The sequence below is a fragment of the Amblyomma mixtum genome, chromosome 3, assembly GCF_055824585.1.
Source record: "Amblyomma mixtum isolate Tamu chromosome 3, ASM5582458v1, whole genome shotgun sequence".
NCBI classification, from domain to species: Eukaryota; Metazoa; Arthropoda; class Arachnida; order Ixodida; family Ixodidae; genus Amblyomma; species Amblyomma mixtum.
This window is the reverse complement of record NC_143014.1, coordinates 28,852,987-28,996,315: the sequence shown is the minus strand read 5'-3', so window position 1 is coordinate 28,996,315 and position 143,329 is coordinate 28,852,987. Positions and strand designations below refer to the sequence as shown.

The 143,329-nt window shown below is 50.2% G+C and overlaps 1 protein-coding gene and 1 non-coding gene across 2 annotated transcripts; both read left to right on the top strand.

The window, feature by feature from the left end:
* Positions 1–43,708: 43,708 nt before the first annotated feature.
* On the top strand, positions 43,709–115,868 carry LOC149349511 (max dimerization protein 1-like). Its single transcript, XM_089578480.1, has 6 exons — positions 43,709–43,911; positions 44,110–44,197; positions 45,035–45,064; positions 91,371–91,485; positions 100,460–100,637; positions 110,694–115,868. Exons 1-6 carry the CDS (start codon positions 43,857–43,859, stop codon positions 110,828–110,830), a joined length of 603 nt encoding a protein of 200 aa, XP_089434606.1. The 5' UTR covers positions 43,709–43,856; the 3' UTR covers positions 110,831–115,868.
* On the top strand, positions 74,851–74,926 carry TRNAI-GAU (transfer RNA isoleucine (anticodon GAU)). The gene has a single exon. It is a non-coding gene; the product is annotated as a tRNA-Ile (tRNA).
* Positions 115,869–143,329: the final 27,461 nt, after the last annotated feature.

Genomic DNA, 143,329 nt, shown 5'->3' with positions numbered 1-143,329 from the left:
TTCGCGTGCGCGTGTGTGTGTGCGTGCGTGTGTGTGTGCGTGTGTGTGTGCGCGTGTGCGTGTGCGTGTGTGTGTGTGTGTGTGTGTGTGTGTGTGTGTGTGTGTGTGTGCGTGCGTGCGTGCGTGCGTGCGTGCGTGCGTGCGTGCGTGCGTGCGTGCGTGTGTCACTTCTACGGTGTGTATATGGACTGTTGTAGAGTAGCCTTTACGAAAGCCTGCTTGCTCCTTTGGTTGGCTCAAGTCTAACTCTTTCTTTGCAGTGCCATTTTGCATGGGTCATATATGACCCGTGTTCTGAAGAAGTCGTCAAAAATTAAGTTCTGCATTGCGGACAGGCTGCACCATCTAGTTTTTTGCTTCTATAACGCCATGTCTATCGTTTCACTTTTTTTTTTTCATTTTCTAACGCGAGGAAGCGATATGAAAAATGAAACTGACCGCACGTAGTCCGTCGGTCGCCGATCACGGCGTCCCTTTCGCCGCGCGCTCCTCAAAGGCAAAAGGCTGCGCTAGGCACTTTTGTCGGTTCTTAAGCTGTCTTTTTTTTTTGTACAGTAGCGGTGAGTCAGCGAACCACGTGGATTGGTCGGATTTCAGTTCCGACTGCGAGACTTTGTCTCAGAGGCCTGTGACATCAGTGCGTGCTCGCGCGTGTTTTGTTTTACAGCTAACGGTGTATTTTATGCAGTGCGCTTGGGTTGTAAATGATGACAGCAGTTTTATTTGGTGCTTTAGAGTGTATGCAACAGACTGCCAAGATATTTTACCAAATGCGCCAGCATATTTTTTATTATGATGACGTCCGTAAAGGCCACGCCCCCTTTTAGGGCTTTTTCAATGGTTCCTTAATTACTACCAACCAAAAGAAATTGAAAAAAAGTACCAACTGCAAGCTCTACTATAAAAGAAAGCAAGAACAGAACTCAGAACAAGTGGAATGTGCAGCAGATTCCACATATACCTCCACTTCATGTCCCCACGCGACTGCTTCTTCTAGTGCATAGCAAGCAGTTGCCTAACTTTAAAGGGCACGGAAAGCGCAATGTATTATGTACGCTCCTGAAAATCGCAAGAATGGTAGCTAAGAACATGTGCAACGTTTTCTGTATGTTAATTTGCTTGTTATCAATTTCTGGCTCAGTGCAGCTGTTTTTTTGCTTCGCTTGTATTTTTTTTGTGCGTTACCCGCATATTTATCCAAAAAATTTTGGTAAAGTTTTATACACATAACACAGGCGTTTTGTTCGTTCGGAAGTGTAATCAGTAAGCTAAAGTTTGGGGTATTGCCATGCGCAGTGCATTTAGCACGTTTTGAATAAATAATTTTTATTTAAAGCACTCTAAATTGTACACTTTTTCGCGGTAAGCAAAGAGCTAAGCTGTTGTAATTTTATGGGCGATTACGTTAGTAAATAGCTTGTGAGCAGTAAAGATAGGATTAATGGTCTATAGTTTTTCAAATCCTTGACATCGCCTTTCATGTCGTTTAGGATATAGTTAGCACTCTTCAGGTACAGTCGCTGTAGTGTGGTACCGTGGGTACGAGGTGCTAAGTTTTCTAGCACAGTGTCTCCACCATTCTTGATCTATGCATACATCTGTCACCGAATGCGCTCACGCTCCTTGTAGGTTCGAGAAGTCAGTATAGTGATGCTCTTGATGTCACCTCTCCTGCCTGGGCATGCCTCGCTGCCCGTAGTGTGTTAAATAAATTAATAAACAAATAAGCCGATCGTGCAGGCAGTATGATACAGCAGTAAGACTCGTATTTGTTATGCGTTGTTCAGCATGGGAGAAGATTTTAAACTATCAACTATCAAGATCAAACTATCAAACTATCAAGATTTTAAACGAGTAGCAACTGTGTCGCAGCAGGTGGGTTGCGGAGTGTGATGCGCCAGTGCAACCGTGCCTGAGGCAACCTTGGCAGGACCGGCGGTGCCACGAGCAGAGCGTGCCACGTGTTGCATAAAGTATGCCCGGCGGAGGCGCGAGTTCTCACAGCCGCCGGCTGATGCATAGGAGTGGCTTGCATGCGCGTCACAAACGCCCGGTTTGTCGCAACGGTTTTGTGTCACTACTCGTCTTACCAGTATTTGAATACGCGCAGGTTTGATAGCTCCACATCATTAACCGGGACTTCCGAGTACGCCGGAGATGAGCGCTGCGGGTTAGCATGAGTATTTATATCCATTTTTTTTTTCGTCCTGTTTTTGCACTTGCCGTGATGTAATAGCAGTTCAGCTTCGGTGGAATGCGGTTTCTCTCTGTCCGAAGTACGCGCGAGGTTTTGCTGCTTCTGGAGAGAAGCGAACATTTGCCAAAATGTGCGCACTAAGCGGGAGGCCATTTTTAGTGCGAAGAAGGATGGGAGAGGTTGTCCTGTGACGCTATGTGAGATGAGGCCGTTATGCCGAGCCAGACTTCAGTGTCTGCATGTGAACCCGGTCGTACACAATTTGAGCGTGCATTCGATTAATGCGTTCGTGGTGCGAGTTAAGCGCTGTGCGCTCAAGAACATTGAACCGAAGGCTTTGTTGAAACCGTGTGCGTGACAGCCCAGCGGGTGACGTCAGCACGCTCGTAGGTAAATGGAGGCTCGCGGACTGCTGTTATAGTTGCGGCGGTTGCTTATACCGTGCGGCTGTCACGGCTCTCCTGTAATCGTAGCACTTGATACATGACCGCAGAGGTGGCGCTCTGGTGTTTCGTAACTGCAATTTACGCACTAATGCGCACACGTGTGCATCGGTGGGCCTTCTTGCGACATAATCGCTTGCCGTAACCTGTGCACTGAAACTAACAGCCGTGCAGGTGCTTCGTACGCCTCAGCCACTGTTGCGGTTAGTGACACCACCTTGGCTTACGTTGTATCAGCTGCGGCACGACATGCGCTAAAAAGGTGATTGCGTTTGCTTACAGTTACTCGTCTTTCAGTATGAGGGTTTCGTACACACCGCACCTTTTTTATTACCAAAACTGCAAATTGTGGGGTTTAACGTCCTGAAGTGACACATGGGCGGCTATGAAGGACGCTGTAGTGGGGTGCTCCTCCGGATACATTTATACCCCCTGGGGTTCTTTAACGTACGCTGACATTGCATAGCACACAGGCGTCTTTTTGCGTTTCGCATCCATCGAAAAGCGGTCGCCGCGGCAAGGATTCGATTACGCGACCTTGGGACCAGCACCCGAACACCAAAGCCACTGCGCCGGTCCCTTTTCTCGTATATACTTGCATTACAGAACCAAGTTAACATCATCTCATAACTTACAGTTCACCTGCTGAAAACGCTGCTGCCGCATGTAATGTTGGCGCATTCTCGATAATGGGTCGTTCATTTTTCGCACACTCTAAGGTTTCAGCTGTGCACTCTTAATCTGTTTCCACTTAAGTTCGTTAGTAACCGGACCAAGTGCAATTTTTTAAACAGTTCCGCTGATATAAACGGAACCACTTTCCATTTATAAAACGAAAAAAATGTCTGGAACAACGTTACAGTTAGGTTGGAGATGTTCTATGTGGAACGCACCGTTGCACGTACATGTATCTGGAACACCATGTTCCAGATACAGACTGCACGGCAGTCACGACCTAATTGATGGCTTCACTGCTCGCCGTCGCTGCATGACAAGGACGCCCAACTCTATTGGTTGTTTAGCACAGGGTGTCGAACCGGAATTTTTTCGGTTTCGGTTCGGGTTCGCGCATTTCGGATTCAGTTCCGAGTTTGGCTTCGGAGCGACATTCCGTTCCGGTTCGAACGGGTTCGTATCGCATCGAATCGGTTCAAACGAGTTCAGATCATAACAAATTCTGAACGTAGATGATTTTAATCAACCTTATTATGCTGTCTACTTTTCTGTTTAATCAACCTTATTATGTTGTCTATTTTTCCGTTTATTTATTTATTTATTTATTTACAAAATACCGCGGACACTAAGTCCAAGCAGGGTGGGCGAACAAGTCAATCAAACCACAAAAAACGCTGCACTTAAAAAAAACACAATACAGCAATAATTGGTTAAAACTCATGGGACAATGGTTCAATTAGCTGATTCCAATCTGTTATTGTGCGTGAAAGAACGAAAACATGTAAGTGTCTGTTCTAGCGAATATAAAGGTTAGAGAACTGGGGTGTAGTTGACGAGTTTGTCTGGTTGGTGCCGGCGTGAAGTATGATGGGGGATCCAAACTAAGTTTTTATGTAATAAGAGAGAAATAAATTCTAGCCTAAGCTTTCTTCTCCGATGTTCAAGTAGTTAAGTTTTATTAATCTCCATTAAAGTGATTGAGGAGTCAGTCCTCGCATATTTATTAAAAATAAACCTGACAGCTCTGCTCTGTATTCTTTCCAGATTTTTAACGTTAGATTTAGTATACGGGTCCCACACTATGCATGCATATTCGAGTTTAGGTCTTATTATTTAAGAATAACAAAGCAGCTCAATGTTAGAAGGGGTATTTTTTAGTTTATGTCTTAAGCAGCACAATTTTCGAAATGCGGCAGAGCAGATATTGTTTACGTGCAAGTTCCACGATAGATTTCTACTTATGGTTACTCCTAGGTATTTGCAGTTGGATACTTGTTGAAGAGGGAGAGAGCCTAATATATATATGTAGCTATGTCGTATGGTTTTTCGGGTTATCGGCATATAAACGCTTTTATCGGCATTCAGGATCATGCCCCATCGGTCGCACCATTCGAGAACGTTGTTCAAAGCACTGTCCAGGTCACTTTGATCTTCCTTATTTGTAACTTCTCGGTATAGAATGCAATCGTCAGCGAACAATTGAATATGCACCGGTGGGTTAACAACTTGAACAATATCATTGGCATACAAAAGGAAAAGCAGAGGGCCCAAAACACCTCCTTATGAAATTAATACCGGACGAAACTGGAATAGAGCCCGAACGTACAGTCGGGGACAAAAGTCTCCGGACCACGAGTTCCTCTAAAGAAGCCGATAGCTCTGCTATTAGTCGGCGGCTGGAGGCCACACTTGTGGCGGTAAAAGTTAATTTTTTGTTCTTTCATCTCCAAAAGTGCGGTCTCCAGCCGCTGTCTGATAGTAGAGCTATAAGCTACGTTTGTGGAACACGTGGTCCGGAGACTTTTGTCCCTGACTGTACCACAAGGAAGTGTTTTAGGGCCACTGTTGTCTCTTATCTGTGTTAATGATTTAGTGGATGTGATCCCCGGTGAAGTATCTATAAGACTGTTTGCTGATGATTGTCTTGTTTTCAAAGAAGTAACCTGTGCTAACGATCATATTTTGCTTCAGAACAGTATTCTAGCAACAGCACGATGGAGTGATCGCTGGGGGATGGAGCTGAACACAGATAAAACGGTACTTTTGCGTGTTACTAGGAAGGAGTCAATTAATACTTTCACATATTCGCTCTATAGCAGGCCTATTTCAGTAGTTGATAAGTATAAATACCTTGGTGTTACACTGACTAACAAGCTAACCTGGTCCGAGCATATAAACGATATTTGTGTAGCCGCTCTTAGAAAGCTGTGGTTCCTGAAAAGAAAACTCAGAGGCGCACCACCTTGTACAAAGATCCTAGCTTATAATGCATGCATAAGGTCGAAACTAGAATATGCCTCTGTTGTATGGGACCCTCATTGTAAAAAAGATATTATGCCGCTTGAAAAGGTTCAAAGAAAAGCAGTGAGATTTATTTTTGGAAAATATAAACGCTTAGACTCCCCTTCTAATTTAATGAAGCTCAATAATATCCCTACATTAGCAGCGCGAAGGCAAGTTAGCCGTATTGCATTTCTTTACAGCGGTCTTTCCGGAAAGATCAAGGTACCCATACCAGAATCTGTTAAACATGCTAGTACAAGGACAACGCGGCATAATCACGAACAATCCTTAGCCCCAATCTTCACTCGCACTAACACATTTAAATATATTTTTTTCCCCCGCACGATCACTGAATGGAATTCTTTACCACGCAACATTTTTAAAAGCAAAGATTTTGTGACAGGACTAGAAAGCCATATTTTGCATACTTAACATATCCTGTTTTCCTTCCAAAAGAGTTATTTGTCATGCATTTCGCATTCTTATCATACATGAGATGTGTTGTTGCCATTTATTACCCAATATTAGTTTTATCATATAGTTGTTCTTTTAAGAAATGTGTTGTTTCCCACGTGTTCTTTCTAGCATTCTATATGTTCTTGTTGTGTTCTAAATTTGTATGTCCATCCTGTTTGGGCCAAAACATTGGCCTGCAGTATATGTAAATAAATAAATAAATAAATAAATAAATAAATAAATAAATAAATAAACTTTCTCCACCCACTTCAACAAACTGTTTGCGGTCTTTTAAGTATGCATTAATCCATGTTACTAAAATATCAAGAATGCCTTGTGGGTTTTTTGCGCAAAAGACACGACACAGAAGAAACGAGGTAGACAGGACAAGCGCTGTCCTGTCTACCTCGTTTCTTCTGTGTCGTGTCTTTTGCGCAAAAAACCCACAATGCTTAGGCACCAACTAGCCTGCAAAAACATACTATCAAGAATGCCAATTTCTTTCGTTTTAAAAATTAGTTTATCATGAGGGACTTTGTCAAATGCCTTGCTAGAATCCAAAAATATTGCATTCGTTTTGAATTTATTACTGTAATTAGCTGTGTTACCGTCGAGAACCCTTTTCTGAACCCGTGCTGGAAGCTAGTTAGCATGAGATTTTTTTCTAAAAATTCGTTCATACAGTGTGCAACTATACGAGGTCTGTTAGAAAAGTATCCGACCTTTGGCCGAAGAAAAAAAACTGCCATAACTGGAGCGTTGGAAACCTAATAACCTTCAAAGTAGTCTCCTTGGGGCTCCATGTACATCTCCCATCGGTGCTGCCATTGTTGGAAGTATTCCGAAAAGGCCCTTTTCGGAATGGAATTTAGCTCTGCCGTCGTTGCAGCCACAATGTCCTGTCTTTTCTGAAATGGCGCTCCTTTCAATGGCCTCTTCATTTTAGGAAACAGCCAGAAGTCGTAGGGGGACATATCAGGAGAGTAAGGAGCCTGTTGAACTACAGGAGTCTGGTTTTTCGCCAGAAAAGTCTGAATCAAATGCGAGGAATGTGCAGGAGCAATGCCGCGAGGGATGCGCCAATTTCTTGTTGACCTCAATTCCGGTCTCTTGCGCCGCACAGCACCACGTAGGCGATGGAGGACATCCCTGTAGTACTATTTAGTCATTCTTTGACCCTGTGGGGTGCGTACTCGTGGTGTGCCACACAGAGGGAGTCAAAAAAGCAGTCAGCATCACTTTGACATTGCTGCGCACTTGGCGGGCCTTCTTTGGTCTTGGTGACGTGGAATGCGTCCTCTGTGACGACTGGGATTTGGTTTCCGGGTCGTACCCGTACACCCAAGACTCGTCACTAGTGATTACGGCGTCGGTGAAGTCAGGGTAGCTGCTTGTGGAATCCAGCATCTCCTGTGAGACTTCAACACGAAGCTGCTTTTTCTCCACCGTCAGCAGCTTCGGCACGAATTTCGCCGCATCTCTCTCCATGGCCAAATTTTCGGTGATAATGGAATGTGCAGAAAAATTGCTGATGTACACCTCTCCCGAAATTTCTCGGATAGTCACACAACAATCCCGCATCACCACAGCGTTCACTTCGGCAATGACCTGGTCATTTCGGCATGTTGATGGCTGACCGGAGCGTGGCTCTCTCTCCACGGATGTGCGGCTGTCTTTAAACCAGTTGCACCACTGCTTAATCTGTGTGCTGCTCATAGCATCATCACCGAAAGCTGTCTGAACATTTCGAATGGTTTCCACTTGGCTATCGCCAAGTTTCTGGCAAAATTTGAGGTAGTAGCGCTGCTCCTCTCGCTCCGCCATTTTCCTTGCAACAAAAAACCGACGAGAGCACTGCGCACTGCCTCACTCAAACGCTGCTTCCCAGCGACTGACGCTATCGGCAGGCGGGAAAAAATTCGTGCATGCGCACGAGGGTTCATGGTCGGCTGCTGTATGTGCGCTTGTTTCACATCCATCAGGTGTTCGCAAAAAAAAAATAAAGTCGGATACTTTTCTAACAGACCTCGTATGCTCTAATAGCTTGCAGCACGGGGACGTCACTGATATGGGACGGTAGTTCTGCAAAAGAAGACGGTCTCCTTTTTTTATATATATATATATAAACGGGAACAATTCGGGCTGTCCTCCGGTCATCAGGTATTTTACCTACTGATATTGACGCGCGAAAAATTATCATCAGGAATTCAGCCAGAGTTTCGGCATAGCGTCGCAGAAATGCACTTGGAATGTTGTCAGGGCCACATGACGTTCTGGTTTTCAGGTTCAGTAACATGGAAAACACACCAGGGTAAGTAATAAAATTCACTTCGGCGGGATAATACACTCGGCTGTTGTCGGTACATGTGCTCGGGGCAGAAAATACACTTTGAAAGTAACTATTAAAATGCTGAGCAATAGCCTTTGGATCACATACCCTAGAGTTCTTCACCAAAATTTGTGTGGCTGCTTTTTTTTTTTCACTAATATAATTCCAAAACTTACTTGGCTCAATTTTTATAAAGTTTTGAAGGGATTTGTTGAAGAAATAATCTTTTGAGTCACGTAAGGCACGTGCTAGATTGTCCAGCAATTCCTTGAACACATCAGGACCTGCGCGTTTCTTCTTGTGCCGTTTTACCCTCCGCCTCATTTGAATTATATTGCGTTTCATCCATGGGGTTTCTTTTCTTCCTTTTTTGTGCCTGTTAGGTACAAAAGTATTGATACAGTGCAAACAGATTTTTTTGAAACTGTTGAGAGACTTCCAGATGTTCAATGACAGATGCGTCATTGGCACGCGAATATTCTTTAAGATAACGTGGCGATGAGTGTTTCTTTTTTGTTTGTGCCGTACTAAAGGGAATGAAGCACTAACCAAGTGGTGGTCAGACAGCCCTTGTTCCACAGCCTTTGTTGATATCAGTATATAATATAAAAAACTGCAAAATTTACTCAATGCGAAATGTTTCGACTTTCCGGTCCCTCGCCTCGCTGGTTCCTATAGACTTCTTGCGCCAGGGTCTTCGTCGCCGGCGCTTCAACGTGGCAATAAACCGCTATACACTACTTTAATTTACGGTCCGCAGCAAAAGGATATAAATTCACGGCAAGAGCCGCGAAATCAAATGAACTCGAAATTAGTGTACATCGGCTGTGTATGCGCTAGAATAGATTTGATGAGGTACATAGGTAGAAAAGGGGGTAGATTTTACATCTACAAAACCCTTCAGCTTCAGCAGTTTTGGAGACCCCGTCGCGCCAGTAATTGGTTCTCTTGAAACTCGTGCTAGTCGGGAATTTCTCCTGCGACTGCCAATAATGCGAAGAGTTGCACTCAAACTTCTTCGGCGGCCCAAACTTCGGCCCGCTATGAGAGAAAGCTGTCCTGTATCGGCAGGTGTATACAGACAAGACATCTATCCGTCATCCCAAAACCGACTTGCCAGTACCCCCACCCCCCTGGCACAACTCCAACATACATCTCAAGAGATTACCATCTTACATCCCCTGTTCTACATCGCCTTTATAACTCACGTTATATATCTCCACCATCTATAGTTCAGTTTCTTTCAGAAACTCAGCTGGTCATGGCTTCTCGCTATTATTTTTGGCCCATGGTGATGCCGTCACCAAATCTTACTGTGATAAAAAGACTATGATGAAAAAATCCAGGCTTGGATTGGTTGGGAGCACTGTGATGTGCGCGCTATGGCCTACGCTTTGTAGCCTTGCCTCCGGCGGCAGTGTTCCGACCCGGCTGGCAAGCACCGTCGCTGCCCCTGACGCGCCTGCAGACTTCCCCCACAACACAAGTCAGCGCACCCAACGTAGGGAGCCTGCATGCGCCTCACGAGAGTGGGACAGGCGTGACGACTTTGCCGGGGAAGCTGAGTGCGGCGCATTCTCCCGAACAGCGCATTCCTGTGGACCGACGGAAGAAACACCGAGTGGCGGCGACGGCGGAAGGATGACGGCGCCAACCCACCGCGCGCATGCGCCTGAGAGGCCCGCGGCAAGCCAAAGAATTCGCGACTGAAAGGCGCCATGATCCCCCCTTGCCTGCACGTGTTTCGGTGGTGTGTGCGCGGTCACGTGCTGAGGGCGGAGCCTATGAAGAAGCTCAAGACTTTGGACTCGACCAGCGACCGGGGGTTCCCTGGCTAGGGGCCTAGGGAAGACGAACTGAACAAAAACCGCATGCAAGATGAGCGAAAAAAAGCAGGACCATAGAGAGCCAAGAGAGTACCGTCCGGGCGGCCGAGATGGACCCTGAGCTGCTGAGCCCTTCCATGGTCCCGTGGTGGAGCTGATGCCGCCCCTCCACTCTACAAGAAGCCCCGTCTCGTCACCGGGTGAGCAGATCGCCGACCCCCTTCAGGCAGCCACAGCTGACGATTAAATATTTTCCTTATCAGTCAGTTGTGACGTTGGCTCGTTCACTCCCACCCTCTGCACGAATCCCAGACGGCAACCCACCGGGTTGCGAATTGTGACCCCTCATTAGGGCCGTCACAGCACTTCATGTCTGTACGGACACAAGTTTGCGACATCATTATTGCAACGTGCGTTCTGACACTGTGGCAAGTGCTGCATGGTGCGAGGAAGAACGGAAATGCGTTACATAGAATTTTGTGACATTTCTAAGGCGCTGTCAAATGCAGCCTATGCGTGGGCAGAATTTCCTGCCACTTTGATAGAGTCTGATGAATCTGTCGTGCACTTTTAGCCCATGAACTTGTTTCACGATTTTTATCTTTCAAAACCACAAACCTCCGCTTCCGGGCTGCTCTGCTTATTAGGCGACTGAATGCTCATCTGTCTTTTCTGTACATGGTCGTCAGAGAATTTTCTGCTGATACATTCGATTTACTCAATCTTCACTTTTTCTTAGAACACCTGTATGGCCTCTCCAGAAGGCAGCTGGCAAAGGTTGTGATCGGTCATTACTTCCTCTACCCATATGCCTGCAGCCTTACCTAGCCTTTCTTGACGCCGGTGTATTAAAGCGAGTTCAGCGGATGTCGATTCAATAGGCCGCAAAAACCTTTCTTAGACCTCAAACTTGGCTCTTACGCGTTAGGACGTGCGTTCGCTCTCAGGGGACGTTTGTGCCGTGATCAGTGAATTGCTACATGTGCGAGCAACTATTGAACAACGCAGTTATTTGTGTTGTGTTGTGATGCTATGTTCGTATGGGACATAACGTACTACAGCAGTCTCTTAAAAAGGACATTGAGATCACGCCTTACACTATAAGATTTCTGCCTGTAATGAAGGACCCCGGAATTCTGTGTGAGCTTTTCCCGTTAATACGACTGTTCAGCGTATGGGAAAGCCGCATGATGAATAAACACGCACAATCGCAGCGTTCAGCGAGCTTACTGTTCAGAGAACAGGGCTCTTTAATGCAGGAGGAATACGTTGCGCAACTTCAACCTCCTGTCTCGTTCCGCAACTTATGGTGGCGTGAGGCCGTATGCTGAGATCGCTGAATTCGACCCAGTCGAGTAAGGCACGAGGAGAGTCAGAGAGGTTCCTAATATAGCATGAGACAACAATAAAAAGAATCTTCGAAGATGGCCGAGTCGCCTAAGGCGTCAGTAAACGGAGCCTCTCTGTTGCGCTGCCACTGGCTCGAATCTCACTCGGGGTTAGAGTATGGTATATTTGTTTTCTTTACTGCGTGAGCAGTATAGCCCCCCTTCTCAAAAATTCAAATATTACTGTGCTGTGTGCGTGCGTGTGCGAGTGTATGCGCACGCGTGCGCCTGTGTATGTGCATATGCACACGCATGCACAGTCTGGTGGGTGCACATCCGGGCACTTACTGGCAAGAAATTGACAGACGGTTGGGGCTGCCAATAATGCGAAGAGTTGCACTCAAACTTCTTCGGCGGCTCAAACTTCGGTGCTGCTAGCCACGCTCCGGGATCTTCCCGTGGCAGCCACCTTCCGGGTGGCGTTTTATTCGCACTTCTACTTTGACAACCACCGACAGCGCCGACTATGACGCGGAACGCAGGAACGGGCGCATAAGAGCTGCGCACTAAAATGCATCTTCACCCACTTTCACCTCTTCCCGCCTCGCCTCGCTCCCAACCACCGGCAGCCGATGTAGCCGAGGAGCATTGCTGTGTATGCTCCACGTATGCTGTCGCCTGGTCGTCGCGGTGGCTCAGTGGTTATGGCGCTCGGCTGCTGACCCAAAAGACGCGGGTTCGATCCCGGCCGCGGCGGTGGAATGTCGATCGAGGCGAAATTCTAGAGGCCCGTGTACTGTGAGATGTCAGTGCGCGTTAAAGAACCCCAGGTGGTCGAAATTTCCGGAGCCCTTCACTACGGCCTCCCTCGTAGCCTGAGTCGCTGTATGCTGTCACCAAAGCGTTCTACGAAAGAACGCCAACAAGCATAAGCCTCTCGTCTCAGACACAAACAACCCAAAGTGAGGATTCTAGCACAGCTTCCGCCCTCACCGGTCGATCACGTTCCTACCTGGCACTCGCGGTAATACAGGACGTACTACGTGCGCCTCTATGGACGAGGGTGGCGCTGGTGAACACTCTCAAGGTTCGGTTACACTACACGTAAGTAACACCGAAAGCAGATTGGACAGCCGTCACAGGACTCAAAATTCGGAGGTCGTGGGTTTGCATCTCACCGGCAAGATGTGGTTGGTTTTTGTTCTCTCTAATCAATTATCTTTAAAAATAATTACCCTATTAAGCTCCTATTGATGAACACCACAAATTGTTTTAAAAAATACGTCCCCTATAGTCCTTGGTTTCGATGACTGCTGGCTTCCGTAATGTGCGGCAGCGAGATGCAGATATAAACCGCCTGTCAGAGAATTCAAGATCCAGCAGTTCGAGAACAGCGTGACAAAGCTGCCCGCTAGCGATTGACATTTTTTTTATAAGCCGAATAATTTCAACGCATCGGCATAACACAGAATCATTTCATCGCCGTTACATTTCATTCGAGTAGCATCTTTCTGGACGTAATCATTATCGCATGCCAGCGAGCGCATATAGTTCCGCATTGCCTCTTTGTGTAATCGCTATTTATTTTTTTTTCTTTGTAAATATCTCTACCGCTGCTATAAGCGCGCGCCTTTCCTTGCTTATTTCCGTCGCGTGCAACAAAAAAATATTCGGTTTCTTAAAAAAAGACCAGCAATTTATTCTTCCCTTATTTTGCAATAATAGTATTAATACAGTCGAGCCCACTTATAACGGCCGCAGTTGCTCAGTTATAACGAACGCTCTCTTATTACGAACGAGGGCTGCGCTACTCTCAACTATGTATTTCGGCAATGGCATCGCATCTCAGATAGAACGAACGCCTATGGCTGCACAACTCGGCTGCGGCGAACGAGGAGGCGATGTAAACTCGGTCGCGCATTCGAAAACCACCACTTCTTGCAGGGGCGGAGAACGACGAACGTCGCCTAGCTTTCCTGTCACCCCCCGTTCCTTCCTGAGGAAACAATTCGGTGACTCTAAAAAGGAAATACGATAAAAATAAATAACCATTAAATAAGAAATACGGGAAGCATGGAATACCCACAAAACTTTTTTACCAGATGCAGCCGTCAAAAACGCATGCCTTGAAAGGTGACGCGTAGCGCTGGGAAAAAGTGGAGTAAGCTTCGCGTTAGCGGCTTTCTGTGCACGATCATGAACAGCAGCGATCGACGGTTGCCGTTTGTCATCGAGAAGACTCGCAAAGCGCAATTGTTTAGAAGACATAGATGCACGGTAAATGCCTGAATGACTTAATTCGACGGCTGTGCCGCTAGGCATAAGTTTAGACACAGCAAAGCAAAGGGATGACTATTGACTAGTACTCCGAGTAGTTTGTTTAGTTCGACCTTGACATGGTGCAAAAAAATAGGAAAGTCGTTCTCGGGCTGCCTTCTCTCACTGCTGTGACCGCGCTCTTCTGCCACCACACGCGGCGAGCAAGACCAACCACTTGGCATAATTCACGCGCATTGACGGCGCGTCACCAGCGCATGCTGAGAGCAAGTGGCAGACCAGGAGCCGACGTCCAAGTTTGAGTCTCTCGGTTCCCGCCGCGGATGAAACTGTCCGCGGAGTGCGTCCAGATTTGCTTCCGTGATCCAATGCCTGACCCAGGAACAGTGGAAGACGATGTTGTGTACCCATGTTATAGGACGAGTGTGGATTTGCGGCAACGCGTGTAGATGTGTAGCTCGATCGTCCTGATGCTTGATGTCGGCTGGGATGACTTCGTTGGTGCGGATGATGACGCCGACGTCGAAGACTTATCCATTGATGATTATAATTGTACGCCAAGTATTAACAAGCCCCCCATGCAAGGAACCTGATAATGACGATGACGAGGAGGTCGACCTATCACAACCTGCCTTAAACGCTTTCACCGCGATTAGCTACATCACGTCCCTAAAGCAGCTTGTTGGTAGCAAGAGTATCGGTGAGGACCATGCGAGTGCACTAGAGAGCTTGGCAAGCGAGTATGATCTAGTTTGAATAAGCAGATGCGCATAAAGAACTTACACATTCCGATTTAGTATTTTTGGCTGCAACATATGAGGTCCCTTACTACGAACCTCGGTTACAACGAACGCAGTCCGCGTACTGAAGGCCAGCAGCAGCCGGACAAGAACGCGTTCTAGGCTATGGAGATGGGTTGGAAAGGCCGGGGAGAACAGGACAATATCATCAAGGTAACAAAGGCAGGAGTGCCACTACGCATTCGAAAGCCCGTTGAGTTGGCTTGCTTTCCTGCATTGAATGTTTGTAAAATGATGCCTCTTGCACTTTTTATGCATCAAATATAGGAGGAGTTGCTGCATTTGATATTAAATTGATTTCGGACACGATGCCATGCGCAGCGACGCCATTTTATAGTTAGGTAATGCGGGAAAGCGAGCTCAACAAGCTTACAAAATCGTATTTTTTACGTTCGATATTTCAAACCGCAGTGGCGATTAAGAAAATTTAAAAACGGGGCTCAGCTTCGATATTGACGGCCATCAATTTCACAGTATAACCTTCCCCTGAAAAAATAATAAGTTTAATAGTTAATTTAGGTGAATTAGGTCATTATTCATGAATACGGAGTAAATAATGTCGGCCTGGCTTTACAATACATCTTAACAGACCGCACCGACGTTTCTCTCAGTTTTAAAATAAAAATCTGTAAAGGTTAAAAAGAAATACCCTATATAGTGCCGTTAACCTGTTACTTAAATTCTGCAGGAAAATCCATGGCAAACCTGTTGTTGAGCGGCTGTTTGCCTAAGCTCTGCCAGTTGTTTTACAACGAAATCAGGAGATGCTCCAATGTGCTTAACCTGGTTACGGCAGTTGTGAAGATGACCGCTATCAAACGTTCTGTTCTGAATTCACTGTATGCGAGAGAGAGCTCAAGGAACCAGAGGTGAAGTCTGTCCTCACTACGAGTGTCTAGGACTATAATATAGTTCAAATTATATAAATGCTTTTATGAGTCAGCGAATATAAGTAGTAATGCCATTTAGCCAGGTTGATAATGTGACCGCACATTTGATGGTTCCTGTCATAGGCTAACTATATATGTTGTCGCCGTCGCCAAAGTTTGCATTACATCAAATATACGCTTTCACGAGCACGTCTCTCTTTTTGTACGGTTCCTTGTTTGATATGCGAAAAAAAAAAATTACGAGCGACCATACAATGCGCTGTGAGAAATCCACGTCAGCAGCATCTGTCTTTCATTTAGCTTTGACATTTTTACTTTTACCCCGATCTCTTTGGCCGTTGCGTCTCTGAATTTGATTTCACCGTTTCTTTTTCATTCCGCAGCTGTGTGGGGTTCTGGTGGAGATGAGTGGGCGCAGGCTTTGGTCACACAGACAGCGGCGTTTTCGCCGAATTCAGGTTATACTGCTAACGCAGTATAGGTACAGAATGTGTTGGGACACCGAAATTGCAGTATTTTCGCTGCTTTCGTTCAGCCATCAAGGCGAGGTAACTCCCACGAATGGAATTCGTTACTTATCCTTGGTTTGATTACATTACAGGAACCTCGTCGCGTAACAGAAGGTAACTTCACTACGGGGAGGGGAGGGGGGGGGGGGGGGGGGGGGGACTGCGGAGACTGCGGGCCAGAAAAGGCGTATACGAAGTCGGCTTGTTTCCGACCTCTCTGTTAATGCATAACTGCACTCCATGTTTCCAGCGTACGCGCCGCACGACCAGCTCGAGTAGGCAAGTGTGGCTTCGGAATCGCTGCAGCGTGCAGACACAAGGGAGTGCTTAGAAATAGATCCCAAGGGAAACTTGAAACTATAGGCACGCGTACCCGCAACTACGTCCGCCGAAGCGACGCCGCAGCAGATGCCCCCAAAGCCCCCCTGTCCCCTGGCATGCAGGCCTTAGAAGCTTTTAAGCATGAAATGCTTTTAGCTCCCGTTGTCGGCAGTGTGGTGACATCACGCCGAGACCGAGAGCCAACATCCGGGCACTGAATCCCACTCATCCGGGCACTGAAACGAGAACATCCGGGCACCGTACGAGACTTAACGAGATTTAACGAGACTCTCTAAGCCCTCCTACGCGATCGGCATGCAAGCGCCGGTTGGTCTCCAAACGAGTCACAAAAAATAACTGCTGCCAGTGCCTTCTCAATGTTTATCAAGATATCAGTCGAGCTGTCGTTTGATAATGCACGGAATTATAATTTCCGATTTCTAATAACGCGTGCAAAAAGCACATACATGCCACAATATTTAAGCATGAAATGCTTTACGGTGCGGTTCGGGTGTCGACCGCGATGACAGAGAATTACTGCTCCATTTCCTGTCCTGAAAAAACGTTGCGTTCAAAGGGCAAGGCATCGCGCCGAACGGGTGGTGGCGTTCCTACCTTCCTGTAAGGTGCGGCTCGGGTGTCCACCGAGATGGCAGAGAATTACTGCGTAATTTCCTTTCCTCAAAAAGCGTCGCGTTCAAAGGACGAGGCATCACGCCGAACGGGTGGTGGCGTTCCGCGGACTGCCTGGCAGCGCTAGAACACGCTGTCGCGTTCCACTTCTAAAAGCGAAGCTTAAGCGTCATTAATTAGCAGTTTATTAGTATTTAGTCATTAATCAGTCATTACACACTAATCAGTAATTTGTCATTACTTCGTCATGAATTATGTGTGACGTAATCCAGTGGTAACATCACCAGTGTCACATACGCAAAGTGGTGCTGAAAACGCTTTCGCCTCTACGCACTTCGGACAGTTTCGAACGCGCTGCATATACATTCTGTCAGGCCTGCGTCTCGTCGTGTCCGCGCGCGCTTCGCATTATGCCCGTAAACATTTCATGCTTACTCTACTCTCGGTTACGGGAGAGGCAGAGTTTTTTCAGCTTGGAACCAGTGCGACACTAAAACAACAGCGTTGCTAAAAGCTTGCGCTAATTTCGTACGCAGCAAAGCACAAGAGGAAAGCAGGGATGCATACAAAAGGCATTGTACGGAAGATAAATTTCATCCGCGTATGAATGCACAATACCCTCACGAGGTGACCAAGGAGAGACTCCTTGACAACGTTGCAGCTTTTTATCCTTTTGGAACGCGCTGAGTGCCTTTCTTGGGATGTGTTCTCTGCTACATTCAAGCACGCGTTTGTAGCCTCCTTCGCAAGTGCCGCGCTCGCATGTGTTCATAGTGGCCGCGTTCGTCCTCTTCGTGCGTGGTTGGCCCGTCGCGTGCAGAATATATTTATAAATTTGCTTGTGTTAACGCTACAGTCCTCGTTCCTTACATCCACCGGACCGACCTCAGCTACTGACACCGTTGGAAAGGAAATTAAAAAAAAAAAACAAGATGCACCCAGCACAGTTAACCTTTATTGCACTTTTCAGTTATAATGCTGCTTCGCATGAGGTGTCAGCCGAACACTCCACCTTTATATCTGTAGCATGCCGAACATTGCGCAATGTTCAAGAACTCTAGTTTGGGCTAGTTGGTTCATGATTCAACAGGAAAATGGCGCAAAAGACGTGGACAAAAGAGACAAACACGACAGGACCAGCGCCAACTTACAACTGAATTTTATTTCGCACCGTTATTTCGTACCGCTACGCACCATCGTTTCGGAAAGGGGGACGTGGCAACGTCTTGTCGGTAGCTACCTTCAAACCCACCTTGGACGCCTGGTAGGCAAGGACCCGTTTCTTGTGCGCAGTTCGTGCGAGGTGCAAAACCACCTGGAGTCTTTGCCCCCCAAGCACTACACAGGGTTTTCCATCGACATTGAAGAGCTGTTTTATTCCGTTCCCCATCAAGGACTTTTAAAGGCTGTCAGGGAAACCATCCAGTCCACCGGCGAAGTCCCTTTTCAAAATGCAGCAGGAGTAAGCGTTGACAATTTCATTTCTTTGTTAGAATTTTACCTAAGTTCGACTGCTGTTTTGTTTGATGGAAAATTCTTTGTTCAGAAGAAGGGAATATGCATTGGCTCGTCTGTAGCTCCCGCCCTTTGTGATATTTTTCTCTCCATTGTAGGAGCTGACATCAGATGCCACCTTGTTGATCCGCACGTAGTCTCTGTACATAGGTATGTTGACGATTTCTTAGTTATCCTTAAAGACACTTCTGAGCATGAGCTAGACGCTGCGGTCGCAAGGACTATGTCAGTGTTTTCAGAACACAGCCAAGGCCTCAGTTTTACTAAGGAGGTCCCGACAAATGGCGAACTCCAGTTCTTGGATCTTAGGGTACGGTTTTGCAAAGATGGCTTGTGTTGGATGTATAATCCGCGTTCAAAGAAAGGTTTGCTCCCCTTTGACAGTGCTCATTCGAAGCTTGTGAAGCGGGCAATTGTTTCGAACTCCTTGCAAGCGTCTTTGAACAAATCATGCCCCCATATGGTCTCGTCCAGTTTCAGTGCTCAAGTTCAGCGGTTAAAAGTAGCAGGATACCCCTCTTGTATGGTTACTTCCGTGTGTGAAGCCATACTGCAGAAGCTGAAGCAAGGTCCTAAAAGCAAAGATCCGGTTTCACGCAACCGTGTGGCAGTAATACCGTATATCCACAAGGTTTCACACAACCATAAAAAGTAGCAGGCAGACATAATGTTCAGGTCGCATTCTCAGCCCCCTGCAAACTTTCTAAGCTTTGCGCAATGACTAACGGGAAAAAACAACCGGCTTGTACTGTGAAACATCAAAACAAGTTCACACGGTGCAGGACGCGGGTTGTTTACCAGATTCCCTTAAAGGGAGACTGAAGCACTTTTTCTGAAAATCGGGCTGGCAGCGGCATCCTATAGTTTTTCATGCTGTATACTGGAATATCGCATCCAATTAAGGCAAAAACAAGCGCGAATTGCCTTTTTTAGCCGAAATATGCGGCCTGTGCCGCGGGGCACGCCGCGCGGCGCGCCGCCGCCCGTGATTGGTCAAGAGATGTCGTGACGTCACTTTGAGGACTGGAGAAGCTGCCGATGCGGATCCGGCGCTGCGTTGAGGGCAGATCGCAGCTTTCCGTGTCGTTGTAAAAGCGAATACGGCGACTATTTTTTTTTACTGACCACCGAAGAAAAGGATACTACAGTTTGCTCATTCCACGTATCGCCTGAAACCAAAAAAGACACAAGCAAAAAATTCTATGCCTAGCACAAGCATACGCCAGCGTCAAAGACGCGATACAGACCATGCGTAAAAGGTGCCAGCACAACATCGGCTCGTATTCTCGGAAAGGAAGGGGTGCGAGCAATACTCAAGTCAATTACCACCACCTGACGCCTCCTGGCTCGCCCGGAAGAGCGTCATCCTAAAGAAAAGGCCCAAAGCACTGTGTAAATCTTGTTCTCAGTACCCGGCGTTGCAGGTTGGGGCAAGAAAGTATTTCAAGTGAACGATGAAGGAGCACAAAGTTGGTGTCAAAATTAGCGAAGCGCAGTGGCCAAGCACTGCGAGGCATGTGACCACAAGATATTGACGCAATCATGGTGCGCTGGAAACCAAGCCAAATACGCGCACAAATACGCTTCACTCCTGGCGCGTTCAGCAGATGCCAGAAAATATTAATCGCTGCCTCGGAAACGTTCGCCCTTCCTAGATTTGCAGTTTAGGTTCAGTGAAGTAGTTGCCAACTATATGTGTGTTTATTTTCTTGGGATGGCGTTGCGCACACGAACAAACGTACACAGGAAGAGGCAGAAGACAGAAAGAGCGCAAACTATCAACTAGATTTATTGCTTTCGCAACAGAATATATAGCATACACACGTGCAAAACAGAATAGGGAGAGGAAAAGCCAAGCTAGCTGCAACTCGCCCGCTGCCACAACTTGATGACGAAACCGAGTAAGGTTGCGGTGTTTTTTTGCAAAAACTCGGTTGGCATTCATTTCACTCATAAATTTGCATCCGAAATCAACGTCGAACGCTTTCACTTTAATTGCTTAGCTAGGATTAAACGAGATGCCGCATATGAAGAGCTTCGATGCTTGCTTTCTTTGCTTTATTGTGCTTTGCTCTGCTTGCTTGCTTGCTTGCTTGCTTGCTTGCTTGCTTGCTTGCTTGCTTGCTTGCTTGCTTGCTTGCTTGCTTGCTTGCTTGCTTGCTTGCTTGCTTGCTTGCTTGCTTGCTTGCTTGCTTGCTTGCTTGCTTGCTTGCTTGCTTGCTTGCTTGCTTGCTTGCTTGCTTGCTTGCTTGCTTGCTTGCTTGCTTGCTTGCTTGCTTGCTTGCTTGCTTGCTTGCTTGCTTGCTTGCTTGCTTGCTTGCTTGCTTGCTTGCTTGCTTGCTTGCTTGCTTGCTTGCTTGCTTGCTTGCTTGCTTGCTTGCTTGCTTGCTTGCTTGCTTGCTTGCTTGCTTGCTTGCTTGCTTGCTTGCTTGCTTGCTTGCTTGCTTGCTTGCTTGCTTGCTTGCTTGCTTGCTTGCTTGCTTGCTTGCTTGCTTGCTTGCTTGCTTGCTTGCTTGCTTGCTTGCTTGCTTGCTTGCTTGCTTGCTTGCTTGCTTGCTTGCTTGCTTGCTTGCTTGCTTGCTTGCTTGCTTGCTTGCTTGCTTGCTTGCTTGCTTGCTTGCTTGCTTGCTTGCTTGCTTGCTTGCTTGCTTGCTTGCTTGCTTGCTTGCTTGCTTGCTTGCTTGCTTGCTTGCTTGCTTGCTTGCTTGCTTGCTTGCTTGCTTGCTTGCTTGCTTGCTTGCTTGCTTGCTTGCTTGCTTGCTTGCTTGCTTGCTTGCTTGCTTGCTTGCTTGCTTGCTTGCTTGCTTGCTTGCTTGCTTGCTTGCTTGCTTGCTTGCTTGCTTGCTTGCTTGCTTGCTTGCTTGCTTGCTTGCTTGCTTGCTTGCTTGCTTGCTTGCTTGCTTGCTTGCTTGCTTGCTTGCTTGCTTGCTTGCTTGCTTGCTTGCTTGCTTGCTTGCTTGCTTGCTTGCTTGCTTGCTTGCTTGCTTGCTTGCTTGCTTGCTTGCTTGCTTGCTTGCTTGCTTGCTTGCTTGCTTGCTTGCTTGCTTGCTTGCTTGCTTGCTTGCTTGCTTGCTTGCTTGCTTGCTTGCTTGCTTGCTTGCTTGCTTGCTTGCTTGCTTGCTTGCTTGCTTGCTTGCTTGCTTGCTTGCTTGCTTGCTTGCTTGCTTGCTTGCTTGCTTGCTTGCTTGCTTGCTTGCTTGCTTGCTTGCTTGCTTGCTTGCTTGCTTGCTTGCTTGCTTGCTTGCTTGCTTGCTTGCTTGCTTGCTTGCTTGCTTGCTTGCTTGCTTGCTTGCTTGCTTGCTTGCTTGCTTGCTTGCTTGCTTGCTTGCTTGCTTGCTTGCTTGCTTGCTTGCTTGCTTGCTTGCTTGCTTGCTTGCTTGCTTGCTTGCTTGCTTGCTTGCTTGCTTGCTTGCTTGCTTGCTTGCTTGCTTGCTTGCTTGCTTGCTTGCTTGCTTGCTTGCTTGCTTGCTTGCTTGCTTGCTTGCTTGCTTGCTTGCTTGCTTGCTTGCTTGCTTGCTTGCTTGCTTGCTTGCTTGCTTGCTTGCTTGCTTGCTTGCTTGCTTGCTTGCTTGCTTGCTTGCTTGCTTGCTTGCTTGCTTGCTTGCTTGCTTGCTTGCTTGCTTGCTTGCTTGCTTGCTTGCTTGCTTGCTTGCTTGCTTGCTTGCTTGCTTGCTTGCTTGCTTGCTTGCTTGCTTGCTTGCTTGCTTGCTTGCTTGCTTGCTTGCTTGCTTGGAGACGTCGAACCGAGTAGTATAAAATCACTAACCGAGCCTTGCTGAGCACGTCTCAGGTGGTCTGGCCGCACCTAAGCTGAGGAGAGCGACACATGCTTAAGCCTCTATAAGGTTTCTTCAGGGGCTAAGTGAGCATGTTTCTACTTTTAAAAGAGGCGCTTCTTCGGAATGGTGACACGCCTCTTATGCGCGAGGAAATCGATGGAACTGTGTCATGGTTCAGCCGCGCCTTTTCGACAGAAATCTCCAGAGATCACACTAGGACCAGCTCTGCCTGTAGCCGCTTTTACGAAAGTGTTTCGAGCAGAGTAAGCTTGCTTTAGTCGGCTTGAATTCTTTGTCACAGCAGCGAGCGGTTGCGCTGCGAGCTTGTGGTCTTGCGGAAAACAGTGGAAGACGACACAGTCGCGGCCGTAGTTGTTCGTGGACACGAACGCAGAGTAGTACCTGTTGAATCTGATTCTCAAGGTCGGCTGACACGCTTTGTACGTCGCAACGCTCGCAGTATGAGGAACAAGGCATGCAGCACGAGAAACAACGCGCGCTGAAAGCGCGCTCGCGTGCGCCGAAGCATCCCCGGCTCCTCAACATGACGTCACGCTGGCCGACATGGACGAGGTTTCCCTCTCTGCTGTTCCCCTCTCCTGCGCTCGCGCGGGGCGCGGGAAATTTAAACATCGCGTTTTTAATTGGTGATTGCGCCACTGTTTTAGCCAAAATCGAAAAAATAATTTCACAGACGTGATCAGCAATGACACTACTTCAAAACCCTAGAAGGTTAGCTGATTCGAAAACCGCCTCAGTATCCCTTTAAGTTGCGGGCTCAGCTACATTGGCCAAACTGGTCGATGTTTTAATGAGCGCGCCAGCGAGCACTGCCGGAATCTGCGGAATAACGAAGGAAGCTTTCTAGTGGATCATTGCAAAGCCTGCAGGGGTTGCCGTCCGGAGTTCGAGAAAACTATTTTTTTGAGGAGTGGGAAGGACAGATTTGAGAGAGAGGTGGTCGAAGCCTTTTACATCAGGAAAGAAGGGAGCAGATGCGTCAGCAAGCCATCCATTACGCTTAGCAACGAGGAGTACACTTTTCTAGAAAGTTTTCTGTAGGCTCTTCGTTTTGTTTTGTTGTGCACGCTCTTTCCTTTGGCATTGGTTGCAATTTTTGACGATTTTTTTGACGATGTGCGGTTTTTGCGCGGTTTTTGTTCTCGTTTTTTACACCTTTGACGCTGACCTTGGTCTGAGCTCCGCATTCATCCTTTTTCATGTTTCTTGTTGGTCATCGGTTATCATTCATATGGCTGCTGATTGTTCGTTTCCAATTTTTTTCTCGTTTTTATACCTTTGACGCCGACTTTGGTCTCAGCTTCGCGTCCATCTTTTTTCTGGTTGGTCATCGGTTATCATTCATGTGGCTGCTGGTTTTTGGTTTCCAATTTTTAAGGTTTGCACTCTTCATCCATTTCAACCTTTTTTTACCTTTGACACTGCTTTGGTCTTAACGCTTCATTCTTCACCTTTTTTCCACGTTTCGTGTTGGTCATCTGGTATCACTCATGAGTGTGTATCGTTTTTGGTGTTGAAGAGTTGCTTGGTCATGACCGTTTTAGTGTTGTTTGCTATACTTTTGTTGGTTTTTTTGTTGGGTTTTTTTAGCCATGATAGTATGTTACGTGTTGCTATTGCGCTTCATGTGCTAGATATCTTACAGTTATCTTTTCTACTGCCTGTGCGTGATTACACGGATGTTAGGGCGTGTTGGCCTACATAAAGGCGGGTTTGGTGCGAAATAAAATTCAGTTGTAAGTTGGCGCTGGTCCTGTCGTGTTTGTCTCTTTTGTCCACGTCTTTTGCGCCATTTTCCTGTTGAATTGCGCAATGTCTCCGAGCGCTTTGAGTCACAGCAGCACGAATTCGCCTCGTGTTCACGCGAAGCACGCCGTTTCGCAACTCGTATCTCGCGCAAAATGTCACCGCACTGCATTTTTGCACCAGCAGCTTTCAGTGGAGCGGAGGCCTGCTGTCTTTTTTCTTTTGAGCTTTCATGTCTTCCTCGCATTCGGATACATGTATATTCTTCAGTGTTCTCCAGTAATGTGCACCAGTGTCCAAAATTCGTTATTAATTTTTTAGCACCAAATGGCTTCGTATCTGTAGGCAGCTTTGTCGGCTTCATTAAAGTATTCATTAGCTGGTAAGTGACGATTTCAAAGCGCTGACATATCTGCGTTGAAGAAACGAATAAATGCGATATGTTCAGGATGCATTGACAAAGAGCAGGCGATTAATCATCATCGCACCGCTGAAGCAAGTTGATGTGAGTCATTTTGTTGAGCATGCATCACACAGGGCAGCCTCCGCGTGCCTCATTTGCTTATTTCTTGTTTTCGTTTTTCGCCATGCCCTCCTTCGATCTGCATCGCATCGGTTCGCGGCGATTTGCAACAATGGAACACCATTGGTTGGATGCAGGCCAGCTGATGTGACATTTACGCTGGAAAAATATGCACAAGCGTCAGCACGGAAGACGTGGATACGGGAACCACGAGTCAAGAACGCTTGAGAGCAACTGACTGCTGTAATCGCGAAACATGAAAAATAGTATAGAAGCCTCAAGCACGCGTTGTTTCATCAGACCCGACGAAGAATACTACAAGTGCAGGGGAGGAGAAAAGATGCACCGTCTATCATAAGTTCATAGTTATTTGCTTGCGCAAGTGGAGCTATCCGGCCGCCGCCAAAAGCGTATGGAAAGCGATTCTGTCGGAAAGATTTGATTTCTTCGCACCGGAAGAGTACTGCTCGAGATTTAGTGGCGCACTATATAACTTGCATAATGACAGTAAGGGTTCATATATAGATTCCAGGATGTATGAAAAGGAGGCGATGAAATTAAATTATTTCGGTAATATTGTCTTTCATAAACACTTCAATGCCGGTTTACACAAGGCATATGGGCAAATAAAAGTATGAAAGAAACATAAAAATAAACCGTGCACTCTGCTGCAAGGGCCAGGCTAACCATTGCAAGAAATGCGAGCGCACACTTCATCTCTCAAGTGAAGTCATTCTCCCAGAGCCACCTGACGAGGGAACATTAAAACGGGAAAAAAGTGCACGTGTGACCGTGCCTGCCGCTGGGATCACTGACAAAGAGCTCGTTAAGTTCCTTGAACAGGAATTTCCGGGCCTCCGTTCGCACTTAAGGAAGAAACGAATTGAACAACTGCAGTGGTAAAGACAAAGAACTCGTATGTTTTCATCCTCAAAGGTGTCCCTCTTTCGAGGTGAGGGCTCCCTGTGTCACAGTTCTTTCGTTCTGTCCGAGCGCCAAGGGGTTCGCGTTAAGTAGAGTTTGCGGGCTTCTTCACGACTACATCATTGCAATTGGAAGGTTTCCTTGTTAGTGCGTGGGCGGTGCTCGTAATCGAGTCACCTCGGACATGAAAAATATAGCTGATACGTTTGGGCTGCTGCAATACGTAGGTAGACCAACTGGCGATAATCATATTTTGGATCTTTTGTTCTGCAACTCACCTATTATTGTTGCTTCTGTCAGCGTGATTCCTGGCATAAGTGACCACTTTGCTCTCGTCGCGAATATCAGTTCTGAAGCGCACCGGCAGAAAACGTGTAGAGAAAGGACAGCGTATTTTTATGAAAGAGACGATTATTCTGGTAGGTCCGAAAAGCTCCTTGACCACTTGCCTGTAGTCTGACGAAGGCGATGTGCATGAGTTGAGGTTTATGTATAAAAAGAGGTAACAGCACGAATCCTGATTCTTATTCGGAGGAGAAGACGTGCACCCTAAGAATTAAAAAAAGACAAAAACAGAATCAGTTCTTCATTTAAAAATACTTTCTGAGTTTACCAGAGAATACAAACTGAGCATAAAAGCAGCAAAAGACGAATTTTTCTCTAGGCTAAACGATAACATGAAAGAAAATCCGGAATTATTTTGGAAGTATATTAGAGGGTGCGGGTCGGAATCGTTAGGAATCAGTGAATTAGTTTATAATGGTCAGGTCCTCACTGATGATGAACGTAAAGCAACGTGTCTTAAAAACTACTTTCACTCTGTTTATTTACCTGAATGCGTCCTCAACTCTGTACCGCGTGTGAGCAGTGTACCTGCAATGCGATCAGTAGAAGTTAGTGTAGTCGGTATTCAGCGACTGTTGGAAAACGTCGACGAAGGTAAAGCTATTCGGCTCGATGGTATTTCGCCACTTATTTTTAAAAGATGCTCTGTACCAATTTCCCGTTATCTTTATTTGATTTATAGCAAACCTTTAGAGACAGGTATTTTACCGGATGGCTGGAAAATTGCTCATGTCGTCCCTGTTCACAAGGGTGGTCCCATAAAAGATGTCAGCAATTATAGACCCATATCATTAACATCAATAACATGTAAAATCCTTGAACATATCTTATATGCGGTGGTAATGAGGCATATAGCTGAGATTAAATTGTTAATTAGTGAACAGCACGGGTTTAGCAAAGGGCTGTTTTGCATCACCCAGCTCATCGAATTTATCACGACATGGCCTCTGTTGTCGACGAACGGGGGCAAATTGAGTTTTTTTTTTTTTTTACTTTCACAAGCTTTTAGACAGTCTCACACTCGTTCCTATTTAACAAACTTCAAGTAATCAACACCCACTGTTCTGTTCTAAAATGGATAGGAAACTACTTGTTTCAGCGGCAGCAATATGTTGTATTAAATGGGGAAAGCTCAGGGTACGTAAATGTTATACCAGGCGTTCCGCAAGGCTAAGTTTGGGGACCACTCTTGTTCTTGGTATATGTAAATGATATCTCTGAAGGAGTTGCATCCTCTGTGCAGTTATCTGCCGACTCCTGTGTTGTGTAGAGAAAAATTGTCGCTGGCTATGATGTGCTATGTTTAAAAACAGATTTAACACGAATTCACACCTGATGTTGCACTTGGAAAATGAATTTGAATGTTAAAAAGTGCGTTCAAGTCTATTTTACCAAAAAGAAAAAACCTATTGATTCCCGGTATATTGTTAATAAGGGTTTAATACGTAAGGAAGCTGCATATAAGTATTTAGGCGTAACGCTGTCGTTTAATTGTTCATGAAATGCACATATTGACGAAGTTGGTGCGTCGAGCTACAGTGGGGCACTGAATTGTATTAAAAGAATTTGAGATATTCGTATGTCAATTTAAAAAGCACTGCCTATCTGAGCTGCGTTAGACCTAGTTTAGGTAATGGCTGTGCGGTCTAGGACCCTTAAAACAGGACATTCATCGAGCACATCGAAAAAATTAAAAACCTTGCAACCAGATTCGTCTTCGGACGATTCAGAAGGAAGGATAGCGTATAAGTGCTATGAAAGACCAACTCAACTGGGAACTATACTTGCCTCCCGCAGAATAAAATTAAGGATTAAACTGTTCCATACAATTTACCACTATAAAACCCGTATTAACAAAGACACCTGTCTCCAAAAGCCAGACTAGGTGTCCATGCGCATAGACCACTCTCTTAAAATTCGCGAATATCATGCGAGGACTGGCACCTACGCAAACTCCTTCTTTGTTAGAACAATTGCTGAGGGGAATTCGTTACCGGAAACATAAGTGTGCTGTGTGAATGAAGATGTATTTTCTACCGTCTTGAACCCCCCCCCCCCCCCCCCCCCCCGCTCCTCGCTGTAACACCTTTGGGAATGTCTGAATAAAGAATAAGAATATAAAAGAATTCAAAGGTCTTCCACATGTCTAAAAATAGTGTATTTTTTCTTCCTCGTTCTTCAAGATTGTTCTAATTTTCTTTTTCTGTAATTATTCTTTACTAGTTTTCTATCATTTCAGTATTCTACATTTACGCTTTATGCCTCTCTTTTCCTCGCAATCGCCTACGTGATTTTCCTTGCCATTCACCACCAAACCCTTGCTTGGCCAATCCTCCCGCGTGGGCATGTGCCATGTTTACAGAGGTAACAACAACAAATGTGTCGTGATTACACTTCTAGCTGCGTTCGAAGTTTTTGTGCCTTGTGGTTTCTGTGTCAGCGAATTCTATTTTAAGGGTTGCTCAGATTCTTGACGCACCAGTGAAACAGCGTGATGCCTATATCTTCTCGTAACTGACAGCACGTACAGATGACGCCAAAATTTGCGGTTCACGCAAGTCGCTGGAAAACTGAATTATCTCGCGACCATGGCACGCAGCTTGAAGTCACGACCTGAACTCTCTTTGACATGGAAACAGCACAGTATGTGCGTTGTATTGGTCCTGTAAAGCGCGGGCCATGTGTAACGTCGGGGGGGGGGGGGGTTCTGAACATTAGCATTTTTCGTTCGTAGTTTTTCGAGGGACAAAGATATGTAAAAAGTGACTAATCTTTTAAGAAACTGAATTCATAATTAAGTAGAATTGTAAACTAATAAATTTGGCTAATTAATTTCTCAATTACTTAAACAATAGGACTGCGCGCATAAATGTGCACAGTATGCGTCACCCTTAGAGGGAACATGGCAACGCGTGGCCGCCGCAGTTCGCGAAGCGCTTCCGACGGCGAAAATGGGCGGCAAAGGCGCAAGCGGGCGGCTGCTCTCTCCGCGCATGCCCGTTCTCTCTCGCCTTGCCCATTCTCTTCGGCTGCCGGCAGCAGCGCTTCGCGTTGCCATGTTCCCTCTAAGGGTGACGCAAACCTTACGCATAGAATATAAGCATCAGAATCACTCGATCGCCTGTTCTTTTAAACTGAAATTTATTTCGCCACTAGGCTTACCTTTTTCCAGTATAGGTGATATTACAGCGATTTTCCGTGCCTGTGGCAGCTGATCTGATACTATGATCCGGGAAATAAATTAGTTTGCATAAAATTGAGGGTGCTCGAAATTGTTTCGCACGTAAGGAGGAACATAAAAGACTGCACTGCCTGTAACGCACAGGATAGGCAGGACGTTGTTGGCGACTTCTTGTTTTTTTTTTGTTTTTTTCGCCGTTCCTGTGGCCCCCAAACCTTTTACGCGCGGTTTAGCGTCTGTCGCAGAAGTTCCCTATAGCTTCCGCGCCCGAAACCAGACTGAGCGCGAAGCCGCACGGCGACGCAGCGATCGTTGGCATTCGTCAGTTCTAGGATTAAACGAGGCGAGCATAAATTCCGCGCGTACAGATCAATGATATCAGAGCACCAGTGGCTCCTGTCTCGAACACGGGCGTGTTTACCCGGGAAATTGCGCGTGCCAGATGGCACAGGATGCCGACACCTGGCAGTGAAGTGTGGGTAATAAGCTAGCCTTTGTTGACTAATTGTGCTGTAAAAGAAAATCAAGAAAGGTGACGCACGCGTGGTTCCGTCACACGTCTCAACGAGCAGCTGCAAGCGGAAGTACGGCGCTGAAGGCACACAGCGAGCTCTCTCGCGCACGGAATAAGCGCGTTCGCTGTGCTGCAGCTGACTCCTCGTGTACTCCGACGGTCGCAGAGAGAAGGCCATTGGGAGAGGACAGCGTACTCCTGAGCTTGACCGCCAGCGTGTGAATCAAAACGGTTCCACTAGGACGAGCATCATCTACTTTCAGGCTTGTTCAACACTCTCCTTCTCCGTCTTGGACGCACTTATGCGAAGGAAAAAGGAAAGCCATATCTGCAAGACTATTGTAGTTTAGGGCAAAATAAAAAAAAAGAGGGTAACGATGGCTGCAGTGCTCCCTTTCCTCTTTTCCCCTGTCAGGAGGCGAACACGGGAAATTCCTGTTACGACATACGACACCACCAACGGAGAAACCCTGCCGGTGAAAGTCCTTCGTAGTGGTGTCGTGCTGTAAAATGACAAGGGATATTTATGAGATTACCCGCCTGTGTCTTTCTTCGTCAGTAATTGAGTTCGTCTCGGAAATAATTTCTGTCTCGCGCTACGTGTCTTTGACACAGCCGCAGCTGTTTTCGAAAGCACCGTCTGCCAATGTTTTCGGGTGATGTCATCTGCGGTCGCCTTTCAAATGTTGCTCTGTTTGGATTCGTGATTCCACGTACGGTGCTAATCTTTATTAGAGGCATTTAACATAGTGGAGACGTAGCATAGCCGTATACCGGATTACCGGGCGCCTTTACTGCGCACTGCGGATTTACTGCGGATTACTGCGCACGCATAGTGGCACGGGTGAGAGTAGGCTGGACCACGAGGCATGCGCACCCGGCGTCCTGTAATCTGGTGTACGTTTACGCTACTACGTCTCTGTTATGCTAAATTTCCCTGTTAGAAGTAGGACATGAAGGAGAACTTATTTGAAACATTCCGAAACGTTTCTTCCGAACAGTACCCACGTGGAATAAATTGTAAAGTGTTTACGCCCTTACACCAACGGCAGACTTTACAAGAGAGCACTGGCTATACTGAGTCAAGTCAAACCTAAGCTGGAGCACCATACCATCACGTCTGCCCCAGGACACTCCGGGCTGACTGGAAACCAAAGCCGACGCCATAAATCGCGGACATTCCAACTAAGCAGCTGACGGCGAACGGGAATCCACTCCGGTCTTACAGACGTACAGCCTTTGTCAAAAAGTTTGGAGCCCAGGGGGTTTGCTTCTGAGCCACACTGTGTGGTTCGTAATGCATCTCCAGCGCTCCAAATTTCCTGAAGGTAAAAACATTTCTGGTCCTGCCTCCTCCAATGGGTCGGGCTGCCACGAATGCTTCAGGAGTCCCACTACAAGGCTTAGAAGCAAACCCCCTGGGCTCTAAACTTTTGACAAAGACTGTACGTTGCAACATTGTAGCATCTCCGGGGAGCCCGCCAACACAACTCCACACCTCTCTGAAAACTTTGCAAGAAACAGTAGGTGCGCTATAGACACCTATAAAGCAACACCAACCGTTTATCACGTATCATGGAGCTGCCAACACATAACGGCAGTCCCTCGCATACCAAACCCACAACAGATTGAAGAAGCGTAGCTTGTTGGGCCAGTTGGTGCATGGTATGTAGAAAACCAGCGAAAAGGACGCATTCACAAGGAGGAGAAGTACACAGGACAACGCTGGAAACACAACTGAAAATTCTTTACTTCGCCAACATCAGAGTAGTGGGAGGCAGCGCTGTCTAGGATCACCTGGACGGTCAGCGAAGACTGATCGACCGGGCCTGTATCGCTTCGGCAGCCGCAGGGGCCCTGTATTAGGGGCTGTACCAATCAAGCTCGCCAGGAACTCTCTTGAGCAGTAAATTTTTTTCATTCATGCATTCAATCATTCATTCCGCTACGTAACACTCTGAACTCGCGGAAAGCTGTCGCTGCGCTGTTTGTCTTTTGCCATTGGCTAAGATCTACAGTGAAGTCTAAGACCTACATACTTTGTGGCAACCCAAGTGACCACGACGATTGGGACAGTTGTACGGTTACGTGCCTGACGCTGGTCTTGTGATCACCGTCAATACCGTGGTCACGTGGCCGGTCACGTGACTGGAGGTTGGCGGCCTGCAGTGGAGGGCTCCATATGGTGGCTTTCGCTGCAAAACTTCAACATAATCTATAGCCCCGAGTAGGATTTGTTTCCCGACACCTATAGGACCACTCGGCCATCTACGCTGTCTCTCGAGGTACGTTTCCACAGTGGTAGCATCATGCTCTATTTCATCCGTTCACTCAAAGACGTGAACGTTTGCTAAGGCCCCTGAAGAACGGAAAAACGCTTCAAATCAAAAAGCGAAAGCAGCGAGAGCTGCTAGCGCGCTGCCAAGCACTAAAAAAAAAAACAAAAAAAAAGGACGCACGCTGCACGTAAAGCACCAAAAGTGGCGAAGGAAGCCGAGCTGAGAAAAGATGTGGAAGCTCCTGAAGCCGTCAAAAAAGCAGTTATGGGGGCCACGCGGGCTGCTGAGGTTGCAGAACAGAAGCAGAAAGAGGAAGAGGAAAAGGGGGTCATGTTCAGGAGCCTGAGGACCTGGCTAATACTGGTTTGCTATAGGCTGATCCTTCCTGATATGCAACAGTACCTTTTTTGTAACCTATGCAAGAAGGGACTAGTGGGGAATCCCCTAAGGTGGAATAGATTTGTAATAACTTCGTGGTTAAAGGAAGGAAGAAAGGAATAAACATCTGTTGAGAGGGAGGAAGGGGGTGGTTGAAACATTGTAGTCGTCAGTCCAAGGCCCCAGTGGCTCTGGCCGATGGCGTGACGATGGCGATGAGTGCCTCCTGGTCTTCCAGGATGGCGCTGCACAGCCGCAGCTTCCACTACTCCAAGGCCGCATTGGGCGGCTTTAGGTGGTGTGGTTCATGGGTGCGTGTCCATATATGATACGAAAAAATGTATGGGGTGGCGCCGCACCGTGGGTATGCATTCATACAGGGTGTTTTTTTTTAGAAGGTCCAAAATTAAAAAAAAAAGGTAAATTGCTTTAGATTTATTTTAGCACTGGGGCTATGCTGGAGGCTGCGGCGGGCGCCAGGCAAGAGAAAAACTGCTTTAATTAGTTCGCTGATTAACTAAATATGTTAATTAACTTTTCTAATTTTTGTTTTAGGGAGTATGTTGTATTCGCAGAATTGGATATCGTCCTCTAAACAGTCCAACCGAGAAAAAAACAATTTTAATTAAAAAATTTTCACGCACGTTACGAGGCGCGAAAAAGTCACCCTGGTAGGCATCTTCACACCGTAACTCAGCGGCGGGAGCGCCTCTGACGTAGTTCACTCCGCCCTGCGCTTTGCGTTACGCGTCCCGGACTGGCGGCCTGCGCTATCGCTGCTTATCTCGCTTCGCTCCGCGGCCTCACGGAATGCCGCGTTGGAACAAAAACGCACTGGCATAAAGCGCAGGGCGGAGCGAACTACGTCACAGGCGCTCACAGACGTTGTGTGACAGTGTGAAGCTGCCTAGCAGGGTGACTCTTTCTCGCTCCGTAACGCGCGCAAAAAATTTTTTCATGAAAATTTTTTTTCTTGGCTGGGCTGTTTGGAAGCCGATCTCCAATCCTGCTAATACAACATATCCCCTGAAATAAAAATTATAAGAGTTAATTAACGTGTTCAGTTAATCATCGAACTAATTAAAGTAGTTTTCCTCTTACCTGGCGTCCGCCGTATCCCTCAGTATAGCCCCAGGGTTAAAATAAATCTAAAGGAATTTACCTTTCTTTAAAAATTTTGGACCTTCTAAAAAAAACACCCGGTATACTATAGCGTTGGGTGGAGGCGGTGTAGAAGTTTGAGGTTGGGGGAAGTACGAGTCTGGGTTTAAAGAAATTAGATGATGAAGTGACTGTCCCGGACAGGCGGTGGTCCCAGGTTCGAAACCTATATAAGGACTTTTTTTTTTAACTACGAAGTTTCTGTGAAAGCTGTATAGCTTTCCTTTGTAACCGCATGATTGCGCCTGGATGGATGCTGAGGAATGATTACCCTCTTATTACACTGTTGTAAGGAACTACTATATCACCTGGCTGATGATGTTAATTTGATCTGCATCGAGTAACATTTCCGGTATCCGCTTGTTGTTCTGGTTGATTGAAGTGTAAGGTGTTTCTGATTCTTTTAGCTATTACCTTCGCGCGCCTTTGCAATGAAGGTACAGTGTGTATAATCGGCCAATAAATTCGTAATTCTTCAGCATCTCTTTCTAATCAAATAGTATGGTTCAAGCATATTTCCATGCTTCAGGCCATGAGACACTTAATGTACAGGGTGGCGATTTCTTTCTCTATAGCACGATATCTGCACCATCCCCTGATAGGCGCGTAAATCTCTGTTTTTCTCTGCTGCCCTTTCGAGCGCGTAGAAACAACTTCCAGCTTTTTGAAGTTGCCCAGTTCCATATCCAAAAGGGTATATGCTTGGGCTTGTTGGTTCATAACTGCAAGGTGAAAAACGTAGCGCAAAGAGACGAGGACACAGAAAGACGAACAACACACGGCGCTAACTTCCAACAATGGTTTATTTCAGAAAGAAAGGTGGTTTTATAACGACATCACGACCAACACGCCGTCAAACCATGAGCTAGCAAAGCGTATCAGCCAGATATGCGAGCTCTTTCGCCATCAATGATACAGAGGGGGTACTAACACAATCATCTTTCAAAAGTGATATCCATTCCGCTTCTATGATTTCTCGTGTCAACCGGTTATTGTGCACTTTTAAAACCAAGCATTGTTCAAGAAGCGGTATGCAGTGACACGACCGGCAGTGGGCTGACAATCCTTTTCCACGCATATCATCTACGTCACGCCCATGCTCTCGAAGCCTATCATTCAGGCATCTGCCAGTTTGCCCTACATACTGCTTGCCACAGGAAAGAGGAATTTGATAAATGACATTTTCAATACAATTGACAAACTTTTTCCTATGTTTTTTCGTACAACCAACACCCTTTTTAGATTTTTTGAAATGTTTCGTACACAGATGACTCAACTTCTTAGGCGCCGAAAAACCATATCCAAATTTAAGGTTATCATCTTACAACTAAATATATTTACGCATCTTCAGTAAAAGTTGTTTTCGGGGACTGTTTGCATCCGTCGTGTATGTCATAAAGAGCCCCTCCTTTCCGTTCCCTTGTCTGTTCAGTCATCATCATCATCAGCCTGACTACGCCCACTGCAGGGCAAGGGCCTCTCCCGTGTCTCTTCAATGAACCCTGTCCTTTGCAGCTGCGGCCACCGTATCCCAGCAAACTTCTTAATCTCATCCGCCCATCTAACATTCTGCCGCCTGTAACAAGTGAAGGCGGGCTAGTTGATGGTTCACAATGGAGTGCATACTGCAACCGCTCAAAATGACGAGGGACGAAGAGCCTGTGCGTCTTGTCCTTTGCTTTCCTCTCTTCGTCCCTCGTCATTTTGCGCGGTTGCAGTATGCACTGCATTCTGCCGCCCCCTGCTATACGTTTGCCTTCTCTTGGATGCCACTCCGTTACCCTTAAGGACCAGCGGTTATCTTTCCATCGCATCCCATGCCCTGCCCAAGCCCATTTCTTCCTCTTGGTTTCGACTAGGATGCCACTAACCCGCGTTTGTTTCCTCACGCACTCCGCCCGCTTCCGATCTCTTAACGTTACACCTGTCATTTTTCTTTCCATAGGTCGCTGCGTTATGCTGAGCCCTTGTCGCTAGCCTCCACGCCTCTGACTCATAGGCGAGTACCGGTAAGATGCAGCTCTTACCGAACACTCTCTTCTCTTGTGGGATTTTGGTAAACTGCCATTCCTGATCTGAGAGAACCTGCCATATGCGCTCCACCCAATTCTTATTCTTCTAGTTATTTCTCTCTCATGATCCGGATCGGCGGCCACTACCTGCCCTAAGCAGACGTATTCCCTTACCACTTAAAGCACCTGGCTACCAAATGTGAACTACTGTTCCCTTGCGAGGCTGTTGAACATTACTTTGGTTTTCTGCATGTTAATTTTTAGACCCACCGTTCTGCCTGTCTAACTCATTGATCATGTTTTGCACTTAGAAGGTAGAATGTCTGCTTAAATATAAGGAAACACAAAGCCCTAAAATGCATGACTAAAACGGAAAATGCAGTGATGAAATTAGTGATACTTAGGGAATATTCGAATAGAATCAAAGAAAGGTAAAAAGTACTAAAACAAAGGTTACTGAATCTGCGGTACGCTGGTTTTTCTTCGCACTCTGCTTGCCCTCGCAGTTTTATAGGTAACATACATTCAGCTTCTAAGAGCGCTTAACCTATATACCGGATTATTCCAAATATAAGGAGATAACAACCAGACAAATGCATGAAAGCGGCCTCATGCCTCGGGTGCAAGCGTTCCTTACACGGAAAACACTTCAACACAGATCCCGAACCACGTGTTTCACATTAATCTCCTGTGCGACTTAGCGAGGCAATGCCATCAGTGAATCGCAGATTACTTAAGTATTGTCCATTAACTGTTACCCTCAACTGTTCCCAATCCAGGCCCCGGAACACCTCCTGTAAATACACGGAGAATAGCATTGGCGAGATCGTGTCTCCCTGCCTGACACTATCCTTATTGGAATTTTATTGCTGACTTTATGGACGACTATGGTAACTGTGCAGTCGTTACAGATATCTTCCAGTATTTTCACGTAAGACTCTTCTGCACCCTGATTACGCAATACCTGCATGGCTGCTGAGATTTCCACTGAGTCAAATGTTTCCACGTAACCAACGAAGGCTATATATTTGGATTGGTCATATACTGCGCAATTTTCTATCACCTGATTGATAGTGTGAATATGGTCTATTGTTGAGTATCCTTTATGAAAGCCTGCCTGATCATTTGGTCGATTGAGGTCTAAGGTTTTCCTGATTCTATAAGCGATTATCTTGGTAAATACCAGCCGCCGCGGTGGCTCAGTGGCTATGGTGCTCGGCTGCTGACCCGAAAGACGCGGGTTCGATCCTGGCCGCGGCGGTTGAATTTCTTTGGAGGAGAAATTCTAGAGGCCCGTGTACTGTGCGATGTCAGTGCACGTTAAAGAACCCCAGGTGGTCGAAACTTCCGGAGCCCTCCACTACGGCGTCTCTCATAGCCTTAGTCTCTTTGGGACGTTAAACCCCATAAACCAAACCAAACCAAACCAAACCAAACCTTGGTAAATACCTTGTACGCAGCGGACAGTAAGCTGATCGGTCTGAAATTTTATCAATAACTTGACGTCTCCTTTCTTATGAATTAAGATAATCTTCGCGTCCTTTCAAGCTTCTGGTACGCTCGAGGTCATAAGGCATTGCATATACAGAGTTGCTAGTTTTTCTAGCACAATCTCCCCTCCGTCCTTCAACAGAACTGCTGTTACCTGATCCTCACCAGCTGCTTTCCCCCTTTGTATTGCTCCTAAGGCTTTCTTTACTTCCTGTTTTGTATATATTTGTTTAGAACCCTTCGGCTACTTTAACTACCTTATCCATGTTGCTAATTATAGTGCCCTCTTTGTCTTTTAACCCATAGATCTCGTTTTTACCTATGCCTAGTTTCCGCTTCACTGCTTTTAGGCTACCTCCATTCTTTATTATACAGCGTGTTCGATTCTCTCCATATTAAACTTCCTTATGTCGGCTACCTTGCGCCTATTTATTAACTTTGATAGCTTGCCAGTTCTGTTTGGTCTGCCGGGTTAGGCGTTTTCATTATTTCGTATTTCTTAATCAGATGTTTCGTCTCCTAGGATAGCTTGCCAGTATCCTGCCGAGCCCTCCTTCCGCCTGCTTGTACTGCGCACTCCGCAATGATAGCTGTGAGACTATCGTTCATTGCTCAACATTAAGATCGGGTTACTCAGCTGAAGCTGAATGTCTGTTCTGCAGCGATACCCTCAATTCCTCTACGTTCCCTCTTACCGCAAACACATTAATGGGCTTCCGCTTCACTAGTTTATCCCGTTCCCTCCAAGTCTGGGCTAATTCGAGACCGTATACCGTTCTATGGTCGCTACAACGAACTTTTCCGTGGACCTCCACGTCCTGCACTATGCCAGGGTGAGCGCTGTTGAGATCGGCGAGCACGGACCTGGGAAGAATTCCTAGCGGACATGAGTCATCATGAAGCAAAGATGCAGCGAGGACTGGCGGCGGCGGAAGCAGCGGCGACGGCGGCGGCGTCAAGTGGCCGAGTCTGCTTTCGGGTCGCCAGATGGAGTGATGCTGTGAAAAGTCAAGCTGTTGATGTTAATTGAAAGACGGCTGCGACCTCGAAAGTGGTCCCACGTTTCGGACATCAGGCGCGGGAGTACAAGGCCGTTCATTCACCTGCTCGGAAACGGCGAGCAATTCCTTTCCCACGGAGGCACCGAACTTGCCGCAGTGGTGAAATCTACACGACAGTGTTCGATGACTGTATTTTCCCCTTTCCGCCGCCGCGGTGGCTCAGCGGTTATGGTGCTCGGCTGCTGTCCCGAAGGACGCGGGTTCGATCCCGGCCGCGGCGGCTAGAATTTCTTTGGAGGAGAAATTCTAGAGGCCCGTGTACTGTGCGATGTCAGTGCACGTTAAAGAACCCCAGGTGGTCGAAATTTCCGGAGCCCTTCACTACGGCGTCTCTCATAGCCTCAGTTGCTTTGGGACGTTAAACCCCAATAAACCAACCAACCAACCATTTTCCCCTTTCCATCGACCGAGCTCCAAGGGAGCATCAGCACCGCCTCCTGCCATGGGTGGTACCAGCAGTGTCCACAACTGCCCACCTGATTGGACATCATTCCCCGAACTTCTTTCCCCAGCCAGGGATCTGGGGCATACAAAGGGTATTTAACGGGCTATTGGTTTGTTACCAAGACACTCCTATTTCGACTGTAAATATTAACAAATAAACCTACTATACAGTTTCCTCCATGACGGAGTTCGACACCGTCCTTCGGAGCCGGGACCTGCGGGACTGAACGAGACAGACAACCCAAGGGCCCCTCCGTCTTCAACACTGGTGGCAGCGGTGGGATAGAAACGCAGATCACAACAGCGCATAGCATCGTCTATTTCATTTTTAGTCTCACCATCGGGACTCTTCCGTGTCCACTTCCTGTTCTCTCGTTTGCGAAAGATGGTGTTCATGATCCGTAAATTATTTCTCTCTGCGAACTCTACTAATAACTCCCCCTGCTATTCGGAGCCTGCGCTATAGTCACCTGCGGCCTGGTCTCCGGCCTGCTTCTTGCCTACCTTCGCATTGAAGTAGCCCATCACAGAGTAGGGTGATTTTACTTTGGCCGTTGCCGATTCCACGTCTTCATAAAACTTTTCAACGATCCGGTCATATGGCTGGATGTAGGCGCGTAGGCCTGCACCATCTTCAGCTAGCACCTTTTGTTAAGCCTAAATGCAATAGCTGCCACCCTCTCGTTAATATTGTAGAACTCCTTTATGTTGCCAGCTGTATCCTGGTTGATGAGGAATCCCACACCTAGTTTGCGTCTGTTCGCTAATCCATGATAGCATCGTGCCTGTCCCCTCATCTGTCCTCCTTACCTCACTAAGCCCTATGAAATCTCATTTAATACCCGCTAGTTCCTCGAACATCACTGCTAAGCTAGCGTCACTGGATAAGGTTCTAGCGTTAAACATTGCCAGATTCAGTTTCCAATGGCGGCCTGTCCGGAGCCCTCTGCTGCGTCGCAGGTCTGACCACCGCCTTGGTCAGCTGCTCCGCATCCGCTGGGGACTGAGGGCCGAGGGTTAATTGGTTTGTTCGTGGAAGGTTGTGGCCAAGTGCTACACCAGGGTGGCCAAATCCTGATCTGGTTAAAAAGTGTGTTGTCGATTCTGGTCACCGAGGTCAGGCCGTACCCCAGGCCTGGTTATGCAATTCCATCGACACGCGGAGTTTTTTTTCGTTTTTTTTCAGACCCTGTGGAAATTGCGCTGCACCGGGATTCGAGCCCCGGTCCTCTTGCACGCGAGGCGGATGGTCTACCTCTACGCCATCGCTGCCTCGCTGTCTGTTCAGTAAAACTTGTTAAATTAATAAACCCGCTCCTTATTGGGAGGAGTGCTACTAGCGCGAGGGTGTTTCCAAAAATGCAGAGGGACGGCCCTTATGAGTGTTATAGCCGCCGCGGTGCCTCAGTGGTTATGGCGCTCGGCTGCTGACCCGAATGACGCCGGTTCGCCCCCGGCCTAGGGGGTCGAATTTCTAAAGGGACGAAATGCTAGAGGCCCGTGTACTGTGCGATGTCAGTGCGCGTTAAGGAACCCCAGGTGGTAGAAATTTCCGCAGCTCTTCACTACGACGTCCCTCACAGCCTGAGTAGCTTTGAGACGTTAAACCTCAATAAACCAAACCTAATCTTATGAGGGTTGTGTCGCGTTTTCGAGGGTCTGTGCAGAGTTGAGCGGAAAGAGTCATAAGGCCCAGTAACAGAAAAAAAAGAGGTTTAATTATTAGTTTAAACTGCTACTTGTTCCGATGCGGCTCACCGACGAGATGCGGTGCGACGATTCAGCCAGCTAGAGACCCCCCACCTCGAACCTCGAACCTCGACCGCAACCTCCAACAATGTCCTGTAAATCCGCCTCTGTTAATGAGTCAAGTGGATCAAGTCGAAACTTCTGGCATAAAACGGAGCTTATCTTTTTTTCTTTGCAGACAGATGCCGTACAGAAAAAGAAAGAATATCAACAGGGTTAACCTAGGAATTAACCTGAACTCGTTTGAACCCGTTTGAACCGGAACAGAATGTCGCTCTGGAACCGAACCCGGAACTTCACCCGATAAGCGCGTGAAGGATTCTTCGATATCAGTTTTAATTGTGGGGCGTCTGTGGAATATTGTAAGGTACTGTTATGGAAATATTGAATGTAATGGCCCATTCTTCCGATGCGTAGCAAAATCTTTGAAGTCTGTCCATCGCTCGCATAAAGTAGTTAAGACTGCCATAGAAAACCAATCTGGAATGTTTTTGACGATATCGAAGACGTTAATAGCAATAAAATCTAAGCCTGCAGAGGGGAGATCTGCGAATATATTGATTGTTATAGGGGAATCTTACGATCTATGATAAAATTGCGTTCATAAATAGTCTGTTGCTGAAAAAGGCGCTTGTCCATAATTTCTGCGTATAGTGAACCCGTACCGAACCCTAAAAGAATTCGTTTTGACACCTTTACGTACCGCCGCGTTTTATGTTGTGTCTCTATTGCTCTCCTATTTTCGCATGTGCATCTTCTCTCAGATAGTCTTGCAGGCGGGATCAGCCTTACTGTATATATTGTTTCGCCTGTACCTCGTAGTGAGGACGAAGAGGAGGAGGAAAAACTTTATTAGCTAAAAAAAAGAAAAGCGGAACTATCGAGGTCGACGCTAGGTGATCAGAAGGCCTTGCTTCGTGATGACCTCGGTGGCTCACTCAAGGGCCCGGCGTTAGACAGCCATGTCCGCGCTGGGCAGTGCGGCCTCGCACTGCTCAAAAGTACTGAGCTGCAGCTCTGATTTAGGGATACCAACGGGGCAAGCCCATCGGATGTGAGATCTACCGGCGCGTTGACAGCAGAGGGCGCACATTCCTCGGCGAACACATCCGGCTCAGACGAGGAGGTTATGTGGCGGACACCGGAACGCGCCTTGAGGAAACTGTGAAGGGGAGGAAGGGAGAAAGGGCACGTATGACGCTCGCTCTGCGGTAGGGGCGTGTGCCGAGTTCAGGCGCGATGAGCTGCAACCATGGTTGCAACACCACTGTACCGAGAGGGTTGGACTCCGGCCACAACTAGGATGACGCTATAGGATGCCGCGCCATCGTGTCACTCGCTATTTAGTTTTGTAACAAATGTTTTTGTGTTCAGGTGAGTCTGCTGAGGGATTGAGATGTCTGCTCTCTAAACAAAACACTGTATTTATTCGCTGTCTGAATTGCCCTTTTTAAACCCGTGCTCCTCCCTTTCGTGACGTTACTGTCTGCAAACCGCAGTGCAGCACCGACGAGTGCACCGTACTCAGGTGTCAGAGTTGCGTTCTAATTTTCCCTTCAGGCCCTGCTCGCGTGTGTTTTCTTTCTTTCTTTATTTTGTTGCTTAGACATTTGCCTTAGGGCCGCCGCAGTGGCTCAGTGGCTATGGTGCTCGGCTGCTGACCCAAAAGACGCGGGTTCGATCCCGGCCGCGGCGGCTAGAATTTCTTTGGAGGAGAAATTCCAGAGGCCCGTGTACTGTGCGATGTCAGTGCACGTTAAAGAACCCCAGGTGGTCGAAATTTCCGGAGCCCTTTACTACGGCGTCTCTCATAGCCTTAGTCGCTTTGGGACGTTAAACCCCCCAAAACCAAACCATTTGCCTTAGGATATCGCGGGAGCTCACAGAAGTGAAGAAAGCGCTCTTCTGTCTGCGCATCCACTTCTTCATTTCCGCCGCCACTGCGGCCGCGTCTCCCGCGGGGCGATACGAGAGCGATAAAAGGTTCGGCGCAGCATTCCTGGGACGCGTCACGTCCACGCGGCCCCAACCCTGGCGACGACAGACGGGTCCCGCGCTCTTACCTAAGCGTTTACGCAGTCTATTTTGAGCCCGCGCCGGAGGGGCGCTCGGAAAGCAACCTTTCCAAGGTCGGCCGGCGCGCGAACCTCGGCCGAGAAACAGTGGAGCAGCGCGCGCGCGTCGTCGTCCGGCGTAACAAGGAGCGGGCCGCGCGTGCGATCGACGAGCCTCCGCGCTCGCGGCGTCGTCTCTGTATCCAGGGCCCGAGCGCGCGGTACGTGGCGCGGGCATGACGACAAAGGCGCGCGCCTATTTGCGGAACCGCCGCCGCCGATTCAGACTGCTTGGCGTCGCCAAAGCGCCGCGCTGTTCTCCCAAGGTCGGCGCCGCCGCCGCCGCGGATGACGTCGTGCGGCTGCAGCTGCAGCGCGATAACAACATGCAACCAAGGCGACAAAGCCGTCGCGCGCGCCCGCGCCGGTCGGGAGGCGCGGTCCGGGCACCCGACGTGAGGACCAGATCGGCGAGCGCATTTCAGCTGCAACGCAGCGCGCGGAGACGGCATATCCGCCGCCACGGAAGGTACTACATATATCATATATGGGACATTCAGAAGTAGCTGGCTCTTTCGTCTCGTCGGACGTTTAGTCGACTCTTCAGGCCTGGTTGCATCTTTCGTCTAGTTCGGCATTCAGCTCTTCTTGGTTGTTCACCCGTTAGACATCAGGCCGGAAGCAGTCGTGTCGGGACCAGTTGGGGAGCCATCATGCCTTTGACAGGGTTAAACCGGGCGGCCTTGAACACAGTGCGCCCGCTAAGAAAAAGCACAATGAGCGCTTTCGCAGCGCTGGTAGCAGAGAGATCGTGATTATGCCACACAGGCAATAATTAACATGCGGAACGAACGCGAAGCCCGTCTCTCGAGCAGATGCATTATGCACACGTCTTGTGGAAGCCCTAAGCACGACGAGGAATACGAAATCAGGAGCGCTGCGCTTGCTTTTGTCAAAAATAGGCTCCTCCGCCGCTGTCTGGCGCACTTGCGTTAACAGCATCAGCGCTCGGATTACTGCTAAGGCTGCCCTGACATCATTATGGCGGGAAAAAAAGTGACATGACCGAGATCCCTGAAGGTCTCCCGTCACTAACGGCTGAATAAAAGTGTGCAGCGGCGGACAAAGCGAATGGATCCGTTGAAGTGCTTGTGCTCAATTCGCAGGACGCAAACTGTGCACAGCGATAACATTGGTGTCGCAACGCCAAGACGCAGCAGCGCATGACATCGATCGAGCCGATCGCAGGGCCTGCGGTGGGCAGCAGAGCCGGCTGAGCGTCGCTGGATACTTGCCGATACAAGCGAGCGCAAGCGCCGGCACGCGGCAGCCATTGCCAGGCAGGCGCAGGAGCTGCTCCTATGCGAGACAGCTGTACTTCAGCTGAGGGCGTGGAAACCACGTGGACATGCGAGCGTGGCGGCACCTCATAAACACAGTCGCCCATTGGCCACAGAGCCTCGGAGATGGCTCGGCGCAAGCCCGAGCAGCGGGAGAGTGTTCGGAAAAGCTCGGCAGAGGTCGGGTGTAGTCGGAGCGAATGGGTGCGCGCGTGACGTCTCGCGACGTCAGTTTGTTTGCGGGTGCGCTCGCGAGAGGGCTTCGTTCTCGCGCGTTCCAAGCCGTCACGACCGCTGCATCGGCCACGGAGGCTGCCTGCTTTCTTCGCCCATATTCCTTCGCGAGTGTGATCGGTTTCGTTTGGATTAACTATGAGCATCCACACGTTGCTGCAAGCTGCTGAATACATCGAACGGCGTGAACGGGGTAAGTTTCGCTTACGGGCCGCATCCGGTCTATTTTTCTGCACTGCAGACGATCTCCGAGGGCACACGTTCGCATCCAACATGGACGCCAACGGTTTTTTGATCAGCTGATTTTGACGCGGGGCGTGTGTGCTTTACAGTGCAGCCCTGGGATGGCAGCTTATTTTTTTTTTTTTCTCCACTTGCTCTCTTCCTGCAGAAGCCGAGCATGGCTACGCATCCACGATGCCGATACCCGCCGATCTCCCGAAGAAGAAGCCGAAGGCGAAAAAGACTCAAGGGAACAGGTCAGGAGCGCTCGTCGATGTTTACCTTCACGCGGCGCAGCCCTTCCCTAGAGATCGCGTGACGGCACGCGTGGCCGTCGCTGGCCGACCCCGTTCTGTCCCGTCGCTCGTCAAGAGCGCTGTGGCATCTGCGACTACCAGGTAGCGAATCAATAGCAGCGAACTCGGCGCGGCCGCTCTTTCGTCGTTCTCAGCTCCAAAAGTGACGCTCGCGCCCGTAGCAACACGATGGAGCCAGCGCTCGGTTGCAGCTGCCGCCAGCCGGTTGGAAGTTGCAGTGCGCCGGGCACTGGCTCTGAAAAAGCGGGCGCTGAGAACCGCTACTCGCGCAGCCCGCCAACGGTACCGTAAGCCTAAATGTCATTAGACCGCGATCTGGCTAGGGTTAGCGGCTCGGCCGAAATCGCTGACGTTGAGGCCGAGCCGCCAAAATGAGCGCCCGCTCACCGCTGCGCCTCGCTGTGAAGCGCGGCGGGCGTCCAGCCGTGCTTGCGCCAAGATGCGCTGATGCCTGCTATGTGGTTGCCTACTGTTGGTTCGCTGGGCCAGCTGATCAGCCATTGCAGCGTAAGCGTGGAACGCAGTCACGTGAGCGCTGGTCGCACTTTCGGAACGCGCGGGGGTCGCGAGGGGCACCGTTACGTTTGTCCGCGGTAGGCAGTGTGTCTTATGTGTCGCAGCTGGAGTGCGCTATCTTAGCCCTCCCCGTTCTCTTTACCCCATTATTTTTTAGTTCCGCAGAAATGAACTGTGCATGAACGGATACAGGAGTGAGTTATGCGCCTACTCTTCAGAAGCAGTTTAGTTACCTGCATTTTATGTTTTCTCATTTCGCAGGACCACTCACAACGAGCTGGAGAAAAACAGGTGAGGCTATTTATTGTGCTGCACGTATGCATCACTACCTGATTTTTCCCTCACTAGATAAGGTAGGCTTGTATTTCCCGAACTCTGGTGCATTACTGCAGTTCATTTGAAAGCTGTGGGAATTATAGTGCCAACTTAACAATAGACGGCCAACAGAAGAGGTTCAGCGACCGCATATTTCCAGCATGTTGCGCCTTCCCTTCTTTTATCGTTCTTTTCTGCCCCCCCTTTTTTTTCCGACAGCGTTCTGCTGCTCAGTAAGGGCCATCTGCTGCGGTGTGTCGTTTGTTAGCCGCACCGTGGGTGCACTGACAGCCGGCCTGGCCGCATATTGTTTTTATCCTCTTGGGTGCTTGTTTTTATTGGCGCTCGCGTATTACGGATTCCGCGGTCGTTCCCGAGCCGGCTGTGCTTTCGTTGAATGGCTAAATCGGGGAGAGAGGGCACCGCCGGCGGCGTCGCGCTTGGTTTGGCGCCAAATTTCGTGCCTGCGCGCGCGCTCGCAGGCGCCCGGCATACTAACCGATTCGGGTAGGCAGTGGCCGGTCGCCTCAGGAGTCGACCTTCAGGGCGAGCCTTGTGCGTCCGCGCGCCGAGGGGCGAGAATGACGGTCGCGCGGCGCTAGCCGAGAATGCTGCTCTATTTTTGAGCCGCCGGCGGTCGTGGGCAATCGTGCGTCGGTCATGCGAGCAGGTGTTCCGGCCCGGTGCCAGCGAGCGGCCCGCGGTCGGGCGACGGCCACGCGCGTCTGACCTGGCCGCTCTCGCCGTGGGGCGCTCGAGGTGCGCGCCAAGCGAGCTGGTGGTTTTGGGGCTGCTGGGTCGGCGGCGCCGCGTGCAAGCGCTATCGATCGCCGCTCTCTGCGCCGCTTCTCGCGACGCACAAATGCACCCGGCGTGCACGCTGTAACACGCTCTAGATCGATGCTATCAATTATTGCGGCATACAGGCTTTATGCGGGCGCCGCCGTTTCAAGGGCGGCCCCGCCTGTGCGTGCCGGCGTGGTGGTGAGAATTTCGCCGGGGGATGCTTCCGCTGGGACTCGGCCTGTCGCAGCTTGCATCTCGAGGCGGTTATGCGTCCGGCACGTCGCGGCGCCGCTGTCACTGTCTTGCTGCTATGCTTCCGATGTGCACCGATTGCTGTAGCGCAAGTGTTGGCGTTGACTGCGCATTCAGGTCGCAGCACCTGTGTCCTTCGAAGGCGTTCTGCGTAGCTGTTTACGTCTCTCAAAAGTGCACATACAGGCTCTCGCTGACTGGATAATTTCGCCGTGCGTTATGGGACAACTGCTCAAGCAGTTGCAGCGCCGATTTGACCATGCGAATGCAGGCGAACCGCGACATTCTTTTTCTCAGGCGTGTTATTTTATAGCTCCGTGTTCACTGTTGATTCGCCAGTTCATCTGGCGGGTCACTGTGTTCAGGCGTGAGTTCATTTTTGCCGTAACCGGGTCGTTGGTTTTGCGCACCGTATTTGCACCTCCGCTTCGTTCATCTCTTGTGACATCACAAGTCCGGCTTTTTCGCAGACGTGCCTGATTCACGGTCGCCGAGGGTAGATGCAAGTGAACTGCATTCCTCAGGTCTCCGGCAGGACTATGACGTCAGCCGCTGTCGGTGAACGCAGGTCGAGTGCGTGACTGATTAAGAAGGCAGGCCTCGTCTCCCGTGTTGCGCGATCGGTGGGCGTTACGCAATTCGGTCACCCGTGCAGTTTTCCTTTGGGGCCGCCGTTCTGCTGCAGCGCCTGGGGGTATCAGGAGTAAATTTAACGGTCAGGCACTTGGTGTTTTTGTTGCTTCAGTGAACTCTTTCGGCCGTGTTTTTGTTGCATCATCGAAACTATGGCGGTTCTTTGTTCAGCTCCGGGTGCGCTGCGCGAGCGCTGACGTAGCCGGTGTCGCATGTGAGAAATGCAGTGACCCGTGTGCTTGAACACGGGTCATCGCCCGCGTGCTTTAGTCTCCATGTGAGCAAAAGACGAGGTGAATGACATTATCAAGAATACTAGTGTGTTGTGCAGGCGCGGCGCGACGTCGTGGATGATGAAATATGAAATTTCAGAACGGTTCCGTTCCACCGGCAGTGTAGCGGACGAAGTTATCTGAAAGTTATCTTGGGGAGTAAGCCCATAGCGCTGCGTGCGAGCAGTTTTTTTTTTTCCTGAAAGTTTGTCATGAAGAGTTTTGTAACTTTGAATACTAATATTTAGCGTAGTGACGCACAAGACGTGTATTCTAGATTTTTAATCTCTTATTTTGCGACTGGATATGTTTAATAGTTATGTGACTTTTTATGCGAGTCTTTCAAGTGTGCCAATGAAAGAGTGTTTGCTTTCATAAGCAGCATATATTGTTTTTCTTTTATATCATTGAAAAGAGAATTTCATTAGATACACTGTGATATTCTGTAGTAAGGAAAAATTTTTAGATTAGTGAAAAAAAGTTTTGTGCGCACCACCCTGAAGTTGCCTATTTCCCCACGGTAAGGAAAGCGTTAAGGAAGCAGGACGTACTGACTGTTTCCCCCCCAAAATTGACTGCTGTGCTGCATTTTACTCGTGCCTTTATCATAAGTCGGACAGCTGATCAAAGGAGTGGGACTGCCAGGGGCACGGAGACAATTATCAGCTGTCAGAAGTGACAGAAACATTAATAATGTATGGTAAAAATGTTTGTTGCGGTACCTTTATGCTTGGTCATTGCTGGAACTGATGGGATTTACAACACTAGGGGTGAAGGAAATTGCTTGGTGGCTGACATAAGAAACGAGAAGTGCAGCAATACATTTTCCAACTGATAAATGAGAGCATTAGATTTGGCATGGAGGCTGTATCCTTTCTGATAAGATCGCTGGACTTGACGAGGAAACTGGGCATGAATGAAGCAAGTGTCTCATGCAGACTACTGATTACAGTGATCAATACTGTTTCTCCAGCAACTAGAAATGCTTTGTGTGCTCCTCAAAATTATTTTGTCTTAACTAAGAAATTATAGTGTGTTTGGGGAGGGGATAGAATGAGCCATACATGGTAGGGAAATATCGTCATCAGGAGGGGAGAGAAAACATCATCTTCGAGGTGATCAGCAACCCTAGCACCATATTGAGAAACTGTGCCAGCAGTCCTCCACCGGCCAGCAAGAAAGGCAGGAGGAATAAGTTCTGGGTTATTGGGGCTAGCTGAGCAAGTTTGGGCCAGTTCACATTGAAAACAAGCACTGAAAAGTAGGAACACAAAAGGAGAAAGCAAACACAAGGTGCAACGTTGCATCTTGTCTTTTCCTTTCCCTGTTGTGTTTGCCTTCTAGTGCATCTGCAGTCAAGTTACTTATCGTCTTTGCATGCTGCCTGGAATAGATATATGCAGCTTAATTTTGATACAGTGAATAATTAAATCTCCAGAAGTGTGTCCTAGATGCAAATAAATTAGTTTCTTTGCCAAGTTACATTGTGCAAAATTTCGTTGGAAGGTGTACAGTCGGGGACAAAAGTCTCCGGACCACGTGTTCCTCAAACGAAGCTTATAGCTCTGCTATCAGACAGCAGCTAGAGACCGCACTTGTGGAGATGAAAGAACAAAAATTTAACTTTTACCTCCACAAGTGTGGTCTCCAGCCGCTGAATAATAGCAGAGATATCGTGGTCCGGAGACTTTTGTCCCTGACTGTACTTGCTTCAAAAAGAGTGTAATAGAGGACTGTAGTCAGATACAACTCAAGAATGAAGCAGCAGATGCCCCTGATGGGTTGTCTTTTTAGCCGTGTTTGACGCCATGAAATGAATGGCCCATAACTGATTGCAAGAAGTCTTCGTGCCGAAAACGGCTGCGTTGTCGGTGCGAAGACGACCGCGGGCTTAGGCGCGTGCTTAGGCGGCCGGTGTGCTTCGTCAGAGAACGCCGCTGTGTTGCGTCGGCGCTGCTCTTCAGCAGCTGTTAGCGGCTGCACAGCGAGCCGGCGCGAATGGCGCAACCCTCAGCAGCCGTTGAGCGATCAACGCAGGAGAAATATGAGACACCAATGTGCCCTTGTTCCGTCTCTTCACCGCTTCCCGGCCGAGTCAGAAAGGTGTGCGCATCGTCGCAGTGAAGATGCGTGTAACCGAACCGCTCGAGTTCTGGTTAGCTCGTTCGGCAACGAAATCCGCAGGGACGTAAGCACAAAGTGGGCTTTTATGCGTCCGCTGCAGAACAAGGGCCAATAATGCGCCCAGAAAGCTTCCGTCCGGTCGGGTGGGCTCGGAGGCGTTTGACGCGCCGGGTCCACGACCGCACGGGAGAAACTCGCTCACAGCGTCGCGTACGCGGACTAATCCGATTTGACGGCGCGCGCTGCTCCGGCGTGCGGGGAGGGCGGCGTATTTATCTTTTTCTGCTTTGAAAACGGATCACTGGCCGCGCAAATGTGCCTCGCGCTCGGAAGATCGTGGAGTCGTGGCTCGAAAGCCTCTTGTTCTAAGTGAGAGACTGAAGGCGGCATGTCACAGCGTAGGGTCCCCGGTTTTTAAGCAAGATATGCTTTTAGCTCCCGTTGTCGGCAGTGTGGTGACGTCACGCCGAGACCGAGAGCCATCATCCGGGCACTGAAACGAGAACATCCGGGCACCGTACGAGATTTAAAGAGTTTCAACGAGACTCTCTAAGCCCTCCTACGGGACCGGCATACAAGCGCCGGTTGCTCTCCAAACGAGTCACAAAAAATAACTGCTGCAAGTGTCTTCTCAATGTTCATCAAGATATCACTCGAGCTGTGCATTTGATAATGCATGGAATTATAATTTCCGATTTCTAATAACGCGTGCGAAAAGCACATAAATGCCACGATACACTTCGTTGTCATACGTGATCTCTTAGGGGCTTCGCGCATCGAAGCAAAGCCGCGCAGGTGCACAGGGGCCCGGGGGAGGAGCTTCGTGTCGTCTGCTACCGCGCTGGCGCGCACCTCGCTTGCACCTCGCTTGAGGTGCGCGCAGCGCTGTAGCAGACGACACGAAGCTCCTGCCCCGGGCCCCTATGCGCCTGCGTGGCTTTGCTTCGATGCGCGAACGCGCCGGATCCGCTGGCGCTCCGCGGAGCGCGGCCACGCGGAGCTGTGTTCGCACTTAGAGTGGACCACCCTGTACATTCTTGTCAGGCCTGCGTCTCGTCGTGCCCGCGTGCGCTTCTGCATCGTCCTGGATTTCAATGCCGCCACCGTCACAGCTGCTTAAGCCGAGCAATGGAGCCTGTGTTAGGCCCGTAAACATTTCATGCTTACTCTACTCTCGGTTACGGGAGAGGCGCAATTTTTTTACACGGTGCATCCGGCAAGCTTCTCGCTAGAGTCGTGAACTTTGTGTTCGGTTTTTCTGCCCCATGGTATTCCTTTGTCTCTGTGTGACTTTTGTAGCGTCTGTGGTTTTGACGACGTTCGCATTAAGCTTTTACGGGGAAGTGTTTCACCGTGCAGTAATACTTGAGCTCCTCTAAGTGGATGACGCGACAGCTGTTCCTCTTGCCTACGTAGGCACTGACACTGTTTCCTCTTTCACAGTGCTTTTAGCATACTGGACATGTATTAGCGTAGACGCATACCGGTTTACCGGACGTCGGCTGCGCACGCTGTGTCCTCGCCGTACACCGACATTCTACTGCGCGTGTGCAGAAGAGGTCCGGTAAACCGGTATACGTCTCCATGAGTACGTCTCCGGTATGCTAAAACGTCTATTATGTGAGAGACAACTCGACGTACATTAACCAAGCAGTACGAACGTGTCTGCGTAGCGTGTCTGACTCTCAACCCGAGGGAGGTGCTCGATTCCGAACACAGCGGTGGCTATGCTGCGTAGCAGCTTGAGAGGCGACGCTTGTAACGCGAGTCGTCTGCTCCGTGAGTATATGAGGGTGAGGAGGAAGGCTGCGGCCGGCGGCCCGTGCGCTTGGCGTGTTGCTCGCGTTTGCTCCAGTCACTGCAGACTCGATGCGCCGCTGCAGTGCGCCGCTGGTGAGGATGGCGCCATCTATGGGAGGGAGCCTCTTGTAACAGCCACCTTTTCGACCAATTCGGATTTTTCCCGACACCGGCATCTCTGCGTCTGATCCCTTACGCTTTGGCTTGACTGGGTCACCAGCAGCAGCGTGGAGGCGCGTGACAGATGCTCGGCGACGACTGACAGCCGCGTCCTGGATTCGAGCGGAGGAGTCGTCCCTCGGCCGACCCGACCTCTTGCGCAACGTGCGATGCGTTTTCCTCGTGGCCTGCTTAGGCGCCCTAGCGGAGAAAGTCGCTTCTGGCCACAGTCGCGTAGTTGCCGGAGTCCGGGAACCCGGGTGGTCCGCCGTCTGGACTTGTCTCGGCGGGCGCTTCGCCGGTCGTAGCCTCCGCTGCTGCAGCTGCGACCGCCGTCGTATTCTCGTCTTTGGACGCCGCTGTTCGGCGTCGATTGCGGTCCCAGGTCCGGATGGCACTCTGATAGTAGCCACCTGTGTAAAGACGCGGTGATGTAACGCAGAGGAGAGCCACAACAACAACAACAAAAAAAAAAAGGTGTTGGGCGCAGTGGCGGCGCGCGCGTTTAGGCGAAGAACCTTTTGACTTGACGATTTTCTGCTCCTGAAAAGCCATCCTTGGTCACTTAGCGTTGTTCCCAGGTCAGATGGCGCCAAATCTTTGGTGAAGAATATTTGCGAACTGGTTCTGTATTAGCAGTTTTCAAGACCTTGAGGAGGCCCCTCAAGTAATCCAGCATAGCGGTGCCACGGAGGACTCCTGTCTCGGCAGAGTTGCGCGTGTTTGTCGATGGTGGCAACTTCGTCAGCGCCAGTCTTTCGTTTCTGGCGGCTGTGTGTGAAGGATTCAACTATAACCACGGAAAAGAAACCTCTGTCAGGTGTTTGAAAGCGGCCGTCGTGAAGTGGTAGGCGGTCGACGCGCGCTGTGGCAGGAAACGGCGAAAACTAATGCAACGGGTGAATGACAGACTAGAAGCGCAGTTTTCCGTTATTTAGCACTGGAGGTAAGCAAGCACGCTCTTCTGGGGCAGAAAAAGTTTTAGTCATCGTCGCTTCAGTTATAACTGATGAAGCTTTCTTCGTGCCCATCATTTTCATTAAACACGTTCTACTCGAGATATGAATGCAGGTTTCTGATCGTGTACGCATGTGGAAAGCAAGAACGATGTGGTCATTTCCGCGTAGTGCCTTCTCGGAGCGGTATCCGCACCTACTGAGCTCTGTAAGCAGTGGATGGAAGGCATGTAATGAATGCAAGCCGGTGTGAAATATTTTTTAAAACTCGATTCTTATCATCCGCGCGCTGATTCCAGCGACAGCGAGGGCAATGAGCACAGCCGAAGTGCAAAGATACCCCAGTGAAAATGAATTCGAATAAACTCATCACATTACACCACCCCCTTTTCCGTGTCTAACAAAGCATTATGTCACCATTCTCATATACCTTAATAAGGCCTGCCGTTACCGACACATTCATACAGAGAACTCTTCGCGCTTGAAAGGTGTCTATTAGTCGTGGGCTGAGCCATATTAACAAATAGCGCCTTATGTTTAAAATCGTATTTTCAGAAATAGTCCGGGTGTCTGATGAGAACTGCCTTGTAATAATCCTAGAAGCGTTCCACCACGGCAGGAGAATGTTCACGTGCTCTCTGGATTGCTGGTACTAGGAAACTCACACAATGACATTCGGCGGTTCTTCTATCACGTTAACGTGCAAGCATCCATGTAACTGCACCCATAGGTGCATTTTTGGTTCGGTTTATAGGGGTTTAACGTCCCAAAGCGACCCAGGCTATGAGGGATGCCGTAGTGAAGGGCTCCGGAAATTTCGACCACCTGGGGTTCTTTAACGTGCACTGACATCGCACAGTACACGCGGGCCTCTAGAATTTAGCCTCCACTCCGGAAAATGGGGTATATATCTGCGCCAGACGCTCGCTTTTCTTCGCCAGAAGACACTTTTTGGTGCTCCAAAAGCTGCTCCAATCACATCACTTGGGATGTGGCGGCTGAATTTCGTTGCAGGTATAAGCGCGCTTGCTGTTTAGCGCAGCTGCCTTCGCGGTGTCAGCGGGGGGGAGGAGGGGAGTGGAGGGAGGGAAGACGCGCTCTCACTTGACCCGAGCTGACTTTTATTTGACTCTGAGCGTTGGCTCCCGGACACTGACACTGCGGCGCTGTCATTCACGACGGGCGTTTCACGGGTACGTTGACACCCCGCAGCTTGCGCGCTTCGGCGCTGGCTCGCGTTTGCGCTGCTTGGTTCGACGTTTTCATCTCATAGTTTTGTCTTTATATACTGCGTGTATGCCCAGTGCTGCTCTTGGTTGTTTCAAGTGCCTGGAACCAGAAGATAATTTCTGGCTGAACCTTGCATTGCTCTATTCCTCTAACATTCTGGGCTTGAAGAGGCCGTGGGAAAGTGTCGCTCAGAGCGCGGAGGCAGGCCATTGTTTCGACGGACGCGACCGCTGTGACTGAACCTGTTTTGCCCTGACGTCAGCGTGGCGAGCCTCCCGGAGAGCTCAGCGGTGGCCGACCTGTGTCTTGGACCCGGGCTCTGCGTTTGTTGTCGCGCTTGTGTGGAGAGTTCACGTCCGCAAAAGGCGCATTGTCTTCTCTCGTTCGAAAAAAAAGAAAAAGAACCAAGGGATTGTCTCTTATACTATTTGTTTTCGATCGTGTTTTCGAGCGTGGAGTGTAGTAGCAAGCCGCTGCTCTCCATTGTTTCGTCCTGTCGCTCTTTTTACCTTTCTCCTTAAAAGAAGTCGCGTAAGGAGAACAGTGTGTACAAGCCTTGACAAGTCCGTGTTGTTGACGCAGTCAGCGCCTCAACCCTGGCTGTGTCCGGTCTGGTTGTGTCGCTTTCAACGTCTGATAGTATGCAGGTGGCGCCGGTGCTTGGAGTGCAGCCGCGACATGTTGAAGCTTAATTGTGTAGTAATGAAGCTTAAGGTCGGAGCGTAGCATTGTTTCCCACTGCGAGGTGTATTTTTGGTTGCGTAAAGACTTACACTCGAGCACAACACCATTTCAGAGCAGTGGACTTTGCGTGGCAGCTTGCCATAAGTGCCAGTCGTCACCTGTGGGGTGAGCCGAAGACTGCGCCCCCCGTGTTTTCTTGAAACTGGGGCGAGAAAACAGTTATCCTTGGGTGTGCGGCGCTTCCCTCTATGTCTACCAGCTCCGCGGCGAGGAGTGCTTATCTTCTTGCTCGCGTCGCCGCGGGCGGGTTTGGGACAGGATGTGCTCCGTTGCGTGCTAAAGCGCAACTCGCGTGGCATTTTCCTCCTGGGGACTCCCTCGCGGTGCACTGGCGGCCGCCTTTTTTTTTTTTTTTGTACCGGAATCGGAGAGCGTGATCGAGCGACGGTTCATGTGCCTGCTTCAAGGCTGTTCGTCGACCTAAGCGCGGCCGGTGCCTCGGCGATGCGCCCTGCATGACTTTCCTTCTTCAGAGCAAGTCGGACCACTGCAGTGCAACGTGACCTGCCTACTGTGCGCTCCTTTTTGCGTATTGTGTGAGCCTGTGCTTCGAAATCGAGAGGACAGAGAGGGAAGGCAGCGCTTACAAAAGCTGCTCATGTGAGGTGCTTTTCGCTCTGGCTGCGCAGTACTCCTCTTATGAATCCGTGAGGGGACGTTTTTTTAGCAGCGCCTCTTCCTGGGTATCCCGTCGGTGTAGTAGTATAGCGGTAGTAGTAGTGGTCGCAACCCGGAAGGCAACCGGAGGGTGGATGCCACGGGAAGAGTGGTAACCGTAGGAGGAGGAGGGAGAATCCATCTGCTGCCGCGGAACGCGCCACCCGCAGAGAGGCTCAGCGGCGCCTGGAGTACTGGAGGAGAATGCTAGTCGAAGAACGAGTACGTGTGGAAAATTGAAAAGAACCCTCTATAACTATACTGATATGATATCGCTCTTAACTGAAATACCTCTACAGATGTCGCCGAATTTGCACATTGGCAGCCTTTCTGCGAGTTTTCCATTCGCTTTTTTTTTTTTGTCCTCTGGTTCCTGTTTGAGTAGTCCTAGCCTCATTCGCAGCGCAGCGGTGCCCACTGCAGTCTTAAAAAAACAGTTCTCATCGGCTCCGTGTTGGCGAGCAGGGCGGAGCGCTTCGAGTGATGCGTACAGCCACTACCATAATAATAATACAGACGACGAAACTTCTCTCACGCCATTGGTAGCACTTGATACACATGCTAGTAAGTGCCGACAGTGGGGGCGCTCTCGTAACACGTGAAGAGAGGTAGAGAACCGTATTGTTCTGGCTGCATCCAGAAGCCGGAAGGGTTTCCTGCGGCCGTTCTGGCTGCTGCGATCGGCCGCGCCGTTCCGCGGCGTGGGTTTCGCGGGGCCCCTCGTCCTTGGCAGGGCCGCCAAGGCCGATCCCCCGGGCCCACGTCGCGGATGCGCTCTCCTTGCTCGCCCGCCCACCGTACGCCGCCCAAGGGCCCCGCGCGTTGTCGCCCAGATGACGGCAAGGCGTCCGCCGTGACCACGGCACATCCGGCCACCGGAACTAGCACGCCCTCGAGCTTCGGGCAAAAGACCGTGTCAGTCAAGTATGCGTCTACGCTGCAGGGCAGATCCGCAGGTCATGTTACCGCGCATTGGCGCCAAAAAATTCACGAGAAAAAAAAACAACACAGCGGGCCATTTGTGCTCCCAGATTGTTTGCACCGCTTGTGCGTCTGCGAAAATGTCCGCACAGCTTCATATTTATGTGCGGCGATCGTCAGCCACAAACTTTTTCGAGGCTGCCCGCCTGCTCAGTATTGCGCAAGGTTTGCGAGCTTTCATCAAGAGCTAGGAACGACATATTCATATCGTTGCGAAAGCGACGTTTTCACGCACAGGCGACGAAATAAGAGCATCGCACACATTCGACCCGGGTAAATGTCACAGACCAAGACAGAACCAAAAGCGACAATCTCGGACATGCACAGCAAGCCAGCTGCAGTCCAAGGCGTGTATTGCTGATGAGGACAGCGGACAGAAAGGAGAGCACATGAAACTGTCTCGCAGTAGATCCTTGTCCGGATGGGAGCTGCAGCTGTGCAAGAGCAGGGCGGCGAACTTGGCGGGGCCGTTCGACGTTACAAGCGGCCCGCGTGGATGACCCGCGCCTCTGCCAGGAAACTGTTCATTGCAGTGTGAATGTATTTGGTTTGGTGTCCCCGTGATTTGCTGCCTGCTGAGCTGTAAAGCACAGTCATACTACCCGCGACCGCAATTCGCGCAGGGTCACTTTGGGCCTGTGCAATCTGTTGTCGCTTTCTGGTTTGCTTTCTAATTTGCGAGGTCAGTTTCAAACGTCGATGTCCACGTGTGAAAGTAGGCGTAAATATTTCTCTTTGAACACGTGTTACTGCTGTTGTCCGGTGGGTGTCGTGTGGCCCTTACAGTACTAGCAAACCTATACAAAGCTTGCAGTATGACCTGCTTTACGCGTCTTACAGGCGTGAATACGAGGCGCTCCTATTTGTCACATGCGCGTAGTTGCTTTGGCACTTCACGTTGCCAAAGGCGCAGACGTTGCAAAGGAAGCGTCTTACATATTCATATCCGTTTCTCTCTGGATGTACCCAATTGCGGCACTACGTGTGCAGCTCGAAAACCACGCACGGTGCGTTTTCCGAGCAACCGGCCGCCCTGTCCCCACGGTCTTGATGCTGTGCACGGACCGATATGCTCTGGGTAGACGGGGGAGCTTCTTCCTTCTGCTTGGCCTTTGAGGTTTCCGGCGGATAACGATCGTCGGTACGCGAGGAGGAAGTGTATGCGCTCGGTGACGCCGGCAGCGGCTTGGAAGAGCCCCCGTCGTCCCGCGGGAACTGGACTCCCGGCCACGGGTGACTGGACGAGGCGATTGCATTGGTCGCGGAGACTTGGCTGCCGCTCGTCCCCCGGAGAAATGGCTCCGATGCGGCAGAACGCGAAGAGGGCCGGAGCCTTTTCCCCTCGGGTTAACTGGCGCTCAGTTAGCGCGCGCGTCCAGTCTTCCTTCCGGCCTGCCGGGGCCTGCGGCACGCGTGAAAAGTGGCGACCGGTCTACCCTCCTCCGGCTAAGACACTAGAGAAAGGGGTGGAACTACAGCTCCGCAATTTGCAGATCAACGCTTTCAATGACCTGGGAAGACTACACGCAGTAATAGATCCGGGGTCATTTGAGTCGCAGTGCAAAACGAAATCAGGCTAATCCATATCAGCCAACGCAGAAGGGGTGGTAGGCAGCTCTGACCAGCTCGGCAGAAACGAGTCGAAAGGAATTCATCGAAAGAGCCTGGGCAGCAACCTACGCCTGTGGGTTTCCGGACTGAGAACTCCAACCACCGTGAGGGTCCATAGCGCACAGAATTGAAGGGACACAGCGCAAGAGCTAAGCTTCCACTGAACAATCTTTATGTGGTGTGGACAACCTTATAAAGATCACGTAAGGTACAGGTATAGATGGAAGTTTCAGTGGAAGTTTAGCGCTTGTGTTGTGTCCCTTCAATTTTGTGCGCTATGGATGCTCATGTTGACTACCCACTAACCCGAACCCTGACCCTTCCAACCACCGCTAAACCTCCTAAATAGTATCATTAAATTTTTTTCAGTAGTAGTCGAACGGTCCCCAGGATGCGGATGCCGCAGACTGGCAGTTTTCTTAGGCGATAGGCCCGAGTGGGGCACGGCGAGCCCAGGAGCTTTCCCGGCCAACGACCGACCCCGGCGACGGCGGACCTGTTCTTCCGGAGGCCCCCATCGGCGCCATTGTTCCGGCCGCCACTGGGAATGGCCGGGGCACGCCGCTGCTTGATTACACGACAGTTTAGAGAGAGCGCGTCGTGCGAGCGACCGTCCCATTCCCCTTGGGAATGCCGCTGTCCGCCTTGTGCTCCCTTCGTTTGCGCTGGGCTGCATCTAACTGCAATGCTCCGGTGCTCAGTGGCGAATAGCTCAGAGCGCCGGATCAAGCGTTATTTCGTCCATTAAATCACTTTGAGGCAGTGCGGATGAACAAGACATGCCGCTCCACGTATGGTTTACACCCTTCTAATTGTCTTAGCGTTTGACGTGACCTTATGCTGTTCAACTTCGCTGTTCTTGTAATCTGATTTCGCTTGATTCCATTCAATCGCTGTTTTGCCATCCTGTCTTCGGCGCTTGTGCTGGGCCGGTGGCCGGCGTCCCAAGTCCGCCGCCGAGCTAGATTCTAGCACACTCTAGCCGAGCTCTCTCCGCTGAGTAGGCATTGTTCCGTGCTGCCGAACCCGCCATATGCGGGAGGCTGCGTGCCGAGGCTTCGCCGTGGTCGTCGGCCGCTGCGGCGAGGCCTCGTGCCGAGGTCGCCGGCACCGGGGGATGACGGCAGCAGCTGCGCACCTGGCCCACTCTCGGCTCAACCTAGGGTCGGCGTTCGCGCTAGCTCGCGCCCGCTCGGCGTTGCAAGGACGGCCTTGGATCCCGCGCAGTGTCACAGTGCATACACGCGAAGTGTGCCTATTTTTATGACGTAGTAGTAAGGCGAAACTGCGACCAACGTCCCGCACCCGACAGTGCGAGGCAGGCGGTACGGGCCCCAGCGCGCGAGTTGGTGCGGACTGGGCAGAGCTCGAGGTGGCCGACCTCTCGCCCCGGCACGAGAGGATCCCCCCCCCCCCCCCCTGTGTCCACAGTGAGGCGGCGACCTTCGCTCTTCATACGGGAGGGCCTCGCCTCCTGCGAGCGTGATCCTAGCGGCGCTCTGCAAATGTTTGCCCGGAGATCGCGCCTCGCGAAATTATTGCTTAGGCACACGAGGGTCAGCGAGGAAGAAGGCGGACAAAGAATCCGTGGGTTGATGGGCATTTCTTTTTTCGGGTGGCCCCGTTCTGCTTGTCGATGCAGTTATGGATAGGCCAGTGTTATGAGTATCACCATGCCACAGCGCTGCCGCAGATCTTCATAGTGGATGTAGTATTTCGCGGACGTCCTAGAGGAACTGTGTGTGAAGTTCCTTTATTGCAGCAAAGTGCGCAGTGTGAAATTTTTCATGAATGAGCATCGTAGTGAGTGATGCGCTTCGAGAGCAACACTGCACTGCGGCATAAACACAATGCGCCGCCATTAGCATTAAGCGTAGTGGTACCCGCCAATCGCTCAGTTCCGCTGTGCTGCTGGGTGCAGAGACTATTATTGCTCGAAGCGATCAAGTCCAGGATTTGGTTTGGTTTATGGGGTTTAACGTTCCAAAGTGACTCAGTCTATGAGGGACGCCGTAGTGGAGGGCTTCGGAAATTTCGACCACCCGGGGTTCTTTAGCGTGCACTGACATCGCACATTACGCGGGCCTCTAAATTTCGCCCCCACCAAAATTCTACCGCCGCGGCCAGGATCGAACCCGCGTCAAGTCCAGGATTTGTTTTAATTCTGAGGCAGCTGTGGAATATTGTAAGGAACCTTTATGGAAATATTGAAGGCAGTGGTCCATTGTTCCGATGCGTACCAATATCTTTCTTTTAAAGTTTGTCCATCCTTGCATCGAGTAAAGAGTGCCATAGAAAACCAATAGAACGTTTTGGCGGTATCAGTAACGTTAATAGCAAAAAATGCAAGCCTCCCCGGTGAGATCTTCGGATGTTTTAATTGTTATAGTGGAATTTTATTGTTATGAAAAAGTTGCGCCCAAAACAACTTCCCGTTGAAAAATGCGTTTGTCCAGATTTTCGTGGTATGTACTTGTCCAATGCCCAATGCTAGTTGTCCAATGCTACTTGTAGAAGGCCCGGACAGTAGTCCGGTGACGAAAGCAGAGTGGTCGGGGAGAATCGAGCCGCGCCTAGGGAGCGACGTATAGTTTGCCAGTAATAGTCATGCTGTGGGTTGTGTCGTTTGGTGCACGTACGCTCTCTTATTCTGTGCTTTTTTATTGCGGAAAGAGTCGTCCGCCCAAACTGTCCTTGTTGTCATCGGCAAAAGGTTGCCCAGTGCATCTTTAGGGTCACCTGTTTGGAAATCTCTTCTAGCACTTCATCGCAGCAAGCGACGAAGCAATCAGAGGTTGGGTCTCTTTCACGCCGCGTGAAGACGGAGGTGTTGTGCGTGTGTGAGTGGGTGGATGTGGAAGCGAAGAAACTGAGTGGAATATGTGCCCTTGTGCATTACTTCCTCTTTGGTGAAGACGAAAGCGCATCACGTTCCAGGCAAGTAATATCCGTGCGGTATAAGAACTTGATAGTGAAGAAAGCACAGCCTGCCCGCATCGGAATCTGCCCGACGGTCTCGGCTGGCGACGGCGGCGTTACTCACAACAGAGTTCGAAAACAAGTTTATCGACGAATAATCGAGCTGTGACTTGTGTTACGTACGTTCCCCGTCAACGTATATCTTCATAGAGTGTAGTGCTTGCGGCTTCGGAACAACCCTAGGATATTTTTCAACCATGCGACCATATGCAACAGCGTCCGCCGTGTTCGCCCCCTTCCGCTCAGCTAGATATTCGAGCCATGTGTGGCGTCGGGATATACGAAGCTCGTGAGTATATTCTCGTTTTCCTGTGTGAGAAACTCGTGAATAAAGTTCGCCGCTGCGATAATTAAGACTGACAATGAGAAGCAGTCAGAATTTTGTTTATAGTCTAGTTGCCGGCTCCTGCTCGTTGACCTTTTGTGCGCTTGTGTTCTGCACGTCCTTTTCATTGTGCACGTCTGCAGAAGCGGCATAAGCAGTGGCGATAACGAAAAAAGCTTTTCGTTGTTAATATTTGGACTAGTGCTTTCTGTGAAATAGGGTTGATCGTTACTGTGTTGGTCCAGAAAAATGTTTTCACCTGCCTTCTAAAGACACTTCCACTTCTCACGCATCTAGTTTTGTATAGCCTTTGATATATAAGACTCTTCTTTTGCGCAAGGGTTTCCCTTCTGAATCATTAAGAAATGCGGCAGGGCGCTGTAAATCCTATCAGTTATGTGCCACGTTGCTGTGTTGTTTGAGAAAGGAGACATGCAAGAACTAATTGTTAACTGAGTTCTGCAGTAAGTAGATTGAACGGGTTGGTGCGACACAACTTTAGAGCAGCACGGAAGACTTAGGTAGTGAAGTGTGTTGTGTAGTAGCATGTGAAGGCAGGGAAAATACTTCCCGCAGCAGTTTATCAAGAACAGTTGCTTGATATTACTTGAAACAAGCACTGTACAAGCTACAGAGCCTTCCGATTAGACTGTTTGTGTGCTCTTGTGCAGAAAAACCAGCTTGCTTATTTTATTGCAAGATAAGCGCACGGCTCTTGCACATTTTCTCGGCTCATTTACGTTAGAGCGCCATATCTTTCTTTCGCACCCTTCCAGTCGTGTTTGTCTTGTAGGGAATGTTGCGCGAATGTCAGTGGGTAGTGAAGTTCGTGGTCGGTCTTTGGTGATTCATGTTTTCATGTTTTTTTTTTCATTTCTGTTTGTAAGATGGTGGCGTGAACTTTAGCGTGGGGCGATTCAAATAAACGTCAGCGCCTTGTTGCATCCGATGTTCGTTCTTTGTTCGTATCGCGCTGCTATATTCTGCCGCCAATATTTTCACTCGGAGACCTTCGGGGTGATTCGACTGCTAAGAGCAGAGCAATGGCTTGACATTCTTTGTTGTCGTTGAGCCGTTTCGTGTTATTTAGAGGAAAGAAAAGATATGCGGGTGGGAGAAAATTTTCATCGGCAAGGGTCACGGACGTCTGAGGGGACCAACGGCTACGTTCTTGTTCCGCATCTCGCGGGAAGACGAGTGTGGCTGTATTTTTGTGTACTCTGAGCCACGTGAAGTGTCCATGAGAGCAAAGGCTTGCTTTATTCCGCATGTCAAGATGAAAGCAACGGTTGATGCCGCCGCAGTGGCTCAGTGGCAATGGCGCTCGGCTGCTGACCCCAAAGACGCGGGTTCGATTCCGGCCGCGGCAGTCGCATTGCGATGGAGGCAAAATGCTTGAGGCCTGTTTTATTGTGCGGTATCAGTGCACCTTAAATACCCTCCGGTGTTCTAAAATCCGCGGCCCTCCACTACGGCGTCTCTCATAGCTTGAGTCGCTTTGCGAGGTTAATCCCCATAAACCAAACCGAAAGAAGCGGTTGATGTTAATTCTGCGACACGATAACGATCCGCGAAAGTAATCGTTTGCAAGTACGGCTCACGCTCGAGCCGCAACGTAGGCGCCGACCACCCCTGTGAAGTTGCTGGCCGTGGACAGGAGGAAATGTTGAGGCCTTGTCCATCCTGAGATAGCGCTGATGTCGAGACTTTCAGGGACGGCCGGGTGATAGCAGCAGCGAATACACTGCAGCACCGCATCTCTGCTTTTGGTGTCCGCCGTTGCACGTGAGGCGATGAGGCCAGCCAGGAACGCAGCAGAGGCGTCGCCTAGCCTTGTACCCAGTGGTGCATTGAATCACTCCTACTAGGCGAGACAAACACCACTGCGCAGCAGCGGTCGGAAGAATGGGGTGACGCATGCTCCGATACCGCATCCAAACAGCAGCCCCAGGTCTCCGCCGTTAGGAATCATGGGCTGTATGATGCAGCAGTGACGGTCGTTATTTCCTATATGCATTCAGAACTCAACGCCGCTCCGTTTGATTGCCTCACTTTCTAAACTTGGCCCCCGTGAAAGCGGCCGGCTTTGTTTTGGTTGCTCGAGACATGTGCCAAGCACGTGCTTCGCCAGTGTCAGCCAGATCCGTGGGGACGCCGCTGTGGCGACAAAGTATATACACTCCGGCTGCAGTTAATCGTCACTTACGACAGCGGGACCATTCGTTTAGGCGGCACGCAGCCGCGCGTCAACTCCAATTTCCAGGCCTGGCGGCCGAGTCGTGGCGCGCGCAGATGTTTCCGCGATGTTTCTGCTGTCGATGCGGGTGTGCGATTACACGCCGTCGGCTTCGTCTGTCGGCGGAGGGCTTATCTTCTGTGCGAGGAGGAGAGAGAACGCGCGCAGCGACCGCCGCTCCGTGCGCACTCGGCGGTTTCGGGCCCGCTTATTGCGAACGAACGGTCACCGTTGTCTGTTTACCCCTTTGCACGAGAGACTGGATTGGCCGGTGCTTTCGGGGCTCCTCCAGCTTCAAATACCGAGTGCTGGCACGCGTCGCTGCTGCTTGCTTTCGCTGCAGCCACGCCAAGCGCGTTAGCTTGCGAGACACTGCTGCGAATAACGAGCCCCCGCGGTGCGCGGTTGTGGGAGTTCATGTGCTTTCAGGAGGTATTCGCACCGCAGAAGCCCACGGAAAGTTGCCCTATACCTTTTAAAGGACCATAGACACCTCGTTTTAGTTGCGTGTATTCTTCTTTGAAATGATGCGTTAGACATTAGAATGCGTGGTTCACCGCGTGGTATCCCCCTACGACAGCTAAATAGTTTAAATTGAATTTCTTCTCTATGCTACTGCGGTTTCATCAACCGAACGATGGCCGTGACGCATAGGCAGTGTTCACGTGAAGCATGAAACGAATTGCAATAGAAGCTCTGGTATGTCGTTTGTTGTGAGTCTAGTTCTTGAAGCGAGCCGGTCTAAGCGTTGTAGGGAATTAAAACTGCATATCAGCGATTATATAGCAGCTTTTAACGTGATAGCGTTATAGGCCCCGTTATCCAGAAAATCGGGTGTCGGGTTGTGAGCGAAAAATCACGGGCATGGGTCTGGCAGGTGGTCCCACCTAGGAGGCAGGTAGGCCACATAGGTCACGTGACCTTGCGGCTTCAATCACAACCTGCCCACCGGATAGTGAACAGACTGCTCACCGTGGCAGGTGGCCGTTAAATTAATGATTGGTCACTCGGGAAGAGCAACCTGGGCCGCACAAGGCCTACCGCTGGGAGCGCCTGCCATCGCAGCGCAGTGGCGCATCGCTTAACCGCTGCACCACTGCGCCAGGAGTGGTGCGAGGACTCCCAGGCATCTACGAATGTAAAGGGGAGAATGACCAATTCTGCACATACGGGAATTACCCCACTACGCTGTCGCGTCATACCCTTAGGGCGGAGCTCAAGAGTCCCCTCCGGTTTTATTTTTGTACGTCACGTGATCTGAAACTCCCAACGCGTCATGGCGATCACTAGGTTCATGAAACCGAAACAGCACCAAGACGAATTATTTAGCGGTCGTAGGCGAATAGAGAACCAGGTGCGCTCCATTGTTTAACGCATCACTTGAAAGAGGACAACAAGCAACTAGAATGAGGTATCTATGGTCCTTTAAAGCACAACCTGCAACTTTGGCATTGTGCGTGCCGAGCCAATTGTTGGAACTCCGCGGTAGTCGCGCTCTATGTTCCCTGAAATGTTCCCCGCATTCGGTCATTTTCGGCGATTGGAATGCCACACGCTGGTTAGCGCGTCGCTCGACGCAGATGATGCCATCCGGCTGAATGAAAAGCCGAAGGCACTTGTTAATGTCGCACGTGTCAGCAAATGATGGTTTGACCGCGAGGTTGCTGCATGGCGCTTGTTCTTGGGCCTCCCGAGGAAGGCGGCCGTCAGTTTCTCCATGAACTGGGTCGGGCGAATATGCGAAACGGTCGGAGCGTGGAAACCAGGCTGCGCGCATAAAGCGGAGCGCGCCATTCCGAGTGCGGCTCTCTCACGCGTGCCAACTCCCCTCGGGGGCGACGGACCTGCGGGAGGCCGCCGGCCGACGGGACCAGTTTAGCGGTCCTCGCGTTTACCCCGATGCGTTGAGCGATATTCGGAAGCCCTTTTGGCTACGTCGTGGCCAGGATGCATGTCGTCCACGCAGCGGTAGTGCCGTGAGGTGACTGTACGAACGGGTTCGCCGCGGTTGAGCACATGCCCCCCGTATCTCCCAGCGGAAAGAGCGAGGGTACGAGTAACGTTGTTGACGCTGCAACGCGGCTCTGCAGACTGCAAACAGGTTTCGGTTGCGATGTGTACGTTGGGCGCTGTTTACAAACAGCCTGACCGGGCTGAAAGGGACGCTGCGAGGAGGCCTCGATAAGCGTGTGCGTCCTGCAGGCGCCACCTGTCTTCTTCTGCGTGCAGTGGTAAAATTGTGCGTTTGCCGCCGTCTGTATATTTGAACGCTTGGTCAGAACCCGCTTTCTGAGAACACGGTGCGACTGCTTTGCGCCAATCGGGCGTGTGCCTGATCAAGCGCATTATGCCGCTCTGTGCACGAGGTCATAGATATCTGATTCGGGCGGCTGGCGCCAGCACGGGCGGTCGTTGCGGATGGCCGAGGTGGTCTAGCTGCGCGACCGTGCCGACCTGTCCGTACGTTCTTGGATTCGCAATGGGGTCCGCTTTTATGGAGCGCCCACCCAGATAGCGAGTCGCGCGGTCCAACGGCACAATTCATTATTTCCTATTGAGAGGAGGAGACTGGATTAAAAGCCGTGACAGCGGCTTGACGTGGGTCCAGGCCCTTACAAGTTGGTTTCACACAGGTACGGCTATCGTATTGTTGCTTCACAGATGAGCACAAGTATTATAAACACGTGTGACAATCTTTGAATATAAGGTCCGGGTATACGTAACGTCGCCTCAGATGGCGCTGTAGGTGTGGCAAATAATCCACGAAAGGTCAAATGTAGTCCTTGTCTGTTGCGTTTTTTTCGCTTATTATCAGCGAACTTAGTGCTGCGAAAAAGTAACCAGATATTATATAAGACAAAAACGTGTGTGTGTGTGTTTTCATTTTAGCATTTCTCTCCTTGATCGTAATGGCGCTGCAATCAGTGAACCCAAGCCTGACGCTGAATCGTAGAGGAAACCCCTAAAAGTCGCCGCAGTGCGCGCGCCCGCATAGGAAACTCTATTAGTGATGCCTTCCGCCTAGCGATACCGCTGTTACCTTATGTCTAAAAGGGTGTTAACTTGGCGTCGTTTGGGTGACACTCGATACAAGAATGTCATTTTCACAACTGGTGCCTCAGTCGTTTTTTGCGTTTTGTTGTCTGTTCCTTATCATAAATGTTTGGTTTATCGGAATTTAACGTCCCGAAGCGACTCAGGCTATGAGGGACGCCGTAGTGAAGGGCTCCGGATAGTTTTGAGCACCTGGGGTTATTTAACGTGCTCTGAAATTGCGCAGTACACGGGCGTTCAGCATTTCGCCTCCATCGTAATTCGACCGCCGCGGCGGGGATCGAAACCGCGTCTTTCGGGTCAGCAGCCGAGCACCGTAACCACTGGGCCACCGCGGCGGCTCTTAACCATAAAATAGCAGCTGCATGCGCCCCATGTGTGATATCAAAGCGGTGACATATAGGACATATCTTGCCTAACGTTGCATGATGAGTTCTAGTTTGCCCGTCCGCTCTTTTGCGAAACTGCAGCTGTCGTCTGTGGCCAATCAGGAACACCAAACTTTTTGGTACTGGCCGCTTCTTGTAAGCTATGCAGGTCTGCGTTTCTTAGTGAGTTTATTTCTTGCCCAGTGCTCTGATGCTACCTCGGCAAGCAGCTTTTGTCGCCGCCGCCATCTGCTCTGACAAAATCGCGCCTCTCATCTTACTGATGAAGCGTATTCGGCTCCTTTCCTGACTGCAAGTCTCCGACTGCGTTCTAATTGTGTTTCAGTAAACCGGAAGTGAGTGATCGGATGGAGTCACGCCGATTCTCGCAATAATGACTTCATGTGTGTCCCATGTGTTGGTACTTTACCGTAACCTGTCCTAGCTCTTTGATGTGTGTGTCGGTAGCTGTCTCTGTCGTTTGTCATCGCATTTGACGAAGCGAAAAGTCTGGGAATGAACTGTCGCATTCTGTCGTGATTCCAGTGGTATCCGCGAAAACATATGTGCAAACAGAGGTGCCGATGGATATGATCGGTACTCGCGAGTGGTGTAAGTAAAACTGCCCTACTGTAGTTTTTTCTTATTTCTTTGAACGTCGTTAACTGTGAGGCAACGCGAGGCTCTAATGAGGCTGCTGTTCTACCCGGGGCCTGAAGGTCATTTCGGGTTTTAACGGCTTTCCCACGAGTACCGGAAGTAGCTGGCGTGTTCATTTACGTTTTACTTCGAGTGCTTGAACTGCTGTCGTTTAGGGGAGCAAATAGAGGGAGGGGACAAAAAAAAATAAAAGCTCCAACGCCATCTTTCTGAGAATGCGGACCCGCGTGCTGTCTTCGCTGCTTTTGTAGCATGGTTAGTTTCCGGTGCTCAACATTTTCCGTTGGCCTTTGTGTTGGGGCCGGGGGTCGCGAAAAAGCTCCGTCCTGCCGTTTTGCTTTCTTCTGCCTCCTTTTTTGGTTGTGCGTTTCCCTGTGGAGTATACAGAGATGAAAAAAAAAAAAAGAAAATAACTTTGGCTTTCTCTCTCCGACCAAGAAGGAGTGTGCGGCTACGCAGTTGGGTTCACGACTGCATGCGCCTTTCTTGGTGGCAAATTATTATCCTGCTGCTCTTCATTTGCCGCGATGGACGACTGGATCCATGAAGCGGCAGGACCGTGTTTCGAGCATCGGCGGTAGCCGCTTAATACTAACGTCATTTCTAAGGTTAACTCGGCCTCACGTGCTTTGCGCAATGCCGACGATGGAGAGCTGACTTTATGTAGTTGACTTTTTGAAAATAGGTGGCTATCGTCGCAGCCTAGGATGCGCCGACGAGCCTGCAAAACTTCATGGTGAGGAGTGGACGCCGAGCGAAGCGCGTGCGCACGCACGCATCGATCATGGGCCATAACGGTCTCACAAAGGTTGCTTCAGTGTGAAAAGCTGGCTCTTTGTGTCGTGCCCCGTGGTGTCCCCCTCTCGAGGGGCGGGTGTTACTCAGCAGCGGCGTCAGCGGAGGGGAATCGACGCGGCTGTTTTGTTCGCGATGGGCGCTGCCATCATTCGGCTTCTCCCCAGCAGGCCGCCGCGCGTCAGCGTCCTCCCGTCCCCCACAGGGCCTCCCGCGCGCCGCCTCGCACCGGCGTCTGTCAGTCGCTGCCCGGGAGCCGCGTTTTGCCAGCTTGAACGCTGCCTCGCTCGATGCGGCGCCCGCGCGTTTCTTGTCACCAGTGTTTCTGGACACGTTGGCTGTTCTCACTGTGAATACAGTCGCCTTTGGGAAAGTTTCGGAGAGCGCAGAGAAAGAGGCAGGAAGACTGAGCGGCGACCGCTGCACAGGGGGAACGGAAAGATACAGCAGATGATTTACTCTGCCTAGGGCTTTTCACTTTATACTGCTGACTGCGAATGGCGCACGCGTCTGCCGCCATAGCGTTTATTTTTCGTAACATTTATTACTAGAAATACGCAGGTAACCTCGTTCAGTTTGCAGCGGTACGTCGTGCATTAGACGCCCCTTCGTATATTTCAGCTTGTCGCGTACATAGCAGCCTGTGAAGGCATTGCAAGTGCTACGTGTCGCCGGAGCTGTTCGGGCCTACGTTGTCTTGTCGGGTTGGCCTGAGGCAGTGTTTCTAAGAGCGGCTCGTAGGCTGTCGTGGGCGTTCCAGGGTTCGTGACCTTTGTGCCACCGTTGCAGAGGCCGCTCAACACACGCGTCTCTCCTACGGGGAAAGTGGTGCCGAGCGGCGACCCGTTTTTCCCTCCTCGGGGCCTGTCGAAACGGGGCCGCCAGAAGAGGAGCCCGGGGTCGGCGGCACGGCGCGATGTCGTTGGCGTTCGCGCCAAAGCAAACACGCCGCCAAAGCGAGCTGCTTCTTATGTAAGGGCCCGTCTGGTCGGTTTCGCTTTTCGGCCCCGTCGCGTGACCTGGAATCGGGGCTCCGGGAGCCGCGCCAAGGCTGTGCGGCACACGTCGGCGCCGCTCGGGGGATTGTTTTTCGCGGCTGGCGGCCTCCGGAAATGAACCGGTTGGCCCTGGCCTTCCGCGGCGGCCGCTCTGCCGTCGCTGGTCTCGCCGTGTTGTCCGGTGGAGAGAGCTCCTGGTGCTGCGTTGCTATGCTTCCCTCTGTTGCGGGGTCACCCATCTTTCACGGCAGATGGAACGCGTCTACGGTCGCAAAGAGAGCGTGTTTGGTGCTAACGAATGCTCGCTACTTGAGCTTGGAGCACCTTTGGAGGCACGCCGAAGGTGCAGACAACGTATTTTTATTTTTGCAATACTTGGCTTCTTTGCAGTGCCACCGGGCCGCTTTTATTCACCTTGTTTTTGCTTTCTAGGCGCCACCTTTACGGGCCACTCAAGTATGTGTGCGTGCTTTGGAGGAGAGAGGATGGGGGGGGGGGGGGTCGGGTTCGAACCTCGCCGTGTTCGAACCCGACCGCGGCGGCCGCGTTTCGATGGAGGCGAAACGTAAATGGCGCCCGTGTGCTGTGCGATGTCAGCGCATGTTAAGGATCGAAATTGGAAAGATCCCCAGGTGGTCGAAATTATTCCGGAGCTCTCCACTACGGCACCTCTTTCTTTGACTCCGTCCTTTGTCTCTTCCTTATGGTGCGGTTCGGGTGTCCACCGAGATGCGTGAGACAGTTACTGCGCCATTTCCTTTCTTCGAAATCAATTTTCATTTCTTTTTTTTTTTTTCAAAACTACACGCTAAGGACGCCGCAGCGGTCTGTTGTGTGCGATCCCTGCGTGCATCTGAGCGGCGTATGCGCCTTTAATTGGCGCGGCCGCGAAAGCGGCCCTCGGATTGACCCGGCTCGTTGCTTATGCTCGCGCCGCCGGCGGACGATTTTAAAAGTGGTGCTCCGGAGGTCTCGAGCCCGCTGGGCGCGGGTCCGGCGCGCGAGCCGCCCTCGCAGGAAGACGCTCTCCGCGGCCCGCTTGATTGCGGACGAGCGTAGTCGATGGCTCGACAAAAGCCTCATTTTTCACCGCGCTGCAACCGGTTCTGGCCCGGCAGCCGACGCGGACGTCGTTCATCAGCGCCGCCGCCTCTTATCGCCATACGTTGGGGACGCCTTCCTGTTTTTTCAGCCGCCGCCGTGGCTCAGTGGTTACGGTGCTCGGCTGATGACCCGAAAGACGCGGGTTCGATCCCGTGATCGGCGATCGAATTTCGATGGAGGCGAAATTCTAGAGGCCCGTGTACTGTGCGATGTCAGTGCCCGTTAAAGAACGCCAGGTGGTCGAAATTTCCGGGGCCCTTCACTACGGCGTCTCTTATAGCCTGAGTCGCTTTGGGACGTTAAACCCCTGACCTTATTCTCATTCTTGGCCCATGATTTTGGGTGGCCGTCAGAGCACTGTAAAGAGCGACTCACCCACATTTATCTCCCGCCATTTTGCTTGGCATTTAATGTGTGCCGGTAGCCAAACACTGCGCCGCCCTGGGTCGTCACGCGTGCCCCGAGTAGCAGAGTAGCATGAGGCGTTCTCATTAGGAACGACACTGCTGGCGTATCAATTCGTGCAACCCACGGGGCGACGCCGCCGTCCTGGCACAGTCCGCTCGCTAATTGGGCCGGCAGCGAGGACCGGCCCAGATCAGCGGCTGGCGTCTCGGGACGCTTCTCGTCATTGAACGGCGGGGATTGAGCCAGGGGCTTAGGGAAAGCCGACTGCTTTGGTGATGCCGAAACCTCGCCCGTTTGCAGCGCGCCTAATCCTCTCTGTGCGTGCGTCTCGCGCGGGCCCCGGAATCTCATCAGGTCTTCGCAGGCTCACGTCACTCGTCGTCCGGCAGCGAGCTGCGGGTGTGACGGAGGGGGTGCGCCTGACGAATCTTCCTCCGGGACCCGATTATCAGCCTGGAGTTGACGATTTCTCGTTCTTCTCGAGCGACGCTTCGCAGTCGATGAGGCAGCAACTTGGCACCAAAAGGCCGCCGAACATCGGCAGTGTCCCCGCGCAGTGCGCGCTTGCTCAATCTTTCCGCGTTGCCGTCCACGGACGCTTTCGAGAGGAATCCGCTCGCTCGATGCCGTTTTGGGGCGCCACGGCTGAGCGCTGGCGTGGCCGGGCGGCTCGCCGCGCTCTCGAAGGAATCTCATCGACGAAGGAGGCTTCCCAAAAATAGCTTTGCGGGCCTCGGCCGAAACTTTGTGTGCGCGCGGGCTGGAGGAGGGAGGTTGAATGTGTGGCCTTTCACATCGGCTGAAGAGGGAGGGGGGTGCCGAGTCGCGTGCGAAAATCGGTGGCTAGAATTTAGCATGCCCGGTCGTTGTACCGACTATGGTCGTGTGCAGCGGAGTCTGGCGGATATTTGCAAGCACTGCCATGTGCGAGGAAGGAGAGCGTCGCTCGGTGTGCGCGCCCTCTAGCCGCTTGCAAACAAGCCGGAACAGCCGACGGGCGTGGCCCCCTCGGCGCGCGTCGTCGGTTACGAAAGCGGCGGACCGCGTCAACATCGCGTGATTTGGTATCGGCGTGACTGCGCGCCTTCTCTGCTTTGTAGTCGGTCGCTGGGCGAGGCAGCAGCGATACGCGCTTCTTTCTTTTGCGCCCTGCATGGTTCGTCTGTTTTGTTGGTGGCTTCCTCTCTCGCGTGTGTGTCATCTGGCGTCGCGCCAGGCTCCCTGTCCTCGGTGCAAACCACGCGTCACGTAGACGACACGTGATCGGCGTGTGAACAGAGCTCGGCGATATGCCTCTCGTACCCGCGCTCTCCGGCTGGCCTTATCTGCGCGCCAGTCTGTTCCCTGCGCGGTGGGGAAAACAAACTCGCCGGCAGTATTGCCTCAACCATTGCAGCCGCTCTTGGATCTCAACCTTCCTGGTAGCGATTGCGCTCTTTCCATATACGGGATATCAGCGTCCGCAGTGCACGAGGTGGGGAGCCTCTTTTGATTGGGTTGGCCACCGGCGAGTGGACTGCAGTGCCGATACCCTCCTTCTCGAGTGCCCATCTCGCTCGGTCGGGCATGTGACCCACTGGCGCTTTCTATAATGGAAGGGCTGCAACGCTATTTAGTTAGGAGAGCGTCCCCTTTGTAACGGGGTGGTGGCATGCTCGGCATTTCTTTTTCGCTCTATTTATCTAGCCAACCTGCCAAATTTAACGGCATTATCTGTAAATTCACCATTTTTCGTTGCTCCTTCGCTTTTACCTTCGACCATTTTTTAATCCTGTTAACTTGTATCCTCACGCCACCACCCTGCTTTTGAGCAAACAATCTTCCAATCGCTTTTTGCTTAGGTCTACCACAGATCTGTTCACATTAACTTTGTTACCTCAAAGCCCTAGGGCCTCATGGAGAGTGACTGTGTCTGTGTCGACATCGAGAATGATACTGCCGCATTTTAATTAAATATGTTCCATTGTTTCTTCTGGTTTACCTCACACTTCGTGTGTCATCATCTTGGTTACATTCACCCTGATGTCGATTCAAAAAGTAGTATTCTGCCTTTTGAGTGATCATAGATGAATTTATTTATTTATTTATTTATTTATTTATTTATTTATTTATTTATTTATTTAAAATACCCCCAAAGGCCCTCATTTGAGGGTATTACATGGGGGGGAGTAAGTACAAAGCATTGTTATAAGTTAAAAATATTGCACTAAAATAAAATAGAAATCACAAAATATTAATCATAAGTAGGCATTCACAGAAAGGGTCGCAACAATGCACATAACAGCAAAATTTGAGCATAAATAACAGCACCGCTAGAAAAAGAAAAAGACGACACTGGAAAAGGTGCGCTGAAGTACAAAACAAAAAATATAAAATAAGAAGAAGACAAGGCGGAAGAAAAGAACGCTCAAAAAAATACCTTTTTAGTTGTTGAAACATGAGTGCATAAGATGTTGGAATTTATTTAGATCAGATTTTTCATTTCATTTATTTCGTCCTTAAAGGCCCGAGGGCATTACATAAGGCAATTTCTGATGGCAAAGCGTTCCATTCGGTTATTGTGCGTGGTAAAAAAGAATAGGCATAATGGAATGACTGGCAGTTAATGCGTTTAACTTTGTAAGGATGATCGCGACGTGGAAAGATAACTGGCGGTGGCTGAAAGAATTCATCATGAAGGGAAGGATGGTGATAAAGCTTGTGGAAGAGTGATAGACGGGAAATTTTTCGGCGCAGTGCTAAGTTATCTAACTCGGCTTTAGTCTTCCCGATTTCCCTTTTCCAATGTCTCTACACGTCTAGAATCTATTTCTCCGTCGATTGAATCTTACCCTTTGCATTTCTGACCTGTTGTTTAAAACTCTATTTCTCCGTCCATAGGTTCTTGCATACTTGTCACTATTCCGCCACTGTGTGTCGACGTTCCGTCTGTACAAATATTTAATTACCTTAGCTGCCCACCTGTTATCATCCAGTTTCTTCAGGCCTTCTTCATGTAACGTTTTACGCTGAGCTTGCCATGCTTCGAACTATGTATGCCCAGCCCATATCCCCTTGTACTGCCTTGTCGTTGGTTTTGTCGTGGGCACCTATTACTGATCGGCCAACAGCTCTCCCGATTTTTTTTTTTTTTTCTATTCTAGCCCCGACTGCACTTGTTCCCTTAGGCAGAAAATCGCTTTCCCGAAAGTAAGGCCTGGCGCCAATATTTCTTTCCAAATGCTTTCAATTTTGGTGGCATGTTTTCTTGTCTTCAGCGATGCGGAACACTAATTTGCATGAATCAGCACGTTGGTATTCACGTATACAACCACTAAATAATTTATAATCGAACTTTCCTGTTATGCTTTTTCGGTTTCAACAGCGAACGATGGCTGCGATGACAAAGGTCAGTATAAGTCACATGTGGCATGAAAAAACTGCAATACAATCCCTGCTTCTACATTCGTTGTCATACCGGCTCTTGGGGCAAGCTGACTTTGAATTAAAACGACGAAGCTGTGATCATATGCTGGTTAAAGCCGCGTTCAACAGAAAATCCGGCGTCGGCGTTGTGAGCGAAAAGTCACGGGCTTGTCAGGTGGTCCCCAGAGAGCAGCCTAGTGGGCAGGTAGGCCACCTAGGTCACGTGACCTGACGGCGTCTTCACAACCTGCCTGTCGATAGTTGCAGGTGGCAGTTAAATTACTGATTGGTCGCTAGGGGAGAGCAACCTGGGTCGCGTAGCGCTGGGAGCTCCTGCCATTGCAGGGCAGTGACGCATCGCTTAACCGCCGCACCACTGCACCAGGAGGGTTATGAGGACTCCCAGGGATCTGTGAATGTACAGTAGAGAATTCCCATGTGCATACTATATAGGAATTAATACCCTTTTGGAGGAGCTTAAGTGTATCCAATTTTTTCATGTTTCACGTGACCTATAAGCACACTTTGACATCACAGTCATCGTTAGGCTGTTGAAATCGAAACTGAAACAGCATGAGAAAGAAATTCGATTATAAATTATTTAGTGGCCGTAGGAGAACGTGTGGTAATCCATGTATAATAGAGCCTTACGCATCATTACAAAAATGAAAACACGCACCCAGAAGTTAATTGTCTATACTCCTTTCATACGTGTACTCCAGCAATGACCTATGTTTCATTATCGCGGTATCTCTTCGCCCTTTCCCTCTAGTTGTCTTTTCATGCTTTTCCGTGTATATCTTGTCTTTCGTTTGCCCATACCCTGAGTTATTTGTATGCTGTCAGCCTGTGTATTTCAAGTCCTTGTACGGTGAGCATCTGTTCTTTGTAATGGTTAAACGTCATCAAACCTGACTTAATGGCGATAAAAGAAAAGCCTGAAACGTCTCCTCCTTCTCCGCAAGCGTTAACCTGAGTCTGCAAATCTTCCTGGCTGTCAGGTAATAGTGCAGTATCGTCCGCACACATGAAGCCCGGGAGCCTCTACTCTAATTTGTACGAGAGATTATAGCCAAGGTTATTTTCTGGTAACCTTTTTTCAATGAGTAATTGCTCCCTTGTTACAAATCTACTCCACCTTGGGGCGTTCCCCTAAGCATTTGATCAACAAAGTTCCCACGTGGAGTTATTGATCAATTCGCTCTCGCCGTACCATAAGCTTGCCGTCCCGGTTAGCTCAATTGGTAGAGCGACTGCTCCGATGAAGCAGTGGTCCCGGGTTCGAACCCCGGGCCAGGACGATTTTTTTTAACTATTGAAGTTTCTTAGAAAGCTGTAGCCGCATGGCTGCGCTCGGGTGGATGTCGGTGAGTAATTACTCTCTTATTACAAATATACTCCACCTTGGGGGATTCCCCTGAACATTTGACCTACATTCTTTCCATATCTATCATATAAATGATGATAAGCAGGGGTGATAACGGACAACCCTGCCTTAGTCCTTTGTGCACCTTATTGTCGCACTTCTTATCCCCTCCCGTGCGATTTCAACTTTATTGTCTCGGTATATTTCCACTAAGCAATTATGTTACCTCCAAATGTGTCTCCTCTAGTCTTTTGACCACTGCGAACACGATTGTGTGTTTCGTGAAGAACTTGAATAGACCTCTTTCTTCAAGGAAAAAAGCCCGAAATCTTCTGGCGCAGCCATCGGAAGTGGTGCACAGCACGGGCTCGGGCCAGCCCGAAAGCCCGGTCCCGGCCCGCGGGCCGGGACATGATTTGTTTTGCCGGGCCTGGGCTGGGCCAGGGCCTGAAGTTGCAGGCCGGGGCTGGGGTCGGGCTTAAAGCTGCGGGCCCGAGCCGGGCTTGGGTCCGTACAGAAACGGCTGGTGTCCGACTTTTCATTCTCTATTGTAGAGTGAAGTACACAACTGTGGGAGCTATGAGTTATAGTACGCGCTCAGAAAAAAAGTATTTTATTCATTGACTTAGTTATTTCCTTATTTCCACGCAGAGATGCAGTAAGAGTAAAATTCAACCGGGCTTAATTTTCCATTGATCGTTCGTCATCTCAAAACATACCTATACCCTATTAGAAATGCATTCGGGAAGAACATATTATACCTGTGCTACACGGGTACTTTCGAATGACATCTGAGTCGAATGGCATTCGAGACTTGGAATGGCATTCGAACTCGACGGACTCCCGCGGTGCTACACGGCAGTTTCCAAACGCATTCGAAATTCTCAGCTCGTTTTCAGTGTACAACGACGACGACGGTCACACTAGTCCGACAACGGCACTATCACGGTGTACAGCATCATGTGATTATAGTGAACTATCTAGTTTACTATAACATGATTGCAGTGGGACAAGTTTTTTGGCTAAACGACACCGACGAATCCGATCGGCGGACGGTCAGCCTTCATGCCCTCGGGAGTTCGGCGGCTGAGCGAAAACACGCTGATGAGGGGACAGTGCGAATACATGCGCGCTTATACATTATCCGTATTGGAAATAAGCGAAACGAACGGCTATATTTCACATGTGCACACTTGGACACTCAATAGCGATAACCACTTGCCAAATCAATTTCAGCCGACGACGACTCCGTTCCCTTCAGCGACGACTAGGCCTAGCGAGTCCGCAAAGTTGGATCGGTGATTGCGGTGGTTGTGAAGAACGAATTCACAAGTTTTAGCGAATGCAAATGGTCAACGAGTGTAGTTTTGACAACAGTTACATGAAATCAACTATTGCTTACATCGCAGGACGCGCATACGATGAACGGGAAGCGGCGGTGTGACTCGAGCTGCCGAGCAGTGCTTTACGGCCAGCAGCAGTCGTCGCCGTCGCTAGCTTGTGACTAACAAGTTAGGCCATATCAGTTAGCGCGAACGGTCACCAAACATACTTCTGGATAAAGTAGTTTAAAATAAAGTACTGGGCATGTCGGAGGAAGCCGGGAAAATTAGCGAGAAGCGCCGATCATCCGATGTCAACAACCCGGCTGGCGAGCGATCGCGTCGGCGCTTCCCACAGATTGTCGCACTGCGTAAACAAGCACGGGTACAATTGGTACAGAAGAGAAGAGATTATTTAATAGGACTAAAGCGCATATTTCGTTTTGTGTCTTGCAAACGAGCACAAGCTGTTCATACGAAGCGATGTAAACCAATGTAAACAGTAGTATGACTGCAGTCGTCCTCATCGGCGCACTCCTGGGGAAATTTCATGCACACGCGGTAAATGTTCATTGGTGTACTATTATCTGCAAGCACTCACTTAGACGGAACACGAACAATTTACTAAACAAACAGCAGAAAAAAACGAGTAGCGGGTATCGAAATGAACAGCCACAGAGCCGAAAGCAGTCGCGCGGCGGTGGGCGGGGCGAAGCGACGGAGGCGGCGACGGCTATTGGTTGGTTCGGGCTGTGTCGCGTTTCGAAGGCATTCCAAAATCTGGAATGTCTCCGCGGAGCTCTTCGACTGGAAAGTCATTCCAACCGAATGCCGTTCAAAAACGTCGTGTAGCAGCGCACGTTTGGCAGTCGAGTCGAATGACGTTCGGTTGGAAGGCATTCGAAACGCCCGTGTAGCAGGGGTATTAGTTTAGGGCGCCATCGGCGACGAAAAGGATCTGTGTGATCCGTCTCAAAGACAAAGAAACGAGAGCGGCAGGGAAAGCGACGAAGACCCCGTGCGTTGGCACTACGGTGCGGCTGCAGCGCAGGGCAGTTTCCCCCGACTGATGACGCCCACCGATGCGATCGCTCAGCAGCATGGCCACGTAGGTTCATTCAGGGACGATCGCGCCGATGTGTCGTCAGAGGCTGACCTTCGCCCCGGTGTCGACGCCTGGTAGCGAACGCGAATACAATGGCTGCGCGCAAACAACTGACCAAGGCTCTGCGGCGGAGCTGCGGTACGGGTAAAGTTTCGTTTTCGCGAAAGCGCCGGATGCACCGCCGGGTTACCGCGATTGCGACGGCCGCCGCGGTGGCTCGCTCGGCTGCTGACCCGAAAGAAGCGGGTTCGATCCCGGCCGCGGAGGTCGAATTTCGATGGAGGCGAAATTCTATGGGCCCGTGTACTGTGCGATGTCAGTGCACGTTAAAGAACCCCAGGTGGTCGAGATTTCCGGAGCTCCTGCTCTCTCTCTCTCCGTGAGCTTGAAGCGCGAAGGCGATGGTGGCGACGCCGCGTCGCGCTTCTTGGTCTTAGCCGATGAGAAGGCGGAGCGGCCTCCATAGAACTGCGGCGCACGACGCACCTACTTCGCATTTCGGTAATTTTGTTGTCTTGCCACACCAGGTCTCTGCAAGTATTGTATTGCGGAGAATCATCTAAAAATTTGTAATGTGAAAACTACTTGAGGTATTTTAGTGAAATTTTCTATGTAAGCATTTAGTGGACTTCCCAATAAGCCGCGCAAATTTTATTGCTTAGCATGCATGAACCGTTGACGATTAGTGAGAAAGTTCTGTATCCAATCGAGAATGAGCGGGTAAAAGTTCAGACGTGGAAGTTTAAAAAAAAAAGCCATTTATGGGGCACTCTATCAAAGGCTTTATCGAAATCCAAGAACAGTGCATCCACTGGTACGTTTAGATCTAAGTTAGAACAGATGGCATTAATGTACAGAGCTAACTGAGTGTCACACGATGTTCCTTTACGAAAACCGTGCTGACTGGGGTGAGACAAAGTTACTGATATCAGGAAATATGCGATGTGCGACTAAATTGCATGATCCATAAACTTTTAACAAATGCTTGTGAGGGATATGGGGCGGTATCTATGGCATGATGGTTCAACTTTTTTTTGGTACTCGAATCAACTTTCGTTTCGTTTCATATATCACCACTAGGTGTACAAATTAACTTTTTAGGCCCTCTACACCACTGTTTTTTTCCCGTTATAAAATTCTGCAGAAAACAATTCCTCTCTATACCTCGAGCTTGGCGCATGCTAGCTATGCGCCACTAAACCCAAAACACACGCTGCACAATCTCTGAACGCGCGCGTGCTTGGAAAATTCTACCAAACTGAGGAGTTTAGAAATGCGAGCACCTTTGAGTTTCCAGTACACTAAGCATGCTCGCTAACTACAGTTACTCAAAAGCTTATTAGCTGGTGTTAGTTAAAATTAGACGATCGACAGCGGCAATTATCCTTTCACTCTGTGTCCTCCTGACACGTAAGCCACGTAGAAAACGGCTTTCGATCTTCTGCTATTTTTTTTTTAACAATCTTGGAAGTTTGAACACCCTGCATAAACTCGGGCGCTTTGTTCAAGAACGCACAGCGATCACGGTTGACACGAATTCGCAGGAGCGCATTGTGTACCATGTGAAGAAGTGCCCGCCTGTCTCGCGGTGCGCACCGCGAGCAGTGTGCGGTGGCGCGCGACAGTAAACAGATCCGCGTGAGTGGATCTTACTTAGGTGCTTGAATTTTGTTTGTTTCGGAACATAAGAATATTTTTCAGAACCCCGTGAGATTGGTATCGTCGAGATTCTACTGCCAAAAGTACAGTTGGCGCTTGCAGTTAGATGGGTAGGCTCATGCTCAGTGTACTGCGTTGGCAGCATGAATTCTCCGTAAATGGAACCCCACCCGCAGCTTTGGGATTCTCGGGACGCCAGAACAGTCAGTGCAGTCCCCGCATGTAGTCTGATCCGAAGCCTGCTTTGTGGCAGGCTGCTCACCTACCCAGGTGCGCGCGTGCGCACGCACACACACCTGCCAACCGTGGTAGGTGACATTTCAGGTAATCGCGAGATATTGATCTGGAAGAGCAACCTGGGTCTCAATCGCTTGACCGCTTCACCAGTGCGCAAGGAGTGGTATGAGGACTCCCTGGGAACTATGAAGGGAAACAAGAGAATGGCCACTTCCTCATATATGGACATTACCTCATTATCGCTTTCCGAACAACTGTGATCCATGAGCGCTGGATCTGAAAACCGAACCGAAGTGCTCGCGTACCTAATTAGCATTTGGCCTAACTAGGCAAATCGAACATCATTTTTTTCTTTTTGACTAGGAGGAGAACCGAAGTCGGATGGTTCGCTGACGCGGCGCAGCACTCCACATTTTTTTTTGTTTTATTTTAATATCCTGTATTTGTACATAGTGTATACTGCCGCCCTAACTCTATCCTTTCTTCTATCGCTCCCCCCTTTCTTTCCTTCTCCCTGTCCTTTTTATTCCCGCTAGCCGCAGCTCTGGTGCTTCAGGTTTCCATAGCAGATGGCGCGGCTAGCAACACCTGTTCCTTCAGCTTTTTATTTATTTTTTTATTTCCAATAAATAGCCACTAATAACAACATGGTTCGCTGAATGCTTGCACCACATGCTTGTGCGACCCATCCTACCTGTGCCTTTTGAGAATGGGAAGTGCTGGACGATGCAGCTGAAGGTCTTCTCAGAATCTGCCCGAAATGACCACCCTCTCAGAATGTCCCGCGCGTGATGCATCGTCGGGCGCATTCGAAGAGGAGCGCGTCTGCACCGGAGATAGGTCGCTGGTTGCCTCGTTCCCAGTCGTCGTGCCGGCCAAAACCGCGGTGCGCAAATGGGCACGACCGTGACTTACTTAGGGCGACATCAGCTTGCCGTCGGTTACGCGCAGGCCGTACACTTGTGTTGCAGGCACTGGGTTTCTCTGTCAGCTTCTCGTCACTCGATAGCGCCTACCCTTCTTGTTGTTGCTGCTTACGAATTGCATCCACAGCGCTTATCCTTATGACAGCTGCGTACTGTATAGTCTTTCTAAATGCCACGTTTCAGTGTTGCTGGCATTGCAGACCACGCTGCCGCCGCGACTGGAACGCACAAAGCCCACAGAACGCGTTGTCTCCAAGCGTGGAAGCGCGCCGTACGGAAATCGCGCCACACGAGCAGCTCGCATGTGTTCCTTTTCTACAGCGAAGTATAAAAAAAAAAAACGCTTCGCTGAACTATAGTGCCCGTCGTCTGCTGCGGGAATCCATCTTTGGTGCGCTGACTTATGAGCTTATTAGTCTGTCTCCCCAAGCTGCCGAGATTTGGTGCTGTCGCGCTGGATAGTGCGCGATCGAGTCGGGTGTTGTGATGTTGCTTCGATCGGTATTGCGGAAAATGATAGCGTGCAGTCACTAGTTTTGACTGCGCCAGCATGCGTCGGGTAAATCCCCCGAAGCTCTGCCGTCGCAGTGTTGCTGTTGGAGTGCAGTTCTCTCATCTCAGTGCGGCGCTGTCGAGAGGTGTGTTTCGTTGTCGCTAGGGCCGAGATAAAACATTGTCAGCGCAGCGTCCTCGAGGCGGACCACGAGTGCCATTGTCGGTCGGGACGGATGTAAACACTGAGAGGGCTCAAGTGCCGCAACAGTGCTTGTGTCGTGTACAGTACTGTCGTCCGCGAAATAACGCCCTGACCTGTTAGCGGATTTTGTGCGTGTCTCCTCCCACGTACTATCTGGAACTGCATCCTAACAAGGGGAAACCTCATTATTTTTACTCTTTACCCACTATAGTGAGGCGTAACTTTTCGTGGCGGATGCTTCTGTCGCTAGTCATCTTTCAGTGCGTGACGTGACTCAAAATGAAATTACGAAGGCCCTCTTTAAAGGTTGAGAGCATGCCTCATTGCGAGCTTGGCGCATTGTGCGCTTCGAGGATTTGGCGGCCGAAGCCTCCGCAGCGGGAGGGTCTTTGGTACGTGGCGGCGTCACGTGGCGCCCCCTTGGTGGTGCCGGCTACACGCGCAGCCCCTTCGGGAGGCCCACGTCTGGGGGCGCCGCCGCGCTGCGTGGCCCGCGTGACGTATGATGAAGGGTCGTGACCCTTTCCGACGCTTCGCGCGCATCACGGCTGCCTTTGTCCGGATGGGAAGCGCGGCGATAGGCCCCGAGCCCCGCCTTGTCCCCGTTCCCTCTATCAGTGTTGCTGAAACAGGCCGCTCTGCAGCAGATCTTTGCCTCAGTTGCGCGGACACCAGCTTTGGGGAGGATCCCCTTCGTACGTGTGTCTGTCAGGATACCGTTTCTGTCAGCGCGCGCTTTTTTTTTTCGTACTCGCGTCGTAAGATTGGCGCGTGGTCGAGTCCACTCCGCAGGAGACAACGCCGATGCGAGGAGCGCGGGGAAGCAGCAGCATTGACCTGGGTCACTCACCCGCCGTCTCGCGTGGAATCGCGCGCGCATGTTGCGGGTCCTTCGTCATGCGCCACCGCCGATTCTCTGGCGGCCGCCGTCTTCTCCTCGAGTGACGCGGTCGCGCGTCTCACCTGCCGCCGTCGCTGAGAGCTAGCTCCCTGCCGTCGCGGTGATGCGATGGCGTCCGCCCCCTGCTGCTGGCCCCTTGCGCTCTCGGAGGCTGTGGTTTCGGAGAGTGGGCGGGGCAGTCTCCAGCGGGAGAGCCGTGCCGCCAACTCAGGGATTGTGCTGCTGTACATGTACGCTTGGCGCGCATTCCTCGTTGTTACCGCTCTACCCTTGACGTCCGCCTGAAAAGTTGCGTTTCTTTTTCAATTTTCCGTTCTGCTAAAGCGCCTTTGTGTGATGCTTTTAGGCCTGAGTTATGCGTTAATCTTGCGTGTGTGCGTCCTAATGTGTGAGCGAAGCCCTGCGGAAACGTAGCAGTAATGTGAAAAGACGGAGAATGGTACACAGCGTCCTCGGCGCCGCAGGCAGCTGGTCCGCGTACCTTGGAGAGCAGCGCCGCGCTGCATCAGCTGCGGGGAAGGGGGAAGGGAGCCACCGCGCGCCGGAAGGGCGCATGAATGGCTGGGGGCTAGGGGTGCAAGCTGGCTGGCCGTCGTTCAACAGGGAGGCCGGCGACCAGCCGGAGGCTTTGTACTACGCCCCTGCTAGCGAGGACTGCGGGGGCTTTCCACATGGAGCCGCCACGAAGAGGGGATCGGGCGGCAGCTGGAGGAACTGCGCGGCAGCTCGGCGGGACACGTTGAACACCGCTGTTGCTCCCCAAGTGTGCACGGGGTGGACGACGGGCAGCAGGGCGCACGAGCTCCGAGGTGAGCCGCCGCACGCTAGTGGCAGCGCGCGAGCGGCCAGAGTGCTGGCGTCAGGAACCAGCGTCCTCCTGCAGGAAGCGAGGCAGTAGAGGCCCCTTGCACGCGAGTGCGCGCCGAGGAATTACCATAGGCAGCAGCCGGTCGTAAGATCAGCAACGTCTTTGAAATTCCGCCATCAGAGCCCAGCGCGCTGGCTGCGGCCTGAGGATGTCTTTCCTGAGGGAGGAGCAGGGAGGGAGGCGGCCGAAGGACTCGATGGGGCGAGGACGCTGAACAGCGCGGGGGCCCGGGCGTGCGCGTACTTCTGGGAGCTGGTAGCGCGGGCGACCGAGCGCGACAGACGCGCCGGGAGGCACGGTGATTCCTCGCGAGGGTAAAGGGCAATCATCTGTCCGCCTCGGAGGTCTGTCCTGGAGAACACTTGGCGAAGTTTACAGCGTAGAGGACGCGCATAGCACCCCTGACGAATGAAGGCGGTTCCGTCTGTTGAAAATGCTGGCTAATAGCATATTACCAGGGGGCATGTAAGCCGAGGCTGGGAGATGCAGCCTGGGCGAAGATATGTTCTCCAAACGTCAGCCATACAATGGTAGCCAGCTGCCTGCCTTTCTAAATAAACCATGAATGGACGCGAGAGATTCAGGTGCGGCGCGCAGCAGTTCCGGCCAGGTTCAGTAGCCGCACTGTGTGAGTCAGCTGTGCATTCCGTCATTCCTCTGTCCGCGGACGTCATTTCGACTACGTGCGGCGTGCGTTCGACTGGCGTACGTGCTGCGGGAGTCCGGGCGCAGCCGCCAACTAACTGTTCGCCTCGCCGGCTGTCGCGCAAGGACCAGCTGCGCTGCGCGGAGGAGGATGGCCGGGAAACGAACGTGCGCTTTTTACAGATGACCCAGCCCGCTGGCGCCTGCTCAACGCCTCCTCCATTGTGAGCAGTCGTGGCGGGCTTCCTCCGTGCTATGCTTGTGCCATCGGTCTTTCGCTTAGTTTAGCGCGCGCCGTGCTCTGCAGTAGTGTGCTGGCTGCAGGCATGATCCTGAGGCTACGTTGCCTGCTTCGGAGGCCCCACTTCGATCGGGGCAAGTGAAAGAACGGCCAATCAACCAAAGTTTCGTCGCTTAAAGGGAGCTAGATAATCCCGAGTCTCTATATCCCCGAGCCTCTGTGCTTTGGTTTGTGAAAAAAAGAAGCAAACAGAATGACGGCGCATGCGCAGACTATAAATAGGCAGCCTTGTTGCGGCGCTGTTTTACGGGCGTCTTGCGAGACGTCACGCGAGCAGGGCGAGGGCAGTGCCGGGAAGGGGGCGTGGTATCTGTGCATGCGCGTAATGATGACAGATGGCCGCTGGCTACGCTAAATTGACGCGTGTTGCCCCCCCCCCCCCCCCCCCCCCCACCTCTGGCCGCAGTTTTTGCTCGGCCGCGTCCGGCCGGTTGTTGCGTGCCCGCAGATTAAGTCGTCCGTTCATTAGGTAGGGCGACCGCGTGAAGGATTAATGCTCCGCGAAGCGGGCGAGCTGACGGCGGCTCCTGCTTGCGAATTTCTGGCACGATTCAGCTGGCAGGAGCGCCAAGGCGGGCAGTGAAGGACGGAGCTGTGAACCGTATAAAGGGGTGCCCATACCAGCGCGGCGAGTGTTTGTCTCGACAATCCTGCCTTAGGTCTCGTCATTCTCATGTTAATCTCTGGAAGGTGTATGTCAGTCTCCCCGCTTCTGTCCATCTTGTGTCAGCCCTCTACCATGATATATAGTCACTGTCAGGGGCTAAGGTGTTACATCGCGAGTCCGACCCTTCTTGCTTACTAGCGGACGTCAAACACATAATGTTTTCACTGTGACGTGTGCGGGTCGCCGCTCACGTAAGGAAGGCGTGGCGGGAATCATTATCCAGACGTCCCTACTGCATTGTGTGGTGCCCTTTGCCGGCCGTCCTCGATTATGGGGAGCAGTGCACGTGTGCTACGGGTGACGGTTGAAAGCAGCACGCGGAGTACATAGGAGGAGAGCGTCTGAAACTGGAAAACATTGCGGAGATGTTTTTTTTTTGTGTGTGTGTGTGTGTGCGTCGAAGCATATTAGGACGAGTATCGACGCACGTAAATGTGATTACTTTAAGACAACCGTTGCAGCCCAAATAAAAACTTGCGCATGGACAAAACTTGCCAAGTAAAACAGCTAGTGTGCCGGCTACAGGCGTGGCTTTCTGCGTGTTATAATACCGGCCGACGGACGTGCGCGTGCACTTGCAGGCTTCTAGACTTCTGCGTTGCAAAGACACCCATGATCGGTGCGTGCACTGCCTTTGCGTTTCGCCTCTAGTGAGGTTTTTCAACATTAGGATCAATTGGTGACCCTGACGGCATGTTACCCGGTTTCACAAATTTGCTGACACTGGAGTGGGAGCTGCAGTGGGGGTCGGTAAACGAGCGTCTGCGTTCTGAAAGCTGCTGGAGCACTCCGTGATCGGCCAGTGTTTCGAGCTAGCCGCGGCCGCCGCGCTGCCTGTCCGCAAGGGGGCACTGGCGAGCTCACTCTGGCGGGTGCACTTTGGCCGCGGCATGGAGGAAGGAAAACTAAGGAGAGGCCCTTCGTATTCCCAATGCATTGGCGAGAATGTGGCGGAAGTGACGTCAAAATTTAGGCTTAAAAAGTCGGGCCACTAGCAACGTTGTGGCTGTTGCTAAGAAAACTCGGGCCACTAGCAACGGCGTCGTTAGCGTCGTTGTTGCTAGGGGCCCGAGTGTTTCTCGGTGACGGTGGACGGGCTTTCGGCACGGTGTGTTCGGCCTTGCGTGTTAAAGTCTACATGCCTGGCGTCGTGACGTTACGCACGCATCTAAGGTTGCTTTTTAATGCAGCAAATAACCGCTCATTTGATATTTTGTTCGTCAAACTTGTTGTCGTTACGCGGAGCGATCGATGCATTGAAATGAATCTCGCGAAAAGGTGGCACTCCGGAACCGCGCTTCGACACGCGAAGAAGCGTTGATTGTTTTGATCAGCGAACTTTCGCACCTCACCAAACAGCACAGCAACATGAAGCCGCTCTCGGCGATGCTGAGCTGCGTGTCGAAGGCCACACGGCGGGTGTACGGTAGCCCGAAGAGGATGGTGAGCTGAGCTATAAGCGGCGCGCAATGTCGTCTTTCTTCGCCTGGCGTCGGAAAAGGTTCATCGCACCTGTGCGCCGGTCTGTGTCTAGGTGCGTGTTTACGGGGAGGGAGGTGTAGGAGTGTAGCGGCGAGCGGCGCGGTTTTTTTTTTATATTACGAAGCGCTTGCGAGCCGCGCGCGATTCCCGCCCCGTAGCTCGGTGGAGAAGGCAGATAGTGAGGAGAGCCGAGCCAACTTCCGGTTGCGGGGCGGCTTCACAAAACGTCACGTCAGGGCCTCTCCTTAATTCTTTCCTTCCTCCATGGCCCGCGGTCTTGCCCCATCTCTGTGCGGCACCACCGTAGAGCACTCCTCGCCGGTCTGGTCTCGGGGTGAACCCGGTGCGAGTTGATCGAGGATGCTATATGTCGAGGGGCACTGCAGGGTTAGAGTGATAGGTTACCTGCCATTTTTACCGAAAACAAGCTCGTATCAGCCAGAAAATTGCGTGCAAGTGAAATACACTCTGCGCCACCACCACTTTTGGATTTGTGCAGCAGCGTTTGGCGACGTATTTATGAGCTTTCTCAAGGAACGCTATTTCGCCGTCAGTGGGCGATGGCCGTCGAAATAAGTAGAGCAGTGCGGCGAGCGTAGCCAAGAATGCGAAGAGTCTCGTAATTAAAATAGCGCGAAACATACGAATGAGGGAAACGCAAAAACGAGCGCCAAATCTTTCGCCCCGAATTCTGCGCATTCAGGCTGCGTGCAGCCGTGGTGCTACGTTGCGAGTTCAGGACCGCAAGCTCTCAACGGCATTCGCGTTCTGTTGGCCTTACTAGACGGCCGTTGAAGCTTTTTTCTCCTCACTTCAGCCGTCGAATCGGCTAGTTCGTGCAGAGTGCGGACGCTGTGTGAAGTGCCTGCCTGTTTCTTCTTTTAGTGATAGAGCACTCATACGCTCACCGACACCGGCAAAGGATTTTTTCGTCCGATCTTAAATCTTGTGCCGACACCTAGCAACAGCGACGCCATGTGAAGTTAAAAAAAAAAGCATAAAACGCATAGATAGCTCCAAATTTGATCCGGCCGCCCCCGAATTTGGCCCTCTCACCCTCGAAATTTCACCTTGGCCGATTTGGCCCAGACTCGATGTCCAGCCTTAATTGAACTTGCCCAACACGATGGTGACCTCCAGGCTTGGCCCTGGCCATTTCAAAAATCAAGGAAAACCAAAAACTACAATAGCACTATGGTAGGTTTTACCAAGTTAAAACCCTGACAACTTTTGCTTATTGTACACGCTCGTGCAGACACGCGCATGCATGCACGTTGTCAACGTGTGAAGCGCGATGAGAGCGCGCGATCTTGCATGTTTCCTGCGCAGTGGCAAGGCGGAAATGCTTTGAGGTGAGCTCACTCATACAGTACATGAGGCGCCGGCACGCAGGATATTAGCGCCGGTCATTCGTGTACTTGTGGCGAAGCTGTAACATACAGGTGCGATATGCAGCTAAATTGGTATTAACGGTATGCGCGCTCCCGCGAGAAAAACGTTGCACCAGCTGATGCGTGTTCGTGAAGATTGTGCGTGCATTCCGGAGCGTTCCCTGATACGCAGAAATCGCCGCGACCACAGCAGGGTCAGTCACAAAGGTCGCCTGCGATCATGCGGATCATATATGCCCACTGCGTAGTTGTTCAACAAACACGCGATAATCGACTGCGCAGTGCGCGGTTCGATGAGCAATGTGCGTGCAGTTTTCACTCAGACGTGGTGTTGAATGAAATGCGCGACTGCTGATCGCATGGTTTCGAGGATGCCTCGAAGCTCTTGTGTACACGCCAGCACACAACACACCGAAGGTCTCAAGCTCACCTCGTCGTCTCCGATGTATAGGCGCGGGAGCATGATCAGCAATTTGTTCTGCAGTCTGCGGCTACCTTCGATAACTTCACTTTGTTTCTTTAACGCCACGAAGCCTGTTTCTTCCATTAACGCGCTCGTAGCAACGTGACGCAGCCATGGGCGATGCAGCGGGGAGCCCCGATCGAAATAGTGGGGGATTGAGGCGGCCTGCACTTGCATCTTGCCGTCGTGTGATCCATTGACTTTCGGTGTTCGGCAACGCAGCTACCTTTCTGCGCAGATAAAAAAAAAATGCCGGTAGAGAGACATAAGGCTGCTAACGTGTCAGAAGGCATAAGCCCTTTCTTACTTGTCGAAATATTCTGAGCTTCGAGACAGTGGTTTTCAGATGGGCATCCGCTTGTCCGCCAGGCTGCTCCCACGGGTTCGCGGTGCTTTCACTCTGCCAGGCTGCTTCCACGGGTTCGCGGTGCTCTTACGTTTCAAATTCCTCTGTGCATCGAGACCGCGGCGTTGAGATGGCCGTCCGCTGCCTGGGAAGGTTCATCACGGCCATCCACTTGGGCCACAGCGGCATGGTATCATGCGTCGGCGGCGACTACGGGCTTCGATGCTCTGTGTGATTCACGGCGGATGCGGCAGGGGTTGTTTACAGCGACTCGCGGTTCTGAAGGGGCTTATCCTCTTCCCCTGTGTGGAACCCTATGCGCGGGTGCAGCTTCGGCATTCCGTTCCCACGGAGAGCTGCGTAGTGCAGGTGCCCGTCCTTCGCCACCACTTGGGTCTCCTTCCGAGCTCGTCATCATTGCTGCAAGAAAGACCTGGACAGCATTTTGCTGCAAGTGGCGAGAGTGCGTCGGAGACGTCCTGGCGGGCGGTTCCCGAAGACTGGGCACGTGACCCAAACGATAGGGATTGGACGCTTTTATTTAAACTAAATTCCCCAACTAGGGACCTATGGAAAGGGTGCTCCTTTAAATAGAGCCGCAGTGCTTATTTTTGGGCACCGAAATTTCCTTGGATCACCATGTAAATAAATCTCTGTTAAGTTTCTCTATTCTTCGACCCGTCTCTGCATCGACGTCAACCGCGATGTCCGAGTGCCTGCAGCTCGACTTCTGACTTGGTTCTTCGCTACCCGTTGAGTCCGCTGACGAAGCAGACACAAAGCAACACCGTCCGCTCACTTCGTGAACGCAGTCGCCGCGCGCTGCGGCCTGATGTAGCCCTGTGTCACGCAGACTGCATCCGCGACGCCGGCGCACCCCTTCGGATCGGCGCGCTAACTTCGCGAAGGCAGTCTAATGGGTTAACTATATGTGCACAAGTGATCTTTCTCTACTTACTCTAGGAGTCCTCATAACCACTCCTGGCGCAGTGTTGCGCCATTGCCCCTGGATGGCATGCACCGGTAGGATTTCCAGGTTGTTCTTCCTGAGGAATATCGCGTGACCAATGACGAATTTAACCGCCACCTGTCGGGTTGCATGAGGACGCCATCTTTTATGGGTACCATCGAGTTTTAACACTCGCGCGAGTGCGTGCGCGCGCACGCACGCACGCACATACACGCTCTCTCTCTCTCTCGCTCTCTCACACACACTCATACGCACGCACGCACGCGCGCGTGCGCGAAAGGCTAACCTAAGCTACACGCAGCGTGACATTTACGACACCTGTGCGCATGAGGGGTCCTTCGCCGGCTGGCGATATCTGACGGCGGCCTCGCGCCGCATTTCGTCAGGAGGTAGGCCCTGGTGTCGGGTCCGCCTGGAAGGTGGGGAAGGCGAACTTAGGCGCTCCTTTACTGGCCTTCTTTTCGACTTGTCCCGCTAGGCCATTAGCTAGCGCCGTCTCGCTCTACTCCCGCTTCCGATGGTTTTCTGCAAAAGCCCCCCTACCCTGCCTTGGGTAGGGGGGCGTTCGCCCGAACCCTATCGGCCTCTTTTACGCGACAGTTTGAGCGGTTCACGACGCTATCGATCCTCGGCGATTGCTGTCATCTTCGCGCACTCGAGTGGACTGCTGCCTTGACGGTGCATTTTCTCGCTGCCTTTTCAGCTGTGCCCTCAATCGGTTATTTTAGTACTGTTCAGCTCGCCCGGGGTGTGGCGCTGTGTATGCGTTTTTTATTTTGAGCGCTTTGTTGCGGCGCATATCCTCGGCGTGCTGTCGCAATCTACGCTGTCACACCGGCCTTCGTAAGCTGTTGCCGACCGCAGCGGCGCGTTTTATCGGTGCGCGACATCTCGCGCTTGGCCGGCTGGCATACGCTAACACCTCCCGGGCAGGAGACGTGTGCACAACGCCGCTCGCGACAGCTGCGCACTCCAAAGTGGCCATTGTTATCGGAGGCTTTTTATTTTCTCTTTAATTTGTCCGTGGAGAGTGACCCCGACCAGCTGCCGAGCGGGGAGCATGTGCCCGCTCTCACGCCTGGTCACTCAACCGAGGGGCGGATTAGCGACTCGGACCGCTAATCCGTGTTTGAAGTATTGTGAAGGGTTCAGTCATGGCCAAGGAAGACAACAAATAGTCCCTGAAATATGTGAAAATCTTTTGACTATATTTTTCAACATTTATGACAGTCATTGAAAAGGTAGTTCAGCATGGAGTTTTGAAAGTGCAGCGATCGTTTTATTCACCGGTTAAATTAGCAGAGGATGAACGGACGAACGTATCACTGCGGACGCTTGCTGCTTTCGCAAGGACTACTGGGAGTCTTTGGCCAATGGCGCAGCCAATAGTAACGTTGGGCGCAGCGGCGTCGTCTGCTGCATTGTCTGCTGCGCATGCTCAAGTGAGACTGCGGCTATGTGGAGGGGGGTTAAGGGTGGGCCTTCACATCCGGCTTCAAAAAATGTGACGCAACGGCCTCTCCTGAATAATTTCCTTCCTCCATGCTATAACGTCCACTGAGTCGCCAGCGCGCAGCAGCCTGTGCACATGGTGCTCTTTCCTTCCGTGGGATGGAGCCACCAGTCATGGGGCGTTTTCCTGCGCACGTCGTTCTAATTGGCTCAGATCGCCGCAGCCGTCACAGCGCTGCCAACGACTTATGAGATGTAGTTTCGGCTGTGACGCGGAAAGCTGTTTAAAAGGCAGCTATGGTGGTTCTCCACAGCTAATTATCGCATCACATTTCTTGGAGTCCCCTGTCTCCGACACAAGAAGCCGTTTTTCAAAATACCAAATAGACTATTTCAAAACGGAAAAATCGAGAAATGGAACCGAAACTCGATTCCTGGCCGTGTCGATACTCCGGTTGGCTCAGAGTTGACGTCACAGACATTGTACGCGCGTTGAATGGCTGAAACAGCGACTGGCTACGACATCTCAGTTCATTAAATGCCTAAGAGAGATTAAGAGATTAATGTTCGTGACGTCGCAAACGTAGTGTTGCCCGCAGAAATCGCCTGAACTGTGGGCACGGGAAATGTAAACTTTGAAATCGATTTGAGAAGGAATGAATTGCTGCACGGTTGCCAAACTTGGTGATAATGATAAGGATGGTACAGAAAGTGTTCTCGAAAAAACCCCGACGTACACTTTAGCGCCGAGTTCATCAGGTGTCGGCCTTATTCGGCTTTGCACTCGATCGCGCTGTCGGCCGGTGAACATTGGTACCTAAACACCGGGAAGATTATGCAAGGCCTATGCTGACAGCTGATTTCCGTCATTAAACAAACTGTCAGCGTAATCGCTTGCCACTGCTCATATTTTTTTTTGCTTGAGCTTGTTGCGCCCCTGTTCGCAGACGTGCCCACCTGCGGAACTGTCTGGAAAAGTTGAAGGAAATGGTGCCACTAGGACCTGAGGCGAACCGGCACACCACGCTAGGGCTGCTGAACAAGGCCAAAGTCTTCATCAAGGTGAGCGAGCTGCTGCTCTCGATTGCGGGGAGGAGGAGGAGCAAATGCGCTGCCCCTTCCTTATCCGGCTCGTAAACGCGCTGTTTTCGCGTCTCCGTGGCAGTGCAGCAGTGCGGCATCTTGTGAACTCAGCAGAACTTTCCTAGCTCCTAATGCCCACCTTAGCCGAAGTAGCCAAAGAGTTCTACACAAATCTATACAGTAGCGAATGTAATCAGAATGTTACTGAGAGAGGCAGTCGAGCACAGCAACGGGAGGAAGTAAAGCAAGCCTTAGGAGCAATGCAAAGGGAGAAAGCAGCTGGTGAGGACCAGAAAACAGCAGATTTGTTGAAGGATGGAGGAGAGATTGTGCTAGAAAAACTAGCCACCCTGCATACGCAATGTCTTGTGACCTCGAGCGTACCAGGAGCAGGAGAACGCTAACATTATCTTAATTAATAAGAAAGGAGACGTCAAGTACCTGAATTTACAGACCGATTAGCATGCTGTCAGTTGCCTACAAGGTATTTACTAAGGCAATCGCGAATAGAGTTAGGACAACCCTAGACTTCAATCAACCAAATGATCGGGCAGGCTTTCGTAAAGGATACTCGACGATAGACCATATTCACGCTATCAATCAGATGATAGAGCAATGCGCAGAACATAACCTACCCCTATATATAGCCTTCATTGATTACGAGAAAGCATTTGACTCAGTGGAAACCTCAGCTGTCATGCAGGCATTGCGGAATCAGGGTGTAGAAGAGTGTTATGGGAAAATATGGGAAGATATAACGAATGCACAGCTACCATAGTCCTCCATAAAGTCAGCAATAAAATTCCAATAAGGAAAGGTGTCCGGCTGGGAGACACGATCTCGCCTATGCTATTCACTGCCTGCTTACAGGAGGTATTCCGGGGCCTGAAATGGGAACAGTTGGGGATAAGAGTTAATGGAGAATACCTAAGTAATCTGCTGTTCGCTGATGACATTGCCTTGCTAAGTCACTCAGGACATGAACTGCAAAGCATGATCAATGAGTTAGACAGGCAGAGCAGAACGGTGGTGTTAAAAATTAACAGGCAGAAAACCAAAGTAATGTTCAACAGTCTAGCAAGGGAACAGCAGTTCGCAATTGGCAGCGTGGTGCCCGAAGTAGTAAGAGAATATGTATACTTGGGGCAGGTAGTGACCGCGAATCCGGATCATGAGAGGAAAATAACTAGAAGAATAAGAATGGGCTGGAGCGCAAATGCAGGTTCTCTCGGATCATGAATGGGAATTTGCCAATATCCCTCAAGAAAATAGTATACAACAGTTGTATCTTATCGGTACTCACCTATGAGGCAGAAACGCGGAGGCTAACAAAGAGTGTTCAGCTTAAGGACAACGCAGCGATCTATGGAAAGAAAAATGATAGGTGTAACGCTAAGAGATCGGAAGCTGGCGGGGTGGGTGAGGGAACAAACGCGGGTTAATGACATCTTAGTCGAAACCAAGAGGAGGAAATGGGCTTGGGCAGGGCATGTAATGCGAAGGCAAGATAACCTTAAGGGTAACAGAGTGGATTCCAAGAGAAGGCAAACGTAGCAGGGGGCGAAAGAAAGTTAGGTGGGCGGATGAGATGGAGAAGTTCGGTGGGATACGGTGTCCGCAACTGGCAAATGACAGGGTGAATTGGAGAGACATGGGAGAGGCATTTGCCCTGCAGTGGCAGTAGTCAGGCTGATGATGATGATGATGACGATGAATGCCTACTTTCAAGCTGCATAGCTGGCTTAGTAGACGAGGTAAATTGTGCTGAGGTGTGGACAGTCTGAGTGCCGGTGCTGCCACTTGTAGCTGCGATCATTTCACTGCAGGCTTCTGGTGGAAGTAGAGGACCTGATTCGTAAGCCTTTTTGGTACACGCGCATCTTACAGGCTCCCATGTATTTTGGCTGGCTCCAGTGAAAGATTTGACAATCGGGGCAAAGCTGTTACATCTGTGGACGCCCTTTCTTTTATGTTTTGCACCCGCGGTCTTTCCACTGGAATCGAGCAATGCGTCACCACACTCTGGGCCTGCGTGCCGAGCATCACTTCCATCGGGCTCTCACGTTCCAGAGTCGCTGTGTTAAAAATACACGGGCAAGCGATAGGCTGTAACCAATTGAGGCCACTCCACGGACAACGAACGGACGATAGCGCGTTATCGGCGGCACTGGCCGTGTCCCGGCTGCCGTTGGCGGTGGATGACCGCTGCTTCTGGCACGTGCGCACGCCAGGCGTGGCTCGCTGTGCCGTGCACTTCAAGGCAGCTGTTGCATCATCGTAGAAACTTTATTGTATGCAGAGGAGTTTGGGGCTCGCAGACCCGTGTTTAGAGACAGACTGAAGAGAGGAGGGCAGAAACAAAGACCTCCCAGCTCTCCACCGCTCGTCATATCGGTGGATCTTGAATGAATGTAACGAGAACAAACTTTATGGTTAAATCAGTATAGACGCGTCTTTTCTTCTTCGTAATGATGCGTAACACATTATAATTGCTCTGCTTCGTCGGTTTCATTCAGTACAATGCTAAAGGCAGCCTACCTAAAGAGCCGGAATGACTGAATGAAGACGCAGCGGTTGTATAGCACGATTTCCATGCCTCAAGTGACCTATAGTGACCTTTGTCGTCGCAGCCATCCTTCGGCTATTGAAAGCGAAACTAAAGCAGCCTGAGAGAAGAAATTCCATTGTTCAGCGGTTGCAGGCGTGGTAGGACACGTGTATTAATAATTTGCGCATAAGAAGAAAGCACGCAACCAAAACTTTAAGTGTAAATTCCTTTAACAAAAGGAGGGGACCGAGGAAGCAAGCATATTTTGGAGTGATCTGCTGGCCACTTCCTTGCTATGCGCCCCCGAAATTTTGCAGCGCGGCAAGTCGGCAAGTGGCGCCTGTATCCTCCAAAGAGTAAGTCCGCTTCTCTGGTTGAGGTATGAATAGCTTACTTGAGTTGTTGATACCGGTTTGAATCCTGCCCAGACAGATATTGTTGCACGACGTTTTCAGTGAAAGGGCGCGTATACTGCTTCGCCTCATCACATAGACCCTCAAAAAGGCTTACTAATGGTTGGCTTGTGCAGATCACTTCACACCCACCTGCGGCAGGGGCGTTTACGGTATTCTGAATAGTTCGAACACGCCGTTGCACCGCCCTTTGAGGAATTGCGATCGGCAAGATATGCGATGCGTCCGTTGGGAGCTGCAGTATGTCTACAGGCGTGCGAAAAAGTGGAGGGACAACGCGAACGATGTCACAACTAAGTACCGCAGTTCTCCTCATCCCGCCTCCGAATCTGGAGGCTTCATGGCTGCCCCTGTGTGACGTTCCCAGAACTGCAATCGCATGTGCGGTTCCCTGTGTATCCGCCTTCCTAGCGTCGTTATTATGAGCAATAACTGCTGCGTAGGTGGCACAGCTAACTTCGAAGAGGGAAAAAAAAACGGAAAACAGTAATTTTTGTAGCTCATTGAAACAGCACCATGCGCATGTTTGCGGTCCCTAGAGGAAATCCGAGGGGGTTCGGAAGCCCGCCGCTCCGTGCAGAGTCCCTGTAAATGTTGCTGTTCGCCGTTTCGGCAACATTCCGCCATATTTCTTCCTGGGCAGGCGGCGAACCCGGTACTCTTATTACAGCTTATCCAGTGAGTCGGAACAGCATGCCATCGCGCGTCGTTGATATTTGCATGGTGTGCCCTCCCTACTGTGCTGGCCTGCTCGCGTGCGCACTTCTGGCAGGCGCGCTTTTTTTTGCGCTGAAAAACCGCATTCGCTACGGTTTGCGTGGTGTCTCAACTTCATTTGTCATCGTGTTAACGGTTAAACTTGCCACTGTGACGCGCGTTGGCGGACTAGATGTTGCTAACAGTGCAGCGATTTGTGCGAGTTGCGACGGCTGGTTTGTACTGATTATAGAGGTGCTGCAGCCACCCGTGTCACCGCCAACCCTTGGTGGAAAAAATGAAAATGAAATCTCTCCCCTCTGTGGGATATTGCACAAGGCTTGAGCGTTCGGGTTAGTGACCGTAATGCAAACAGCTTAAGTCGGCTTGGTTGTTTACGTGGATGGAGTTTTTTTTTTCTTCGTTTTTTTCTTTCCACTTCTCGGAAATCTTGTGACAGCTTTTGTTCGTTATTTGAGTCGCCTGTGACATTCGCGCTTTAGTTTCTTACACTCGGTCGATGCATTCGTTAATCCGTACCGTTGGCCAATAATTTATTGCCTCATTGTAATGTATTACGCCAGAATGTAGCAGTATATAGTTCTGCAGTGCGGTGACTTGCTTATTTATTTATTTATTACTGCTACCCTTTCCATCCATGACTGGCTGTTTGATTGTTCGAGCAGAATGTTTCGACCCCGTGTTTTCTTCTTTCGGTGCGGTCGCTGAAGTAATCCGTTGCAGGTGCGACATGACGGTGACGATGTCTTCTTGACCCATACCACATTCTATTACCATGCTATAGAGCGAACCAAATAGAGCTAGTTTTGTCAGTGGATCACTCAATTGATGCGGCAGTTACTGTCCGAGTGCCAAGTAGTCGCCCAGCGATGAGTTGTCGAAGCCCCTTTGAACGAGAACTCTTCACAACAGCGCGTCAACCCTTCGAGCGTAGAAGTGCAGGCCGCGCAGTTTGTGTTAATTTCTTCACCGCGTTCGTTTTGCGCGGCGGTCATAATTAGAGAGTTTTAGCATGCATACTAACTGGATGCCCACAGCGCGCGCGCAGTGGCAAGTGCGAACCCCACCTATGGCTCCTCATGCGGAAACGTCTACGCCAGGCCTTCTCCGCTGTGCTAAAACTCTCCGCTGTTGACGTATGGTGGCTGGGGCTGCTTGGTCGTTCGGCCCTGTAATCTGAAGCTGGCCGCCCAGCTTGATTACACCGGCCGTAACCGCGTTTGCTGTCTGTCTCGCCCCGCAGAACCGTCGTTGCTCCGTTCTCGTCCTGGAATGCCGCGAAGGTGTGTTCTCGAAGTAAGGCATATCGAAATGTACTTTGGCTGTTAGCTGGTAACCGCCTGTGGAATGACAAATTCCGTGTTTTCCGGACCGTTCGATTCGGAACGTTGCGGGTATACATTTCAGTTTGCCGAAGCATTCTTTATATCCAGGCGACTCGGTATAATGGTTGTGCGAGGAGCTGACATTCATTGGCTCGACTTGGAATAGTAATGCTAGCGCATCTTGTCTCTTGCCGATAGTGACCGCCGCCTTTAGCCTTTTTTCTTGCCTCTCTCCATAACCAGTGGAGGAGTACACAATGCTTGCTATAGCTATTGGCCGGACGTTGTAATGGTCCGAGGTAGGCAGCGGGCGTGGATTGTAGTCCGGAAATTAGGGAAATGGCAGTGCTTTGTTTTAACATTTTTCACGCTATAGAATCCGAAGAGCTACTCTGCTTTAGCTACTGTCCCTACATCAGCGCATCGCATCCCTACACAGCATCAATACCGCGCACAACCCTCACAAAATTTTCTTAGGGCTCTCTGTAGGCACTGTAAGAATATTTTTGTGAGGGAAATTTTAGCGTTGGCCGGGGTTCCCTCGACGTTCGAGTATTGTATACGGTCGTCTTCGACTCCGTTTCTGCATGACACCGTTTGCGAACGCTCGTTCAAGTGCGGGAGTTATCGACCCTGCAGGCTGCTCTCGCCGTACAAGAGGCGGTCTGTGCTATTTCCAGTGCGTCCTCTTAGCTGACTGTTTCTAAGTTTCCCCTGCTGCTAAACAGCTGTTGAGCCAGAGTTTATTTGAGAAAAAGACGGGGGATCGCATCTACACTCGCGCTTTACGCATCCGCTATTTTTGGTCGCTTCGTAAGCAGCGCGGCGTAACCGGGGCGAGTGGCCCGAGGCTCTCAGTCGACCTAGCTGCGCGGAGGACAAACATGAAGGGTCCCGCTCGGTTGGATTACTCTTCTCGAAGCGCCCCGTTGTTGGAAGCCATCCTGACTTCACGCCGAGTATTAGGCGTTCGCGTGTTCCGAAGCGCGTGTCCTGGGCGTGCTCGGTTGAAACGGACCGTCGTGTACTGCACCGTCGTACTTCGCAGTTGGCAGTAAAAGGTTACTTGTGAAGTATTGCAGACCAAGTGGCGATAAAGATACCACAAGAGAAATTGATGACCGAAGTAAATTCCGGGATCGCCTCGCTCTGCAAGAGGGGAGCGCTCGCCGCATGCACCCCGCGTTCGAAGAGGGAGAAACTGCTGCACGGCCATGCACGACCTTGGGCGGGCGCTGCTGGCGTTTTCTGCGCGCGGATTCATTTTCTTGCCTTCTATCTTTTGAATTGTGGCCGCTTGCGTGTCAGCCCACGGCGCCGTGAAACACCCTTGCACGGGAAGTTCCTCGGAAGCCTTGTGCGCAGAGTTTATTCGGAAGTCGTTGGCTCGCGCCTTGGAGGGCCACCTTCCGCCGCCGCGGTGAAAGCCCCGGGAAACGATAAGTCGCTCGCGGCGGCCTCCGGCGAGTCGTAAAAACGGCCCAGTTTATACTTGCTCGTAAATCGCCATCCTTCAATTGAGTTTCAACGCGCGCCTCGCACAGCGTCCGGCGACTTGCTGCGGGATCTTACTTTCGCTGCTGTGTAGGCGAAGTTTCGGACGGGGCAAACGGAGGTTGGCAACCGGGGATATATGGCCACTGTGTCTGCTCACGCGTGCTTCGCGGGCAGCGTCCCTTCTTGCCCCGTTGTATGTGCGAATCCCTTCGGCTGTCTGGTTGGTAAAGTTGTCGACAAAGGCGGAATGCTTTCAGCGTGCTGCGCTAATAGCCCGTTTCATTTAAGTTTTCTAGAGCGTTACCTTGTTCGCTGGCGTCTCAGGTTGAACCGGGAAGACGATAAGAGTGACGCCAAGTGGTGCGCGAAAGTCGGAGGTCGTGAGTTAGTATCCCGCCGGACTCATTTTGTGTTCAGTTATCGTGGTGTTCTTTTTAATCACTTATCTTTCAGACATGAAATAATTACATTATTAATTTACCATTGATTGACAGCAGAAGAATAGAGAAATATTCCCCCTATGACTGTTGGCTTCCTTCGTGAATGGAAGCGTATCATTGTGCTCTCTTCGTCAAATCAACTCTCATCCTGTGCGCGCTAGCGAAGGAGGAGCGTATGAATTCGCATTTCGTCCACACCCGCAGAGGCTTTAGGGCAGGCCTCGTGGCTCCTCTCGCGCCGTCGGCGGGGCAATGGTCGGAGCCGAGATGCAGGCCGATACCGGGACGGAGGGCGGTGTTGCGTGCAATCAAATTATTGCGGATCCGCCGGCATGCCTGGCGTGTCGCGACGACAAGCCGAGATAGTGTTGGGCCGCCTGTGTTCCTTCGCTGTCGGACCGTCGAGATAAGCGGTGCTGAGGATGACCCCCCCCCCCCTCGCTATTCCTCTCCGACAGTTCAACGATTCAACTTGCTCGGCGGACCATTGCCGAGATTGCGACGACACGCGCCCAGCACAAGAGGCTGTCCGCCGGAGCTAGTCGCGGTGCGTGCACGGGTGCGGCGGGGGCAGCGCACACCGTCGCGTGCAGGTCACCGGAGTCCGCAACACGCCCGCGAGTCTCGACAAAATGCTTATACGCGGAAGCGCGATCTTCTCCTCTGATGCGCCGGCGCGCTTGCGTTTACGAATGATACGCTCGCGAGGATTCGTCGCTGAGGAGAAGAGAGAACTGCGCTGCATGTCGAGCTACGGCTGGTTACTCGCTGCACCTTGCAAATTGCGTGCGCTTCATCCGTGCGCTTGGCGCAGAATCTGCTGCGCGAGAAGTGGTAGTGGAGGTGGGCTTCGTTATCAGCCCGAACTCGTTAGTGGGATGCCGTGCCAGGCGCTTGCGTCACGGCGTGTATTCATGTACGTTGAACTGACGCAGCCTTAATTGCGCCGATGGTTGAGGCGGGGTCAGGGAGGGCGTCAGGAAATTTGAAGGGGGGGCGGCGTGGAGAAGAGGTGAGGAAGGGGGGGGGGGGGGGGGGCGATGCCTCGGTGGCATTGCTCCGTGGCAAGATAAAATAAATAACGTGGACAAAATGGGGCGACGAGAACTTCATATTTTCGCTTATCAGCGAGGGGGCTGAAAAGGGGCCGCGGTATCGAGAAACGTCTCTGTCATCGTCTGATGGCAGATTTTTGTGTGATGGAGCAAATTTTTTTGGTGGTGGTCGCCATCCGATGATTGGAAGAGGCGTCCCCTTTGAAACGAGGTGGTGGCAGTGGCCACTATGCTGTTTTTTTTTTCTGTATATTTCTTTAACGGTGTTATAAATCGCTCTATATATTTGCCATTTTCTTTAAATACGTTTTTGATCCTACATTTCAAACATTGTCACCTCTCTGCTTTTGAGCCAGTGGCTTTTCTCGTCTCTCCTTAGCGCCGCCACTGGGCGAGGTACAGGATGCGAATCCCGACCCTTTGAGCCGGGGAATCTACCCGATTTCTGGTTTGCGTTCGGCCCGGTTCGGCCGGCGAGTACAATGGGAGAAACCTGGTCGCTGTTTGACCGTGCGTGGCCCCCCGTTGGAAAGGCGACCGAAACCGGTTCTCCTCGATCGGCGTGGGTGTGTGCGGGAGGCGCCGGTGCCCCTTTTGGGCGGCGTGGCGGCCAGGTTTAGCTGCTTCCCCGGCCTGCTTGTTGCGGCAGCTCGTGACGCGAATCTGGAAGGAAGTGGGGTCAGCGAGCACCCGCTCGCTGTGACCCCGCCGAGCGTGGCTTCTTGCAGCGCGGCCGTATGACTTACTACGCTCGTCTCTGGGCTAGCCGAGTGGTGGTGAACGGCTACCGACAGCCGCGGTAAACTCTCCTCACTCGCACGCCACCCCGGATGTCTAAAAAATTAATTGCCGGAGGGGGTTAAGGCGCTGTGCGGACAGAGGGAGTTCGTCCTCCACACACGCTCGTGCATTTGTCGGGAGTGCCTAAAGCATCGGCGCCCTTGTTCTCTCTGCGCAGACGCTGGAGGAGAAGGATCGCAAGAGCCAAATGGTGAAGGAGCAGCTGATGCGCGAGCAGAGGTTTCTCAAGCGGCGGCTGCACCACCTGGACGGAGTCTCCCCACCCAGCCACAAGAGGCGCAGTGTGAGCGAGTGCAGCTCCGCTTCGTCTTCACGCTCGTCCACGTCAGAAACCGGTCAGTCCGCCCGCCTGCTCTGGCGTCCTTGTTTCGCGCTGCTGACGCGACGCGTACTCGGCTGATGCCGTGTAGCTGCGAACCGCCGCCGACGAAAGTACTCGTTACGGAGCGGCTGCGAGCAGAGGACGCAGGTTGCATCAGCTGGTAAAAGAGGGCGGGCACCCGCAGAGCCGCGGGCATTCGTCGGCCACTGTCGCGCTTTGCCCGCTTGTTAGGCCAAGACACAGCTGCAGGTTTATTGATGCGGAAAATGAAATATTCTTCGAGCTGTGTTTATAATTGCCACCTCAAGCCTTTCGCGGTGAATGCTTTTAGTGTGAAGCAGAACTTGCTACAGACTAAAAGTACCTCCAGGTGCTGGATGCTTCAAAATTGTCAGTCAGCGTCGGACTTTAAGGTTGCGCGTACACATTTTTGTCTCATTCACTCGAGAAGGGACATTTCACAGTTTAGCGAGTGCGGTCGCCTTGTAGAAAAAATTCGTTCCGTTTTTTTCCACCTACGAGTTGGGCTGAGCCAGCGCACGCGCAGTCCTGATGGCGTACGCTGAGCGAGGCGACAACGCCGCGTGAGCTGCCGTCATTACGTAATGCGCGCGCTGGCGACCGAGTTCCCGTCGCGCCATCTACGAGCACGGCCAGTAACCAGCTCCGGTTGCGTGGGTCGCCCTCAAGGTCAAGATTCACACAACTTTCTTCGGTGGGGTTGGACCCCGTTAAGGAGTGCTGTTCGCACTAAAATTCGTTGACGGCCATCGAGAACCGCTCCGGGCTCGTGGATCAGAAAACGGAAGTGCAGCGCCATGGCGCATTTGGCCGTGAACACGTTAACGAAGAACAGGCGTCAGTGCTTTTCGATATCTGCGATGCGCGGCGCGCACGGGCATGGAGCTTGCAGAGGATAGAGGGTGCATCTCTTGTGCACACTAGCCATGACTCTATCGGTGTATTTACGGCGTCCACAGAAGCGAAACAAAACCATCGGAGCCAGCCACTACCACCTAGACTCGGTGGTGGTGAGCCAGCCCGCGCAAACGCCCTGCCTGTGCTCTCGCTCTCTCTCGCGGTATAGTTTAGTTTTCGCGTGCTCTGTGGTACGCGCTTGCCTCACCTCGCCGATGGCACTGCATGAGGGGCATCGTTTGAGCAATTTTCATGCTGAATATTCACAACCTGCCAAAGGCAGAAGCTCAAATCAATCAAGCGTTGCTGATGCGCTGTTGAGAAATATTGGTGCCGGAACCACTCCAGTGATTATCGTTCAAATGCGGCAACATTTAGGAGCCAATCGCTGGGCTCAGTGCGGCGGAACCGATACGTATTGTCGAGAAAGCCGCATTTGTGCGGAATTCGTCTGCCAGCGCGGCTCTCCAGGCGTTGCGAGGGAACGGGGAAAGGACGCTACTCGCTGTGTTTCGGCAGCAGTGCACCACTTCAATAGCGACCTCTGATGTTATTCCGCAGGCGGCCGCGTCCAGTTTGTAGGAGCGTTGAAAAAGAAACGGAAGTGCTTGCTGCCTGGAGGCTCTAGTTTCAAGGATGGCATTCTTGCATTTTGTGCATAGCTTTTTTTCATATATCATTATTTTTCTCTCTGAATTATAATTACTGCGTTCAGCAAAACCTCCCGTTTGATACATTTTTTTTGTTTATTTAAGAAATAGCACTGTAATGACTGTATTTGGCTTTAAGGTTTGGGATTTTTTTTTCTTTTCACAGTGAATGTCTGAACTTGCTGGTTCCAAAACCTGAAATTTTGCTTTAACTCCCTCTTTTATGTTGCGCAAGAACCTAATTTTTTTTTTGTACGGAACACTTTTTTTCTGCTACACAAGCTGAAACACCTGCTACAAAACGCCGTTATTCCTGCCGCAAAAGCTGCTTAAAGACGCGTGCTTTCAGTTCGGTTACCTTCTTTGCGAAACGCTGCGTAACTGCGAACTTGATGTTCGAAGATAGTGCGTATCAGATTCCGAAATGTAAGGATGGGTCCAGAGTTGGTCCGTCTCCATCCATCCTTCAGATGCCGCTATCGTTGGAGCGGTTTTGAGCAGCTGGAATAAGTTGTGGTTGTGACCCGCCGGGTGCGGCCATGTACATACAAATGGGGAGCCTCGGGTAGAGGAGGCCGTGTGCTGTAGCTTGTCCGTGGTGGCGCTTTATTTCCGGAGGGTCCTGAGTGAGGAGCTTCCTGTCGCAAGTCGTCGTGTGCTCGTCGCACGTGCGGGCGTGACGCGCGAGCTCGCGTTCCTCCGCTCGCGCCCTCGCGGGTCTGGGCCACAGTTTTTTGGGAAAGCAGAGAGTAGGGGGCTTCAGGGATTTACCCGCATCCACTTTTATTGGAGAGTTGAATCGCTGCCTTATTATACACAGGAGAACACAAAGAACAAGAAATGGCGGGCGTACCCGCTGCCACTAGCGTCCGGGAACTTGGCGGCAGCCGTCAAAACGGGGGCCTCTCGTCAAAAACTATCACCGCTCTAGGGCCACGTCCGTTGATCGCGGAAAGTTGGCGCCGTACAAATCTCTTGTTCTGTCTGTCTCTTAGTATTGTTTAATGCAGCACTAAGGTTTCGCAAATTTTATGATTCACAAACGAACCGCGGATAGCTGGCTGTTACGATTTCCCTGTTATTTATTACTCTTTGTTTGTCGCGCTGCGAGCAGTGTGCGCAATCAATATGCGGGCAGCCCTTGTTTTTAAACTGTCATTGCGCCCTTCCGCAAGTCTTGAAAGCTTTGGGGTGCTAGGGTCCCTGATGTTTCGATTTCCTAATCTAAAGTTCTCTCTTGGACATAGGAGACCTCAGGCTCGTTCATCTGTCTTCGAAATGCGGCGTCGTGATGTGCTTGCGCCGAATGCACCTTTTTTCCCGGCCGATTTCCAGGTGTTCTCCTCCACGCACGTGTGGAGTTCAGCAGTGCTGTGTACGTGCACTGAAAAAGGGTGGCATTGCTCTCGACCCGCTTAAAAGCAGGCACAAGGCCGCCAAGCGGAATGGAAACCCCCACGGACGTGACACAGGCGCGCAGCTGTTACTTTCCTGACGCTTTGCGACCCTCTTCGCATCCGTAACGCAGTGCGACGTGTCATTTTGCTGTTCAGCCGCGCAGTCTTTTTTTTTTTTCTTACAGTGAACTGAATTGATCAGATTCATCGATGGCGTTCAGGTATCATTTTTAAGCTATGAGGCCACGTTTAAAACGCAATACTTTAGATCAACGCGGTGTTTGAAATTTTGTTTCATCCAGATGCCGATTCATTCCCGATTGAGGTACAACAAAAATTGTTTCTAACACTTAGAAAGCAACAGGCAAATTTGTAACCCCTGCGCATCTCGCTAAAAAGAAAAAAACGAAGTTTTTCAGCCCAATAAACGCCTCCTTTTTACATTATTAGCTATTATTTCTTGTTCCGTTCTCACTTTAGACTCCTAATAGCTGTTTCTTACCAGCTATGTCTATTTATGTTTGTATTTAATGAATAAAACGCTCAGAAAAGCGTCTCAAGATGTTTGGAACACATTTGATGGTTATATCGGGATAACTGTCAAGTTTGGGTTGTAGGATTGTCAAGTTTGGCTTGTAAGTTTGGCGCGGGTTGTACGCGTTATCGCAGTATCGTGGGCTATGCGCACACGCATACATTTCAGACATTATCTCGTTTGTGCTACGTTTTAAAATAGCGCAGAACCCCGACACGAAATCACTATAAATCAGATGTATAACTTGTAAGGAATATCATGTTTGCAGATTTTACCGGAAACATCAAAAACAGTGCGACATCAAGTACCCGGGGCGGTTCGCATCTTGCGTTCTACGAGTTGAGATGATTTTGAGGCGACCAAATAGACTCGCTAAGCCTCGTAAATTGTAAGAAGAAACAACTCTGAGAGCGTGATAAAACGGTGCAGTTTGTGGCATGGAGCGGATACATTTTTAGAGTTGAGCAATGTAATACGAAGGTTAAAAAAAAAGCATAGATGTTCTCGTTGTCACGGTACAGTGCTACTTTTGATGTCTGAAAAACGAATTCCTCGGCCATGCAAACAAAGCAAGCTTTTTGCGCTGTTGATCTTAGCAGTAGCACATATGCACCCGATTTCAGTTCGTAGCCTCCTCGCTCCCCCGCGGTGTGGCCCGGTGCTCATGGCGTTTGGCTGCCGAGCACGAGGTCGCCGTATCGAATCCCTGCCGCAGCGACAGCGTTTATGCGTGCTGCTTCCCCCACGGCGCGGTTGAGGTGTCCACCGAGTGCGACAGCTACTGCGCTTTTGCTTTGCGTTTTCCCAAGGCGCGCGTGGCCGTGTATGGAGTGCGGCGGTTCGGCCGCGCGCACTGGCAGGCCGTCCCGAGGCTGTGATCCCGCTAGACGCGCTATTAAAAGTTCCCGGGCGCTCTGCCATCTTTGAGTGGGAGCGTCGCGCTTGGCCGACTGACCTTGGCGCCGGGCACCGCGGTGTACGCGCGCGGTGTTCGGCAGGAGGAGCTGCTCGCGGGTTTTAGCACCTGCGACTTCCAGCCGTTCACGCGCGACGCTGACATTGTGCAAGCTGCTTACCTTGGCACCTCGTCCGCATTCTAAGAAAAACTTTTACTTGTTCGGATACGCACTTTGTCGCCTGTCACGGGTGCGCGGTTTGTTGTTCGCCGGCTGGTTTGCGGGCTACGTGACCGCCGCAGCTTGGCTCGCGAATCTTGCAGTGCGTTTCCGCCAATGCCGCTGAGGTGTGCTCAGTGGGTCAGCCCGACTGAACGAGGGCTGCCGGGTCCGCATGCTGCCCATGCTCTGCGCCAGCTCACGATCGTGTTGTTCGCTCTCAGATTCCTTCGCCACTATTATTATCGAGGGAGCACGAAAAACCTAACCGACACTGCTCCGCCGCGCTGCTCGTTTTACGCGTGCCTCAGGCTAGAACTGGCGCTGGTCCACCTCGCTTGGTAGCCGGATCGACTGAAAGCTCAAAAGTACAGCTTGGGTGGAGCAGTGGCCATGCTGTCGCCGCGAGATTCATCTGGCAAGAGACGTGGCTCGCAGTGTTCTGCTGCAGCGCCGCGGCTTCCTTCCTTCCCATTGGGAGGTTCCCTCCTCGCAGTTAACCGACAACATGGCAGCTTCTGGTCACAACTCAGTGGCGACACGTCAGAGCCCTTCTGATCCTCTTACGTAGGAGCGTCTCCTCGGCGCGTATTGCCTGAACGATCATCTCCCGATGACGTCATTCCCGTTAGCACGGAACACTGCACGGAACATTGCTTCGCCTGCGTCGAGTCTGGTCGTGGATATATGAACGCGACGACAGTCGCTTTGCCGCTGCGTGGCGACTGCTGCGGGTGGCGACATTTGTAAGCTGGAGTGGCAGCCGTAAATATCCTATAGCGCAGGGAAACTATTGATGCGTCTTTAATTGTGCCCATTTTCTGGCATTCAAAGAGGAATTAGATGTTTTCACTTTCGGCGGTATCCATAGACTCGTTTAAAGGAAGACTAAGGACATCTCCATCCAATTCTCGTTTTTGATAGCTCTTTGTGGCTATGCTAATGTTTGTCCGACAGCGAAAGAGGCACTTATTGCTAAGAGAGTCGGATTAAAAAAATTAACTTTATTTCATCACCGAAACATTGTTTGGCACTGAATTAGTCGAGACTTTAAGGATCCGCGCTCAGAAAATCTGTCTTGACACACTGCAATCGGCTTGTGGTGGCGCTACCTGTATGCTATTTTTAATCTTCTCTAGCTTGTGAGTGTTACGTTTTCAGTGATACAGGCCAATTTGAGTTTCCTCTAAAAGTGGTGCCGTGACGGTAGAGACACATGCGAAGTCCCTGCAATCGTTGCTTACCTGCGCGAAGAACGCGTGCCTAATCTCCGTTCCAGGGGCCGCAGCTCAAACCGGCGGCGCGAGGAACGTGTGCGCGACTCTGATGCTCTGTCATCGGGGTCCGGGAATAGAGGGCAGCCCAGTTTCGGAACTACGTTTGCTGGCTTCCGCCGCGCTTGCCACGTCTGCTGGGCGACCTCTGGCAGGGGTGGTCACATCTTTTTGAGCCGAGATTGATTGTGCAGCGCCAAATCACGAACGACACACAGCGTATGAAGAGGTGACCTCGCACCGTTCCGAGTAGGCACCCAGTAGTGGCTGGTTCTTGAATGTTGAATGAGGAGAAAGTGTCTGCACAGAATACCTGTCAAGGCCCCTGGCCCAGAATGATAGAAAATGAGAGGGGTAAAACAGAGCGCCTCCTGACATTGCTTAGAATAAGCGCATTACCCATAATTATTCGTTGAATTTGCGGTGTTGGTCAGTGATAAAGTCGAGCTCACTTATATAACGAGCCTCATGGTTACACGGTCGGCGTGCATTGTATCCCAAGTTCGTAGTAAATGGAATTCCCATATTAATGCAAAAATGCAATGCCTGACAAAAGTGGCGTTTATTTATTCTAAAAAAGTGAGTTATATGCGTCTATTTCTTCAAAGCAAACCCTATCGCGGCGCCTTTCAAGCTCACGATCGCGACCATGTTCTCGCGCCGAGGCCGCTGCTGCCAGCAATCTGCTTTAGGGACACACAACCGATCGCATTTGAAGCGTGGACGGCAGCTGGTGGCAGGTCGGCCTTTTTAATCAGATTCCTAGACTGGCCAACGAAGTCACTCCAGGAGGCTTCTGACTGCAGCCGTGCATCAACGATGCGTTGCCGCAAACGCACATGCGTCTGACCATGTGGGTTTTCGACAGCATCATCTGTCGTTCGTGGGCCCACGCAACGACGAAGGTAGCTCAGCTTACGCTTTCTTTGAGAGCCGACTATAGACTGGCGACGCGTACCACTTAACCAGTCGCTTTCGACGCCGGCCCGTGCTCGTCGCTTTGCTGACGCTTTGCCCAGTCGGCACACATGCATGGAATGAGCGACCCTGTAGGCCGGCGTTTACCTACGATTTCATTTCCTCCTTTTAATGCGAAAGCATTGTATGTCCCATTAGCACAAAAGCCGGCGTCCGTCGCCGTATTAGGACGAGGTCAGAGCGCGCCGTTGTACAAGGTCACAACACATGTAAGCCAACATGTGTAGTCATGAATTACGAAACGTAACCTATGAAGGTCATGACTCATAGTCATTCTGCAACTTAGCATGACCCAGCACTTCCATGCTTTCGTATTCTCGCACGTAAGCAGTCTTAAGTGTGTGCGCCAAATTTTTCATTGCTTTTTAGGTCGCCATGTTCTTTCCGCAGTGCTGGCACAGGGGCTGATAGTGAGGCGCGAGTTTTTCGACTGCGGGGGAAAGTCTGGCGTCTCCTCGTTCGCCATAATCGAGTGGTGTGGCTAAAGTTCGTGTACTGTGCGACTCAGTGCACGTTAAAGAACCCCAGGTGGTCGAAATTTCCGGAGCCCTTCACTACTGGGTCTCTCATAGCTTGAGTCGCTTCGGGACGTTAAACCCCGTAAACTAAACTCAGATCCGTTGCACTTGCCCTGATATATATTTGGACGGTAGCACCGCCCTCATGTACGTCATAATCGAGCGTTCGTTATAAGTGCAACCGCGGATGTAAAGAACGCTTGCTTATCGCAAACGAGGGCTGTTCTAGCGTCAAAATATGTGTTAGGAAAATGGCACCCCTCAGATCCAGCGAACAGCCGTAGCTGCACAGTTCGGTTAGAGCGAACGTGGAGGCGCTGTAAACTCGCCCTCGCAACCCTTGCAATTGAAAAACACGCGTTTCTATTAGCACGGAGAACGCCTCCTGAGACCCAACCCCCTGACGCTCCACTTGAAGAACGTGGCGGCCGAAAAATTAAGCCACAAAAAAAGGCCGGCATTCAGATAGCAGTCAACACCGACCAAGCGCGCGGCTACGGACTGCAAGGTCAATCACTGCGTGCGTGTGTGCCGGCTGGGCAAAGAGTCAAGCGGAATCGTGGTGAGAGCTATTACACATGGTCGATGACAAGCCAATGGCGGCGCTACGAGAACTTTGAATACCACTCATGTGGTATGTCTTGCTCGCCCAGCTGGTCACATGGTGTGCGTCGCCTGTCCAGTGGGCTCTCCGCCACCTGCTCCGCGTGGAGGTATTGCGCTGACTGCCGAACAGTACGTTCTTCGCGCATGTACTTACGCTGCACTAGCTTCGTTGCTGCATCATTACAACGTTCTCGCGTATCGGAAACGACGTGAGGAAGCCCATGATTTCGCGTTTCTAAACAATCCAATCCAATATGCTAAGGTCATTGGTAGCTACCGGTCTCGCTACGCGACGGGCTGAAAGTGCAACTAGTATTGCTTTCGCAATAAAAGTAATGAAAAGCATCACTTTTGTCTGACGTTGTGTTTACGGCTCTAATATGGAAAGGCTACTTACTACGAAATTGGGATACAGCGAACTAAATCCGTGAAACCGTCAAGTTGGTTAAAATTGGGCTTGACTGTACTGCAAACTGCCTGGGGTCGGTGCTCTAACTCGTCCGGTTGCCTTGGTCCTGGTTTGGCAAGCATGGCGAAGCAGGGGTCCGTGAATGCCCGCGCGGCGCCGTGCTGCCGCAGAAGTGGGGCATGCAGGCGGAGCAATGCTTTCGTTCGGGGGCGCCTGTTTATCTGTCGCGAGCTGCGCGTTGCAGCCGTGTTAGCATGCCGGCCTTGCGGGCCACGTTTGCGTGGCACCATCGAGCGATCGATGCTGCAGGCGCGTGGAAGTGGGCTGGAACATGTGGCGCAGGCCGACTTGTTAGATTGATCGCAAGAGGAGCGAGCCATCCGGTGTTTTGCGCCACCTTGCCCGGGAAAGCGTGTGACTGCGGCACATGGCGTCACCGCGTGACCGGCTAGAGTGCAGGGATTACTGGAGGACCTTCTCCCCGTATTGTTTAAGTCAATCGAAAAAAAAAAAGGTTAATACCTGGAGCTGGAATCGCTCCAAGGTCCGTCTTGCGCCAGCCTGAATGTTCGGCCTTTGTCACTGCCGGCTGGTTCCTTCTCACTTGGCCTGAGTGCAGTGCTCGTGCAACACTTGTCGGAGAGCGCTGGTTTGTGTTGTCGCCTCGATGCCGCGCTCAAGACTTCGATGCAGGCTGACCTTGTACCGTCCTTGCACTTGGATAAGGCTGGCGATCTTATCTTTGGGCCTTCAGTGTTGTCCGTGAGGGGCCGCGCAGGACCATATGTTACCGTCTTTTGCGTGGGCTGCAAAGATAGCACTTGTTCGAATTGCTCAGTTCAGTGTGGAAAGCAAGTGTATAGGTAATATTTTCGCCTCTTGGTCGGCGCCGTTAATTATGTATTCAGGTCTACTTAGTGGGTGGTGCATTGAGGCATGGGCTGCAGCTCAGTTTCTAATTCTGTCCTTAGAAAGAAGGCCATCTTCAGCACTTGTCACGTCGGCAACGCTGCAGTCCCAATTCGCGTGCAATCAAAGCTGGACAATCTGCGACAATGTCCAGTGGTGCAGTTTTTCTTGCCGGGCGATATCGAAAGTGCACTGTCAATTCCTCGCCGAGTACGTTCAAAAGAATCCCTGTACACCGATATGCGTTGAGCTATTCACTGCATCGGCTTTGTGTGCAGCTCACCAAGTGTTAGCTGATAAGCCTGGGTGCTGTGACCTCTGCTTGCTCGACGAACGCCGAGTTGAAGCTGCCTATGTTCCGAGGCAAGATAACAGATGGTCCCTAAGGGTAACAGACTGGATGCCAAGGGAAGGGAAGCGTAGCCGGGAGCGGCGGAAAGTTAGATGGACGGATGAGATTAAGAAGTTTGTGGGGATCAGATAGCCGCAGCTGGCACAGAACAGGGTTAATTGGAGAGACATGGGAGAGGCCTTTTCCCTGCAGTGGGCGTAGTCAGGCTGATGATGATGATGTTCGATGGCTAGTCCGAACCTGTTATAAAAGCTTGCGTTCTGCGTGGCCTCACCACGATGCGAGAACGCAAGGGAAAATAAGTAAACCATGCGTCATCAGTCTAACTGCGTGCACTGCTGGTTTCTCTCGCGCCAGTGCCGTGCGGGTGTTGAGTAAGCGTGTCCTTTGGTTTCTTCTCTGGTGCAGACGAAGTGGACATCATGGGCTACAACAGCAACCAAAGCGACACAGACGACCACAGCAGTATCCAGAGCATGACCAGCGACGGCGGAATGGCCATCTCCACCAAGAGGCTGTGTCTAGTGGAGGAGCACGCCGTCTAGGCCAGCAGCCCCTTCACCCACGACGACTCCGGCCTGTCCCCACCATACCGCCGCCCCCTGCCCCTCAGTGACCATGATCTTGACCACTCACCCGAGCAGCTGGTGCGAACTCGAACCCCCTCTCTTCCGCCGCTCCAGTCCCCAAGGAAGGGGGGAGAGAGAGAGAGATGTCCAGTAATAATGCCGGTGCAGCGGTCTGTCCCAAGCCACCGCTGCGAGCAAGCAATATACCCTTTACACTGTCGGTGATGCCTCTGCGAGTCGGTGGGGGTCTCGTGTTTCTTTGCTTCCTTCCTTGCTGTCCCGCTGGGTGTGTTCCGATTCGCCTCGTGCAGTGTGGACGTGAGGTGACGACGCCTCTAGAAAGCTGTGCCTCTCCGCGTTGCTTTTCTTTCGTCGAGGCATCGGAAGTTTGTGCAACATGTTGCATCTGCTTGCGGTGCTTGGCTGTGTGTGCGTATGTATGTGTGTGCGCGTGTGCAGGCGGCGAAGTGGACTGTGCTGGCACGAATCGGAACACGCCCTGTGTTGTTGTTGTTGCGTCCTTCCTGGCAGTGCAGTGTGTGTGTATGTGTGTGTGTGTGTCAGCATCTCTGACACATCCGAATTACGCCTCCCTATTGACCGCATTTCTTGAATGAGAAAAAATGAGGAAAGCCAAGTCATGATTTCGAGGGGCGGCAGCAGTTTGCTTTCTTTTTTTTTCGTGTTAATTTTTCCTGTAGTGAATTCAAACTATTTATTTGCAATACTTTGATTCGCATCTGCATGCGAATGGTGTGTGTGTGTGTGTGTGTGTGTGTGTGTGCGCGCGTGGCTGCGTGGTTTCTGTGTATACTCACTCGTGCGTGTGTGAGTGAAGTGTGTATTTGTGCGAGTCTGGCGGGGGGAGTCGCGCGTTCTCGTTTAGTCGAAAGAAACAAAAAAAAATGTTCATAAGCGGATATCTGTGTGAGCACCCGAATGCGCACGCCTCCTTTTTTTTTTTTCTTCCGCGATATTTCTGAGAGGAGGTGCGCAGCTCTTGTGCATGTTTACCTAATATATACATCCTGGTGAGTGTGTGTGTGCGTGTGTGCGCGCGTGTGTGCGTGTCCAAAGAGAACAGGGTGAGAGTTGTTTATATGGTTGTGTGGAACGTGTCGATCTGGCTTCTGCACGTAGGGCTTGCAGTTTTTAGTTGTTTTTTTCTCTGCACCTTTCGTCAGAGGCATCGAGCGACGGTTTTATTGTACATTTTTTCTTGTTGTTTATGCTCTGCCTGGGGTTTGCACACCTCGCCGTGTTTTTATTTTTTTTTCCTCCATCGCCATATTCATTGTATATTTTTACGCGCATACACGAGAGGGCGACGCGGGCTGACACCCTCTGCTGTAGCCCGAATACTGGCTGCGATTCCTGCGAGCATCAGTTGACTCGATGTGTTGTGAGTTTTAGAATTGCGCGCCTCGCTTCCTTGGGGAACGGTCTGCGCAGACGCGGCTGGGTAAGCGATCATCCATTTCGGACGGCGCGGAAAAAGAATATGCAAGGGCCATACACGACCGCTAGTGTGTCCCTTGCATAACCTTCACCAAAACTCCCCCAATTCTACGTTCTGCTGCAGCTGATCACGGCAGCGGTGCGCGGATCGCGCTGTTCTAAAACTGTTGGCAGCGTCGCTGCTCCAGTCGCGAATGTCACGCGACCTTCGATTGAGCCTTTTGTGAGGGGATTCACACGACAGACTAAACAGTCGCCTGAGGAGTGGCTGAGCGTCGCGCGACGAACGAGGAGGACAGGTGTTCAGTCCCAGCGCAGCGTGGAAAGCGCCACCCGTCATTCGTACCGATTTCGGAGAGCCACGAGGTGCATTTTATGGAGTCGGAGCATGTTTCAGCGTTCGTTGGGTCGTCTGCTAAAATCACTGCAAAAAAAAAGATGCTTGCATACGAATTGTTGGAAAGTGTTCACGCCCCAGAAACTGCATCTGAAAGGCATTTTTTTTTACCCGGGTGTCATACCATCAACAGGACTCTATTTTATCTTAGAATTCGAAAAAAAAAAACAGCACTCTTTAGTTAAGTGCAGCTCAAAACGAGCCCAGTTGCGCGTTTCTTTAGTGAGCGCGCGGAAACGAACCTTGCTCGAGCAGCCGAAGTAATGCTGGGAGCGAAAGGGCCGTTATCGGTCCGTGTGTGAGTACCCCTTCAAAAGTGTGGAGCTTCGTTTGGAAAGCGAATGGCTTCCCTCGGCCAGTAGCGTGCCTCGCAGTGGGTGTCAGTCTGCGTCGCCGTCCGAGAAGACTTGTGTACCTTGCCCATGAGAGAGTGTCGTGGCCTCTCTTCCCTGGGAAATTTAAAGGAGGACGACACGTTTGGTCATTCAAATGCATTTCTGGAGGCAGGTCTTGCATCCATAGCAATGCGGGAACAACTGCATTCTCGCGGGAACGGCCGCCGGCTCAGGCAGCCGTCTTGAGAATCAGTATTGCAGCGCCTGGGCTTGCTGCGCGTCTGCCCCCTCGTACCTGGGACGCCTGGCGAGCGTCGCCGCCGCGTGCACCCCCCCCCCCCCCCCCGTTTTCCCCTCCGTTCCCCTTTTTTTTTTTGCGTTTCGGTGTGGCGTCCTCCTTTTCCCCCGTTTGTGCGCGCCCCCCGCTGCTCTGCGCATGGACGCAGCTACATTGGATAACGGTACACCGGTTCCTCCTCCATTTAGTCCTTGTTTTCCCAGTGATTTACATGTTCGGGCGACTTCTTGAGTCGCCGTCATTGGCCGGTGCATTTCAACGTTTCTCGTTCCTTCAGGGCAATACTGAGCGGCCTCTGCCACCTGAACGCACATCCCGCGAACAAAGTGTAGCGCTACAGTTGTTTTCTATTCGGTGTTCTTGTCCTGACGATTGCACTCGCACTTGTGGTCGTTGCTTCGCCTTTTAGAGTGAGCCGCAGATGCAGTTCGACAAGCGTTGTTTCCTGAAGACGTTTCGTCTCGAGTGACGCGACCTCTGAGGTCGCCTCAGCTCAATTATTTAAGCCGGTGAAGCGGTCGAAGGGCGCGTCCCAGTGGTCCGCTTCCGCGCCCTCCGCTGTTGAGAAAGCGACATAGTCCAGTTCAGTTCGGGGTTTTTTGCCCCCCCCCCCCCCCCCTTTTTTTCTGCAAACATGAAATTGACCGTGCGAACGTAACCTGTGGGCATTATTCGCACCAAAATGTGTACCCCGTCTCCAACCGCCCGCCCACCCCGCTGCCCGCCCTGCAGGCATTTGTCACGTGTTGCGCATCCGTCATTTTCGTGCGACCCCGTGGTTTATTTTTGTTTCGTTTTCGTTTTTAACTGTGTTGTCCCGGTTGTCAGCCGACAAGTTTCCCGTCCAAAGGTGTAAAAAAAAAAGGTCAAAAAAAGAGGAAAAGAGAAAGGAAAGTTCACAAAAAAAACTTTTTGAGTGAAAGAGCAAAGAAAAGCCTCTTATTCCGGCCGGCCGTGCGTCGGCAGGGACAGCCGGTTGGGAAGAACGGAAAAGAATCTCGGCCTCCCGGCCTTCAGTACAAAGTCCGCCTGCTCTCGCGTAGTGGTTTAATTTCCCTCCCGTCGTTTTTTTCCTCCCCCCCCCACCCTCCCCCTTTTCTGCGACTGCACGAGGAGTCTCGTCCTGTGCGACTTGCAGGCCTACAACAAACGCATCCGCCGGCAATTTCGAGGGCACACCATCTGACCCGCGACAAACCGGCTGCTAGACTGAACAAGAACGGCCACGTGGCGAGCGAAGCTGCCGAGAACAGACTTCCGCGGAACGCTGCGCACGGTTCTGGCCTTCCTGCGGTGTGCCGGGATATTTGGAAAAAAAAAAAAAAACACGGGCGGTGGAAATTCATCCGGAGCCCCGCACAAGCTTTGGCCTGCAAAAACCCGGCCTCCGCAGTCCAACCCCCCCCCCCCCCCCCCCCTTCCTTTTTGTTTCTTTCCATGCCGTTGAGATACTCCTGAGAAAGTTGCGGCTGTGTGTGATGTGCAACGCCGATTGACCATGGAACGCTCTCCGATCCCCCCTCTTCAGGTGTCTCGATTCTTGTGTGGGCGCGATTGCGAGCCAAGTCCACTGCAGTGTAGCAGCAGACTCCGGAACGACAGTTTAGTTTTTGTTTGTTTGTTTGTTGTTTTCATTGAATACCAACCTGTTGTAAGGAAAGGAGTGACCGAGGACAGGATAGCTTGCGCGCGGTTTCGCGCCGCCGATGCTCCCGAGAACGCTTCCTTCAGGGAAAGCGAGGTCGCAGAGCGAAGCCCGCAAGAGGGACTGCTGCTGCTGCTGTTTTCTTTTCCGCCGCCAACCCCTCTCACTTGTTCGTACCCTGTGCTGCTTTTCTGGGTCCGGCGCTGAGCCTAGCTGTGCTTGTTTTCAACACCCGCCCTGGGGGGAAACCCTTATTTCCCCGCATCCTTAGGTTCGATTCCTTCGGCCTGTTTTCCCTTTTTTTTATGAAATGTCTGCTGCCATGGCTTCTCTGACATTCAAAATGAGTAGTAGTCATTTTCCAAGGATCTCGAGCACAGTTTTTGCGATGTTCCTGCAACAAAACAAAGTTATGTACACACAACACACAATCTTCCGTACCCCTGTCCTCTTCTGTCTCCCCACCCTTCCCCGCGCCCGTATGCTGTGTGTTTAGAATCTGACTGTAATAAAATGTACATAAAATGATAATATATATATATATATACATACGTACATATATATATATACACATATATATATATATATTTATAATGAATGTCTCTAGAAGCAACTGTGAGGCAAGTACAATGAAAGAAAGCGAGCATCTTTTTTTCGTTTTTTTTTTGTAACCTGCTTTGTGATGAGCATCTCTGTGTTTTTGGTGAGCTCTCCCGACCCCACAATCAAGTTGTGCACGGGCGCGCCTTCGCCGCGCTTCGGGGGTCCCCCTTCTCTAAGAGTAGTGCGTCTTTCAGAATGAACTTTCCTGTACATACTTCATGTGTCTATACGATGTTATTCTGTTTCATTTTTCCTAAAATAAAACGTTATTTCACGTACAGTGTGTGCCGCCTGTTCTCTCGTTCCGCCGTTCTTTTTTTTTTTTTTTGGTTTAGAGCGTACGTTGTAGCGTTCTTATCGTGGCGTTCGCATTACAAAAGAAGCGAGTTTGGCGACTCTGTGTTCATAGGTTTTCGAAACGTTCAGCTGCATGTGGAGGTACAGCCCCGCCGCAAGGCCTCTACCTCCACACACACACAGGTGCGTAAGAAAGGCACGAGGCTCAACGGACCATCTGAGAAGAGCCGCCTGTCGCGCCGTTGCTCTATGTGATGCATAACCGAAGCGGCCCAGATAGAGTAAGCGCGGGGCCTTGTGCGGTATGCCATGCCGCGCCAGCGTCTTTCCTTTGCTCTACCATAGTGTATGCTAAAGCTGCTTCAAGGTCTAGGAGGCACTGGTGGAATTCACACTTAGCGTAGCCGAAGTCTGCGTTGCAATGTGCTGTCGACATAAATTCATATACCATCCTTATGAGCATCAACGCGCGCCCGTTTTTCTAATGAGCGAAACACTCGTCGCAGCGTTAAGCACCGGGCACAAAGCGGCCACGCTTGAAAGGAGGTCCTGCAGATCATAAGATCAAGGGAAGCACACCCACCATCAAAAAACCACAGCAACACCGAGATAACACAATATTACGAAGGAAGCAGACAAATACCCACCCCCACACAAATCATTTACCCGAGTGGATGCCGCAAGGCGGCCATAGCTCCAAACCCGTGCATTCCCATAATTTACACCACAGATACCTTTCATACCCCGCCCTATACCCAGACACATGCCCGGGCTGTAAAAATCCCAAACTCCCAGCATATCGCTCTTATTGGAGTGCCCGTAACCACCCATCCCCAACCCAGTGAAAAATCCTTATTGATCAGCGTCCAAACGACTCTGATGCATGGAGTGGAGCGTATACGCCTTCGTTCGCTAACCACTGCGCGCACTGGCACGAAATTTATACTGCGTTTCGGGGCCACAATCATGTCCTGTTATACAAGGTAAGGTGCATCCTTACGCAGTTTTAGACGCATAATAGGATTTTTGTATGGGAGCGCTGTGCTCCATTCTGCCTCTGGCTGCTGTTCCTACTCTGGCTTTTGTGCAGACAAAGCCTTCTCTCAGATAAGCCAAAAGGGTAAAAAATTACATCCTGTCCCACTTGAATGCCAAAAACGCAGCATCTAAGCTGTTGGACCAAGGTTACACGATTTCTTTATTGATGGCGTCATGTAAAATGTGACACTTGACGAACGTAAACTGGTTCGGCAGAAAGTCGCTCCGTTTAAACGCAGCCCGTTTCATCCCAGTTTTCGGAGCGGCACAAATTGCACGAGTAGGTAAAGGTGTTACGCGCTCTTCACGGTTAAGTCTAATACTTGTCTGGAAGAAGCGAGCTGGATTGGGAACATGTTGAGAAAAGCACGAACTAGCCGAAACTACAAACTCTTGTAAAGATTGGGACTTGGCCGTGCAGTCGAGTGGCTGTGATGGGCAAGTTGTTGGAAGAGCCTTTGTATGCCTGACCTCAGAAAATTGTGAGGACACGCATTATTTCGGGAGCCTTCTCCGCAACGTAGTACTGGGTCAAACGTCATTCTGCAGAGCAAAGCGTCCTCGTGGCTAGGAAAGATTCGCGGCTTTCTTCGCGAGGCGATTTGTTTGCGGCAGGCACGTCAAATCTTGCAAGAGTGAGGAGACAGAATAGTCATTTATTAAATGTCGGTAGCATATTCCCGGCGTCCCGTTCTTTTTTTTAATCTGGCCTTCAGGCGAACGGAGCAACGCTTCCCGCGAAAGCAGGGCGCACGTGACGCGACGCGCGGGGGGTGTCACGCCACTTCTTGTGGCCGGAGCTGGCTGGGCGCAGCGGCGGCGGCGTCTCCGAGCTCCCGTCGGCCGCCCTTCCTGCCGGCGAGTGGTGGCGTGCGTGCTGTTTGTTGACGCTCCCCTTCCGGGGTCGGGCCGGAGGGCCTCGCGCACGTGGCTGCCACATGGCGGCGGTGCCGAGGAGGCCGCCGGGCAGGAGGCACTCACGTCGGGCATTGGGGGCGGTCCCGTGTGGAACTTTCTTCGCTGGAAACATGGGCGCCCGTGCGGTTTACCCGAGCAGAATCGCACCCTCGTGCGTTGGCTGCCATCGTGTTAGGTCACCGCACGGGCGCTGGCCAGTTATACCCCGTTTCTGGGCGCGAACAGCTTTGTGGGTGGACGCCTTACTTGCTGTTGTCAGCGTTCGCATCTCCAAATGATGCGCATGTCTAAGCGAAACACAGTAGCACCTGAACATCACGGATGCTGTCAGTGCGCAGTAGTATGAGAAATATTCGGGCAGCGCTTCCTACTGGCAGGCGCCGACGACGAACAACTCTTGCTTGTAATACAGGTGCTCGGTGGTGGTATGTTGCGGCATGTCGGGCGATTCTGTCGCAGCATTGGATCTGGCGCCTGCGTCGCCTAGAGCGGAAATCAGTCGAAGAGGTCTGTGCGGTAATGATATCACGAGATGGGCTAAACTTCGTCCTAACTAGTGTGGAGCCCATCTCTAAATAGAGTCCAGCTAGTACAAAAAATATTATGGCAATAGAGTATCGCGTTTCCGCGACCCTTATCTACAAAGCCGGATGGAAAAAGAACACTCCGGGCAATTTCGTCCTTTTTCGGCTATTTAACATAATGCTTTCAAATGTTAACCCCTTCCTTACCGACGTCCTGAAAATTACGGAGGGCACTTAAAGGACTGTAGACGCCTAATTTTATTGCGTGTTTTCTTCCAAATCCGTTAGACATTAGAATACATGGATCACCGCGTGGTGCTCGCCTACGAGCGCTAAATAATTTATAATTGGAATATAAATGCTGTTTTGGTTTCGGTTTCATCAACCGAACGATGGCTGTGACGTATAACTTGACTTTAGGTCACTTGACGCTCGGAAAAATCCGCATTATAAACGCTGATACGTAGTTTTAACTCACTACTGCAGCTCTAAAACCAGCCTGCTTCAATAGCTATAATTACAACAAACGACGTATGAGCAGTTATATTGCGTTTTTTTCGTGCTTTACGTGACCTAAAGCTGAACTACACGTCACAGCCCTCATCCGGATGATGAAACTGAAACCGACAAAGCGTCAAGAAGTAGTGCAATTAATTACTTACCGGTCGTAGGCGAATACCACGGGGTGCTCCATGTATACTAATGTCTAGCGCGACCGCCGCGGTGGCTCAGTGGTTATAGCGCTCGGCTGCTGACCCGAAAGACGTGGGTTCGATCCCGGCCGCGATGGTCGAATATCTATGGAGAACTTCTAGAGGCCCGTGTACAGTGCGATGTTTGTGCACGTTAAAGAACCTCAGGTGGTCGCAATTTCCGAAGCCCGTCACTACAGCGTCTCTCATAGCCTTAGTCGCTTTGGGATGTTAAACCCCATAAACTAAACCAAACCAGAAAACAGGCCAGCAAAAATTTGGTGTCTATAGTCCTCTAAGAATATGTACTTAGTGCTTTGGATGCGAAGGCGCTGTTTCTATTTTATTTCCTGTCTATTTTTATTTTTCTTTCTCTTCCTCTCTAATGACACAGCTACCCGTTATAGCGTGCAGTCGTAAGGCAACGCATACGCTGTAGGTCCCCCTTTGTTCGCCAAGAAGCAACGCGGTTTCGCGGCCCATGGGTTGCGTGCTCGCCTCGCAGTCTGAAGGTCCTGGCTTCAGTGGACGATATGCGCAGCGACATCTCTTCAGGCCGTAAGGGAGGGCTTTCATTGATTTACCGGCAAATCGTGGCCATGCGCTCTCAGTGCGCTTCAGCCACAAACCTTGATCTGTTCAGATTCACGACAGCTTCGCTGATATTAAGCAAGCACGCAACGCGACCGAACCAAGGTAGAAACCGGAAGCCACGGACGCGGTGTTGCCAAACCTCCAAGCAGTTTCGCATATCGTCTATTCCTCACACATAAGTTTTATTTTTCTTTGATACCACGGTGACGTCATCAGGGATTTTTGAGACCACTGCTGCTGGTCAGCGCCGACGCTGGGTTTCGTTGACGGTGAGCCATGTAAATGCTTTCGCACTGAAAATACGTCACGCCACACGGAGCTGTCGCATGCATGAAGTAGTGCCACGCACTATACTTCATGCATACTCTTTGCTCTGTGCAATGTCGCCATGAAGCATCACCATCGGCGGCCAGGTGAGGTGGCCTCTCCCAGTGCCGCTTCCGCGGCTACTTTCTGCTCCCGTGGAATGTCCCCGGACAAGTCAGAACAATCTCTTTCCCTCGGATTAGTTGGGCACCACAGGTGAGCACTGGCAGGATACCACTGATTATGAGGGGTATTACTGAGCGGCTGTTGATTGCCTGCCAAATGCATTCCTAACTGTCCATTCACTGCACACTCGGGGAGAACGATGCTGCGATGCTTGGCTTCTGCGAAGCGTGGTCACGCCTTGGGAAACGTGCACCGACATCGGAGAGCTCAGCTGCCGGCGTTATGAAAGCTGCAGGCCGGTTGGTGCCAGCATTTGGGGCACATATGCGCCGGACAAAGAGGCGCTGTGCAGGAAAGGGGGGGGGGGGGGGGGGGATGCGCTTTGTGCCTTCCTGAGCTGTAGAGCAAAGGCGCCTCATTTGCTTGCTTTTGTTCCAGGTTTGGTCGCCTATGGTTGTCGGATGCGCCCTGTAAGAGAGCGGTGGCGTTGTCGTCGGATTTTTATTGCGCATGGCAGGCACACGTGTCAGATGCTTGACTTTGAGGCCATGCAGCGCTGGCGCGTAGTTAGCTAGATACGAATTGGTGCAATAAGCCGCGCTGTTTTACGCCAAACCGCTAGACGAGTCGAGGCAAGTCTGTACAGCGACGTGGTACTGAGAACGCAGCCAGCGAACATTCTGCTTTTTCCGACGCCCTCGCTCATACGTGCTCCTGACAGCGAGGAAGCTGCTCCGGTTGTTGCGCTCATCAATGCCGAGGTTCGCATCTTGATTGCTGCAGAAATGGTGGTAAGTTCCTTTTACAGCTCCTGGTTCGAGGTTGACGTGCGCAAGCACCACTCCCTGCATGTAAGGATGCTTCCCACTAGGGGAAACCCCCGAACACCTCTCTATATATATATGGAATAAAGGCTTTTCACCATCACCACCCTGTATGTGCACGTTGTTCGAAACGATCGCAGGCGGATGACGTCCGTCGCATTGAGCAACGTTTGCAGCTTCAAGAGCTTGGTCAGTACTAAACGTAGAGTACTCGGGTCGTGGACGCAAAAGCACAACGCCCCTTGATTTCTTTCTCTTTGGCAGGACTTCTTCCATCTTGAACTGCGGTTTTAACCGAAAAAATTCGGTATCAGCCACGGCTAGCTGGTTATTCAGCATCCATGCAGTTGAACTGGCCATTGAAATTGATTCAACGGCTCCCTGCCGATATTTTGAGGTTTTTTTGGGCGTGCAGCAAAATATACATTTGTCCTGAGGAAACTGCATTTAAAAATTTTCCCTCCGCATGGTTTAAACTTGTGACGACGACACAGAAAGTGACTCCGTGATAACCGTTTCAGAAGGAATGGCGGTGCAGCCCAGCCTCTTGGATCCGCGCACAAAAAAAAAAACAAAAAACCGACGCGCCGCAGCTTACTTTCGAAATCAGCTGGTGGTAGCGACACCTCTATTTCATTTTTTTGGCCTACTTGAGCTTATAAATGCTTCGCTCATATTCCATCTATGTCGTTAGAATCTGTAGGACAGGGGGCGAATTTGCATTTAGTCTCAGAGTCCCTCCAAGTTTAGAGGCATGGGAGACGCACGCATCTGCGGATGCCGCAGCACTCTCTGTCGTCAACCGCTTGGGGCCATCATTTGGTCAAGTGGGTTTTCCCACCGCATGTAAGGACGCTGATCGGAAACCTCGCGGATGCTTCAAGAAAAAGTACCACGGAGGTTTAGCGGCTACAGTTTCATCGCACGCAGTGCACTTGCTCAGCACGACATGACAACTTGCACTCACATTTTTATGCGTCGGTTCGATCATTTAACCCCCACATCGTTACTTTGCTAGTGGCGATAATATTTCCTTGTGCAAGCAGAGCACTATAAATAAAATATGAAAATTTTGTGCGTTAATAACTCGTAAATCGACTGATCGTGCTTACAAAAAGCTAAGATAAACTCTACGTGACTTTTCGCCGCACAGGTGTATCTCTAAACCAGTATGAGAAAACCATTAATTCATTCGTAGAAGATAGTGTTCACCCGAAGATATCGATTATTGTGTTTTGAAACAAAAAACGAGAGAAGTTCACCGAATTAAAAAAAAAAGGCCCAGGAGTCCAACCCCTACTTGTATGCCACTCCCTCTGGACAAGAAGCGAACGGACATTTGTGCATGGCTCTGTAGTTTATCTCAGTCCTTGTGCATATACTGTATTTTCACTCAGTCTTAGTCGGGACGGACAGCACAACAGGAATTTGGAAGTTTCTTGCAACCTTCTTGAGCCCGTGCATGTCCTACCACCGCATTTCAGTCTATTGATTTTCTTTAAGCGTTTGCAGGCAATTTCCTGCAGCAGTAATCCGAGAGTCATCTGATTAGCATTCATTCTTAATGGAAAGCTTTATTTCTAAGTCCGGCCGCTTTTCCCGAAACGATTTGAGGTGGGCCAGCCTGTTCTTTGCAGACAGCAGAATACACGAACCCGGTGATCCCAGATGTTGGCCCGATAAACAGCGTAAATGCCAACTGCAACGAAAATTTTCGCCTCTTAAAGGGCCACTGCCCACCCCCGGGCAGCAGACACTCTCTACCTCTCTTTGAGCGAGCCTCCTCTCCTTCCATTCCCTCCTCGAAATTCTTCTCTCCCGCTCCTCGTCGAGTAGGCTCGGCAAGGCAAAATCACCCCTTCCTTGTCCGACGTAAGCCGGAGGCGTGGTGTCTTTGGAGTGCGTCACGGGGCTACGTCATGGCCCCGCCTTCAATAGAATTCTTTTCTTGGTTTTTGCTGCTGGGGCTGTTCGAGGGGAAGGAGGGGGGGCGCTGCTGGCGCGCACACTGAACGATTGAGAGGCGCGATCGGCTCGACCACCTAGACTTGTTAGCGAGCGCACCCTTTCATACATCTGTTTGTCATTCCCAGTTAGCGAGCCATCTTTTCAATTTTTTTTTAGGCCTCCCCACCGTTTCACGAGCGGAGGGGCGGAAGTCGTTTCTGTTCGAAACACACGGCGAAGTGCGGACCCGGCAACCGCCCGTTTGCTTTTCTTCATATGTGTTTGTGTTCTGTGTGTTTGTGTCTTTTCTCCGCTCCGAAGCCCATGTCGTTCATTGGAGTCAAGGCGTACGCAAGATGCATGGAGGATAAGCGGTGTGTGTGCGGAGCGGTCAAGAGGGCGAGCGAGGGAAAAAGGCGGGACAACGACAAGACAAGCGCTGACTATCAACTGGGTTTATTGAAGGACGGAAGGGTATATATACGAAAACATAACACAAAGAGGTAAGATGATAGTGTAAAAGGGCCGTGAAAATCAAAACCTATGTCACATGTGAAGTGATGTATGCTAATTCCTTGTTGCTAAGTGTCACGGAAGTGACACTCGATAGTCAGCGCTTGTCTTGTTGTCCCGCCTTTTTTGCGCTGTTCACCAGTATGAATGCATACCAACTCGCCCAGATCTCAGCCCTACTCTGCTGCACTAGTAATTAAAACCTTGTTTTGGGGTGCTTGCATAGAAGAAAAAAAAACTGAGAAGGGAGCGCGCACGCAGAGCGTCTCCATCAGTTTTACTATTTTTTTACTTTTTATGGCTAGGGTTCAAGGCTGTCGCCGCCCGCTCTCTCCGCAGTTTTTTTTTTTTGTTCCTTCATGCGGGTTTGTAGGCATGAGCCAGAACAGAAGGCGCTGCGGAAAGCGTTGTGCCGACGACGCGACGCCAAGGCTACGCCCAACCTTCTCCCGTCAGTCAGACCGATGCACCAATGGAGTGCCTTTAGCGAAAGTAACCCCCCATGACGTCGACGGGGTTCAGAGTAGTGGGCCGGGCCCGTTTTTGTTGAAGGAAAGAACGAGCGGGCTTTGATTTGAATTTTCGCAGCTTTTCGGGGCGCGCATGGCTCTAGCATTTTGCAGAGGTTATCTTCGATGCCTCATCTATGCAGTGGGCTTGTTTTTCAAAAATGTCCGGACCCTGGGCAGTGGCCCTTTAAGATGGCTTTTTTCTAGTAGTGCGTCAAAAAGAGTACTAAAAACAAAAAATGGCATTTGTAAGAAAAGCGAGTACGTCAGGAATCGTTCACAAAAACCATTGTTTTTCAAACCGAAACTGGAAAAATGGCAGCGGTTACCAAGCAACATGCCAAGCAATCATTGACAGCATCGAAGATGCGTGTATCTTCGATACCAACTTTCGATACATTTTTTGTATCTCATGACAAAAATGAAAGTACCGGAGTATCGGTATCAAAAATACATTTGTTGAGTATCGTGCATTTTGACGATACTCGATTTTCAAAAATACCGAGAACCAAACGAGAACATCTCTAGAGCAGCAAACTGAACAACTTTTACTGACGAGTTAAATATATATATACCGGGTGTTTTTTTTTAGAAGGTCCAAAATTTTTAAAAAAAGGTAAATTGCTTTAGACTTATTTTAGCACTGGGGCTATACTGGAGGCTACGGCGGGCGCCAGGCAAGAGGAAAACTGCTTTAACTCTTTCGCTACCGCGGAAAAATGCACGATTTGGAGCGTACTGAAAGAAAATTTTTTTTCTCAAGAACTAATACACCCAGCACATATTGCAATGCATGAAATTGTAGCTTATTAGTTACACTTCTGAATGAAACAAACACCAGAGTTGTGTGTGTAAAAGTAAATGAACATTTATTTGTGAAATTTGCTAAAAACACAAAAAAAGTAAATAGCAAAAACAAAAATTACCGGCTGCACTAAGCCCGAACTTGATTAGAGGAAAACTGGAATATACAAACTGTTGCACATGTTTATAGCTGTCATTATTCACAGTTTCAGCTATGAGAAAAATTTACTGCACTTTCCATGGCTTGTCAAGTCAGGGGTCATGACTGTGGTGCCACTGTGAAGAGCAATCAGAGGTGAAGATGTGAAGTAGAGGTAGACTGACAAGTGCTTCACATAAGGTTTTATCTTTGTTCCTCCCTTGTTCTCTGATAGCCGAGCTTGTAGTTTTTTCTTTATTTCATTCTTTTCGGTTGGTGTTGAATGGATTCTATGAGAGGATTGGGGGCGTGGACTTCTTTTCCCTCATCATACCCGAAGATTTCTTGAATGAGCTGCTCCCTGAAAGCCAGCTGATAAAATTTGGCATTTTAGGCAAGCTCTAAAACATCAGGATCGATGAAATTTGTTTTATCGATGTGGTTCAAAAGCCAGGACACTTTTCAAGTGTTGCCAATAGAAGCTGCTGCCGCTGAATCATCCGGGTCCGTTACGTGCAAAAAAAAACAAAAACAAAAAAGCGAAAAACCAATTTTGAGAAATGATTTTTGATGGCAGAGGGCCAGAATAGATTATTCTGGTATTTCACTAGAGATACAGTCGTGGCAGGTCAACAATTCCAATGTATATGATGATTCCAATGAACATCAGAATCTCCAACAGATTCACGTCTTCCCATGAGCCGTCACGCCGAATTTGCTGAAGATCTTCATCCATGCATACTTATTAGTGTTTCCGCTCACGATCTTCATCATTTCCGCCGTGAAGAGCATCAAAAAAAAGTCGAGAAGTCGAGCGAATCTCCGAGCGCCGCTCCGCAGCGATGTGCCGATATGGACACCTAGCTGTCGTCTTGGTTGAAAAACGCGACGCGACCTTGAGCATTTGGCAAACTGTCTTCGCCATACGTTGTCAAGACCCTGAAGCAAAAAAATAAGCCACTGTCATCAATTACAAACCGTATGCACCGCAGAAAACACACAGCGAACGAAAACAGAACTTACATGCAAGTACGCGCTGACGTTCCAGGCTCCCGAGGCGAAGTCTCGCTGCCGAAACCGAAATCCAACGTTTGTATATTGTTGCCCGACTAATAACCGCTGCTTTCGTCGCAAAAAACGAAACCGAAACCGGCCGAAGTGGTCGGTGTCAGCTTTCGCTTCCGAGGAGCGCGCGGCGACGCGGACGCCATTTTCTCCGGCTGACGGTGCTGCGGCCGTTCAAAGTTTTATTTTTCACGGCGCCCCCTCATGTCAAAACACTGAAACCAAGGCTGCAAACGAAAGAGCAGTTGTTGAGCTCGCTAACTAGATGGCGGAGCACGTCCACAACGCTCCAAAATTAGCTTTTTTGTGCGGGCGATTTAAATCGATCATATGCGAACGATCGCCTATGGCGCGGTAGCGAAAGAGTTAATTAGTTCGCTGATTAACTAAATATGTTAATAAACTTTTCTAATTTTTATTTTAGGGGGTATGTTGTATTCGCAGAATTGGAGATCGTCCTCCAAACAGTCCAACCGAGAAAAAACAACTTCAATAAAAAATTTTTTACGCATATTACGAGGCGCGAAAAAGTCACCCTGGTAGGCATCTTCACACCGTAACTCAGTGGCGGTGAGCGCCTCTGATATTGTTCGCTCCGCCCTTCGCTTTGCGTCAGCGTCCGGGACGGGCGGCCTGCGCTATCGCTGCTTATCTCGCTTCGCTCCGCGGCCTCACGGAATGCCGCGTTGGAACAAAAACGCACTCGCACAAAACGCAGGGCGGAGCGAACTACGTCACAGGCGCTCGCCAACGCTGTGTTACAGTGTGAAGCTGCCTGTCAGGGTGACTTTTTCTTTCTTCGTAACGCGCGCAAAAAATTTTTTCATGAAATTTTTTTTCTTGGCTGGACTGTTTGGAAGACGATCTGCAATTCTGCTAATACAACATATCCCCTAAAATAAAAACTATAAAAGTTAATTAAACGTATTCAGTTAATCAGCGAACTAATTAAAGTAGTTTTCCTCTTACCTGGCGTCCGCCGTAGCCCTCAGTATAGCCCCAGGGCTAAAATAAATCTAAAGGAATTTACCTTTCTTTAAAAATTTTGGACCTTCTAAAAAAAACACCCGGTATATATAATATGGGACGGCTGAAAACGCGGCTTTTTTTCGTTCTGCAAAGAATCCCCTGGGCCCCAGCGAGTTTTTTCCTTTTTGTTTCTTTTCTCGAGCCGCGCGAAACCATGCCGACGCCCATGGGCGTCCGGAGGGGGGGGCAAGGGGGGGCGGTTGCACCCCCCTGGAAAATCACTCACTCGAACCGTGAGTGATGGCCGTACACCAGGGGCGGTGGTGCGCTCAGTCAAAAGGGTAAAAGCAGCCCCGCATGGTCACATCTGCGAAATGCCGCGTCCGGGCGTGCGTCGTTCCGCCGTTTTCAAACCACGCCATCGTTAGCTCTACTGAAGGGCGACCTGTTCCAGACATACAGCGGCACCGGCGAGCATGTGTTTCGAGCCGCCTTGAGATGGGTGTCTGTTTCTTTGATCTCTAGAGAGATAGCGACGCGGAGGCAGACAGTGCACGGGGCATCTTGTTTTCGCCTATGTCGTTACGCCGGTCACCGATGAATTCTTAAGGAGGGAAGGACAAATCAGCCGTGTCCACCCCCGCTTTGTCGGGCTGCTCAGGGGCAAGCGGGCGATGAGTTGGCGCCGCCGCCGCTCGCTGTCTCCTCCGATCCACGTGTAGCGCAGTTCGGTAGAAGCGCCGCTTTCAGAATCTCCGGCAAAGGGGATTAGCTGCTTTTGTTCACGGCGACGCAGTCTCCCGAGGCGCCCCCACACCAGCGTTCTTTGCGTCTTCTGTGAAAACCAGCGCCTTTGGTCAACGCAGCCCGATGGCGCCTGCCTGGCTCGCCTGTCACCTCTGGCTGGGCCTCAAATCACAACAGCGCCCATGTACTGTGCGTGTCAGTGCATGGTAATGAGACCCAGGTGGTCGACATTACCCGGAACTCTGTACTACTCCATCCCTCATAGCCTGAGTCGTTTTGGGGCTCTGAACCCCATAAAAACACAAAAACAAATTTTCCGACCGGAGTGGCGAGTGTCCCTTCCCCTCGGAAGTTGCGCGGCGTTCCTTTCACCCCAAAGTGCGCATTCGGGGATGCTGCGGCAAGTAAGCCCTCGCACGTGTGCGCGCCTCTGTGTTTGTGCTTGGGTGTTTTTAGTGGCCGGTTGTCAGCGAAGCTGAGAACAACCAAGACAGCGGACGAGAAAACGACGAGCAGTGTGTGTGGGGTTGCTCGACTGTGCGGATGCGCAAGCAAGATGGAGCGAGGTGTATGAAGCTGCGAGCGTGCATTTATCTTGTAAATAAGTTTTCGTTGTATATATAGTCATCTTTTGTTTTCAACGTACGCGTTCAACAGTTTTTCCAATCAATGTGTATGATGAGTGCACCGAGAGCGTGTAATGAAGCACAGAAGTGAATTTATCACACGTGTAATTACGCAATTCGCCCAGAAAAATCCGAGGCGCCTACAGTTGCTGTTCAAGGAAGACTGACTGAGTGACTGTAGTTGCGTGTTTGCGAACATATTGTGCTGTGTGCTGGTCATCAATCCGGGTGAGTCGAGAACCCGTATGCAGGAAGACTGAGCACTCTTCTCCACGAAGTGATATAGCATCTTTTTGCATTTTTTATTAATTTTAGTTGTTTCTTCGTTGATAAACTCCAATGTACCTCTCCTAGCCGCGCTTTAATTTGCTGTTTGTAATTTTTCTTTCATGTGTGCATTTTGTTTAATTTTTATTTATATATAAATAAATAAATTTACTCCGCAAATAGCGCCTTTTTGCTACGAACATACCCCCCCCCCCGCCCCCCCCCCTGCCCCCCCCCCCCCCGGGGCACCAACGGGGCCCCCCCCTGCAAAAAATTCTGCGGACGCCCTTGCCGACGCCTACTTTCGTGGCTCCCACGTGGAGTGGGTATGTCTCCTCACTCCTTGTAGGGCGCCCGGTTGACATTGCTCTTTATTTTTTTAAGCGCGTTAGCTCCTATTACTTAGGTTTGTCAAGGACGCGTCTGTCTGCATTGAAGGTCAAATTGAGCAAAACAGTTGGCCACGTGACCACACTAATCACACAGCAACAGCGGGCGCGTAGCGATCCGTTGCATTGGGACCCCGCCCCCCGGGACCACCATTTGCATAGAATTTGGGGGCAATCTGTTTGACGCAGAATGTTCGAAGTCGTGCCAAATGACTTCGTCTATTCCTGAGGATAAAATTACTAATTGAGATGAAACCCAAAATATGTGTGGGATTCGCAACGACGACCTTTCCGCCCCCAAACCGTGCATTCCAAGGACCTTCAGACGGCCATTACGGCCGAACCGTTTGTCGCAGGGGGTTCCGGATGATGACAAACGATTCGCCGTGTTGTGATGCACACGTTTATAAACACGTTTATGACTGGTATAACGAGGAAATATACCGGATATAGCGAAGGTGGCTGTCAATCGCAATAGTAGTGCAAAATCCATGAGGTAGTAGGCGCTGCTTGTGTCTTTCAGTGAGTCTACTTAGAGGGGATGTTTCCGGAAAGGAAACATCCGCGGACGTTTGGATTTGGTCTTCTCCACGTTTACTGAGCACACCGCTGTAAACACTTGAAGCTCTCGTAGCTAACGCCCTTAAGTCGAACACTGAGGCAGTGTTGGCGGAGAATTTTTGCTCGATGTTTGATGCGCTTCAATCAGGAGGCATCTTTGCTTGGAATGGAGACGGTTAAGCCTAACTCTTTTTTCCGGAACGTATCTTCGCGCTGGAAGAAAAACAGAAAAAAAACACACACACAAACAGAGCATGTTGTGAATCGTGTTGTGATTAAAATACGACGTCAGGATGTACTCCAGCCTTGCTCTAACTGAGGCTAAATTGATGGTATAAAATAGCTTGCGAATAATAGCCCACGCGGCGCACTGGCTGTTTGAGCTGATTTCCATGATTGGTAAACCTAAACATCTTATTCAAAGCAAAAAAAAAAACGACTTTACCTCTTGAAACAAAATATCCTTTTCCAAACTACCGGGCAATCAAGAGGCAATAGTTTATTTCGGCGCATTCGTCCGCAGTAGCTAAGAAATGTTGAAGCGTACAAAGTAGGGTGGAACAAACCACCTGCGAAAATGAGGGCTGGCGCTCCCGCCGACTAGGTGTTACAAAGAAAGCTTTTCATCTCTTCGGGGAGTGAACTGTCGCAAGCCGAAATGGACAACCTAATTGTTAGGTTTGTCGTAAATGGTCTGCATTCGCTATCGACGGCTGAGAAGCCAGGCTTCATAGGACTCATATCTGGTAAGCCCTCTTCTCTAAATATAGAAATCAGACAAGTTCACAAGGCAGCATTGTCTATCTTTTGCTTGTAGGCTTGCGCCCAGGAAGCAGCGTGATTTGGCGACAAACTCTAGGGCGGCGAACTGATGAAGAATGGGACAGAATGTCAAACGACGTCCACTTGAAGCTATCTGGGCTAGTCTAGGTTGCAACAAACGCTGATATCTGGCCGACACCTCACCGAAACTTCATGGGGGTTACAGTTCAGTGGCTAAGAAGCCCTCGTACTGAAAACAAGCAGATGCGAAAATACGCAATAACTCATGGAGGACGATCTTTGCATGTTTTGTTTTTAGATCGATCCCAACTCTCTCTCTCTCTATCTCGGCGGTCATGTGTACTTGCCTGCATAAATTTCGCTGGGAGCCACGCATACGACTGAGTCGCAGAAATGATTGAAGACATCAGAAATACCCTCGACACTTCTCCTCAGTTAGTTGTAGACATTGCCAGCGACAACGCCACCAACTTTGCTAAAGCATTCAATGAGTTGCGCTAGTGCTAAAAAATCATCAACGAGGGTAAGGGGTACAAAGCAAGTCCTTTCATTTCCCTTTCATTTATTATACGTAATTGCGTATCCTCAAAGATGTGACCAGTTACCGGGGGCAAGGGCGAAAATAGCAAGGCAATAAAAAAATTTTCGCAAGAAAATTGTGTGCGGCGATAGGAACGTGCTGTAATATTGTACCATACTTACTTTTTAAAACAAGATACTAGTTATATAGGGTTAGGTAGCGCGCAGCAGAACTGGTAGTGGGCTTGAGTATCTACTGTAGGGCCATAAAGGTGGTACCAGGCCAGGGAGGTCATTAGCGTGAATGGCTGAAATCAAGCTTTTGTACGACATGAAAGCACGCCTACTTCATGGCGATTTGTGGGATAGGAAACGCCTGATGGTGGAAGAGTTAGCTAAGGAAATGCAATAGGGTTGTAAAAATAATATTTTATGAAATAAGAAATGGCGAAACAGCTGACGTTGAGCTACAAGAGTAGGTATCTAATGAATATTTCATAGATGTGGTTATAATGCTGTAAATAAAACCAGCATTTTAATGAAGAGTTTCAAGTGATTTGATGAGAATGTCAGAGCTGGGATTCCAACCTGCGGAAGCTTACTCAAGCTGAGATGAGAATGCAGAGTAGCTTTATACATTAGTAGTTTTAACGAAAAGGCAGCGGAAGAACCATGTACTTTGAGATAACCTTGAATGGGGCTAACAAGAGATACGATTCGTTGCAGTTAAAACAGAACATTCTATCATGGCCACTTAGTTCCGAGTAACACAAATTAAAAGAACGTGGGTCATGAATATGCAGTAATTATGTATTGTTTCCCCTTGTAATAAGGGAGTAATTACTCATTGACGTCCACCCGAGCGCAGCCATACGGCTACAAAGGAAAGCTATACAGCTTTCTCAGAAACTTCGTAGTTAAAGGGACATTGAAGCACTTTTTGTGAAAATCGGGCTGGCAGCGGCGTCCTATTGTTTCCCAATCTGTATGCTCGAATATCGAGCCCAAATAAGTCAAAAACAAGCGCGAATCGCCTTTTTTAGCACAAATATTCGGCCTGCGCCGCGGGGCACACCGCGGGGCGCGCGAGCCGCCGCCTGTGATAGGTCACGTGACGACACATTGAGGACCGGAGAAACTGCCGATATGGATCCGGCGGTGCGTTGAGTGCAGATCGCAGCGTTCCGTCGTGTTGTAAATATGGCGGCTGTTTTCTCCCTGACCTCCAAAGAAACGGATACTACAGTTTGTTCATTCCACGTATCGCCTGAAACTAAAAAAGACGCAATCGAAAAATTCTACGCCTAGCACAAGCATACACCAGTGTGAAAGACACGTATGCATCGTTTGACATCGGTCAAACTGGGCGATGTTTTAATGAGAGGGCGGCTGAACATGTTCGCAATCTTTCTACCAACTCAGGAGGAAATTTAGCTTTACATTGTAAGAAGTGCGAAAAAACTAATTGTCACCCGTTTCTCGAAAGCACAGAGTTCCTCGCTACGGCTAGAACCAAAACGAAAAGGGAGATAATTGAGGCCTTCCTAATCGCAAAGAATTCGAAGAATTGTGTGAGCACACCGTGCATTATGCTTTCTGATAAAGAAATCTCGTTTTTAGAAAGGAACACTTTAAACTGTCCACTTTAACCCACACCTGTACTCTTGTTAATTGTTTTTTCCATCCTTCATAGATTTTAGCCTGGTTTTTGCCTTTTCATTGCTCGCGTCGCCTTTACCTTTGTTTTTTTTTGTTGTCTTTATCACTCTCAGTTTCACAGTTTTAGCCTCGGTGTTTTTCTTAATTCTTAGTTCGTTTCAGCTTACGTTTTTTAGTGGCTTTGCACCTTCATCGTTTACTGTTGTTACTGTTGGTTCCGCGTCTCATTCCATTTTGCTCAGTAAGTTTCGCTAGTAATACAGCGTTTTGCTGATGCCCTCATTCGTGGTATTGGTTTATCTTCACTTTCAGGATCCTTATCTTCCCGTCTCCTTTTATCCTTTTATCAAGGTATCAATGGTGCCTAAGCTTGCACACACTGGTGTAGTTTAGATTGGCGCTCTGGCGGGTCCGCGCATCATGTACACGTAACTGTCAATACTTATCCGTTTTGATCCCGGCTGTGTCATGTGGGGGTTGTTTAGAGCGTATAAAAGGTAATGATCGAAGCGTTTTTGAATAAAAGTTGGAAGTTCTGCGCTCTATGTGTGTACGTGTTTTCTGTCTCTGTCCGTGTTTTTTTCGCGCACTTTAATCATGAACATGAGCGTTAAAGGTGCTAGCACAACCTCGGCTCGTATTCTCGGAAAGGAAAGAGTGCGAACAATACTCAAGCCAATCACCACCACCGGACACCTCCTGGCTAGGCCCGAAAGAACGTCATCCTAAAGAAAAGGGCCAAGGTGTTGTGTGCAACCAATCCTGTTCTCAGTACCCGGCGTTGTAGGTTGGGACAACAACCTACAACGCCGCGAAGTCTAAATGCAAGGTAAAAAAGTTGTGTAAGCAGAATAACTTAGACAAGCTGTTTACGTCTATAAATAACTGTAAAAAGCCCAGCTTGACCATGTTTTTTACTGTTAAGACACATAAAACTGACGTGCCGTTCCGCGTTATTGTTTCCAAGAAAGGTTCTTGGCAAAAATGTTTAGGACAGTTTCTGAAAGAAAAGCTAACAAAACTACCAGTTGACGATCCCTTCCAGGTTAAGAATTCCCTTGACGTGATTAGCACCCTAGACTACTACCATGACAAGCAACTGTGTGCTTTTTCTATCGACGTAAAGGACCTGTACTACTCCATTCCGCATGACAGTCTCCTTTTGTGCATCAGGGACGTCATTGACAATTATGGTGCCGTTCGCTTTCAGAACGCAGCCGGCATGTCGGTGGAGAACTTTTTAGAATTGTTATTAGCCTACCTTGAATCCACGTATACAGAGTGGGAAGGTCGAATTTTTATTCAGAAGAAGGGCATTTGTATAGGTTCCTGCATTGCCTCTATTTTGAGTGATTTCTTTTTAGCTATGCATGACAGAGAACTAAATAACCGCTTAAATGGCACAGCTGTTGCAGCATTTTCTCGCTTTGTGGATGACTATCTAGTTTTGCTCACCTGTGACCGCGAAGCCTTTAGTAGGGAAGTGTCCAATGTTCGAGGTGTATTTTCTGATGTTCTTGCCCCTTTGGAAGTAACTCATGAAGTTCCTGTAGAGGACACAATCAGATTTCTAGACTTGAGCCTGCAGTTTTCACCTTGCAGCGTGTGCTGGTCTTTCGAGCCTAGGGCTAATAAACCGTTGCTACCATATAGTTCCGCGCACTCGAAGCTTGTTAAAAGAGGAATTGTCATATCAAGCTTCAGGAGTGCACTTACAAAATCCTGTCAACATAAAACCGCACGCAGCTTTAGTAACCAGGTAGAGAGGCTTACTGCTTGTGGCTATCCGCTTCATGTTCTTTCTTCTGTGGCCGATGTTTTGTTGAAGAAACTGAAATGCTCCCCGAATCCTGAATGTCAAACAAGTAAGCCAGTAGCAGCCATTCCCTATATCCACAAGATATCACATAATTTGAAAAGTGTTGGAAAAAGGGTCGGAGTGGATGTTGTTTTTTCTGCCCCCCAGTAAGTTATCAAGCTTGTGCATGCGTGTCAACAATCCAGGTAAAACTATCCCCGTTTGCCCGAAGAATCATGTGTGCAAATTCGTGAAGTGTCAAAAAAATGTCGTGTATTCTATTCCTCTCACTTGTAATAGGTTTTATATTGGTCAGACAGGACAGTGCTTAAATGATAGGCTTAGGCAGCACCGCAACAATGTTGATAATAAAGAGTCCCGTAACCTCAGCGTGCACTGCCGTGAGTGCGAGTGCACCCCACAGTTTGAATCTTGCAGAGTTGTGGATAGGAACAGAGATAAGCTGTGCCGTGAAATAATCGAGGCTTCGAACATCAAGACGTATGGTGACACATGTGTAAGCGCTCCATCAGTGTCTTTATCTCAAAAAGAACTTCGCTTCCTGAATCGCACATCTTAGCTTGTGTTGGCGTGCAGAATCCCAGTGCATGAATGAGCTCTTTGCTTTGTTTTCTTTTTGGTGCCTGAATGTATTTATACGTGCGGCGTGCCAAATAAATGTCAGTTGTTAGTTCAGCGCTGTGTCGTCCGTTTCTTTCTCTGCTCTCTTCTTTGGCTTTTGGCCCTGCGCTGCTTCAAATCAAACAACGGACAACAAAGTATTTCACCCAACCGTAGCCATGTGGCTACGGTTGGGTGGATGCCAATGAGTAATTGCTTCCTTATTACAAATCTACTCCACCTTGGGGGGATTCCCCTAAAGATATGACAACATTGTTTATCTTTGTCAGGCATTCATTAATTTATGTCGCGCAAATACTACAAATTTTTCACATATTCGGTTTTTGCTTTACTGTCAGAGAACAGGAGAAATTGAGCTCAGCGTTATTCATTACGGTTTCTAGTGGGGCAAAACAGTTTCTTTTATCATTTATTTTAAAAGGAGTGAAATACTTTTGCATGTTGCGGGAACTAATTTAAATGAACGTTTCCTCTTTCTCCTAGATGAAGTCACAGACAACTTGTAGTTCGAGTCGGTGGAGTACCTCACGACCACGACGCTGCTGAACTCAGCTTGCCTCGTCGCATCCGATGTGCTTGCCACACATTTAGTCTTATAGCAGCTTCGAATGCTAAGGCAGCTTTGTTTACGGCGTCCTTTGAGCGCGTTCATACATCCAGCATATCACTGTTAAGGTCTTTGGAACTGCGCTCGAAGTCCCATCAAGTCGTCGGAAACAGTCGGGACTATTTTAGGACCGTTCTCTTCACACACCCCGCGTGACGCTCTGGAATTAATTATTTATAGCATACAGGACCTTCTTCGCTCGAAAGACAAACTACGAAATCTATGCACTGCACTGAAACTGCAAGTGTTCCAGGCAAAAGATTTGTCTTCCTTCTCGAGTACTGCGTCCTCGTGCAACCGATAGAATGTGAACTGTCTCGACTCCAAGTTGAAGCTGACTGCTTTTATGGGCGTCTGCTGCCAAAACAGTAAAATCAAAGCTCGACAGAAGAGCTGAAGCAGACCATGTCTATTGCAGGCCACTTTCAGAGGAAATTACGGATGGCTGTACCTTCAGGTCCAACCATTTTCGCAGCTAAAACCTAGTGCAAAGGATGCAATGGTTGCTATTGTTCTTCATCCCTATTTCAAGCTGCTATGGCTTCCAAAAGAAATGAAAGACTTGCACCATCATGCTCAGAAGCTTGCAGAAGAGGCTGTTGTTGATTTGATCAGCTCGACTAAGGTCACGCACTCCTCCACACACGGGTCAGTGAGTTCATCCTCGGCTGCGGGATCAAATGCATCAGTTGACGCATTCTTTGCACTTTGAGCAGCCAGCGCAACAAACCTTAGCTCTCGAGAGGCGCTAATGAAACTTGAGTTTCTTGACTACCTCCAAGATCCAGTGCACATGATCATGCTTCACACTTTACCGTTGGTAAAAAGCGCTTTCATCAAGTACAACACGGCAAAGTGCTCATCTGCTCCTGCAGAAAGGCTGTTTTCATTTGCTTCGCTTACAGCAAGGCACAATCGCGGTCCTCTTCCCGACCGGCGGTTCGAACAAATGCTGTTGCTTAACACTTTTCAGCAAACCTAACGTCATAAATACAGAGATAGAAAGACCTCTTTTATTTTTGATTTAGGTTTTCGTTTCATATTTTATTTAACTGTGTTTCACCTAATAAATACTTTCAGAGCTTTTATTCTTGTTGTCTTGTTTCAGTTTTATATACTGAACATTCAACTTGAAACGTATGCTAAACTCACTGCCGGAGAAATAACTTATCGGCTTTCCCAAATGCGGGAGCTTGCGCCTTTAAGCACACGGCAAAGGCAGAGGCTTATGTTGCACGTAATGAAGGAAGATCCTCAAAAACACTTTAAAGCTAATACGATTCTAGTTGAGTGTTCACAGACAACTACACGGGAAGAACATCAGCTTTAAAAAAAAGAAAGGATTTTGCTGGTCTACTAAATATGGCCGCTCATTTTCCTTCCCTTGCCTACTAATTAAATATGGCGTCAGTCCAGTGCTTAAGTTTTAACGAAATCGGCGGCGCCGGCATTGCACCTTGAAGAAATTGTGGCCTAATTAAATTCGTGTGGCGGGGCTAGTTTAAGCCTTTTAAAAAATAGTTTCTTATATTGTACGCACTAAAGATACTAGAAAGTGTGCAGAAATTAACTTAGCTAATCACGGCATCACCGATTTCAATACTATATCGGAGTATCGAAGATACAGTGTCGAGTATCTGTATCGAAAATCAGTTCTTAAATGTATCTTGTATCTGTATCGGAAACACAGTTTTTGAGGGCATCAAGTGTTGGTATCAAAGGTACTTTTTTTAAGAATCGTGCCCTGCCCTATTATTAAGAGCCAGAAATGATGTAAAAACGGGCACACTCGGAACCCCTTGGTCTTTGTAGTGGCGACGTTTTGGCGGCTCGCTGTTGGCCGTCGAAACCGCAGTGGGACGGACACGCGTCGCAGTCTTGTACTGTGAGTGCCGCGAACGGCGATCGTATTAATTTACAGCACTGCAAATGATTGCTTGCAAACAGGAACCACTTTTTGCTTTGCGCTTGTCTGCTTTCGTCCTTGTATCACAGTCGAGAGATTTCGCTGCTATAGTGAGCGTTTGCGAAAACTCTGTTAATCGTTCAGAATAGCCACAGCCGATGCGAAATTTCGATTAATTCTGGCCAAACCAGGCAAGGACCTCGCCAGAACGCCACGTGAAAGAAAACAGATCGCCGCATGCGGAACACAACTCGCTGTATTCCGCACTTCGGAAACGCATGCGGCGTGTGCGTTCGTGCCCCCGACGGTTACACAGTGCTTCGGCTTAATTATCTCGCCTAAAGTTTTGAAACACTTTTTCACAGTACCACAGTAGGTCACCCAAGCCGCATTTCAGGCTTCAGTCTTTCAATCCACGCCGTCTGTAAACCGTTCATTCTGAATGGGTCCGGCTTGTGAAGGTTCTCGGTGGTCAATACATACGTCATGTCCGGTCAATTGCCTAACTGCGCGATACGCCACCAGATGCACGCGTCGTCTGTCCTAGAGCTTACTGAACGCTTATAACAGAACTGGTTCTCTATCTGGTTCTCGAACTGGCGCTTGTGTGTGTCTCTGTGTCTTTCTTCGTGGTTCGTCCTTTGATTGCGCATCCTATACCTTCACAACATCATGTACCAACTAGGCCCAACCCAAGTTTTATTGAAGTTCTCTAAGAAGCGCAGAACATTGCCACGGTTAGTTTTATGACATACCCAACATGTTAAGAGGCATTCTAGGCTAAGTAGAAATTCGTTGCAGTTGGCCTTTAGGAGGCGAAAATGGGAAAAATATTCGATTTTTAGTTCTCTAGCTATTGAGAATGCCGGAACGTTCGTGATGGTTATTCAGTGACTCACATGGTTTTCTGCCCTTTAGCATAGAGCCGGAACAGACCAGTTTTCGAAACCAAGTGCCAAGCGAGCAGGCCCGATTTCTTCTGAGCTTGTACTCACTCACATTTTTGCTATAGAAAAATTATGTCAAAGCTATGAGCTCCGCCGATCCTTTAAGAGGAAAAACAATTAGGAAAGATACTTTACACGTTTCACCTTGCGCTTTTCTTACTTCGTGGGGGGGGGGGGGGGGGATTTCTTCACTTCTGTGTCGGAATTTCGAAACTTTTCTTTCGCTTTTCGTTGGAGGCTTCGAAAACATACTTAAGGCAGTTTGGCAACGCATTTCTACTGGTTTGTTACCAACAGCGACGCCTGCCTAGTGCTGTGTTCGAAAGGCCTCGACCCTTGGTGTTAAGACAAGAGCCAGATGACGGACGAGCCTTTTTCAGCTCGAAGAATACTCCGCCAGATCAGTTCTTCACGCCATAAAGCCTGTTTTCCAGCAGCTATAGCACAGCCACAGCTTCTCAGGAAGTATCTCCACGGGCGAACCCAAAATGCCAACGAGTCATTTAGCTGGCCTGGGAGCGCGCACCAAAGGATGATTTCCTTGGAATGTGCATATCCGAGTAACTATATTCGACCCAGCCATTACAGAATTGACCGAGTTAACGCCCTGTGACATTTCTGGTGACAGCCCAAAGTATCTGTGATATTACATAGGCGAGACGTTGTGACAGGGTTCCGTGAGCTGCACTGTCGTCGAAAGTACTGAGAGCGGTGAAGAACAAATCACGCAGAGAGACTACAGAAGCATACTGACAGCCAGAAAAGCGTGAAATTTGCACTGGTACTGACTGCATGGCTGGTGGCTACTGAATAGAAGTTTAGGTGGACGTTGTTCTGCAAAAAAATTCATGAAGCTGTGTTCTTCGTATTTGACCTTCAGTATCTCAAAATGGCCTGTTGTGTTTTATTTGACCTATTGTAAGAAAATAAAAGATCTAGAAAAGGCTAATCTTCCAGCTTTATCAACGCAGATATGGAATGCTACTGAACTATAATGGTACACATTCACCGAGTTACTACCGAGTAACTCCGGTAAACTCGGGCAAAGGAATGAAAGAAAGCAAAAATAAATCATACAAGAGGAGGCACTCTAGCTCGGAAACGTCATTTGATAAATCTAGAAATGTCACGTGAGATACGGAAAATGACTCGCTAATTTATTGCGAAAAATTGCACGATCTGTGCACGAACACACACACTTTCTGGTTACACTTTTGTTAACTCTTTCTGTTAACGCCACGCATGAGCCAAGTAATGTTTACGCATTAAAGAAATTACAAACGTATTGGCTAAGAATTTAGCTGAGTTAAAAGAAGAAAGAATGAGAAATAAAATCATGAGCTGGATGACGTATAGTTGCTGTGAGAACGGGTCTTAAATACCTATCAAAATACATGGGCCTAGTATGTCTCTGTCGAGTTCCACATGTGCTATGCCATTTGTATAAGCACCTTGTTCATAAATTATACACACCGACAGCGCAACTTGGAACACGGGCAATAAAGAAGACAGGACGTGCGCCTTGCAACTCTACGTACAACCAGAATTAGTTATACGGCATTCCGAGGAAAAGGTTTCGTATGCACTTCGGGAACCAAGAAATCTAACGTCTAGTTTCTCATTTCTTTTTTATTTTATGAATGACATCCTTCCAGGTGTGCTTAGAAATCACGATCTCGCAGGTAACACTGCCATCTCAGAATTGCGCAGCGCGACTGAAGGTTCTCTCACGCAGTTTACGCCTCTTCTGATGTGAGCGGCTGTAAGACGCTGCAAGTGCAGAGGCAGGGACACTCAGCATTTGGTCATCTTTCCGCAGTGTTTCAGCGTGCTCTCTCATCCTCAAGGATGTGACGAAACGGTCGAATGGAGCGCGGAGCCGTGCGTTCTTCTCGAACTGTGCTGTTTCACTGCTCGGTGGAATAGATCATTGCCTACTCTGCATAGTGGAGGGAACAGGACACTCGGTCTCCAAACAACATTACGAAAGTGTCGCATAAGGCTGTCCCTGCATCGAGGAGAAGAATCGATCATTGCAACGCGTTATCTAACACTCTTTTTCGTTTCATTTTCTGAAGCCTCCAGGACCCGTAGGCACTACTTAACGGGAGCATATAGAACGACACCGCTGAAACAGCAAAAAAGAAGAAAGGGCACACGAACAAAAAGCAAATGAATGAAAGAAAGCAAAAATAAATCATACAAGAGGAGGCACTCTAGCACGGAAACGTCATTTGATAAATCGAGAAATATCACGGGAGACACGGAAAATGACTCGCTAATTTATTGCAAAAAATTGCTCGATCTGTGCACGAAACACTTGCCAGGCAGGGCATTCCATTGTCTATTTCATCTAGAAAATAAAAAGAATATCGCTGACGTGCGGCCAAACATGAGAGCAATCGGATGACTGACGAAGGGCGATTCTTGGTGGGCGTTGTAGTATAAGGTGCCTGATATCAGGCTGGCAGACTGACTGAAGATTTGACTGACGTGACTGAAGACTTGGAAAGGAAACCGTTCGTTTAAATGCGGTGAAGGTAGTTTCGCGTGAATATTATGACATGATCAATCACGCGCCACGGTTTTATGCGTCTTCTTGTTCATTGGCGAGACATGCTAGTGAAAGGCGCCAGATGGATGAAGCGTATTTGAGTTTCGGGCGTACGGTAGTATGATAAGCGAGTTGTCTCATTCCCGAACCACCTACCAACCCAACCAACCAATCAAACGACAGCGGCGCACATGCCACGTGACGTTCTCGTCTCTGCCTCGACAGTGCACAGCGACGAGCAGCGCAGCAGAGGCGGGACAGAGAAGGTCACGTGGCACGCGTGCCTCAGAGTGACGCGTTTTGGCGGCAGTCGCTGTGCGCACGCAGCCGGCACGCGATTTCCGAATTTCACGAGAAATGAACGAACTTTGTTGAGCCAAAGCGCTGTGATAATCATGCTTTCGAAATTCTTAAAACAGATAAGGCTATTTCTGATGGTCGGCTACAAAATTTTTAATAGCAGCCAGGTACCTATTTGTAATAGTTTGAAGTTAATTGTTAGAATTTCGCTAACCAGCTTACTAGCTAATATTCTTAGAAGAACTTGTTGTCGGGCTAGTTGGTAGTTATTCATAATTAAATTCAAGGGCGCCAAACCACACGCACACACACACACAGGAGAAGAAAGACGAGACAGAGCGCCACTCACAACTGATTTAATGTGCAGAAAGACACGTACATATATGTCACTGTCTGCGCATGCGCGAGGAAGACATTCAGCTTCGTGAAGATAAGTACCGATCAAAAAACGAGTTTTCAGCCTTATACAGGTTTATCGATGTTTCGCTGACGCACAAGTTCCCCTCTCCTGCGGCAGTTCCTACATCGGACAAACCGGGCGATGTGTCAATGAGCGGATCAGAGAACACCAAATAAATGTAGAACAAAATAAAGATGGCCCCCCATTTACCCATGCACATCAAAACCTGCCCGTCGCGCACTTGTGAACCATGCTTTTCTTATGTGCGGATTTTGGCAAAGAGTAGTGTGACAAAAACCAGAGAACTGATAGAAGCATTCCATATCGAAAAGAGAGGCAACTTGTGCATCAGCGAAACATCGATAAACCTGTATAAGGCTTAAAAAGCGTTTTTTGATCGCTGCTTATCTTCACGAAGCTGAATGTCTTCCTTGCGCATGCGCCGACAGTGACATATATGTACGTGTCTTTCTGCACATTAAATCAGTTGTGAGTGGCGCTCTGTTTCGTCTTTCTTTTTTCTCCTGTGTGTGTGTGTGCGTATGGTTTGGCACCTTTGAATTTAATTATGAATAGCTAATATTCGCCTGTTTTATGACGTCTGCCAGCACTGGTAATACTCAGCCGAAAAAGCCATACTTCTACTTCAAAAAGCCTATTTTAAAAAAGAGGGCGGGCTTCCCTGAAATAAGTGGTATATAACCTACGTTATTGTGACTGCCCTCTATGAGTCAATCCTGCTTTCTTTCCTTTACCTTTGTGTGTTATACTTGGTCCGCTGCGCAGCCATTCTTTTGGCGCCTGCTTACTCTGAAAGACTTGCTCTATAGCTTTGAACAACACCTTACTCTGCGGCCCCAGCGCAGTTCCCAACCTTATCGGAGTTGCATCAGTACCGGTTGCTCTATTCTCATGAATCCTTTCCAGCGCTCTTTTCCAGGTTAGGCAAACTTTTCTTCTTTCATCATCAGCATGGTAGCATCCATTGGTCTAGAAGCCGCACCTCCATTTACATTAAATTTCTTGCGAATTACGGCCACATCGGTGTAGCCCGAAGCCGCGCTCCCTTTTAGATTGTCGCCTTCCTTGTCATGTATAATATCGTGTACATGTTCGGTCTTCCTACCTGAGTGGTTCATAATGCCGCGAATCTTTGTAGTGTTTGTTTATTCCTCCTTCAAAGCTGCCGGCAGGCCGCCTTATCGCTTTGTTTGTGATGCAAGACACGACCAGATTTATCTCGACTGATCGCATCCAGGCGGAGCCGATTCTACGTTGTTCGAGAATGTTGTAGTAGCTTTGCACGCCTCATCTTGAAAGTTCGCTGTCAACTTAAAATGGAGCAGGGCCGATCGAGAGCGGCCATTCTGTTGGACGACCATCGAGTACGCTTGTTGCCCATCGGCGCCGCTGGTCATTGACTTCTTTGCGGGCGCAAGCCAGCGCAAATGGGAGTTCGTTTGAAAGCCCTTTCCGCTGTCTTCCTGCTCGCTGGACTGCCGTCAGCACTACGTGAAAATATGGTTCCGAAATTTCCCCGGACCGGCTCTATTATTTTCTCTCACCTCCATCAACCAACGACTAGTTTTCACTTTAAATTTTCGCGTCAACGAGCTCGTAGACATGAAACTTGCGTTGTTAGCACATGTCCCATTTTCGGACCACCTCTTCCTGACCCAGCCCAGCCATTTTGTCCACTCTGTGCTCCCTGGGTTGGCACGCAGTGAAAACGCGAGAAATTGTCCAAGGTCAGGCGTGTACGCATAACG

What these genes read in the sequence shown, in the direction of transcription:
- LOC149349511 (XM_089578480.1), top strand. Translation starts at nt 43,857, where the DNA reads ATGAGCATCCACACGTTGCTGCAAGCTGCTGAATACATCGAACGGCGT. An exon ending in AACGAGCTGGAGAAAAACAG is followed by an intron (nt 45,065 to 91,370) that starts GTGAGGCTATTT and finishes CCCTGTTCGCAG; the next exon opens with ACGTGCCCACCTGCGGAACT. An exon ending in CTCGTCCACGTCAGAAACCG is followed by an intron (nt 100,638 to 110,693) that starts GTCAGTCCGCCC and finishes TCTCTGGTGCAG; the next exon opens with ACGAAGTGGACATCATGGGC.